At 44.4% G+C, this 144179-nt stretch overlaps 2 protein-coding genes and 1 non-coding gene across 8 annotated transcripts; 1 reads left to right on the top strand and 2 right to left on the bottom strand.

The window, feature by feature from the left end:
• Positions 1-8653: 8653 nt before the first annotated feature.
• On the bottom strand, positions 8654-15041 carry LOC129859030 (SKI/DACH domain-containing protein 1-like). Its single transcript, XM_055928349.1, has one exon. It carries the CDS (start codon positions 14461-14463, stop codon positions 11821-11823), a length of 2643 nt encoding a protein of 880 aa, XP_055784324.1. The 5' UTR covers positions 14464-15041; the 3' UTR covers positions 8654-11820.
• Positions 15042-17190: 2149 nt separating this feature from the next.
• On the bottom strand, positions 17191-17266 carry trnaa-ugc (transfer RNA alanine (anticodon UGC)). Its single transcript has one exon. It is a non-coding gene; the product is annotated as a tRNA-Ala (tRNA).
• A 12037-nt stretch (positions 17267-29303) lies between these two features.
• Positions 29304-117953, top strand: LOC129859029 (protein AF-10-like). 6 transcript variants are annotated; one of them, XM_055928342.1, is made up of 19 exons: positions 29305-29692; positions 41477-41556; positions 45325-45379; positions 63128-63237; positions 63348-63451; positions 63666-63759; positions 84433-84528; positions 84892-85213; positions 88145-88822; positions 95498-95646; positions 99426-99543; positions 102723-102804; positions 104977-105131; positions 105242-105388; positions 105504-105535; positions 109952-110205; positions 112754-112774; positions 112874-112955; positions 116070-117953. In XM_055928342.1, the coding sequence occupies exons 1-19, from the start codon at positions 29530-29532 to the stop codon at positions 116337-116339; spliced, it is 3012 nt and encodes a 1003-aa protein (XP_055784317.1). In that variant the 5' UTR covers positions 29305-29529; the 3' UTR covers positions 116340-117953. The 6 variants fall into 6 exon arrangements, with proteins under 6 accessions (XP_055784322.1, XP_055784317.1, XP_055784318.1 ...); XM_055928345.1 differs by lacking the exon at positions 41477-41556 and adding an exon at positions 51719-51779 and having other exon boundaries at positions 29602-29692; XM_055928344.1 differs by lacking the exon at positions 29305-29692 and adding an exon at positions 51719-51779.
• Positions 117954-144179: the final 26226 nt, after the last annotated feature.

The raw sequence follows: 144179 nt of genomic DNA, 5'->3' as shown, positions 1-144179 counted from the left end.
TCCTACATCAAACATATTTCATAGGCAAATATGAAATTTAAATATTGATACAATTAACGTATCAATAACTCTATATGCCTATATATAATAGCCTATAGGCATATTAAACCATCTGCATAAGGAATTCCAGTGTGATTTCATGTCTCCCTCTGTGCATGAATGTTTTTCTGTCAATTCGGATGCCTACTGCCTACGATATCTGTTTGTCATGGATAAAGTTAACGTTTTCCCGATAAACGGTTACAATTGCAACAATTGCAGTCGCTGTTATATACTTACTATCATTTTTATTAAGTTAGATCACGTTAGACATGGTGGAGTCATCGGCCATTGCGCTTCAAGAGAGGAGAAATCGCTATACTAATTTCAGCTCTAATAGTTGGATATTTAAGTCAGTTGCGTCTAACTAGCAGCTGTTGTGAAATATATTTTAAAATAAGGGACGTCCACTCATTTGTTCAAAAGGATTAGAAATAGACTATGGATTTGTCAGATATTAGCCTTTTCGATGGTAAAATGAGGACCATGGAGAACGAATTGCTTATTTGCTACCTTTAACAATTCTTCAATGTTATAAATAATAATACATCATGAGAGTAAGAACTGGGACTAAGTTGGTATGGTATAGTTTGTGCCTGTTTGGGGTCGTTGTGAAATGAGTCCTTTAACCCCGGAGGTCACTCGGGGCTCCGGTGTCAATCTGCCTTAAATGGATTCAGAAACTGATTGTTCGGTCAGGACACGAGGCAGCACTTTTATTTTATTTTAAATTTCATAAGCGACACTTTTACTCGAGGTCTGCTGATGTAAGTGATTATAGTTTAAATTAGTGTTAGTAAATTAGTAGGCCTATGGACCGATCATTTGTTCTTGTATTCATTACCCCTTTAAAAAATAGTCTAAACGTAGCCAGGGATGGGTAAATTACTTTCTAAATGTAACCAGTTATTTTCCTGCGTGTCCAAAATTGTAAGCAGTTATGTAATTTTTGGATTGCCTAAACTCGGTATCGTAATCTGATTACTTTCTCCTTAAAACGCGTTGGAAGAAGACAAAAATGATACATCAGACGCATTTGGTGTGTCATAATAGCGCTCTCTGACTGTGGTAAGACTCACTCAGGTGGAACAAACTGAAATTGGCGCCTTTTTTCCAGTGAGGAATTGAATGTCATTGGGACAACAGAAAGGTGTGATAATGTCTTTTTTCGTAAACGTCCTTTCTGAATGTAAATGTTATCCAATAAGTAATCATCTACATTTTCAAAGTATCTGTAATCTGATTACAATATTTTTTGCTGGTAACAGAACTGATTACAGTTAGGCTTACAGTTTTTTTTGTAATCAGATTGCATGTAATCAGTTATTCCCCAACCCTGCATGTATCTGTATGAATGATGTATTATGAGTACATGTTACATCATGATAAAAAGCAATATGAACAAATGTAAATGCATGTATTTACTTAGGCTATAGTTAAGCCCCATTTGATTCTAAGCAGATCCTCATAAACTAACTCATTTGTATGTATGCTTATCTAAAAATAGCCTAGGCTATAGGCATACATCCTGATAAAGGATCTCTCAGCACTGGGACTAAAATGTCGTATAGCCGAAGCTTTAAGAGGTTAGTGCAGTGAAGAATAGGACTGCAGAAGTTTTACGCGTAGAACTCCAATCCGGATTTTGAGCTGAATCATGAGGCTGGCTTTTGGCATGGAGTTGTATCGGGCTAAGAGATTTGCATCTTTAAATTTCCATGTCCTACATAAAAATTCATTTGTAATAAAGCGGTGGCTTCTCGACTTGAAATTATATTTTCATTTATTTTACATGTTCTTCATATCATTATTTTACAAGGCCACAGTTATATCAAATAGTCTACACTTCAAATATAGGCCTTGAATCGGAGAATGTCCCGAAAATTTTCCAATGACTCCAGCCACCTGGAGCGGACTGTTCATGCGCCCGTCCGGCAGGCGGTACCTGTGCATCAAGCCTCAGACCAACAGACTCCTAAACAGCTTCTATCCCCTGGCCATAAGATGGCTAACAACTTCTGCTCCCCCTCACGCCTACGATGCTGCTAAAATTATTATTGATTACATGTATTACTACAACTACCACTACACTGCCGTTCATTGACTGTTGATTACAATTACCATTAGTATCTATCTATTTATCCAGCTACTGGTCACTATTACTACTGTTTACATGTATATATTACCATTGACATATTACCATAAGTATTTATATATTCCTGCCGCCAGTCACTTTTCAGCCCTGTTTACATGTAGGCTTATACCCGCCTATGATGCACACACTAAAGCTCTTGCACACATAGACATTCACAGTTCACACCCACACACGTACCTAGACATACTCACCAAAACGCACACACCCACCACTTATACTGCTGCCATACTGTTTATTATTATTATTACAATGTAATTATTATTGTTTATATTATTATTATTATTAATTACGTTTCTCCATGTCACTTTCTCCTAATCCCTGGCTACATGTACATATCTACCTCTATACTCCAGTATCCCTGGCTACATGTACATATTTACCTCTATACTCCAGTATCCCTGACTACATGTACATATCTACCTCTCTACTCCAGTATCCCTGGCTACATGTACATATCTACCTCTCTACTCCAGTATCCCTGACTACATGTACATATCTACCTCTATACTCCAGTATCCCTGGCTACATGTACATATCTACCTCTCTACTCCAGTATCCCTGACTACATGTACATATCTACCTTTCTACTCCAGTATCCCTGGCTACATGTACATATCTACCTCTCTACTCCAGTATCCCTGGCTACATGTACATATCTACATCTATACTCCAGTATCCCTGACTACATGTACATATTTACCTCTATACTCCAGTATCCCTGACTACATGTACATATCTACCTCTCTACTCCAGTATCCCTGGCTACATGTACATATCTACCTCTCTACTCCAGTATCCCTGACTACATGTACATATCTACCTCTATACTCCAGTATCCCTGGCTACATGTACATATCTACCTCTCTACTCCAGTATCCCTGACTACATGTACATATCTACCTTTCTACTCCAGTATCCCTGGCTACATGTACATATCTACCTCTCTACTCCAGTATCCCTGGCTACATGTACATATCTACCTTTCTACTCCAGTATCCCTGACTACATGTACATATCTACCTCTCTACTCCAGTATCCCTGGCTACATGTAAATATCTACCTCTATACTCCAATATCCCTGACTACATGTACATATCTACATCTATACTCCAGTACCCATGCAAATTGTCCATTTGGCAATGGCACATGTATATATTTCCTCTCATTTCTTATTTCCCGTGGTTTTTTTAAATGTACTTATTAGTTATACTTTTTCTATTGAATACTGCACTTTTGGGTAGGGCTTGGAATGGCATGTCACTGTACTTGTGCATGTAGAAAATAGAACTGGAATAGGCAACTCTGCAGCTCAGTCTACGCTATTTTTCCGACATGTTCCTTTCCCTCACCGCATAAGAAGCTTTAAAATCGCTCTGAGCTCCATGACCAGGCGCAAGCCCTCTGCCAGACTGTTTCCCCTCGACCCACGACCCCCATATGTAGCCCTGCTCCATCGCGATCAGAAAAGCCTCTCACCTCTCTCCGTGCAACCTGTCGATGCTACACCCGATTTCCAAATGTCTTTAGATCATGTAATTTTTAACCAGACACAAACGCTGTTGTACACAGGCGCCTTGCCTTTAAAACCTATCGATATGTAGAGTTGGCTTCATGAACTCATTGGCTGCACTATGCAAGCAAGCGTTCAGCTTCACGCTGAATTTATTTTGTATCGTTGGATGCATCCATGCGTTGTTATATAATTGGGACCATGTTATGTAATTTGGATTACTCCTTATAACGTCATTCTTTCCGATTTTGTTCTAGGCCTGTTTGTATTAGACTGAAATAACTAATTTTAAACCCTTAGTTTAATTACGAGCTAAGGTTATTGCTGACCAATATAACTGTGAATATATATTTGAAAATATGATGATTATAAAAGAAAACGCATATTACCTCCACACATATATATTTTATAATTAAACTAACATATAATGTGTGTGTGTGTGTGTGTGTGTGTGTGTGTGTGTGTGTGTGTGTGTGTGTGTGTGTGTGTGTGTGTGTGTGTGTGTGTATGCGTGTGCGTGTGCGTGTGCGTGTGCGTGTGTGTGTGTTAACATTTAACGTGAAAATACTATACTGTCGCTACTTCACTTTCCAACAAAGGTGCATGAGCACAACATGAAAAATTTGGAAAATAGTCAGCAACACTTGCAGTACAATGGTTAGATGTGGAAAATAGCTTACTTCTTTTATGATAAAATGCGTGTCGGCCTTCACAAGGGATTGACTGTAGAAAACGTTTGAAAAAATATTCTAAATGCCTATCTTAACCCCATTAATGGATATTTATCAAACTTTCTCTGGCCGACATAATCTACATTTGAGTAAAAGTAAAGATACCTTAAGAGAAAATGACTCAAGTAAAAGTAAAAGTCACCCAGTAAAATACTACTTGAGAAAAGTCAAAAAGTATTTGGTTAAAAAAAAAAATTTAAGTAAAAAGAGTAAATGGTTTTACAGTACAGTGGTGGAAAAAGTACTCAATTGTCATACTTGAGTAAAACTAAAAATATATTAAAAATATATTATATTAAGCACATTTATGAACAGAGAGGGGCACACTCCAGCACTCAGACATAATTTACAAAGACAGTATTTGTGTTTAGTGATTCAGCCAGATCAGAGGCAGTAGGGATGACAACGCCTTATATTGATAGGTGCGTGAATTGGACCACAATGCTTTCCTGCCTGAGCATTCTAAATGTAACGAGTAGTTTTTGGTGTCAGGAAAAATGTATGGGAGTAGAAAGTACATATTTTTCTTTAGGAATGTAATGTAGTGAAGTAAAAGTACAGATACCCTCAAAAAAGGACTTAAGTAGTATAGTAATACTACTTAAGTACTTACACCACTGCTCTCTGTCGCTCTCTTGCTTTCTCTCTCTCTCTCTCTTTCTCTCCATCTATCTCTATATCCCCTCTGTCTTCTCGCGCTCCCTTCCTCGCTGCCACAGCAGGACCATATACAGGGCAGACAGGCAGTCAGGCAGGCAGTCAGTCAGTCAGTCAGTCAGTCAGTCAGTCAGTCCAGAGCATCTCTCCGGACTCAGATGAACAATCTGATACAACTCTGTGGAATCACACAATAATACTACTGTGTGTGGTAGCATGCCACTATGAAATAAAAAAAATAGTATACCACTAAGAATAGATATACTCAATGTATTCAATATCTCCTCTACTCAATAACACCTTTACTTGATGTCAAACATAGCTAAAGTCCACCGGAGAACTGTAAAACGCGAGGCAAAAGACAAAACACTATGGCAATTCGTGCGAATAATGGGACTAGAATCAAAGGAATTCTCAAAATGTCTGAATGAAGCGTGCTTCGGTCTGGGTCGCATTGTGTCCTGCATAATAAGCCACAAACACATTTACCCACCATTATCTTTTAGAATACTGATAATATAGTCTTCAGAGCTCATTTACGCGCGACCAAATGACTTAATGACAGAAAATTGCTGAAAAAAAAATCACAAATTTTGCAAAAAGAGTTCAAATGAAAGTATAAATGAGTTTATGTATAGACACAGACATTGGACACAGGCATCAAAATGACTTCAATTTTATATTTGAATCACGAGTTGGCTAAACATTAGAAGGGACAATCCCCTTGTTTCGTCCTCCTTTTTGCCTCCACTGCAGGCTTCAGGCAGTCAGTCACATTATGGAAACTAAGAGGAGATGTGCTGTTATGTTGCATGATTACACCTTTGTTATCATGACTACTAACTATGCTGTTCTGCCAATGGAGGCCAAACCAGCATGTTTACAGAAGTCAGCGTTGTAAAACAGACGCTCTTCGGTTAAGTAAATAACCAGCATTGTCAGTGAGACAATAAAACATATGGGTGTTTCATTTGTACGGTCTTTGAGTCATAAGGACTGAACTGAAATCTTTTGTTTTGAGAGTTTGAGTTTCTACGGATGAGCTGATAGTTCGTCATGAAGTGTTTCAGCCTATACGAGCTTCCGTTTCAACCGGACTGGACCATACAAATCGACTGGTACAGCTTCGGCGTATGGAGTAGCTTATACAGGTCTCACGCACGCACACACACACACACACACACACACACACACACACACACACACACACACACACACACACACACACACACACACACACACACACACACGCACGCACACACACACACACACACACACACACACACACACACAGGCGCACACACAGGCGCACACACACAGGCAACTCTCCAAAGTAAGTTTTAAAATACTACCTCATTCCAAAACCATATTCCCACAAACAGGTGAAACATCGTAGCAGGGTTGAAATGCAGGGTAATGGGTCACCTATAGAGCCATGGATGTGAAGGGGATAATTGCATTTTCACTGGGTTTCACGTACCTAGATATCTCCTATAGTGTGTAGGCCTGTTAGTAGTTGAAGTACCGGCCACAGCAGCATCATGTGTGGTGACTGAAGCAGCAGTGCTGCCTGTTTCTTATGGCTTCTGTCTTGCTATAGGAACATGATATGGGTGGTTTCAGTATCTATTCATTTCAAAATAATTCTGCTTTCATTAATATAGTTATTGAACTACTAAAAATCGTGGATGGAATGACTTATATTCATTAGTCAGGTCGTTAGATTCAGGCGCTGGTGCAACATTTTCACCAAATCAGTGTGGATTTCTGCTGTTCATGGTCTTTGTTACATCATTCTGTGAGGTCATATAGCCTAGTAGTAGTACTTTGGTCTGGCTGCATTTGCCTGTTGAAATGAATACATTACATAGTGCCTAATAGTGTTTGAAAGTAGGCCTAGACCTATCATTATTCCATTAAGACTATTGGTAATTCGGACAATTTAGTGCACACAAAATACATATATTAATTTGGCCATAGGATATGGGATTTCTGGTCTTCATGTTGTTTAGGATCAGGCCATATCAGACTGCATGGGACGGGTTAACACCGGCAGCATTTGCCTATTGATTACAGCCAGTGTGGAGGGCTCCAAAGTGACATATGCTCACGTAACCCGAACTCTCACGGAAATCTCCCATTGATATCAATGCAGAATTTTACTTGAAGGTCGAGTTACTTACTAACAGTGTGTAAAGAATATATATATATATATATATATGGTATAGAAAAGTGCAGACATTTTGTTTGATGATGCATAATTAACAATTGTTTCCCTCAAGCGACCAATGAAAACGATATATAGATGAAATGGTATTTATGTAAGCTAATTGTATTTAAGCTAATAACTTATTGTGTGTGTTTCTGCGTGTGTGTTCTAATGACCCTGTACAACTTAAAATCTATTTAATTAGCCTAATTCATTCAAATTATTATTTGTTCATTAATTCATAAAGTATTTTGAGTTCTGTGATATTGAATAGTCTTGTCAACAATCTTTTTCATATCTTTTTTTTATAGGCCTATAATATAAAGGCGTTCTGACAGCCTTTATCGATCACTTGTATTTAATTGTCTGATAGCTAGGTGCGTTGTGCTGAACCTGATTCAGGCTGTGTCCGTCAGCGTTACTCCTATAACCTGGTTTTCTAAACAAGGACAGCAGCTGGGAATACTGTAGGCTATTTGAGTGCCTCGGATGCGATAACTGTCCACGCAGCGACGGCGCCATATTGAGTAGCCGACCTCTTTAGTAAATTGCCTGAGGTTTCTCTTAATCCAGTTTGTGTTTTAACTCGTTCAATTCCTCTCTGCCTAGCTCCTGTTATTCTATAGAAGTTATAGTCTATTGGTTCGCAATCCGCACTGGAATTTACCTCTAGAATGCTTTAGCTTTACATGGTCGTCTGTCTCAGTGAGCGGCCTGCTAACCTCCACCCATAGGCTACTGTGGGGCCGGGCCAGGGTTAGACAACAGGACTCCCCCATCAACCTCCGGGTTTACCATACCATAAAATCCCATTACTCAAAACCGGAACAGAGAAACAAACATGGCGGATGATGTCGAATGAAGTGCATGTGAAAGGGTACTAGGCACTATGAGTCGATCATACCGTTTATTCGTGTGGATGTCAATGGTGAAGGGTTTGGTAAGGACTTGATGGCACTCATAGGCCCACATGTGTACTACAGGTTTGTATATAGAACTAGACGTTTGCACTGTCTTGGCCTATGTTAACATATGTACGTAATTACTCAGAAGTAGGCCTATAGTGTGTATCATGCATGGTAGTGTAATATATCTGTGGGTCATAGTAAGGGTGGGTTACATGCCAATAAAGTTCAGTAACCCAATGCATGCAGAGTAAAACTGTTACCTTGCACCAATAGATCCTACCCCAAAATACATGTTGATTACGCATTTGTCCACAGAACCAATGCGCTGTCAACATGGTATCCTCTTGGTGACGATTCAATTTACATAGGAATACAGTGTATCTAATATCAAGATGAATGAAGTGTGTGTTTCTTCAACTCACAACAAAGAGAATGCGCCGTCACTCACACTCAGACGTATTTAATGAACACTTCATAACTCAGAAGAAAGGGAAAGTGCTTCAGAAATCCACCATTCAAGTTTTTCATTTCGAGTGCATTATCCTACACAACAATGATATACAAAAACTCAGTAATTCACAAAAATAAATATATATTTTTTTATATAAACAACCAGTGACTTCAAATTTCATGTCAAAATCCTGACCTCAAGCATTGTATCAAAAAGCTAGGGGAATGGGTGAGAAAGCGGGGCAAAGCAGGAGATAGAGCGGGAGAAAGAGGGGTGGGCCCCATGCCTCGAGCTGCGACACCATGCAATTGTTTACATTGATAGCGTCACTGTCAGAGCTCTGATGTGGTAGTTCCCTCCGTAAATGCCTCTACCACCACCTCCTTGCCCGGATGAGGCTCTCTGGGATCGGCGTGAGAATTGGTAAGTACCTACAGAGGGGCGTGTGTGTGTGTGTGTGTGTGTGTGTGCCCTCGCTGAACGCTGCGCTGTATATCCCTCCTCTGGCCCAGTAAACTTTGACACGGGCATTACAGGGTGAAAGTTTCCCTCCTAGAACATATGAATCCCCCTCCCTCTCCTCCCAGGGAGATCGTCCCCTTCCCCCAACTCCCTCTAGGTTGGAGGGATCACGTCATTTTCAAATGGAGAATAAAATGGCTGTGTTTAGTTTAGAGGCACATTTTTGCCTCTATACATACCTACTCTACAGGGAGATACGCATGGTTTGGGGTGGTAGAGGTGCATTTTACACAGCTCAATCAATACAAAATCTGAGCATTGAGTTAACCCAAGCTTCTTTCTCTCTTAACTACAATCACCAATCGAATGGGCCTTTGTTTCTGTCTTTACTGCTGATGTTGCTGTGAGAATCATGACATCAGGCATGTGGTTTGTTGTTATGTGGTTTGATTATTCTCTTTGTCACAGGGGGAATATCTTTGCTACAACTTCATAAAATCAACATTTTACGTTGGTGGGAAAATATAGATATTTAGATGCAACTTTAGTTACATTTGACAGAATTTTCTTTTTTTTTGTATATTCTGTGTTTTTCTATCAACAACATCAGAATATTTAACATAATGAAAAAAGTCTGACAAATTTATCGCGTGTAAATATTTAAAGGCTATACTTATGGTTACGTGGCAAAATTAGAAAACATTTTTCTGACTTGATACACGAGAGAAGAAAGTCTGCGTTTAGCCTAATCTATATCAGTTGGGGATATGGAGAGGGCCATGGCATTTTGTGTAAAACTCGAATCACTGCAGAGTGCAATGCTATCATAATACGGTACAACCAGCTTTGTGTTTGGGCCTACACATTTTCGACTGACTGCTAATCCTCTGTAGACTATATTTTAGTAATTTTGACCGACTGGAGAATTTCTCAGGTCAATTCAGCACGGTGGGCTTCACCGCAGAATGTAAACAGGTAATTACGCATTTACCCACTGAGCTAATATATAACTATTCCACAGCAACTTGCTGTGCTGGGCATTTCAGCAAGCTTTCAGATGCAAGGGTACAATAAACAACTATATTACCGTTTTGACCTAAATATGCAAATAGTAAACAGTCCAACTTCATGTGTAGGCTATGGATGGCCACAAATAACCAATTATAAATGGTCAATTTTAAGTGAAATATTTAAGTGGACATAGGCTAATAGCCAACCTTATTTTAAATGTATTTTATTTTAAGCTTCTCTTAAACAATCACCTCTTTCATAATTAGGCCAAGCTAGCCTACACTCCTCAAGCTGAAATGGGGCCGCGTGTGTCAACGTGCAATGCATGTAGGCCTATCACTTGTGCCTCCACGTGTTGTTTCTAAATTACATTAGGCTCAGTGTGTTGTAAGACACCCTTTTGGTGGGTTTTTGTTTTAGTGTACAACTCCCAAACTGGTAGGACAGGAGGGTTATTTTCACAGTATTCTCTTTTTCGTGTAGGCTACATTAGGGCTATGCGTGTTTCAATTCATCAATAAACCTGTAATATATAGGAAAATGTCCCACCAAAATGCAAAAACATGTCAAGGTTGTCAGGACGTGCGATTTTTTCCGAAAAGGCGTGATTTGTGTCAGGTCTGGGCATTTCTCTCTGTGTGATTGTCTGTATGTAAGGTCTGCACTGTTTTGGGCCTGAATGGGCACTGGTAGCTGTCTGACTACAGCCAAACATAAGCTTGCAGGAAATACTCTCAGGAAATAGAAACAAGGCTGTTCACAAACACTCTGAAAAACGGCAAGCACCAGCCAGATCAGAATAAGAGTCAAGTCACTTACAATTATGTCCTATTCAATATAGCCTGAAATTAACGTTATGATTTTTGACTTGCATGAAGAAATTAATCTACATTTGATATCGAATTCAAAAATAGTTATCTGAAAATAGATACAATTGACCCAAACTCTGGCAAGCATCAAATTAAAACCGAAATGAGGGTTTCTATGAGGTTTTTAAAATCCTATAGAAAAACACCAACTACAACTCTAATGAGGCTAAGGTGACAGACAGTAGGGCTAACCATGTTATTTAAGGACAACCCTGCATCTGTTGATTAAGCCTACCCAGCTGATGATAGAAAAACACAGACCAGCATAGGAGTGCTGTGATTTTTATGAGGGAGCCTTTCCCTCTCGTTCTCTCACCACAAAGGCAGTACAGCACAAATGTTTACTTCACTGAAACCCTGGTAAAATCCAACAGGTCGAGCTGTAACCCTGGTAAAATCCAACAGGTCCAGCGTCAAGGGGAACAGAAACAATAGATCCGATAAAAATGTAAATAAGCACATTTTGCCAAATCGTGTAGCCTATTGCTTATGGTGGATAGCTTATTTAGAGTTAGTTAGTCACAATAAATCCACGAGGAGAGGTCATCCAGTGGCATAGGAAGAGAGGCTCAAAGACGTTCCGCGCGTTATGGAGAATAGCAGTGTGTATGTATTACTGATCAACAACTCCACAACAACGAGGAATGTTTTAAATCCACAACATCAAATAAAGGAAAACATTTAAATAAAAACAACTGAAGGATGCAATACATTAGTGCCTCCCATTCACTTTAAGACTTATGTTGTAGTCAAGGTACTGTAGGTTTCCATCCAGGATTTTGTTGTTGTTGCGGTTGTTCTTGTCAAAGAAAAAAGCGTCAACATTTCCTGATTCTCTGAGCGGATGGGGGAGGGACTGTCCGACCGCCAGGCTGCCACCGCCACACGGGGTGAGAGCGGGTGGGAGGTCGGGGTCCCCCCAGAGAGTTCAGAGAGTAAGCTGGGCTTAAATCCCCGTCGCTGCCCACAACCAGGGACGGAGGAGCGGGGAAATTCGCCATGAAGCTGAAAGGCCTCTTCGGAGAGGGTGCTACATTACTGGACGCGCGTTTTCGTTTACTCGCCCCTGTTAGATGCTCAATATTTCCATCACAAATCTCTGCTTTGCCCACGGGACGAGAAGATAAAGTCCTGTCAACTTTGGACACGTTCTGTTTCGCCTGCGCCCTCGACATTCCAGACTCCTTCCCCAGAACCAGAGTCCTGCAGTTTTTCCTGACCCCAACTCCGTTTTTATACTCCCCCTCCTCCGAACAAGGGGTGTCTCGAGTGCTCCTGCATTCCTGCAAGCCGGATGAGGACTTGGGAGCCCCAGCAGAACTTTCAATGGCTTTGGGCTCGTTGTTGAAACAGCCAGCAGCGTGTTTGATGTCGCCGCCGGGGTACTGGCCATTGTTGATATCCGCCTCGTCTCCTTTGCAGTGGAACCCGGAGGCCTTACTGTTGTATTCGAATTCATCATAGCTTTGCTCCACTTTGATTTTCACATTCTGCAGGTTGAAGGGGGGAGTCTTGACCGCCCTGCCACTGTTAGGGAGGGGACCCGCGGCCACTGAGAGCTCTTCCGGCTCGGTCTTAATGGTTTTGAGCGGAGAGGGCAGTTTCAGGCTTGGGCTAATTCTCACCTCTCTCTTTAGATTTGCAGCTAATGAAAGCTGGTTGTTGTCTGTAGGCTTGGAGTGCTTTGTGTCTTTGTCATGGGCGCAGTGTGAGCTCAGGACTGAGGGGCATTTGTTTGCGTGTCCCGGTGTTCTGTGCGGAGGAACCGCTTTGTTCCCGTTGGGGTTAGGTGAGGGGCTCAGTGCGTAAACTGTTCTGGACACCAGCTCGGCTCTCTTTATCTCTCTTTTGGTCTGGACCTGGGACTCAGGAACCTTCCTGTCTCTCCTCTCAGTGAAACAACTCCCCCGGATGACAGGCGAGCTGAACCTGTGTGTGTGTGCGTCCTGCTTGGCCTCCCTTGCTATAAACTCGTACTTCTGTTGTTTCCTTGGACTGGCATAGTCCACCTGGCTGGTTCCACCCTGGACAACCGGTATAGATGGCTGCTGCTTGTGGCTGTAGTGGAAGGTAGGCTGCAGGAGCAAAGGTGCTTTAGTGTGCGAGAGAGTTATACTGTTGGACTGAGTTCTAGTGCCGGAGAGAGTAGTGGAGAGAGTTATAGCGTTAGGCAGAGTTCTAGTGGTGATATTTTTGGTTGCGTTGACAGAGGAGAACCGGGCCCTCCTGAAGCGGATGGACTGGACAGAGACCTGACTGGACACAGAGCTGCTGTCAGATTGAGATGAACTCTCCTCGTCAGAACTGACCTCAGAACTCTCCAACGGGCTCTCCTCTTCATCCTCCTCATCTTCCTCCTCATCAGAGGTCCCAGAGTTGCTGCTTGTGGATAAACTGGAGCCAAAGTCTGAGTCGTTGTTGAGCGGCTCTGAGTAGCAGCTGGATTCGGTGTCACTGCTGTAGCTCTCCGGGAAAGCCCCTACATGTTGCTGCGGGTGAGGATGGTGGTGAGCTCCGTGGTCGAGGTAAAACTCGCGTCCAAGATGGAAATGGCCCAGAGTTGTCCCGTTGTGGTTGTGCTGGGTTTTTGGCTTGCTGCAGCACTTGGGCTGCACGAGAAGCACCGGGTGGTGTGCGTGAGGGTGAGTGTGTGAGTGTGTGTGTCTGCTCCTGCTCCACGACTGCCTCGCGCCGCCGCTGTCCCTATCCCTGCCGCCGCCCCCCTCGCGCCTCCTCTTCCTTTTGTGAAGTAGGTCGCCGGCTGCAGAGAGCCTAGACTGAGCAGCAATGGCGGACTTAAACAACACCGGCTGACGGCTAACCACGCTCCGGAAAAACGAATGTCTCTGGCTAAATGCGACGCAATTGCCCGGTATTTGAGCTGTTTCATAGTTTTTAAAAGGTTTACATGCCGACTTGGTGACAAAGGAATAATCCTGATCGAGGGATTTATTGTAAATTTGAGGTAGATTGGAGTCGGGGCGCGAGGTTGGTTGCTCTCTCTTGCCGGATTTGTTGAGGGAAAGAGTCTGTGGCACGCTGTGTAAACTTAACCAAACTTTCTCCTTCCATAACCCGGTAGGGTGCGTGTCCGCGTGAAGCTTGCCCTCGCCCACATCCTCGGGTAAACTGGCCTTTGCTTTTCTTTTGTTGGATTTTAACACGCGTTCCGTTTTGCAGGAGAAATAAAGCGCCTCCACATCCTCCCGTGATATCAGAGTACATTTAGCCGCGTGGAAAGCAATAGAATTGATTGCTTTGAGCTTTCTCAGCTCCTCCAAATCACAGTGGTGTTTTTTAACGTTCAGGTGGTCCATGCGTTTGTGCACGGTGGTCCGGGGAATATTTTTCAGTAGGTCAGTGAAGACCTGGGAGAGGGCGAACATTTGTTTTCCTTTTATCAGCAGGTATCCCAGCCTCACTCCCTGCATCTCCTCAAACCCACACTTCAGGTCTCCCATGTTGCTTTTCCCTCTCTATTGTAATAATCCAAGCATTAATCTCGATCAATTGTCCTCGTGCAGCTATGAAAAGAAAAAGGAATAAACTCCTTGTTTTGAGCTCAAGGCATTCTGACGCGCCAGTCGGCCGCTGCTGATGCGTCCTAGTACCTCCACGCTGTCATGGACAGGCAAACTTTGAGATGCGGAGTTAAATGGAGCGGTGTCGGATGGGTTCACAGCATCTGTCCTCAGGCCCTGCCCCGGACCAGGCATGGTGGAGGAATGCGAGAGATTGTACCGACAGGCCGGCTGCTGACTAACTGCTAACCCCTACCTGCCTCTCCTCTCCGGCTCACTCCCTCTGACCGGCAGCACGGCAGGAAGGTGTATACCACTGCCACAGCGAGAGGATAAAAAAGAGAAGAGAGGGGTAGGGAGAGGGAGCGAGCTACAGAGGGAGGGAGGGAGAGAGAGAGAGGGGGAGGGAGGGAAAGAGAGAGAGCGAATAAGAGCCTAAATGCAGCTGCTATCCTGGCTGCAGGGTTAGCCACAAATAAAATGACAGAGGGGAAGTGCGAGAGCCCGGAGACACCTTCATCAATTAATGCCCTCAGACTAGAATCCTATTGGACGCCACTGACAGGTGATGCAATAAAAATGGGTATTCCACACCCTGAGCCCCCCCCCCCCCCCCACCTCCGTTTGTTAAGTACATAATGCCGCTATGACAAGTTCATATTTCAATATTGTTTTTTAAGAGACAAGGTGGAATAGCTGAACCGGGCAAGTCGTCTCCTATACCCTGCTAGTAGTATTTATGGCATTATGCCTATAGCGCTGTCAGGGAAACCAAGTGGCATTATTGAGAGAACAAATAGCCTATCATTACAAATAAATATATAGATGGCATACGCCAATAAAGTATAAGTGATTGAATTTAGACGTCTGTTAATTTGTGTAACCCCTTCACTAATTCTATTGTGATGGATTGGTGCATTATAGCTGTCTTTCCAATGGACTCGGAGACAAAGAGATTTTCCCTTTTCACCTATTTAGAATGCTCTTCGAACTCCAACATTTAGAGTGTCGAGTTATACTCGACAATTATGCTTTGGCGTGAGCTTTTATAGTTCTGTGTGAATCTCGAGGGTGAAAGGAGAGCTCGTTCCAACGACGGTTAGCCAAACCTCTGCGCATAACCACACATTTGCACAGGCCTTAGTATTTCAAAAATAAACGACATACATGTTGTTATAGGCCTATTTGAATGTTTGATTCATTTTGCGATTAGGCTACATTATTAATTTTGCTAAATGCATTTAGGTTGCAAACTTGGTGAATGGTTAGTGTGTGTGTGTGTGTGTGTGTGTGTGTGTGTGTGTGTGTGTGTGTGTGTGTGTGTGTGTGTGTGTGTGTGTGTGTGTGTGTGTGTGTGTGTGTGTGTTTTCTCTGCATTGCTGCTACTGTGCCATTCACCTCGGTATTAATGATCAGTCTATGTCTCGCGGGGATATTTTAAACCGGTAAATATGCTCTTTCTATCCTGGCCACCGAGTCTGCTGTTCCCCGGCACAACACGATAAATACACGAACAACGTAACTGACGATTAATCTGGGAAAGGCTCGTGCTTTAACGTGCGGTAAAAGTGCATGCTCAGAGTTGCTTTTCCCCAAGGCGTCTTCTGCAAACTTGATAATAACTAATATTGGGTTTATTATATTGCACATAGGCCTATCATTATACATTTTGATAAAATATATTATTACATTATTTTATTTCAGTAAGGAGTAGGCTATAGAATGAGTTTGATTGTTAATTGGTGTGTGTGTGTGTGATATTGTGAATTTACACTAAGGGTTTTGTGTTCAACAAGGTATTGTAGCTCCTACCAAACACACACACACACACACACACACACACACACACACACACACACACACACACACACACACACACACACACACACACACTGTTTAAGGCTGTATTATGCATATACTGAAAGCAGAGCGGGGTGAGGCTGACAGGAGAAACGTCACGCTGTGCCATATCATCACTCACTGCGCCCTGATCCTAATGTAAAGAGGTCTGTAATGGTTGGTTAATTGTTGTGTGTGTGTGTGTGTGTGTGTGTGTGTGTGTGTGTGTGTGTGTGTGTAGGACAACAGGCATGCATGGGAGAGATTTGAAAAAAATTGTTTATCTCACTATTGTTTATTATATATTTCACTTGCTTAGGCAATGTAACATATGTTTCCCAGGCCAATAAAGCCCTTTGAATAGGTTGCAATATGATCATTTATGATGACGGCTTGACCGTACAAGTATAGTTGCCTTATTTTATTTATTTTCATTTAACCAGGCAAGTCAGTTAAGAACAAATTCTTATTTTCAATGACGGCATACACTGGCCAAACCCGGACGACGCTGGGCCAATTGTGCGCCGCCATATGGGACTCCCAATCACGGCCGGTTGTATCGAACCAGGGTGTCTTTAGTGACGCCTCTAGAATTGAAATGCTTTGCCTTAGACCGCTGCGCCACTAGGGCGCTAGGCTTTGCTGCCTAGCTGCACCTCTCATTGACCTCGCCAATGATCAAGATCAGGAGAAACCACCAGCGTGGCAACGGCGCTTTACGGGCGCGCTATTTAAGGTGAATTGTGAAAAGAACATTTAAGTCATTTAGCAGACGCTCTTATCCAGAGCGACTTACAAGTACATACATTCATACTTTTTTTTTTGTACTGGCCCCCCGTGGGAATCGAACCCACAACCCTGGCGTTGCAAGCGCCATGCTCTACCAACTGAGCCACACGGGGCCCCGCGAACGAAAAGAAAGCATGCAAACCATGACATGGCAGCTCTTTGGGGCTCATAGCTAGGCTCTAACCCTTGAAGACTCGAACCTCCTCCCCACATAGGTAGGTTAGGCCTAATCTTTGTTTATAAATACTTGGCCAAGTTGTAGAGGAGGTAAGAAAAGGAAAGAGGGTCAGAGGGAGGGTAGGACTTTAGAATTCTACATCCTGTTCTTGCGTTTTAAATCTTCCATAACAATAAAGAGAGCCTCTAGGTGCTTTTCCACTCATAGCTCCAATGTACTTCGATTACTTGTGAAAATACTGGGGAGTGATTTATTCATTTGCTTGTTTCTGTTATTATATTATTATAGGCTACTAATGTCAACGAAGTGGTTGTTGTAATTGTGATGATTAACCCTATTCAATGTATGATTCAGTCATATTATTAAGGGAAGAACTCCACTCTCACCTCCACAGAAAGAAATCCACAATTGAACCTACCTTTCCCGACTGCTCGTATCTGCTTCAGTGTTACAGTACACACACGGTGCTATATGAGACATATATTATCATCAAGTCGTTAGCCGCTTCTAAACGACTATTGCACATGAATTTACGTGTGTTTACATAGCAGCCTGTGATCCAGGGCGAGGTACAAGTTGAAGCACATCCCAGCCTGTAACTCCCTGCTGGGAGGGAGGGCTGAGCGGTGTCAACAGGCCGCAGAGTCGGGAAGCCAAATGGCCTGACATTATTATCGATGCTGAACTTTACGCATCGTCGTTGGGACGATTTCGCGTTGTGCTCACGGTTTTACCTGAGGTGTGTGTGTCACCTATATGTAGTAAGTGTGTACGGACGCGAAGATGAAACACCAACAGCTCGGCACAATTGGGATAGGAGGCAGTATGAGATATTTGTCCTTTTGAAAATATGACATTTTATTTCATAGCGATTCACCAGTGTGTGTGTATGGCAGGTCTAATCCAACCCAGCCCACATCATTACTTTTCCCAATTGTACCATATTCAGTGAACCGAGTTATCTTGCAAAAAGTAGGCTATTCTATAGCGTTTGCACTGTGTGGATATTAGTTTTGCCATCTGATGGACAAAGGAGAAGGGTCCTGTTAGCTGAGCTCCACCAACCTGAGGCCTGGGGATTACGGCTCGACCTATCTTCAGTAGCCCACGCTCTGCCCGGCCACGGAGGGCCAAGGAGAGCCGGGGAGAAGAGCTGTGATCCGCGGGTTTCCTATAGGCCTAATATTCGGTTGGACGGTATGTGTATTATTCGCTACACATAGATCATGTGGTTTGCACTGATAAAAACGTTCATAGTTACGTTCATAGTTTCATCAATACGTCATACAGACATCTTCATCGTCATCACTGCCCCGGTCAGAACATCTCAATTCTCACTCATCCTGAAGAAGTTGCCAGACAGACATACATATAAAAGCCTGTCTGTAATCAGTTTACGTCATTGCTTATCACTGTATCTCCAACATTGAGGGAATGCAGGCATAGAGCAAATCACAGGGTTTCCAGGACAACATCAGAAATCTAGTCTGATTGGACACAACGATTTTAGCTCTCATAACCATCATTTCTGTCGTAACCAAAAGGTTAACGAGCCTTTTATGAATAAAACAAAAATAAAGGTTCACAGGGGCTGTGAGGAATAATTTATAGGGGTATCAAAAATGGTGCAGTAATTGACACTATGATTTTTAGCCCACTACTCGTCATTCTATATTCTACAAATTCCTTACATTTACTTGAATTTCTACACGTTATGGACGTTCCCTGAATTAATCAATAGTAAAACATGGCATTTTATGTCATACAACAAATATTTAAACGGTGTGATGATGCAAAACGCACGCACACACACACACACACACACACACACACACGTACATGTAAACTGGGTGAATATCACGTGCCCATCGGATCAACCTAAAGGGCAATTAAAAAAATGGACAAAGTAGACTGTAATTGTTGTATTTATTTGGCTACATTTGAACCCTTTACCTAACCCATACAACCAGCTGACTAAAATGTGTAAATATATATATATTTCTCATGTTGTAGGCTATACACACTTGATGCATTATCCTATAATTAGGCTTATGTGTTTAATAAGGTAAATTACTGTGAACTTCATTTGACTCATTTCAGAAGATGTGATAGCCTACAGCGCATCATTTTTAGATTTACTGGACAACATTTTAAAGAAGTTAATAGCCTAAAATAATGGATTGCGTAGGCCTGTTTGTTTATGGTCGATGCTATTCCCCTGTGCTCTTAGCCTCCCCGTTGCAGCTGGGTATTTTCTTGCTCTAGGTATTTGGGAGTGAATAACCAACGTTTTGATTATTATTTTTTAAATGTAGCACGCATTTGTACCATTACACGTTGTTTGCATATAAGATAAACTTTTGGGCTGCTTCTTCGTTTTGTGTTGCACTTCGGTATTTAACAGCGATATTCCCATCAGCTGCTACAGGCTATTCAGAAGTTGCGGCTGATGTTGCCTGTGTTTCTCCGGCCCATTGTGAGAGGAGCCCCCTCGGTCCCTCTCTTCTCTTTCCCCCTGAGCTTAGCCCAACCGGCCGGACGAGTGCAAATGACTCACCAAGAAGGGTTCCAGAGCGGAGGCTACAGCAGCGTGCTACATGGAGGTTCTATAATACCGGGGGAATACCGCGGCCCGACCGGTAGACTAGCCTCGTGCCTTTCCCGGGGCGCACATTCATCACTCGTGCGGATAGATATGTTTGTTGTAATGTGCACGCGTGCTTTTGGCGAGGACATGGCTGAGCGCGAGGTTTGATGGAGGAGATTGGCGGATTACAGCGAGTGGAAGGTAAGAGGACACACACACCCAGTCATTCACGCACACGCACGCTCACGCACACGCACACACACACACACACACACACACACACACACACACATGTCCGCGCTCTTCCAGGAAAACAATGCAGAACAAAGAACAAGAGTAATGTTTCCCTCTCGTTTACACTTTTCTGGGCCTTTATAGACTACAGTAGGATATGTGGTTGCACTCGGGTAGTCTTTATGAGATACATGCAGAGTGATACATTGACAAATATATATGGGCCAGTAGAATAGGCTTTTGTGTGTACTCGAAAGGATAACACAACACACATCGACGTTCCATTATGCACATAAATGCAGTTTTCTATATCAAATTATGCACTGTAAAAAATATATTTGTTGACTCAATTTACAAAGGTTTGTTACCAGGCTGCATTAAAATGTCATGTTAACGTCAACCTAAGTAAGTGGAAATGACAAACGTGGATTTAATAACTTGTTGAGTGAACTTGATACTTTTGGTCACTTTTAGTTTTTTTTAGTTGTCCTGACAAAGCTACTCAAGTTGTTTTGACAAACGACCAAGTGGAGAGGACAAGTATTTGATAGGCAGAAAAACACAACTTTTAGTTGTTTTAACTTACCAATGTTTATAACCTGGCTGCCTTAAAATTGTATGTCCTGTCAACTTCCTATACAGTTGAACCAACTACTTAGAAAAGGACACATTTCAGAACCGACTAAGTCTTTGAAATTATATAATAGAGATTTCAGTAGAGAACCTTATGTTCCCATCTGTCTACTGCTCATTGCGAGCTTTTTCGCCAGTTTCTAAACTGGCAGTGCACTCAGTAATGTCAACCAACCAACAGAACACTTTAGCTACAAAGCATTCTCAGTAATGGTTAAATAAACGTTTTACTTGTTACTTTTTACATGTGGTTGTTTATCTAACTCCATTGAATGGCTAAATTACCAAAATGTAAATGTATAATTAACTGCTGGCTATTATTGTAATGAGCCCCATCCCCAGAAAATAAATACAAGTTATCTGAACTTGACAATTTCAGTCAACACTGCTGTTATGTTGCTTCAGTTGATTTGCCTTATTGGTTATGAATTTCTATGTTGAGTAAACACGTAGTTCTTAGCTTGATTTCATAAGTTGAGTAAACACATTGTTTTTGATAGTTCAACTTTATTAAATACATTTGGCAAGTTTAGTTGACTTGGCTAGATAAAACGAATCATTGCGACTGAATCTCAATATCTTTTCTTACGGTGTGCCTACATGGAAATATTGAGAACAAGACTTTAAAACGTCCCAAACAGTTTTGGTGTGAGGGCAGGCTATTCTATTATGGCCTATGTTTGTGTGTGTGTGTTTCCCATGTGTGAATACCACACCGCAAAACGGAAATCCTTCAACCATAATTAAATAATGGAATAATAACTCTATAGTTCATGTTTCTGTAGTTTTTTTGGAAAAGCAAAAGCCGTGGTTTAAAGTGCGGTGGGGAGGGCTTCACACTAGAACCCAAACTCTGAAATCCAACAACCTTAAACCCTTTAAACCAACTTGCTTCTCTAACACCCAACTCGTGGTGTTTTACTAAACATGTCCCTGTCCCACACCCTGCTCCATGTCATTTGTTTTGCATTGAGTTTAATGGAGACACTTGCTCGAACCACTTGCGGAGAGTATGCTTTTTACGGTTCAAATTCACTAGCCGTGCCAAAACAAATGAATTCCTTGGGTCCGATCCCCCTAAGAATGCGATTTTACATGCAACCTGAGCCTGAAGTGTGAGCTGGGGGGTGGGGTGGGCTGTGTTCACCCCTCACCCCACCGTGCAGCCCACCATGTTGTGTCTGCTTGTATTTTCCTGTGCCTTGGCGTTACACAAGCAGAGCAAGAGGAAATGCTCCTTTCCAGGCAACCAGAAAGGCACCAGTAAGGAGAGGAGAGGATAGGAGCGTAGAAAAGAGGAGAGAGCAAGCATGTCCAACAGGTATGCAGGCTGTTGCCACTGTAGTGTCTGAGGCATCTACTCTGCTCCTGTAGATGTGTGGAATGTGAATTATTGTCAGAGCTAAGCATGACCCATTCCCTTGACATTTCGTGTAGGGCACAAGTTTTGGAAGGAGTTTCATTTCACACAAAAATTAGTTTTCGTGTAAAGGCTACTAGGCCTAAACACGTTGTCATTTCGTGTACATTTCTTGTTTTTTACTTTCTCATGTTTTTAGGAAAGCTCAACATGTAGCCTCGGTTACAGCACGCCAACACCACCGCAACTCACTCATTACGTCCAAGCCCATCATTTATACCACATCTAACAGCTTAATAGCTCCATCATGCTATTCTAGGCTACTTAAAATTAGTAATTTATTTCAAATCAAATGTTATTCGTCACGTACAGAGTTTACATTAGATATAAAAAGTGCAGCGAAATGCTTCTGGGCTAGCTCCCTCAACAATGCGGTACATTAATCAATAATGACAATAAAAATAGTCAATTAAATATAACATGTAATTTAAGTAATAAGAGAGGAATTAATAATGGACTGTATTACACTATTTACAATTATGAAGTGGGTAGTGACCTAGTGAATAAATAGTATATTTGATACAAAATGTAATTTAATATAGGCCTAGTCCTATGCAATAATTGTATATAAATTACAATCAAATATAGACATTAACATATAGCTGGCTTCTGTATTTCATTGACAGTGGAGAGATAGATATAGGACTATAGTGGGAATCTAGTTTTAATTGCAGCAGGATTATTTTACTTAAAATGTAGAAGTAAAATGTGACTATTTGATCTAACATTTGTACGATTATTTTGGTAACATTTTAACAAAATAATTGTTGCATCCAAATGTCTTTAAAATCTGAAACATATAAAATCAGAGCACACACAATGTACACTGTCTATATGTCATTTATGAACAGAGATATAGGCTAGCCTATATGTAGCTTAGCTAAAATGTTGTGTCTATCAATAAAAGCAATAAATAATTCCAAAGGATGCCAATAGGTCTTACCATGAGGAAATGTGCTGTGTGTATGGATGGTGTATGACCCTATTGAGCGGCAGGTAGCCTAGTGGTTAAGAGCGTTGGGACAGTAACTGAAAGGTTGCTGGTTCGAATCTCTGAGTCAACTATGTGACACATCTGTCGGTGTGCCCTTGGGCAAGGCACTTAACCATAATTGCTCCTGTAAGTCCCTCTGGATAAGAGCGTCTGCTAAATGACTGACATGTAAATGTCTGAAATAATCCTCCAGGCCTGAGGTTATATAGGGACGTTCCTCTGCCATTCTGACGGGGATAGAACACACCGAGGTCGGCTGCAGAGTAGTGGCAGGACCAGACGGGTAGTGTTTATGTTTACTCTACCCACGTCAACTATGATTTGGGAAACACATAGGCTTGAAACAAGAAAATCTGGGAAGAGGGACGTTGCCTAAATCTGACTATCGCAATGCAGGCTACACGAAATGTAAACGTCGAATCTTGACGAAAAGTAGGTATATACCCTAAAACGTGACATAGAAAAAGTATATCCAACTAGGCTAAATGTGGAGCTGGGATGGCTATACCTGTTAACCCACTCTGTCAATGCAGATACATCAATTGTATAGTTGTTATTAAGAGAAACTTGTGGAGGGTGGAAGAGCCTAACGCAAATGCGCCCAAACTCATTCAAGGAGTGTTCCTAATGATGATGGTCCTCCCCCGCTCCTCCCCCGCTGTCCCACGGTCTCCTCTCCCCTCCCCCGGAAGAGAAAGAAAAGCTCTCGTCTCTCTCAGGTGCTTCCTTAGCGTTACAACACTATAGCCATAATATGACACTTGAAATGTCTCTATTCCTTTGGAACTTTTGTGAGTTAATTTTTTATTGTTTATGTCACTTTTGTTTATTATCTATATCAGTTGCTTTGGCAATGTAAATATATGTTTCGCATGCCAATAAAGCCCTTTGAATTTAATACACGTTAACGGTTAAATGGAGAGAGAGAGAGAGAGAGATGGCAGAAAGATTTGTGACCTGTTGCGACAAGAAAAGGGCAACCAGTGAAGAACAAGCACCATTGTAAATACAACCTATATTTATGTTTATTTATTTTCCCTTTTGTACTTGAACTATTTGCACGTCATTACAACACGGTATTTAGAAATAATTTGACATTTGAAATGTCTTTATTCTTTTGGAACTTTTGTAATGTTATGTTTACTGTAAAAAATGTTATTGTTTATTTCACTTTTGTTAATTATATATTTCACTTGCTTTGGCAATGTTAACATATGTTTCCCTTGCCAATAAAGACCTTAAATTGAATTGTTTAAAAAAAAAAAAAGAGAGAGAGAGAGAGAGAGAGACGTGCAGTAGACCTTAGAGTTGGTGGAGTTGTTTCTCACATCTCAACCTGGTTTACCTTCCAGGTTATCTGGTTCAGGGTAAGTCTCCCCATGTGTAGATCCGATTGCCCATCCACAGTTTTGTTTTACTTCTCAACTAGAGAGGTTTCCCACATCAACAGTGTGAAAGTTGTAAAAATTTGCCTGCATGGGACCTAATTGTACGAAATGTGACATAGCCTAGACATTAAATAGACCAATTATTTGCTCAATATTAAACAAAAATATAAAAAATCTATTCACTTTTTGGGGTTGGTAATTTTTTATAATATTTTATAAATATAGATGCAACGTAGCGTATTTCCTTATTTAGAGTTCGATTACACAATTGTTTTGCAAACCTGTTCCTTCCTATTCCACGGTGTGGAAGCTTGTCTATAGGTCTTTACTCTGTTTAGCCTTCGGGTTTCCCACTTAATCCCCACAGCCCATAGGCCTCCAGGCCGCATGCAAGCCAACCCCCATCACCATGAGTGTCGTATGAAACAGGACAGCCACGCAGTCATGTAATGTTGGTTTAATGTAGCCTATGGTCTTTGCCCGTGCTAATAACCAATCTCTCGACTGAACAGAATGCTGCCAGATACCGTTGGCTATCATTTGTCTGAAGTAGAAGACAAAGTGTGAGGACAGGAGGACATAATTAATACAACAACTCATTGGTAGTAAATTGTGTTTTCCAAATGCCTTTAGTGGAGCGGTATGCACATCCATATAAACACCCAGTGCTGGTTTCCGAACGCTGTCCAATTACAATACACGTTGAAAGCAGCCTACCAAACGCTGTCCAATTACAATACACGTTGAAAGCAGCCTACCAAACGCTGTCCAATTACAATACACGTTGAAGCAGCCTACCAAACGCTGTCCAATTACAATACACGTTGAAAGCAGCCTACCAAACGATGTCCAATTACAATACACGTTGAAAGCAGCCTACCAAACGCTGTCCAATTACAATACACGTTGAAAGCAGCCTACCAAACGATGTCCAATTAAAATACACGTTGAAAGCAGCCTACCAAACGCTGTCCAATTACAATACACGTTGAAAGCAGCCTACCAAACGCTGTCCAATTACAATACACGTTGAAAGCAGCCTACCAAACGCTGTCCAATTAAAATATACGTTGAAAGCAGCCTACCAAACGCTGTCCAATTAAAATACACGTTGAAAGTAGCCTATCAAAATGCATATTTATTATTTTCTGATTTCCCAATTTCTTTCACACAACATTAAACACTTTATTAGAAGTGTTTTTTCTTTTGTCACTGACAACTGATATTGTACATTTCTAAGCTGAAAAAAATATTTAGGCTTCTAACTATTTACCCCAGTCATTGAGCATAAGCCCAAGAGGTACAGTTAATGAAATGTAACAAGCGATACAAAAGGGGTGTGTAAAGACAAAGACAGGAAAGCTATAATTATGTGGTTGACTTAATTCGGGTAAAAACATATAGGCCAAGTGTAAACACAAAGAAGAACCTTTATTTTTAGTGGCATTGTTTTGGAGTGAATGGGGTAAATTCGTTTAGAGTTTTTCTCCAATGAAAAGGGTTACATTTCACGTTGTCAGGGGCAGGGGCAGCAGTTTGGAGTCAGGACAACTGTTTCTGCTATGCTGTCGATTTTCTAAACAAGAAATTCCTGACCCTGACAAATACTATAGCCTTCATAAATAATATTCTAAACGTGCACAACTTGAACGAGAAATATATAACATCTGATATTAGATCCAAGATATCAACAACAATAGTTTTCAAACTTTTATCTGACTTTGGATCCGAGTGGCACTGATTGACAGAAAATACTGACGGGAAGGACCGTTTTTCAGATGCAGAAATGTCTCTCGCTCTCTTTCTCTTTCTCTCTCTCTCTCGCTCTCTCTCTCTCTCTCTCTCTCTCTCTCTCTCTCTCTCTCTCTCTCTCTCTCTCTCTCTCTCTCTCTCTCTCTTTCTCTCTCTCTCTCTCTCTCTCTCAATTTCGATTCAATTTAAGGGCTTTATTGGCATGGGAAACACATGTTAACATTGCCAAAGCAAGTGAAGTAGATAATAAACAAAATTGAAATGAACAACAAAAATTAACAGTACACTCACAGAAGTTCTCTCTCTCACACACACATATACACACACACTCTCTCTCTTTCTCAATTCAATTCAATTCAATTCAATGGATTTATTGGCATGGGAAACATATGTTAACATATCTCTCTCACTCTATTTAACCGTTAAAGTGTAGGCCTACTACATCAGTGGAGATAAAATTGGGCAGGTCAGGGCGAAACATGAGAGAGGCTACCTATTGTCGGCAAGTCTCATGAATCAGTCATCAGCTCTGCTCACAAGCTCAACCCCCAAACATCCCAAACGCCAACCATGTCCACAACAAACAACATGTCATATAAGCTGTGGAACACCCAAATACATTTTACAAGTTGTGAGGGAGTTCATATGATGTTGATGCAAGAAGATATTACAGTTCAGTTGGCTATTTTCTAAAATACATTGAAAAATAATTTCCAAAATATAGCCAATATTTCCAAGTTAGGAATTTTAAATATTGAGGATATTCACAGTTCAATTGAGTAGGCTACCAAAGTTATTGAGTTGTATAGGCTCATGACCAAAAGTAACTGCAATGTTGTGCAGTGGATTAGCCTATAGGCTATAGGCCTAAGAAATTCCACAACCTAATTTCATATGTGCATGCTACATTGGCCTAAGGTTAGCCTACTATTTTGTGCAACATTGGTTATTACCATGCCTATGTGATATATTAGACCTATGTTTGTTATAGGCCTATATGAGTTTTCTTCCTATATATTTGACACTGACCCCTTTCAGCAGTGCACGTCACTCTAAAAGGAAGCCTACAAATTACCTCCGTAGTTTCCATTAGTAAATCCGTTATAGAGGCACTACATTTTAATAGGAAGCAGCGCAGAGGTAATTTTATCTCGCCAATGCACGGGCCCTCTTTTCTTTGAGCACGAAGAGAGCACATGTACGGGCAGACTTAGACTTTAATCAAGTGCAAGTTGTAAAAATAATTTGCTATTTCAGTGTTTCAGTAGCCTCCAACCCTCCGACAGCTGCCCCCCCCCCCCCCCGCCTCCTTTGTTCTCGCCAACTCTAATAGGTTTTCCCCTGCCACACACAACTCCATGTGTTTCCTTTTTTCTTTCCCCCTCTTCCCCTTTTTATCCTTGTTTTTTTGCGGTGCCTTGTGGACTGGAGCATTTGAGCAATTTGAAATTAAAGCCAACAATAGGGAGCCCCTCCCGGGGACATCTCGCTCTCCATATTACACGGAGGACGCTCGTGTGCTCTCGCGCATTATTGGCAAGTCATTACGTTTCTCTGGAAACCAAACCGGGAGGGAGCGGGAGACTTCTGAGGGCTCGCAGACAGTGACGCAAGCGGCTGGCAGATGCGCTTGCAGAATAAACCCATGGATGTTGCATGTTGCAGAGTGCAGCTTCTCTGAATGATTCAACCAAGATTATGTCATTACAAGGTTTTAAAACAAAAGTGAAGTGCAATTTTATTTAGATGCGTGCTTTTGCATTTCACGTTTTCATTTATTGTGTAAAGTGGAAGCAATTTATTGAGTTCATTAATATAAGTCAAAATTGCAAAAACAAGTCTTAATTTGATATGCCCAGATGTGTTCTTTAAAGATAACAGTTAATAGGTTATTTCGGATTTAATTTAGCTCATAATCTAACTGTTGAGTGTTTCACTAATTAAAGACAACACAAGTGTCATAGGCATAGGCGTTAGAAAAGATAAATAAAAACCAAGTAAATAAATAAGTAAAATAAATATCCACAATTCAGAGTATAGATTATTTCAGCTCCATTCATGGTGTATGTAGCTGGGCTTATATAGCCTTCCAAGTTTTTCTCTAACTGAAAATTCAAGCAACAATGTTTGAGAGTAATACTCTTCCGAACGCCAGAGTAATTCCACACACATTTCTCTCACATGGCCTATTCCTTATTCCATTTTGCAACACACTCACACACACACTCACACACACACACACACACACACACACACACACACACACACACACACACACACACACACACACACACACACACACACACACACACACACACACACACACACACACACACACACACATTCACCCCCCCCCCCCCCACACAGAGAGAGAGAGAGAGAGAGAGAGAGGGAAAAAGAGAGTGAAATGACATTGAAAGGCAATGACAGTGGCACAAACAGACAAGTCTATGTTTTATTTAGGCCTAATGTAAAGGCACACTGTCAGATGTGCATAGGCTACTATAGTGTGGAACCATGACATTTTCATATGCAAATAGCATTTATTTCCGTAGTTACAATGTCCTAGTGCTCAATAAATGACAGTATATTCTTTGAGAGCAAAATGATGTCTAGGTTTTCTAAATATGACTTTAAATAGACCTTGGCTACATCTAAAGGCTATTTACAAAGTCTCAGATGACAACAACAGCCTACATAAACAATGGAGTAATATTCATTCATGTTTTTGTTATAATAACTTAATTCATATTTGTAAATAACTCATGTTGATGTATACAATGTTGACAATAGTCAATCGTCATTTGTAACAACCAAGCATTGTACTGTTACAAAGTTTCCAAGCAGTTTCCTTCACAACACATTCGTTTTAAAAGGCCATTTGGAACCAAAATGGCGCCGTGCACATTGGTAACACTCTCTGAGCAAATCGTATCCATCCTTTCTGACTTGTCACGCGCCGTGCGTGCTTACGCACTTCCACTTCCCGACGGGCCGCTTCATCTTGCTCGCGATGTGTGTAGCCTTCACTAAAGTGGAAAAAATACGGTGTCAAAACGGAATGTAAACACGACTAAAACATGATCTTTCGACCAAGTGAGACCTAAAGCGCTGTCACACTGGGTAGATGAGGAACTTCTGCAAAGGTTTCGGCGCATCTTTGTTGTCTTCGTATGTCCACTTTCTCCGTAAATGGTCTCCGGCGAGCTGTGCCTGGCAGCGGACAACGACTTCTTGGCGAATAATATGAAGGAGATGATTGGAGGTTGCTGCGTGTGCTCAGACGAGAGAGGCTGGGCAGAAAACCCTCTAGTATACTGTGACGGTCACGGCTGCAATGTTGCAGTCCATCAAGGTAAACACTGGATAAAATCCAAAACATTAAACATGGAATTTGCTTGACGAACACCCGATAACTAGCTCAGGCTAGGTAGCGCGGTTGATGGTCTGCCAGGAAGCTAGCTAGTAACGTTAGCTAGCTATGCGAACTCATTTTGCTAGGTACAATAGCTAATAAGCAAGGTTATAGCTAGTTACTGTAACGTTAGCTAGTTATATCCAATCGACTGTTTGCGCGTTTGTCATGATCTACCTAGCCAGTTAGCTTTCCTATCTAGTAGGTATGAAGTTGGCTAAGGTAACTAGCTAACTAACGTTAACTAGCTAGATGGGTAGTATTTTTATAGCTAACAGCTTGTAACAGGCTAATGTGATGCTCCATTAGCCGTTACGGATATGTACTGTTTGATACATGTTTGGTCAAATCGAGAACGAAGATAGTACAGTATTGCCAAGTTCAGGTTGGTCGAAAATTCTGCTACGCGAAACAGTAACGTCACCTACCATGTAAGGCTAATGGGCCATCACATGAACGTTAGCCCGTTACAATCTGCTAGGAAGGATTTCTGTAGTTGTTAACATTGGCTGTGTAGCCTGGCTATACAATTCGTTGAAATGGCATTGCATAGCTCAAACTAGCTAACTAACGTTAACATGTTACTTAATTTGTCTTACCACACTAGTTAACGTTTTATCCGTAATGATTTCCCGCAAGCAAATCACATTATTTCCCCAATGTATTGCTAGATACGTTTTGTAAACAACAGTGCCACGTGGTGAAGTAGTTAGCTAGCTACAGTATGTTGTCAAAATATTGTTAGCTATCTACTGAGTTTGACAGAATGAACCTGTGTACCAAGTTTGTCTGTAATACACTGACCCAAACAACAATGTCAACGTCACTCAGATTCTGTTGACAAAGTCACAATCAGAACTAGGTATCCAGTCGACACAGTCAATATTGGTGATTTTGGCTTTGTGAGACAGAAAAACTGCCCAGTAATTGTATTTTTTATTGTTGATGTTGTCATGTGATTGAATATATGTCTTCATACACATATTTAGATCTGATTGGGATCCCCATTAGCTAGCCACAGGTAGTCTTCCTGGGGTCCGACACATAACGAAAAAGACATTACAGAAAAAAATATTATTATTATTTTTATCCTTTATTTAACTAGGCAAGTCAGTTAAGAACAAGTTCTCATTTTCAATGACGGTCTAGGAACAGTGGTTTAAAAGCCTTGTTCAAATGCAGAACGACAGACTTTTACCTTGTCAGCTCGGGGATTTGATCTTGCAGCCTTTCGGTTACTAGTCCAACTCTCTAACCACTAGGCTACCTGCCGCCCCAAAACATACATAAACTAAACACACCTATTTGTACATGTTATTAAACACAGCCTATATGTTTTACATGTGAATTAATCAATAGCTAATCAACACACTGACGCCGTTGTAACTGACCCCTCTGTCCCCAACAATAGACAGCATAACAATACCCTTTTTATCGTCAGTGGATCATCTCTGTTCATTAAAGTGGATTACGTGAGTCAGTCAGATGTGAGATAATCTGAGAGGACGGCAGAGGTATCTGGAGGGCAGCATGTTCAGACTCAGTGGTGACCACGATTTAGTGTCAATAGGGGAAATACTCCCATGAGCTTGGTGTATAGGCTACACCTGGGTTATGTTCAGTAGAGCACCGGGCTGGTACATTGGCAGTCTGTTGCAAAATGTTTACAAACAGAAAGCAAAGAGTTTTTTATTTATTTATCGGACACGTTCATCTAGTACCATGCCATTAAAAAATATCTATATATATATATATGTTTCCTGCCTATAACATGTCTTTATTAAAAACGTCCATGTTATGTCAAGTGATTTACCGTTGTAGCACGGTCTACCAGGACACAATACATCAATGTCCACCTCTGGAGGTGTCAGCCAGATCTGGCACCATTTGCACTATTCCCTGTTTTGATCTTGAAATAGGTAATCCAGGTAAATCATGAAGATCTGTAAAATAACTATCCATTGAGTTATAAAAGAGAAGTGCGAATATATATTTTTATTTAGTTGTATAAACTATGTCTTGGGCCATGAGTTTTTGGTTCTATAACAAACTAACCTTGTTTAGTCATGTTACCTGGCTAGCTAGCAACCAACATGGCTATGCAATGGGAGAACTGAAATGGGATAGATAGCCAATTCAAAGAGATGCTCCAAAGTTTTGATGCATATGCCTAATCAATGTAATTCTAAGCTAAACCTGAATAAAAAATGACTAGCTTTTTCTGGTGATCCTTACATTTTTGTTTGGTGCCTAACTTTTGGGAGAGCTGTGTGTATGTGAGATAATTAGAGAGTGGTGTGTGTGGGAGAGGGAATAAGTTAGTGAGCAAGAGTGTGTGTGTGAGTAAGGGAGAGTCTGTAGGCTATCTGAATAGTAGGTTAAAGATGGTTTCATATAGGTCCTTACTGCCACAATGAACATGCAGATCATTATGCATTAAATATTCCTCCTGCCCAATCACCGGTAGGCCTTTTGATATGAGCAGATCAGATCTTTTCTGCAGTAGCCTTTTCTATTATACAGTAGAAAGTGTGATGTTAAATTCAATGTGTTGTATTGAGTAGAGGTGTGGCTATCAGGGACAGTTTTTTTGTGCAGAAAGTATTCACACCACCCCTTGACTTTTGCCATATTTTGTTGTGTTACAGCCTGAATTTAAAATGGATTAAATTGAGATGTTGTGTCACTGGCCTACACACAATACTCCATAATGTCAAAGAGGAAATATGGATTTCAAAATGTTTACATATTCATTAAAAATGAGAAGCTGTAATGTCTTGAGTCAATAAGTATTCAACCCCTTTGTTATGGTAAGCCTAAATACGTTCTACCCATATATATATATATTTTTTATACCCCTTTTTCATGATATCAAATTGGTAGTTAGTCTTGTCCCATCGATGCAACCCCCGTACGGACGGGAGAGGCGAAGGTCGAGAGCCATGCATCCTCAAACACAACCCCGCCAAGCTGCGCTGCTTCTTGACACTTCTCGCCTAACCCAGAAGCCAGCCGCACTAATGTGTCGGAGGAAACACTGTACTTGATGACCGTGTCAGCTTGCATTGCGCCTGGCCCGCCACAGGAGTCGCTAGAGCGCGATGGGAAAAGGACAACCCGGACGGCGAAACCCTCCCCTAACCCGGATAACGCCGGGCCAATTGTGCGCCTCCTCATGGGTCTCTCGGTCGTGGACGGCTGCGACACAGGACTGCGATGCAGTGCCTTAGACCGCTGCGCCACTCGGGAGGCCCTAACATTATTTTTCTTAATGATTACCTCATCTCTGTACCACACAAATACCCCATGTGACCAGGGTTGTGGGTTCGATTCCCACGTTGAACCAGTACGAAAAAGTATGAAAATGTAAGTCGCTCTGAATAAGAGTCTGTGCTTAACGACTAAAATGTAAATGTAAAATGCAAATACAATGATCTGTAAGGTCCCTCAGTCGAGCAGTGAATTTCAAACACAGATTCAACCAAAGGCCAGTGAGGTTTTCCAATGCCTTGCAAAGAAGGGCACCTATTGATAGATGGGTAAAAAAAGGAGAAGAAAATAGAATTTTTAAATATATATAAATATTATATATATATATATATATATTTAAAAATTCTATTTTCATCTATCAATATATATATACACTGCTCAAAAAAATAAAGGGAACACTTAAACAACACAATGTAACTCCAAGTCAATCACACTTCTGTGAAATCAAACTGTCCACTTAGGAAGCAACACTGATTGACAAAAAATGTCACATGCTGTTGTGCAAATGGAATAGACAAAAGGTGGAAATTATAGGCAATTAGTAAGACACCCCCAAAAAAGGAATGGTTCTGCAGGTGGTGACCACACACCACTTCTCAGTTCCTATGCTTCCTGGCTGATGTTTTGGTCACTTTTGAATGCTGGCGGTGCTTTCACTCTAGTGGTAGCATGAGACGGAGTCTACAACCCACACAAGTGGCTCAGGTAGTGCAGTTCATCCAGGATGGCACATCAATGCGAGTTGTGGCAAAAAGGTTTGTTGTGTCTGTCAGCGTAGTGTCCAGAGCATGGAGGCGCTACCAGGAGACAGGCCAGTACATCAGGAGACGTGGAGGAGGCCGTAGGAGGGCAACAACCCAGCAGCAGGACCGCTACCTCCGCCTTTGTGCAAGGATGTGCACTGCTAGAGCCCTGCAAAATGACCTCCAGCAGGCCACAAATGTGCATGTGTCTGCTCAAACGGTCAGAAACAGACTCCATGAGGGTGGTATGAGGGCCCGACGTCCACAGGTGGGGGTTGTGCTTACAGCCCAACACCGTGCAGGACGTTTGGCATTTGCCAGAGAACACCAAGATTGGCAAATTCGCCACTGGCGCCCTGTGCTCTTCACAGATAAAAGCAGGTTCACACTGAGCACGTGACAGACGTGACAGAGTCTGGAGACGCCGTGGAGAACGTTCTGCTGCCTGCAACATCCTCCAGCATGACCGGTTTGGCGGTGGGTCAGTCATGGTGTGGGGTGGCATTTCTTTGTGGGGCCGCACAGCCCTCCATGTGCTCGCCAGAGGTAGCCTGACTGCCATTAGGTACCGAGATGAGATCCTCAGACCCCTTGTGAGACCATATGCTGACACATGCACATTTGTGGCCTGCTGGAGGTCATTTTGCAAGGCTTTGGCAGTGCACCTCCTTGCACAAAGGCGGAGGTAGCGGTCCTGCTGCTGGGTTGTTGCCCTCCTACGGCCTCCTCCACGGCTCCTGATGTACTGGCCTGTCTCCTGGTAGCGCCTCCATGCTCTGGACACTACGCTGACAGACACAACAAACCTTTTTGCCACAGCTCGCGTTGATGTGCCATCCTGGATGAACTGCACTACCTGAGCCACTTGTGTGGGTTGTAGACTCCGTCTCATGCTACCACTAGAGTGAAAGCACCGCCAGCATTCAAAAGTGACCAAAACATCAGCCAGGAAGCATAGGAACTGAGAAGTGGTGTGTGGTCACCACCTGCAGAACCATTCCTTTTTTGGGGGTGTCTTACTAATTGCCTATAATTTCCACCTTTTGTCTATTCCATTTGCACAACAGCATGTGAAATTTATTGTCAATCAGTGTTGCTTCCTATGTGGACAGTTTGATTTCACAGAAGTGTGATTGACTTGGAGTTACATTGTGTTGTTTAAGTGTTCCCTTTATTTTTTTGAGCAGTGTATATAATCTCAGACATTGAATATCAATTTGAGCATGGTGAAGTTATTAATTACAATTTAGATGGTGTATCAATACGCCCAGTCACTACAAAGATGAGTTTGGCATATTTCCTATCTCAGTTGCCGGAGAGGAAGGAAACCGCTCATGTTTCAGCTTTCACCATAAAGCCAATGGTGACTTTAAAAAAGTTACATAGTTTAATGGCTGTGATATGAGAGAACTTGGATCAACAACATTGTAGTTACTCCACAATACTAACCTAAATGACAGATTGAGAAGAAGGAAGCCTATACGGATATTTTTCTTTTCCAAAACATGGATCCTGTTTGCAATAAGGCACTAAAGTAAAACTGCAAAAAAAAATTCTAAGAAATAATTTCATGTCCTGAATACAAGCGTTATGTTTGGGGCAATGCCCTCACAACACATCACTGAGTACCACTCTCCACATTTTCAAGCATGGTGGTGGCTGCATCATGTTATGGGTATGCTTGTCATTGGCAAGGACTAGGGAGATTTTTAGGATAAAAAAACAGAATCTAGAGCTAAGCACAGGCAAAATCCTAGAGGAAATCCTGGTTCAGTCTGCTTTCCAACAGACACTGAGAGAGACATTTACCTTTTAGCAGGACAATAACCTAAAACATAAGGCCAGATAATATACTCTGGAATGGCTTACCAAGACGACGTTGAATGTTCAGAGTGGCTTAGTTACAGTTTTGACTTAAATTGGCTTGAATATCTATGACTTGAAGACTTGAATATGGCTGTCTAGCAATTATCAACAATCAACTTGACAGAGATCAAGGACATTTTGGGAAGAATAATGTATGAATAGTGTACAATCCAGGTTGGCCAGATGTGCAAAGTTAATTGCTGCCAAAGGTGATTCAAACATTTATTGACTCAGGGGTGTGAAAACTTATGTAAATTAGATATTTATATATTTAATTTTCAATAAATTAGCAAAATGTTCTAATAATACGTTTGAACTTTTTAATTATGGGGTATTGTGTGTAGATGGGTGAGAAATAACATCAATTGAATCCATTTTTAATTCAGGCTGTAACACAGCAACGTGGAATAATTCAAGGGGTATGAATACTTTGAGGGCAAAATTTGACTAAACCCAGTGGTATCGTGGTGTTACTCGGTATCGTGGTGTTACTCGGTATCGTGGTGTTACTCGGTATCGTGGTGATACTCGGTATCGTGGTGTTACTCGGTATCGTGGTGTTACTCGGTATCGTGGTGATACTCGGTATCGTGGTGTTAGTCGGTATCGTGGTGTTAGTCGGTAACGTTGTGATACTCGGTATCGTGGTGATACTCGTGGTGTTAGTCGGTATCGTGGTGTTACTCGGTATCGTGGTGATACTCGGTATCGTGGTGTTAGTCGGTATCGTGGTGTTAGTCGGTATCGTGGTGATACTCGGTATCGTGGTGATACTCGGTATCGTGGTGATACTCGGTATCATGGTGTTAGTCGGTATCGCGGTGATACTCGGTATCGCGGTGATACCCGGTATCGCGGTGTTAGTCGGTATCGTGGTGTTAGTCGGTATCGTGGTGTTACTCGGTATCGTGGTGATACTCGGTATCGTGGTGTTACTCGGTATCGTGGTGTTACTCGGTATCGTGGTGATACTCGGTATCACTCGGTATCGTGGTGATACTCGGTATCACTCGGTATCGTGGTGTTACTCGGTATCGTGGTGATACTGCTCGGTATGGTGATACCGCTCAGTCTGGTGATACTTGGCCTGGTGTCATGTCGTTAGCAGAATGTTGGTCATGTGACAACCGCACTCTGCAAATAGGCACATTTTCCTGCAGTTTATACTGTTTTTTTGCGTGTTTCCATGCACATATTTTTTGGACCCTCACCAGTTTGCATCCCTGCCTTTTAATAACCTAGTACTGTCCTCTCTGCAACGTGCTGCTATGGCATCGTGGTGTGTGGTATTAACCCAGTACTGTCCTCTCTGCAACGTGCTGCTATGGCATCGTGGTGTGTGGTATTAACCCAGTGTTGTCCTCTCTGCAACGTGCTGCTATGGCATCGTGGTGTGTGGTATTAACCCAGTACTGTCCTCTCTGCAGCGTGCTGCTATGGCATCGTGGTGTGTGGTATTAACCCAGTACTGTCCTCTCTGCAGAGTGCTGCTATGGCATCGTGGTGTGTGGTATTAACCCAGTGTTGTCCTCTCTGCAACGTGCTGCTATGGCATCGTGGTGTGTGGTATTAACCCAGTGCTGTCCTCTCTGCAGCGTGCTGCTATGGCATCGTGGTGTGTGGTATTAACCCAGTACTGTCCTCTCTGCAACGTGCTGCTATGGCATCGTGGTGTGTGGTATTAACCCAGTACTGTCCTCTCTGCAGCGTGCTGCTATGGCATCGTGGTGTGTGGTATTAACCCAGTACTGTCCTCTCTGCAGAGTGCTGCAATGGCATCGTGGTGTGTGGTATTAACCCAGTACTGTCCTCTCTGCAGAGTGCTGCAATGGCATCGTGGTGTGTGGTATTAACCCAGTGTTGTCCTCTCTGCAACGTGCTGCTATGGCATCGTGGTGTGTGGTATTAACCCAGTACTGTCCTCTCTGCAGAGTGCTGCTATGGCATCGTGGTGTGTGGTATTAACCCAGTACTGTCCTCTCTGCAGAGTGCTGCTATGGCATCGTGGTGTGTGGTATTAACCCAGTACTGTCCTCTCTGCAGAGTGCTGCTATGGCATCGTGGTGTGTGGTATTAACCCAGTGTTGTCCTCTCTGCAGAGTGCTGCTATGGCATCGTGGTGTGTGGTATTAACCCAGTACTGTCCTCTCTGCAGAGTGCTGCTATGGCATCGTGGTGTGTGGTATTAACCCAGTACTGTCCTCTCTGCAACGTGCTGCTATGGCATCGTGGTGTGTGGTATTAACCCAGTGCTGTCCTCTCTGCAGAGTGCTGCTATGGCATCGTGGTGTGTGGTATTAACCCAGTGCTGTCCTCTCTGCAGAGTGCTGCTATGGCATCGCGGTGTGTGGTATTAACCCAGTGTTGTCCTCTCTGCAACGTGCTGCTATGGCATCGTGGTGTGTGGTATTAACCCAGTACTGTCCTCTCTGCAGAGTGCTGCTATGGCATCGTGGTGTGTGGTATTAACCCAGTGCTGTCCTCTCTGCAGAGTGCTGCTATGGCATCGTGGTGTGTGGTATTAACCCAGTACTGTCCTCTCTGCAGAGTGCTGCAATGGCATCGTGGTGTGTGGTATTAACCCAGTACTGTCCTCTCTGCAGAGTGCTGCTATGGCATCGTGGTGTGTGGTATTAACCCAGTACTGTCCTCTCTGCAGAGTGCTGCTATGGCATCGTGGTGTGTGGTATTAACCCAGTACTGTCCTCTCTGCAGCGTGCTGCTATGGCATCGTGGTGTGTGGTATTAACCCAGTACTGTCCTCTCTGCAGAGTGCTGCTATGGCATCGTGGTGTGTGGTATTAACCCAGTACTGTCCTCTCTGCAGAGTGCTGCTATGGCATCGTGGTGTGTGGTATTAACCCAGTACTGTCCTCTCTGCAGAGTGCTGCTATGGCATCGTGGTGTGTGGTATTAACCCAGTACTGTCCTCTCTGCAGAGTGCTGCTATGGCATCGTGGTGTGTGGTATTAACCCAGTGTTGTCCTCTCTGCAGCGTGCTGCTATGGCATCGTGGTGTGTGGTATTAACCCAGTACTGTCCTCTCTGCAGAGTGCTGCTATGGCATCGTGGTGTGTGGTATTAACCCAGTACTGTCCTCTCTGCAACGTGCTGCTATGGCATCGTGGTGTGTGGTATTAACCCAGTACTGTCCTCTCTGCAGAGTGCTGCTATGGCATCGTGGTGTGTGGTATTAACCCAGTACTGTCCTCTCTGCAGAGTGCTGCTATGGCATCGTGGTGTGTGGTATTAACCCAGTGTTGTCCTCTCTGCAACGTGCTGCAATGGCATCGTGGTGTGTGGTTTTAACCCAGTGTTGTCCTCTCTGCAACGTGCTGCTATGGCATCGTGGTGTGTGGTATTAACCCAGTACTGTCCTCTCTGCAGAGTGCTGCTATGGCATCGTGGTGTGTGGTATTAACCCAGTACTGTCCTCTCTGCAACGTGCTGCTATGGCATCGTGGTGTGTGGTATTAACCCAGTACTGTCCTCTCTGCAACGTGCTGCTATGGCATCGTGGTGTGTGGTATTAACCCAGTACTGTCCTCTCTGCAGAGTGCTGCTATGGCATCGTGGTGTGTGGTATTAACCCAGTACTGTCCTCTCTGCAGAGTGCTGCTATGGCATCGTGGTGTGTGGTATTAACCCAGTACTGTCCTCTCTGCAGAGTGCTGCTATGGCATCGTGGTGTGTGGTATTAACCCAGTACTGTCCTCTCTGCAGAGTGCTGCTATGGCATCGTGGTGTGTGGTATTAACCCAGTACTGTCCTCTCTGCAGAGTGCTGCTATGGCATCGTGGTGTGTGGTATTAACCCAGTGTTGTCCTCTCTGCAGCGTGCTGCTATGGCATCGTGGTGTGTGGTATTAACCCAGTGTTGTCCTCTCTGCAACGTGCTGCAATGGCATCGTGGTGTGTGGTTTTAACCCAGTGTTGTCCTCTCTGCAACGTGCTGCTATGGCATCGTGGTGTGTGGTATTAACCCAGTACTGTCCTCTCTGCAGCGTGCTGCTATGGCATCGTGGTGTGTGGTATTAACCCAGTACTGTCCTCTCTGCAACGTGCTGCTATGGCATCGTGGTGTGTGGTATTAACCCAGTACTGTCCTCTCTGCAACGTGCTGCTATGGCATCGTGGTGTGTGGTATTAACCCAGTACTGTCCTCTCTGCAGAGTGCTGCTATGGCATCGTGGTGTGTGGTATTAACCCAGTACTGTCCTCTCTGCAGAGTGCTGCTATGGCATCGTGGTGTGTGGTATTAACCCAGTACTGTCCTCTCTGCAACGTGCTGCTATGGCATCGTGGTGTGTGGTATTAACCCAGTGCTGTCCTCTCTGCAGAGTGCTGCTATGGCATCGTGGTGTGTGGTATTAACCCAGTGTTGTCCTCTCTGCAGCGTGCTGCTATGGCATCGTGGTGTGTGGTATTAACCCAGTGTTGTCCTCTCTGCAACGTGCTGCTATGGCATCGTGGTGTGTGGTATTAACCCAGTACTGTCCTCTCTGCAGAGTGCTGCTATGGCATCGTGGTGTGTGGTATTAACCCAGTACTGTCCTCTCTGCAGAGTGCTGCTATGGCATCGTGGTGTGTGGTATTAACCCAGTGCTGTCCTCTCTGCAGAGTGCTGCTATGGCATCGTGGTGTGTGGTATTAACCCAGTGTTGTCCTCTCTGCAGAGTGCTGCTATGGCATCGTGGTGTGTGGTATTAACCCAGTACTGTCCTCTCTGCAGCGTGCTGCTATGGCATCGTGGTGTGTGGTATTAACCCAGTACTGTCCTCTCTGCAGAGTGCTGCTATGGCATCGTGGTGTGTGGTATTAACCCAGTACTGTCCTCTCTGCAGCGTGCTGCTATGGCATCGTGGTGTGTGGTATTAACCCAGTACTGTCCTCTCTGCAGAGTGCTGCTATGGCATCGTGGTGTGTGGTATTAACCCAGTGTTGTCCTCTCTGCAACGTGCTGCTATGGCATCGTGGTGTGTGGTATTAACCCAGTGTTGTCCTCTGCAACGTGCTGCTATGGCATCGTGGTGTGTGGTATTAACCCAGTACTGTCCTCTCTGCAGAGTGCTGCTATGGCATCGTGGTGTGTGGTATTAACCCAGTACTGTCCTCTCTGCAACGTGCTGCTATGGCATCGTGGTGTGTGGTATTAACCCAGTGTTGTCCTCTGCAACGTGCTGCTATGGCATCGTGGTGTGTGGTATTAACCCAGTGTTGTCCTCTGCAACGTGCTGCAATGGCATCGTGGTGTGTGGTATTAACCCAGTGTTGTCCTCTCTGCAGCGTGCTGCTATGGCATCGTGGTGTGTGGTATTAACCCAGTACTGTCCTCTCTGCAGAGTGCTGCAATGGCATCGTGGTGTGTGGTATTAACCCAGTGTTGTCCTCTCTGCAGAGTGCTGCTATGGCATCGTGGTGTGTGGTATTAACCCAGTACTGTCCTCTCTGCAGAGTGCTGCTATGGCATCGTGGTGTGTGGTATTAACCCAGTGTTGTCCTCTCTGCAGAGTGCTGCTATGGCATCGTGGTGTGTGGTATTAACCCAGTACTGTCCTTTCTGCAGAGTGCTGCTATGGCATCGTGGTGTGTGGTATTAACCCAGTACTGTCCTCTCTGCTGAGTGCTGCTATGGCATCGTGGTGTGTGGTATTAACCCAGTGTTGTCCTCTCTGCAGAGTGCTGCTATGGCATCGTGGTGTGTGGTATTAACCCAGTACTGTCCTCTCTGCAGAGTGCTGCTATGGCATCGTGGTGTGTGGTATTAACCCAGTACTGTCCTCTCTGCAGAGTGCTGCTATGGCATCGTGGTGTGTGGTATTAACCCAGTGTTGTCCTCTCTGCAGCGTGCTATGGCATCGTGCAGGTGCCCACTGGACCCTGGTTCTGCAGGAAGTGTGAATCTCAGGAGAGAGCAGCCAGAGTGGTGAGTCTGACCAATAGAGTATCAACACCGTATTCTCAGCACTGTGTTTTATACTACAGTTTCCGCTAATATTTAGCCGGTACTTAATAGGAAATTGTGTTATTACTTTCTGGTACTTACTTCAAAGTGCTCAACACAATTGGCAACTACCTGGTAGCAAAGAGTACCGTATGGTGTTTATATTAAAGGATCCAAAACAAGTAGTACATTGGTTATTACAGTGTAAAATGTTACACGGTGGCAAGATCTGACAGAGCCAGTCAGCCATGGCAGCATCAGACATGCTTAAGAACCCCACAGTCTATTTCTCATAGGGAAAAAACCAGCATCCGTGCCTGTACTTTCCTCATCCTGGCTGTAGAAACAGTTAAACAGTGCGGTCATACTCGCTTGTGATATTGTGTGGACAGAAATTGGCGGGAAGAGGATTTTCTTCATTTTTCTTGTGAGGGATGGTAGACATCCGGTGGGAGTAGCTGGTGTGAAATGGGCAGGACCGGAGGGATACACACACAACACTCTCGCTCTATCACACACACGGGAAACGGAAACCTTCTTGGGCAGCAGATAGTGGGTTTGTGTCTTTAGGAGAGGTTGGGGACAACTAGGCTCTCCCTTCCTCATAGTAGTAATCACACAGTATGACAGAGCTGGATGTGGGAGCTATGGCATCGAAGCCCACTTACCCCTATTTGATAGTGTTGGATCAGTGATTACTGAAAATATTGGGTGTGTATGAGAGAAAGGGAGTAGGGTACATGTAGTGCCTTCAGAAGGTATTCACGCCCCTTGACTTTTTTCCGATTTTATTGTGATAGTCTGAATTTAAAATAGATGAAATTGAGATTTTTTGTCACTGGCCTGCACACACAATACCCCATATGTCAAAGTGGAATTCTGTTTTTCAAAATTTCTACAAATTAATAAAAAATGAAAAGGTGAAATGTCTTGAGTCAATAAGTATTAAAAAGTCCTTAATTAACAAGTCACATAATAAGTTGCATGGACTCACTCTGTGTGCAATAACAGTGTTAAGCATGATTTCTGAATGACTTCTGTACCCCACAGGGAGGCCAATGGGGACTTTAAAACAGTTACAGAGTTTAATGGTTGTGTTATGAAAACTGAGGATGGATCAACAACATTATAGTTTTTCCACAATACTAACCTAAATGACAGAGTGAGAAGAAGGAAGCTTGTACGTAATACAAATATTACAAAATACTGTTTACAACAAGGCACTCATTTGATTTATTAAGAACGGCGTTAGTCGATGCCAATGGTGACAGTTAGTCTTACTGGCGTCTGACACATAACGAAAAATACATTACAGACAAAAGACTTTACACTTTACATACTACATGTTCATGTTTTTTGTTTGTTTGTTTTTGTGTGTGCGTGCATATCTGCATCGATCAGTTACACATACATGACAGTACATACACACAACAAGTAGGTCACATGGGGGAGAGGCGTTGTGCCGTAAGGTGTTGGGGCTCCCGAGTGGCGCAGCGGTCCATGGCACTGCATCTCAGTGCTAGAGGCGTCACTACAGACCCTGGTTCGATTTCAGGCTGTATCACAACAGGCCGTGATTGGGAGTCCCAAAGGGCAGGGCACAATTGACCCGGCGTTGTTAGGGTTTGGCTGGGGTAGGCCGTCATTGTCAATAAGAATGTGTTCTTAACTGACTTGCCTAGTTAAATAAAGGTGTAAAAAATACAAATACAAATCGGCCAAATCGGTGTCTAAAATACAGATTTCCGATTGTTATGAAAACTTGAAATCGGCCCTAATTAATCGGCCATTCCGATTAATCGGTCAACCTCTAATTCCCAGTCATGTGAAATCCATAGATTAGGGCCTAATGAATTTATTTCAGTTGACTGATTTCCTTATATGAACTGTAACTCAGTAAAATCTTTGAAATTGTTGCATGTTGCGTTTTATATTTTTGTTCAGTGTAGCTTTAAGTCAAAACTGTAACTCGGCCACTCCGGATTTAAAAAATATTTTTACCAATGACCTGCCACTAGCATTAAACAAAGCATGTGTGTCCATGTATGCTGATGATTCAAACATATACGCATAAGCAACCACTGCTAATGAAGTCACTAAAACCCTTAAAGAGTTGCAGTCTGTTTTGGAATGGGTGGGCAGTAATAAACTGCTCCTGAACATCTCTAAAACTCAGAGCATTGCATTTGGTACTAATCATTCCCTAACTTCTAGACCTCAGCTGAATCTGGTAACGAATGGTGTGGCTGTTGAACAAGTTGAGGAGACTAAATTACTTGGTGTTAGCTTAGACTGTAAACTGTCACGGTCAAAATATATATTCAATTGTTGTAAAGACACACAGACACTCACCCCACCAGATATGCCACCAGGGGTCTTTTCACAGTGCCCAGGTCCAGAACAAATTCAAGTAAACATACCAGTATTATACAGAGACATGAGTGCATGGAACTCCCTTCCATCTTGTATAGTGCAAGTATACATGGTTTCAAAAATGTTGTTTTCTTTTTTATGGAACCCTTTATTTAACTAGGCAAGTCATTTAAGAACACATTCTTATTTTCAATGACGGCCTAGGAACGGTGGGTTAACTGCCTTTGTTCAGGGGCAGAACGACAGATTTTTACCTTGTCAGCTCGGGGATTCAATCTTGCAACCTTACGGTTAACTAGTCCAACGATCTAACCACCTGATTACATTGCACTCCACGAGGAGCCTGCCTGTTACGCGAATGCAGTAAGAAGCCAAGGTAAGTTGCTAGCTAGCATTAAACTTATCTTATAAAAACAATCAATCAATCATAATCACTAGTTAACTACACATGGTTGATGATATTATTTGTTTATCTAGCGTTCCCTGCGTTGCATATAATGGATGTGGTGGCATTCGCGAAAAAGAACTGTCGTTGCTCCAACGTGTACCTAACCATAAACATCAATGCCTTTCTTAAAATCAATACACAGAAGTATATATTTTTAAACCTGCATATTTAGCTAAAAGAAATCCAGGTTAGCAGGCAATATTAACCAGGTGAAATTGTGTCACTTCTCTTGCGTTCATTGCACGCAGAGTCAGGGTATATGCAACAGTTTGGGCCTCCTGGCTCGTTGCGAACTAATTTGCCAGAATTATACGTAATTATGACGTAACATTGAAGGTTGTGCAATGTAACAGGAATATTTAGACTTATGGATGCCACCCGTTGGATAAAATACGGAACGGTTCTGTATTTCACTGAAACAATAAATGTTTCGTTTTCGAGATGATAGTTTCCGGATTCTACCATATTAATGACCTATGGCTCGTATTTCTGTGTGTTATAATGATATAATTAAGTCTATGATTTGATAGAGCAGTCTGACTGAGCGATGGTAGGCACCAGCAGGCTCATAAGCATTCATTCAAACAGCACTTTCGTGCGTTTGGCCAGCAGCTCTTCGCAGTGCTTCAAGCATTGCGCTGTTTATGACTTCAAGCCTATCAACTCCCGAGATTAGGCTGGTGTAACCGATATTAAATTTTTCTAAAAACATGTTTTCGCTTTGTCATTATGGGGTATTGTGTGTAGATGGGTGAGATAATTTGTTTTATTTATTCCATTTAGAATTCAGGCTATAACACAACCAAAAGTGGAATAAGTCAAGGGGTATGAATACTTTCTGAAGGCACTGTATATCTTTTTGTGTGTAATTGTATGGTAAAGAGTTTTGCTAAAGGTCCATGTTTCCCTCCTGTCTCCTTTCTCTGCAGAGGTGTGAGCTGTGCCCCCACAAAGATGGCGCCCTCAAGAGGACAGATAACGGAGGTAAGAATCATCTATCTAGGATAGGTGTGTTGTGTGTAACTGATTTTGTCTGGAGCAATAACCTGTCCTTGTCATGGAGCCTCCATTCACGAGAGTACTCCCATCGAGCATTGGCACACACACACAGGTTGTTGGCATCCCACAAGGTTCTGTGGTTAGCCCATGCTGATTTTCTCTCATTAATGGGATGTGTTTGGTCTGCTTAATTAAGGTGCCGATTTATATGTATTGCGATTCTATGTGTTGCGATTTGATACTGTGATTTTATTGCGATTCGATGTTCCAAACATATTGCTCGCCATATGTCTGCTGCAGAGGGACAAGAGAGAGCCATGAGAAAGTTAGTTTTGATCAGTCATGGAAATAAATAGTCAGTCATGAAAAACAAATTGGCTCCTTATTTAAAAAGAAGATGGAGATCAACCTAGAAAGAACACATACTGGAGTTTTGGTGTAGGTACAGCCAACTAGCGCAAATAAATAGCATTATATTAGTATATATTATGTGATCTGTTAGAATCATAGAAATGGAATGAGTAGGCTATTCCAATTCTATTGTTGGTGTTTGGCATGACAACGAATGAAAAAGCCAGTATAGTAGTGACAGGGTAGAAGCAAATGTGTTTGTCAGTGTTTCCCAGGGGACACTAATTACCCATGTGGTGAGAGTAGGCAATAACACCTCCGCCACGCTCACCCTCAACACGGGAGCACCTCAAGGGTGTGTGCTTAGTCTTCTCCTGTACTCCCTGTTCATCCACAACTGCGTGGCCAAGCACGACTCCAACACCACCATCAAGTTTGCCTAATCACAGACGGCGATGAGACAGCCTCCAGGGAGGAGGTCTGAGACTTGGCAGTGTAGTGCCATGACAACCTCTCCTTCAACGTCAGTAAGACCATGGAGCTGATAGTGGACTACAGGAGAAAGAGGGGAGGCAATGTCCCCATCCACATCGATGGGGCAGTAGTGGAGTGGGTCGAGAGCTTCAAGTTCCTTGGTGTCCACATCAATAAGGACTTTTTAATTAATTATTTTTATTTCACCTTTATTTAACCAGATAGGCAAGTTGAGAACAAGTTCTCATTTACAATTGCGACCTGGCCAAGATAAAGCAAAGCAGTTCGTCACATACAACAACACAGAGTTACACATGGAGTAAAACAAACATATAGTCAATAATACAGTAAAAAAATAAGTCTATATACAATGTGAGCAAATGAGGTGAGATAAGGGATGTAAAGGCAAAAAAAAGGCCATGGTGGCGAAGTAAATGCAAAATAGCAAAACACTGGAATGGTAGATTTGCAGTGGAAGAATGTGCAAAGTAGCGATAGAAATAATGGGGTGCAAAGGAGCAAAATAAATAAATAAATACAGTAGGGGAAGAGGTAGTTGTTTGGGCTAAATTATAGATGGGCTATGTACAGGTGCAGTAATCTGTGAGCTGCTCTGACAGCTGGTGCTTTAAGCTAGTGAGGGAGATAAGTGTTTCCAGTTTCAGAGATTTTTGTAGTTCGTTCCAGTCATTGGCAGCAGAGAACTGGAAGGAGAGTTGTCGTATTTGTAGTTGTCCACTTATTCTAAGTCAGAGCCGTCCAGAGTAGTGATGTTGGACGGGCGGGCAGGTGCAGGCAGCGATCGGTTGAAGAGCATACATTTAGTTTTACTTGTATTTAAGAGCAATTGGAGGCCACGGAAGGAGAGTTGTATGGCATTGAAGCTCGTCTGGAGGGTTGTTAACACAGTGTCCAAAGAAGGGCCAGAAGTATACAGAAGGGTGTCGTCTGCGTAGAGGTGGATCAGAGACTCACCAGCAGCAAGAGCGACATCATTGATGTATACAGAGAAGAGAGTCGGTCCAGGAATTGAACCCTGTGGCACGCCCATAGAGACTGCCAGAGGCACGGACAACAGGCCCTCCGATTTGACACACTGAATTCTATCAGAGAAGTAGTTGGTGAATCAGGCGAGGCAATCATTTGAGAAACCAAGGCTATCGCGTCTGCCGATGAGGATGTGGTGATTGACAGAGTCGAAAGCCTTGGCCAGGTCAATGAATACGGCTGCACAGTATTGTACAGACTTAACATGGTCAACACACACCCGCATAGTCGTGAAGAGGGCACGACAGCGCCTCTTCCCCCTCAGGAAGCTGAAAAGATTTGGCATGGGCTCTTCAATCATCCAGAAGTTCTACAGCTGCACGATGGACTCATCTGGACTGGACTCATCTGTACTCGACCGCAAAGCGCTACAGAGGGTGGTGCGGACAGCCCAGTACATCACTAGGGCCGAGCTCCCTGCCATCCAGGACCTCTACATAAGGCGTGTCAGAGGAAGGACAGAAGAATTGGCAAAGACTTCAGCCACCTAAACCATAGTCTGTTCACTGCTACCGTCTGGCAAACGGTACCGGAGCATTGGCTCTCGGACCAACAGGCTCCGAGACCACGTATAGCCCCAAGCCATAAGACTGCTAAATAATGAATTTAATGGTTACACGGACTATCTGTGCTGACCCTATCTTGCACTGACTCTATGCACACTCACAAGACATGACTCTATGCACACCCGCACACATTTACATACACTACACACGCACACACACACACGCCTACCAACAACAAGCAAACGACACAAGACAAATACCCACACACACATACACTTTAACACTCATATGCTTCTGCTACTCTGTTCTTTGTTTCTCTTATCTATCCTGATGCTTAGCTACTTTACCCTGCCTTCTTGTGCATATCTACCTAAAATACTTTATATAGCTACAGTTGAAGTCGGAAGTTTGCATACACCTTAGCCAAATACATTTAAACTCAGTTTTTCACAATTCCTGACATTTAATCCTAGTAATAATTCCCTGTCTTAGGTCAGTTAGGATCACCACTTTATTTTAAGAATGTGAAATAGTAGAGAGAATTATTTATTTCAGCTTTTATTTCTTTAATCACATTCCTAGTGCGTCAGAAGTTTACATGCACTCAATTAGAATTTGGTAGCATTGCCTTTAAATGGTTTAACATGGGTCAAACGTTTCGGGTAGCCTTCCACAAGCTTCCCACAATAAGTTGGGTGAGTTTTGACCCATTCCTCCTGACAGAGCTGGTGTAACTGAGTCAGGTTTGTAGGCCTCCTTGCTCGCACACGCTTTTTCAGTTCTGCCCACAAATTTTCTATAGGATTGAGGTCAGGGCTTTGTGATGGCCACTTCAATACCTTGACTTTGTTGTTCTTAAGCCATTTTGACACAACTTTGGAAGTATGCTTGGGGTCATTGTCCATTTGGAAGACCCATTTGTGACCAAGCTTTAATTTCCTGACTGATGTCTTCAGATGTTACTTCAATATATCCATATCATTTTCCTACCTCATGATGCCATCTATTTTGTGAAGTTCACCAGTCCCTCCTGCAGCAAAGCACCCCCACAACATGATGCCGCCACCCCCATGCTTCACGGTTGGGATGGCGTTCTTCGGCTTGCAAGCCTCCCCCTTTTTCCTCCAAACATAACGATGGTCATTGTGGCCAAAGAGTTCTATTTTTGTTTCATCAGACCAGAGGACATTTCTGCAAAAAGTACGATCTTTCTCCCCATGTGCAGTTGCAAACCGTAGTCTGGCTTTTTTTTATGGCGGTTTTGGAGCAGTGGCTTCTTCCTTGCTGAGCGGCCTTTCAGGTTATGTCGATATAGTACTCGTTTTACTGTGGATATAGATACTTTTGTGCCTGTTTCCTCCAGCATCTTCACAAGGTTCTTTGCTGTTGTTCTGGGATTGATTTGCACTTCTCGCACAAAAGTAAGTTCCTCTCTAGAAGACAGAATGCATCTCCTTCCTGAGCGGTATGACGGCTGCGTGGTCCCATGGTGTTTATACAGATGAACGTGCTACCTTCAGGCATTTGGAAATTGCTCCCAAGGATGAACCAGACTTGTGGAGGTCTACAATTGTTTTTCGGAGGTCTTGGCTGATTTCTTTTGATTTTCCCATGATGTCAAGCAAAGAGGCACTGAGTGTGAATGTAGGCCTTGAAATACATCCACAGGTACACCTCCAATTGACTCAAATTATGTCAATTAGCCTATCAGAAGCTTCTAAAGCCATTACATTTTTGGGAATTTTCCAAGCTGTTGAAAGGAACAGTCAACTTTGTGTATGTAAACTTATTACCCAATGGAATTGTGATACAGTGAAATATTCTGTCTGTAAACAATTGTTGGAAAAATGACTTGTCATGCACAAAGTAGATGTACTAACCGACTTGCCAAAACTATAGTTTGTTAACACGAAATGTGTGGAGTGGTTGAAAAACTAGTTTTAATGACTCCAACTTATGTGTGTGTTAACTTCTGACTTCAACTGTATATACAGCTCCATTCTTGTGAATTTGATTCCTTTTTGTGTTGCTATTTTTATTTTTATCATCTTTTAACTGTATTGTTGGGAAGGGCTCGTAAAGCTAGCATTTCACGGTTAAATCTACACCCGTTGTATCTGGCGCATGTGCCGATTAATTTTTTCTTTTATTTATTTTGAAAAGAGATGTTATATTCAGATAAAAAAATGTAGAATATTCTTCACCTATTTCTCTCTGATTCAGGACATGTCTTAGTACAAGCAACATGTTTGCACCACCACCACCAGCAGGATTAGCCCTAGCTCCATAATCTTTTCTAGCTCAATGTACTTAGCTAGCTGGTTAGCAATTAGCATTAGCGGCTACTGCTTTTTTTTAGGCACATGTGAAGCTTGATTGTGTAGATAAAGATACACAAACTAATAGTATAATACAGAAAACATGTGGATTGATGTGAAGAAGTAACTTTGGAATAAGCATCCTCCTTGTTTCGTGACTGCATGGGCTAGCTAACAGAAGCATGCATTGCAGACTCAGGTTGAGTGAGTGAATCTAACAGCCAGCTGTGCCTGCTTGAGGGGCGGGGCATGGTGTGTGTGGAAAGCAAGCAGCCGCATTGGAGAGGGAGGGAGACTGGAGAGAGATGACAGAGTAAACTATAGGGCTTCAAAAAATTGCAGCCTCTTGCGACATGGATATTGCACATGTCAGCCTCGCAATTTCGATTACATTTATATGAATTGTGCAGCCCTACGTGTGTGATGTTGTGAAGTATACTTTTTTATGTTTTTATGAGGGGGCGGGCCAGGCTGGGGTTAACAGGGCTCTGAGGAGGTTCCTCTGGGTTCACCAGGAGGTCAGTGTGTGTGTGTGTGTGTGTGTGTGTGTGTGTGTGTGTGTGTGTGTGTGTGTGTGTGTGTGTGTGTGTGTGTGTGTGTGTGTGTGTGTGTGTGTGTGTGTGTGTGTGTGTGTGTGTTGGAGAGAGGCACAGCTGTAGGATTGTGACCTGGCCTGTGGGGAGACATCAAAACATCACACACCGTTTTACTGCTAGATCTTTTGTAGCTTTCTCCCCCTCTCGTGCGGTAGTAGTCCCAGGTGTTTTTTAGGTGAGGCTGCTGCCTGCAGTGCCAGAAGGTAAACAGGGATTAATCTGTTAGGTAAACGTCTGGCTTGGTTTCAAGTGGTATACTTCACATGAGGTACAGCACAGGGAGACAGAGAGCAATCTGTAACTGTGTTTTTGTGTGTCAGGGTTTCCGTTAACTGGTAATAGCTGTTTTTTTAAATGTTTGTTTTGTTAAGCCAATAAATAAAATTGGCCCCGACCAATTGTCCGGGGGATAAAATCCCATTGCGACATAATGCTTTTTAGCTTATTCATTGTTGGGAATACCAGTTGATGTAAATACATTTGACCAGTCCTGCTTACCGGTCTATGGGTTAATTTACTTAATTTAGTGGAATTAAATTGCCGCTTGTGTGTATTCGTTATGTACAGTGCCTTCACAAAGTATTCATACCTCTTGACTTATTCCACATTTTGTTATAGCCTGAATTCAAAATGGATGAATTTTTTTCTCACCCATTTACACACAATACCCCATAATTACAATGTGGAAACAAGTTTTTAAGTTTATTGAAAGTGAAATATGTAATTCACATAAATATTCGCACCACTGAGTCAATACTTTGTAGAATCACCATTTGGTAGCGATTACAGCTGCGAGTCTTTCTGGGTAAGTTTCAGAGCTTTCCACACCTGGATTGTGTAACATTAGACCATTTATTTTTTTCAGAATTATTCAAGCTCTGTGAAATTGGTTCTTGATCATTGCTAGGCAACCATTTTCAGGTCTTACCATAGATTTTGAAGTAGACTTAAGTCAAAACTAACTCAGCCTCTCAGGAACATTCACATCTTCTTGGTAAGCAACTCCAGTGTAGATTTGACCTTGTGTTTTAGGTTATTGTCCTGCTGGAAGGTGAATTCATCTCGGTGTCTGGTGGAAAGCCGACTGAACCAGGTATTCCTCTAGGATTTTGCCTATGCTTAGCTCCATTCTGTAATTTTTTAAATGTTTAATCTGTATTTTACCCTCTTTCTCTCCCCAATTTTGATCTTGTCTCAACGCTGCAATTCCCCGACAGGCTCAGGAGAGGCAAAGGTCGAGTCATACGTCCTCCGAAACATGAAACTGCCAAACTGCGCTTCTTAAGTAGCTTCTCCCACCAAACTGCGCTTCTTAAGTAGCCAGCTGCACCAATGTGTCGGAGGAAACACCGTTCAACTGACGACCGGAGTCAGCCCGCAGGCCCCGGCCCGCCACAAGGAGTCACTAGAGCGCGATGAGCCAAGTAAAGCCCTTCCGGCCAAACCCTCCCCTAACCCGGACGACGCTGGGCCAATTGTGCGCCGCCCTATGGGACTCCCGGTCACGTCCGGTTGTGACACAGCCTGGGATCAAACCCGGGTCTGTAATGACTCCTCAAGCACTGCGATGCAGTGTCTTAGACCGCTGCGCCACTTGGGAGGCCCCTGTTTCTTATTTTATCCTGAAAAAGCGCCAGTTCTTAACCTCTCTAGGTAAGGTATGTGGGATGCTAACGTTCCACTTGGCCAAAAGCCAGTAAAAATGCAGCGCGGCAAATTCAAATAAATTACTATAAAAAATCAATCTTTCATGGAATCACACATGAAAGACACCAAATTAAAGCTAAACATGTTGTGAATCCAGCCAACGTGTCTGATTTCAAAAAGGATTTACGGCGAAAGCACACCAAACGATTATGTTAGGTCAGTACATAGCCACAGAAAAACACAGCCATTTTCCCAGCCAAAGATAGGAGTCACAAAAAGCAGAAATAGAGATAAAATTGATCACTAACCTTTGATGATCTTCATCAGATGACACTCATAGGACATCATGTTACACAATACATGTATGTTTTGTTCGATAATGTGCATATTTATATCCACGTTCCATGTTCAGAAATGCCTCCAATATCCGGAGAAATTGCAGAGAGCCACGTCAAATAACAGAAATACTAATCATAAACTTTGATGAAAGAATCATGTTTTACATAGAATTAAAGATACACTTGTTCTTAATGCAACCGCTGTGTCAGATTTCAAAAAAAAATTCAGGAAAAAGCAAACCATGCGATAATCTGAGACGGCGCTCAGATATAACCAACATTTCTCCGTCATGTTGGAGTCAACAGAAATATGAAATTACATCATAAATAGTCCTTTACCTTTGATCTTCATCAGAATGCACTCCCAGGACTCCTAGTTCCACAATAAACTGTTGTTTTGTTCGATAATGTCCATTAATTATGTCCAAGTAGCTACTTTTGCGAGCACGTTTAGTACCCATGTCCAAACGCTCGCGCAGGTCCAGGCGAATGTCGGACGAAAACTTCAAAAAGTTATATTACAGGTCAAATAAACTTGTCAAACTAAGTAGAGAATCAATCTTCAGGATGTTATCATAAATATTGAATAACGTACGAACCTGAGAATTCCTTTGTGTCTACAGAAGTAATGGAACGCAAGGTGATATCATGTGGAATGCGCGTGACCAGGAACTGGCTCTCTGCCAGACCACTGACTGAAACACCTCCCCATCCGGCTCCACATCACAGTAGAGGCTTCATTCAACGTTCTATAGACTGTTGACATCTAGTGGAAGGCGTAAGAAGTGCAAACAGATCCATATCTTACTGGGATTTGAATAGGCGATGAGTTGAAAATCGACCATCCTCAGAATTCTCACTTCCTGTTTGGATTTTTTTTCAGGTTTTTGCCTGCCATATAAGTTCTGTTATACTCACAGACATCATTCAAACAGTTTTAGAAACTTCAGAGTGTTTTCTATCCAATAGTAATAATAATATGCATATATTAGCATCTGGGACAGAGTAGGAGGCAGTTCACTCTGGGCACGCTATTCATCCAAAGTGAAAATGCTGCCCCCTATCCTAGAGAAGTTAACTATTACAAGCATACCCATAACAAGATGCAGCCAACACTGCTTGAAAATATGGAGAGTGGTACTCAGTAATGTGTTGTATTGGAAAACAGAACTGATTTTGCAGGCAAAAACCTGAGGAAATCCAACCCGGAAGTGCCTTTTATTTTGAAAAATCCCTGCCTTTCCTTCATTTAAAGGGATAAAAAATTCCTTTTCCTATGGTTTCCTCGGGGTGTGAACAGTCTTTAGACATAGTTTCAAGCTTTTATTCAGAAAAATGAGCGAGATTTATCAAAACGCGTCAGTGGATAGCTGAATGTCCTTCGATTAGTTAATGCGTGCGAAAGTTGTAGCTCAACATTTTCTTTATCTCTTTTATTGAATAGTTTACCGTCCGGTTGAAATATTATCGATTATTTATGTTAAAAACAAGCTGAGGATTGATTATTAAAAAACGTTTGACATGTTTCTACAAACTTTACGGATAACATTTGGAATTTTCGTCTGCCCTTCCAGACCGCTCGAGCCTGTTGATTTCTGAACATAACGCACCAACCAAATGGAGGTTTTTGGATATAAAAATAATATTTATCGAACAAAAGGAACATTTATTGTGTAACTGTGAGTCTCGTGAGTGCAAACATCTGAAGATCATCAAAGGTAAGCGATTAATTTTATTGCTTTTCTGACTTTAGTGACCAATCTACATTGCTGCTAGCTGTAAGTAATGTTTTGTCTAGTGATCGATAAACTCACAAACGCTTGGATTGCTTTCGCTGTGAAGCATATTTTCAAAATCTGACACGATAGGTGGATTAACAACAAACTAAGCTGTGTTTTGGTATATTTCACTTGTGATTTCATGAAAATAAATATTTTTAGTAATTTATTTTAAATTTGTCGCTCTGCAATTCAGCGGTTGTTTACGAAAATGATCCCGTTAAAGGGATCCGTGTGCCAAGAGGTTATTAACTTAAGTGCCTGGTTGCAAACAGGATGCATGTTTTGGAAAATTTGTATTCTATATAGGCTTCCTTTTGTCTCTCAATTAGGTTAGTATTGTGGAGTGATTACAATGTTGTTGATCCATCTTCAGTTTTTTAAACTCAAACTGTTTTAAAGTCACCATTGGCCTCATGGTGAAATCCCTGAGTGGAGTTAGGAAGGATGCCTGTATCTTTGTAGTGACTGGGTGTATTGATACACCATCCAATGTGTAATTAATAACTTCACTATGCTCAAAGAGATATTCATGGTAAGCTTTTTATTTTTTTTTTCACCCATCTACCAATAGGAGCCCTTCTTTTGGTCTGTGGTTGAATCTGTGTTTGATATTCACTGCTCGACTGAGGGACCATACTGGTATTTTTTATCTGTAAGGTCCCTTTTTTGCACACAGTGAGCATGCAATTTATTATGTGACTTGTTAAGCAAATGTTTACTCCAGAACTTATGTAGGCTTTCCATAATAAATGCTTTGAATACTCAAGACATTTCAGCTTTTCACTTTTAATTCCACTTTCACAGCATGGCATATTGAATGTAGGCCAGTTACAAACACATATCAATTTAATCACATGCTCACAGTATACAGATACAGAGCCCTTATCAGACAGCGCTTTTATAAGTTCAATCATTGCGCAACATTTTCTAAACGCAATCACGTGTAAAAAAACAAAACAATGCTTGGGCCACGATTTAAAAAGAGCTACTGTTCATGTTTCTCAACTGGTAATTGAAACGCACTTCCAGTTCGCCATTCAAATTGCCAACGGAAGGCTGGCTTCATCAGCGCGTCACACCACTTTGCAATGAGCTGGAGGCAGTATGCATTTGGAAAACATAAAGCTACTTTGTTTGAAACCTGAATGTTTTTCTACATATATTGAGGCATGTTTTACCTTGCTTCAAAGTAGCATAGGCAAAATCCGTGGTGGCAATCAAATAAAATACTTCCATATGCCATTGAAACCAGTAACCTGTTTCTCCCATGTTCTATTGGTTGTCAACTGTCTTTCATTTTCCAGTTGCCAAATACACATTCGCGCATAACCGACTGCCTTTTGTGCAATGCTGCTCTAATAATGTTGAGGAATAATATTTTATAAACATTTTAAGCAAAATGTTCTTATGTGTTGCATCAGATTTTTTAAATGTTTTTTTAAATGTAGCTACTGTTGTATAAATTTGATTTGATTTGAATTTGGGATCTATCACCCCACAACTGTCCCAGAGTCTTTGGGCTATTTCTCTCTCCAAGCTGACCAATAGAATAGGTAAAATTGTCTACCATGTGGGATAGTAGATTGACGTAGGCTCATAGATGGCGTGTCCATAAGGCTAGGGGAAGCTAAGCTTTCCGTAAGTCAATTGAATTAAATTGCCAAAATTATTTAGCCTAATTAGCCTACTCCTGTTTATACAGGAATAAATCAAATCATGCAAAATAGGCTACTAAAGCATGATTTGGCCACAGAGGATCATTAGCTTCCCCTAGCCTACAAAATAAAAATGTGTGGATTGTTTTAAATTGCTTTGCCTGCAGTCGGATGGAAAAGGCAAAAACTAAATAGATTTGTGATGCACCGATATCCAATATTTTCCTTACCAAAAAAAAGATACAGATTATTTACAATTTTAGTGGCCTTTTAAGCATTCTAGTACAGTTAAATAGTGAACACACACACACAGACACAGTGGTCTAAGGCACTGCATCTCAGTGCAAGAGGCGTCACTACAGTCCCTGGTTCGAATCCAGGCTCTATCACAACCGGCCGTGATTGGGAGTCCCATAGGGTGGCACACAATTGTCCCAGCATTGTCCAGGTTTGGCCAGGGTAGGCAGTCATTGTAAATAATATATTTTTTTCTTAACGGACTTGCCTAGATAAAGGTTACACACACACAGACATCACACTGACCCCAACAAATTTTTGTTGGCATTTACGTATGTCCCCATTACCAGTAAAACATAATCAAAAATGTCTTTCACTTACTTGCTGTGCTGTTTTGTTAATTTCTTCAGTAGTTCCATTCTCAACCAGGATTTCTATGGAACGCCGTTTGGGTCTTTGTGTGTCAAAGATACACGTCAAATAAGCTTGTTGACCAACCAGGATCTGAATATGACTGCACGTCACATAATAATTGAACGCATTTATACATTTTTTACATTGTTATTACACATTGATTACACTATCATTCGTATTTCATATGTGACAACAATTCATCGATACGTATGCTAAGATGCTGGGGAAGTTGTCTCGTGCACCGACAGTGTTGGTCATTAAAAAAAATATAGATAGCTAGCTCATGGATGCAAACAATGTTCTTCCCCAAAAACATAGCAAATCGACAATCTGTTTCAGTAGCTATAGTTTGCTAGCTAACTAAATAGCTAGGTGTCATCATCTAAAATAACCCTAATTTATAAGACAGTTCTTATTTGATTAATGGTGGTCGGACCCATCTATGTGAAGCTAGCCACAATAAGTATTAGCCACAATAGTGGACTTTGCGGTTAGCCTTCAAAATAAAACTATGGCATAATTCTACTATTTGTATTCAGTTGCATCACTGTCAATGACATGCTTTTATTTTGAAAAACGAATTCCACTATTGTACCTAATCCTTATTGTGGCTAGACTCACAACATATAATTCCGGTCCGGTCGAGCGTCACTAGCCAGATGAAGCTAGCTGGCTGCTTATAACATTAGCTTTGGGCAACAGGGTTATGTAGCTGGCTAGCTATTTATTTTCATGAACTGAAGTTCAAATTCAATAGGCGAACAACAAGTGGCAACCTAGCTAATACTTACTCACAAGGATTCCTAAATCATTGTTAAGAATAATGAAAATGACTGCAGTTTCCTCTGGTCATTGTTTTCAAGCTGGTTGTATTGGTGCTAGCTAGGTACCCCAGAAGTTGCAGTCAAACAAATTATGCTTTATTACCAATGCGGTTTAGTAAACACATCGTAAATGTTCGTGGCTAGTGCTTGCTTGTTTGCAGACTTTTTTGTACAGCTTTGACAGTGCTACTGTATCTTTTTTTGACATGCAAATGGCGTTCCATAGTATGTATGTCATGAAGCTAATAGCAGTGACGCTATTACTGTGTAACTCCGGTAGGGCAACATCTGAAAAATAGCACACTTGGTAGTGGGTACCGGTGCTCGACCAGTCGGCGAAAGCCAACATCACCCACGACTGAGAACGGTTGATTGTCAAGGGCAATGTCACCATTGGCTTTAATGTTTTTTGCCTTTGAGTTGTCTCGCTGAAATTTTCTTACTCTTTCAAATGACTGCTCGACTTGTTGACAGCTCGATCCACACAGCAGAAATTGTGGGCTAGGTTAGGGATGCTGTGTTGCAAGTGTAGCGCAAAATTTTACGTGGCGTTATTACGTCATGTACCTATGTTAAATAGGTTGCTAGATCGAATCCCCGAGCTGACAAGGTAAAACTCTGTCGTTCTGCCCCTGAACAAGGCAGTTAACCCACTGTTCCTAGGCTGTCATTGTAAATAAGAATTTGTTCTTAACTGACTTGCCTAGTTAAATAAAGGTTAAAAAAAAGATATATAGGTATGCAAGGCAGCTTTGACATCCATTTTTAACTAGACATCGGGCCGATACCGATGCTGGAATTTTTAGCTAATATCGTCCGATTCCGATATGTTCACGGATTATATCGTTCATCCCTAAAATAGATGATTGTTGAGTTGCAGCTGTCAGTGAGAAGTCAAAATGCAACCGCTGCCCCTCTCGGGAGGCCTCCTCCAGTTTAGATGGACGTCATATTCTCTTTGTGTCTCCCCTTCTCATAGGCCTATTACATGGACAACGTCGTTTTGATTGATCTTTTGTCAGTGTCAGCAGAGTAGGCTACCCTGTAATCTGTTGTTAAAAATGATTCTGCTCATGTCTTCAGTCATATACAGTGCATTCGGAAAGTATTCAGGCCCCTTGACTTTTTCTACATTTTGTTACGTTACAGCCTTATTCTAAAATGTATTATTTAATTTGTTATTTTCTCATCAATCTACACCAGGTATTACCCCCAAGGGTATGCCAAATAAAAATTTGATTCATATTAAAATATATATATATAATATTTCTGCTGTGTATAAAAATTAAAAAAACTTCACATTTTCAAACAGTCCATTTATATTTACCAACCCTATACATTTGGGTGAGTTTTTCTCGCCTGAGTAGCCCCAAAAATAAAATTAAACCATCAAGTGTTCAGCGATATAACAACACATTGTCAAATACAGGTAGCCTCGTCAAATAATTAACATCCAATCACATTAGCCGTTACTCTCTCGCGTAAGTTCCACTAACGGCCATATGTAGCCAAACGTAGCTGCTGCTCATGTTGGTATCTGTACTGATGGAGCAAAAGCCGTGACAGGGAGACATAGTGGAGTGGTAACGCGCGTGCAAGCAGTTGCTCCCGACGCCACTTGGGTACACTACAGCATCCACCGAGAGGCTCTTGCTGCCAAGGGAATGCCTGACAGCTTGAAATACGTTTTGGACACTACAGTGAAAATGGTTCGCATTGTTAAAGCAAGTTCCCTGAACTCATGTATTTTCTGCACTATGCAATGATATGGGCAGTGACCATGTAACGCTTTTACAACATACAGAAGTGCGCTGGTTCGCAAGGGGCAAAGTATTGACATGTTTTTTTAAATTGAGAGACGAGCTTAAAGTTTTCTTTACTGACCATCATTTTCACTTGTCTGACCGCTTGCATGATGACGAGTTTCTCAGACGACTGGCCTATCTGGGTGATGTTTTTTCTTGCCTGAATGATCTGAATCTAGGATTACAGAAACTTTCCGCAACTATATTCAATGTGCAGCACAAAATTTAGGTTATGATTTAAGAAGTTGGACAACACACAGGTCTTTACATCATTGTAAGATTTTTTTGTGTGCAAATTAACTCAAGCTTACGGACAATGTCAAATGTGATATAGCGAAGCACCTGAGTGAGTTGGGTGTGCAATTACGCAGGTACTTTCCAAAATGGATGACACGAACAGCTGGATTCGTTATCCCTTTCATGCCCTGCCTCCAGTCCACTTACCGATATCTGAACAAGAGAGCCTCATCAAAATTGCAACATGCAGTTCTGTGAAAATTTAATTGAATCAGAAGCCACTGCCAGATTTCTGGATTGGGCTGCGCTCAGAGTATCCTGTCTTGGCAAATCGCGCTGTTAAGACACCGATGCCCTTTGCAACCACGTACCTATGTGAGAGTGGGTTCTCGGCCCTCACTAGCATAACTAAATACAGGCACAGACTGTGTGTGGAAAATTATTTAAGACTGAGACTCTCCAATACAACCCAACATTGCAGAGTTGTGTGCATGCTTTCAGGCACACCCTTCTCATTAACCTGTGGTGAGTTATTCACAATTTTCGATTAACAAATAAGGTTTTATATGTAATATGGGTAAATAAAGAGGAAGATTATTATTATTTGTGCCCTGGTCCTATAGGAGCTCTTTGTCACTTCCCACGAACCGGGTTGTGACAAAAACTCACACTCATTCTTATGTTCAATAAATGTATTGTATAGTGTTTGTGTGGCAGACTTACAATGATGGCAAAAAACACCATTTGAGAGTGCGCTGACCCTGGTGCTAGAGGGTGTACGCAGCTGGAGGTTGAATGTTTGAAGGGGTACGGGACTATAAAACGTTTGGGAACCACTGATCTACACAGAATACCCCATAGTAACAAAGCAAAAACAGGTTTGTAGAATTTTTTACACATTTATTAACATTTTGAAAACATAAATACCTTATTTACATAAGTATTCAGACCCTTTGCTATGGGACTTGAAATTGAGCTCAGGTGCATCCTGTTTCCAGTGATCATCCTTGAGATATTTCTACAACTTGATTGGAGTACACCTGTGGTATAATCAATTGATTGAATGATTTGGAAAGGCACACACCAGTCTATTTAAGGTCCCACAGTTGACAGTGCATGTTAGGGCAAAAACTAAGACATGAGGTTGAAGGAATTGTCCGTAGAGCTTCGAGGCAGGATTGTGTCAAGGCACAGATCTGGGGAAAGGTACAAAAAATGTCTGCAGCATTGAAGGTGCCTAAGAACACAGTGGCCTCCATAATTTTTAAATGGAAGAAGTTATCAACCTAGAGCTGGCCGCCCGGCCAAACTGAGCAAACGGGGAGAAGGGCCTTGGTCAGGGAGGTGACCAAAGAACTCAATGGTCACTCGGACAGAGCTCTAGAGTTCCTCTGTGGAGATGGGAGAACCATCTCTGCAGCACTCCACCAATCAGGCCTTTATGGTAGAGTGGCTGGACGGAAGCCATTCCTCAGTATAAGGCATGTGACAGCCCGCTTGGAGTTTGCAAAAGGCACCTAAAGACCATGAGAAACAAGATTATCTGGTCTGATGAAACCAAGATTGTACTCTTTGCCCTGAATGCCAAACGTTATGTTTGGATGAAACCTGGCACCATCCCTATGGTGAAGCATGGTGGTGGCAGCATCATGCTGTAGTGATGTTTTTCAGTGGCAGGGACTGGGAGACTAGTCAGGATCCAGGAAAAGATGAACGGAGCAAAGTACAGAGAGATCCTTGATGGAAACCTTCAGAGCGATCAGGATTTCAGACTGGGGGCGAAGGTTCACCTTCCAACAGGACAACGACCATAAGGACACAGCCAAGACAATGCAGGAGTGTTTTCTTGACAAAGTCTCTGAATATCCTTGAGTGACCTGAAAATAGCTGTGCAGCAACGCTCCCCATCCAACCTGACAGAGCTTGAGGGTCTGCAGAGAAGAATGGGAGAAACTCCCCAAATACAGGTGTGTCAAGCTTGTAGCGTCATAACCAAGAAGACTGTAATCACTACCAAAGGTGCTTCAACAAAGTACTGAATACTTATGTAAATGTGATATTTACGGTTTTATTTTTAATACATTTGCAAAAATGTATAGAAACCCATTTTTGCTTTGTCATTAAGGGGTATTGTGTGAAGATTGATGAGAGAAAAAAAACTGATGAATCCATTTTAGAATAAGACTCTAACGTAACAAAATGTGGACACATTGAAGAGATCTGAATTCTTTCCATAGGCACTGAAGTGTAGTAGAATGAAATGGGTTTTTCAGTTTTTTCAAAGAAAGAAGAAACATATCTGATAAAAATACTAATTTAAAATAAGATGTATTGTCACATACACTGGATAGGTGCAGTGAGATGTGTTGTTTTACATAGTCGGCCATAGTAGTATGGCACCCCTGGAACAAATTAGGGTTAAGTTCCTTCCTCAAGGGCAGGCACATTGACAGATTTTTCTCCTTGTCGGCTTGGGTATTCGAACCAGCGACCTTTCGGTTACTGGCCCACCGCTAGACTACCTGCTGCGTCCTCTACACTATATGCACTCAGCCATTCATTGAATTGTCCTTTTTGCAATCAGTGATTGAGTTATATTATTAGCCTAAATTATAACTATCCAATCTACTCATCACATTACGAATAGTAGGCTGTCGTGCATAAGTCTACAAATGCGATGATGTATGGAATGCTTTTTTTTGGGAGGGGGGTGCTTCCCCAAATTTGAAACTCACCTGCTGTTTATGCATAGGCTAGTGATTCTGCTGTTCCTTACTGGTCTTGTTGAGGAAAAGTAAATGAGAACAGTTATTCTAACATCTTAAAGTGTGCAGTAAAGACACACCTCATTGAATCGTCCACTTCCATGTTCTGTTAATGTGAATTGCCATAATCTGAATGTTATTTATGTTATTCTGAGCACCGGGGGTGGATGCTCTAATCAGGTTACGCACCCAATGCATATGGGCCCGGTAAATTTCTCAAATGACCGGTAAATTAAAATTCTGCCGGTCAAATGTCCAGTGCCACGTTTTCATAACGGAAACCCTGGTGTGTCTGTGTGCACACATGTGTCTATGGGGGGGCTCTGTGTTGTTTTATGGCCCTGTTTTATTGTCCTCTGCCAAATTCTTGGAAGGGCTTCAAAACAACAACATCACCCTGACACACTCTCCCCCCCCCCCCCCCCCCCCCATCCTCCTCCCCCTTGTCCCCTGGGGAGGTCAAAGGCAGGTCAGGGGTTCAACTGTAAGTTGAAGCATGTTGTTGTTCCTGGAATAGAGGGAACAGAGAGAAAACAGAGGGAGGGAGAGAGGAAGGATTCACCACTATCTGACCTCTCATTCAACTGGCTCTTTCCTGCTCTAGTTACGCCTCTCCACACATGGATTGAAATTGAAGGGGATTTTGTGTATATCTGCCCTTTGGGCCCAAGTGGTGGGTGTTTTGAATAAGTTATGTGTGTCCTGAGGTTTACTCTCTCTGTGTGTGTGTGTGTGTAGGTTGGGCCCATGTGGTGTGTGCCCTTTACATCCCTGAAGTGGAGTTTGCTAACGTTTCCACCATGGAACCCATCGTACTGCAGTCTGTCCCCCATGATCGCTACAACAAGGTACACACACACACACACACACACACACACACACACACACACTTCACTCTGTCCCTACGTTTCTGAGTGTGTGACTGGATGTGTTTTCTCATGTGTGTGTGTGTGTGTAGACGTGTTATATCTGTGAGGACCAGGGCAGAGAGAGTAAAGCTGCCACCGGAGCCTGCATGACCTGCAACAAACATGGCTGCCGGCAAGCCTTCCACGTCACATGGTGAGCGAGCCCCTTTCAAATACCTACAGCTTTATTAACACCTGTTCACATTGTGAGCCACATTAAAATATCTAAAACTTTATTAACACAACAAAAAATACATCACTGTCTATCTGTTAACATAGTAAATACATCTCTCTCTGTTTTTAGTCTCTCCATTTTTTGACACATCTCTAGCCCCTTCTTTCTTTTGACACTTCCTCTCTCTCCTCAGTGCCCAGTTTGCTGGGTTGTTGTGTGAGGAGCAGGGGTCGGACGCAGACAACGTCAAATACTGCGGCTACTGCAAGTACCATTACAGCAAACTGGTAAGATCTTTTTCTCCCTCTTTTTCTCCCTCTTTCTTTCTTTCTCTCTCTCTTTCTCTACTATTCTTCCAAACTGTCTTACTGTGCTGGGGAGGAGGAATGCCTCACACCTCAGAAACCTGGAATCTAGTTTTGTTTGAATAGACCTCTCACATTCTTGCTTCCCTCTGTCTGAGCTTCGTGAAGGCCCACACTTCCCCAATATACATACACACACACACACACACACACACACACACACACACACACACACACACACACACACACACACACACACACACACACACACACACACACACACACACACACACACACACACACACACACACACACACACACACCTCTCATTTCTTGAATGACTTGGCACTCGCTCTTCTGCCAATTACAACTGCTGAAAGTGGAGCCATCCGTTAAACTCCACCCACTCTAGCTCCTCTCTCACTCTTTAATTTTTCTCTTTCTCCCTCCTTCCCTTCTCGCTCTCCTCCCTCCTTCCCTTCTCGCTCTCTCCCTCCCTCTTTCCCTTCTCGCTCTCTTCCTCCCTCCTTCCCTTCTCGCTCTCCTCCTCCCTCTTTCCCTTCTCGCTCTCTTCCTCCCTCCTTCCCTTCTCGCTCTCTTCCTCCCTCCTTCCCTTCTCGCTCTCTCCCTCCCTCCTTCCCTTCTCGCTCTCTCCCTCCCTCCTTCCCTTCTCGCTCTCCTCCTCCCTCCTTCCCTTCTCGCTCTCTCCCTTCCCTTCTCGCTCTCTCCCTTCCCTTCTCGCTCTCTCCCTTCCCTTCTCGCTCTCTCCCTTCCCTTCTCGCTCTCTCCCTTCCCTTCTCGCTCTCCTCCTCCCTCCTTCCCTTCTCGCTCTCTTCCTTCCCTTCTCGCTCTCCTCCTCCCTCCTTCCCTTCTCGCTCTCTTCCTCCCTCCTTCCCTTCTCGCTCTCTCCCTCCCTCTTTCCCTTCTCGCTCTCCTCCTTCCTCCTTCCCTTCTCGCGCTCCTCCTCCCTCCTTCCCTTCTCGCTCTCTTCCTTCCCTACTCGCTCTCCGTCTCCCTCCTTCCCTTCTCGCTCTCCTCCTCCCTCCTTCCCTTCTCGCTCTCCTCCTCCCTCCTTCCCTTCTCGCTCTCCTCCTCCCTCCTTCCCTTCTCGCTCTCCTCCTCCCTCCTTCCCTTCTCGCTCTCTTCCTCCCTCCTTCCCTTCTCGCTCTCTTCCTACCTCCTTCCCTTCTCGCTCTCTTCCTCCCTCCTTCCCTTCTCGCTCTCTTCCTCCCTCCTTCCCTTCTCGCTCTCTTCTTCCCTTCTCGCTCTCTTCCTCCCTCTTTCCCTCTTTCCCTTCTCGCTCTCTCCCTCCCTCCTTCCCTTCTCGCTCTCTTCCTCCTTCCTTCCCTTCTCGCTCTCTCCCTCCCCCTTTCCCTTCTCGCTCTCTTCCTCCCTCCTTCCCTTCTCGCTCTCTTCCTCCCTCTTTCCCTTCTCGCTCTCTCCCTCCCTCCTTCCCTTCTCGCTCTCCTCCTCCCTCCTTCCCTTCTCGCTCTCCTCCTCCCTCCTTCCCTTCTCGCTCTCTTCCTCCCTCCTTCCCTTCTCGCTCTCTTCCTCCCTCCTTCCCTTCTCGCTCTCTTCTTCCCTTCTCGCTCTCTTCCTCCCTCTTTCCCTCTTTCCCTTCTCGCTCTCTTCCTCCCTCCTTCCCTTCTCGCTCTCTTCCTCCCTCCTTCCCTTCTCGCTCTCTTCCTCCCTCCTTCCCTTCTCGCTCTCTTCTTCCCTTCTCGCTCTCTTCCTCCCTCTTTCCCTCTTTCCCTTCTCGCTCTCTCCCTCCCTCCTTCCCTTCTCGCTCTCTTCCTCCTTCCTTCCCTTCTCGCTCTCTCCCTCCCTCTTTCCCTTCTCGCTCTCTTCCTCCCTCCTTCCCTTCTCGCTCTCTTCCTCCCTCTTTCCCTTCTCGCTCTCTCCCTCCCTCCTTCCCTTCTCGCTCTCCTCCTCCCTCCTTCCCTTCTCGCTCTCTTCCTCCCTCCTTCCCTTCTCGCTCTCTTCTTCCCTTCTCGCTCTCTTCCTCCCTCTTTCCCTTCTCGCTCTCCTCCTTCCTCCTTCCCTTCTCGCGCTCCTCCTCCCTCCTTCCCTTCTCGCTCTCTTCCTTCCCTACTCGCTCTCCGTCTCCCTCCTTCCCTTCTCGCTCTCCTCCTCCCTCCTTCCCTTCTCGCTCTCCTCCTCCCTCCTTCCCTTCTCGCTCTCCTCCTCCCTCCTTCCCTTCTCGCTCTCCTCCTCCCTCCTTCCCTTCTCGCTCTCTTCCTCCCTCCTTCCCTTCTCGCTCTCTTCCTCCCTCCTTCCCTTCTCGCTCTCTTCCTCCCTCCTTCCCTTCTCGCTCTCTTCCTCCCTCCTTCCCTTCTCGCTCTCTTCCTCCCTCCTTCCCTTCTCGCTCTCTTCCTCCCTCCTTCCCTTCTCGCTCTCTTCTTCCCTCCTTCCCTTCTCGCTCTCTTCCTCCCTCCTTCCCTTCTCGCTCTCTTCCTCCCTCCTTCCCTTCTCGCTCTCTTCCTCCCTCCTTCCCTTCTCGCTCTCTTCTTCCCTTCTCGCTCTCTTCCTCCCTCCTTCCCTTCTCGCTCTCTTCTTCCCTTCTCGCTCTCTTCCTCCCTCTTTCCCTCTTTCCCTTCTCGCTCTCTCCCTCCCTCCTTCCCTTCTCGCTCTCTTCCTCCTTCCTTCCCTTCTCGCTCTCTCCCTCCCCCTTTCCCTTCTCGCTCTCTTCCTCCCTCCTTCCCTTCTCGCTCTCTTCCTCCCTCCTTCCCTTCTCGCTCTCTTCCTCCCTCCTTCCCTTCTCGCTCTCTTCCTCCCTCCTTCCCTTCTCGCTCTCTTCCTCCCTCCTTCCCTTCTCGCTCTCTTCTTCCCTTCTCGCTCTCTTCCTCCCTCCTTCCCTTCTCGCTCTCTTCTTCCCTTCTCGCTCTCTTCCTCCCTCTTTCCCTCTTTCCCTTCTCGCTCTCTCCCTCCCTCCTTCCCTTCTCGCTCTCTTCCTCCTTCCTTCCCTTCTCGCTCTCTCCCTCCCCCTTTCCCTTCTCGCTCTCTTCCTCCCTCCTTCCCTTCTCGCTCTCTTCCTCCCTCTTTCCCTTCTCGCTCTCTCCCTCCCTCCTTCCCTTCTCGCTCTCCTCCTCCCTCCTTCCCTTCTCGCTCTCTCCCTCCCCCTTTCCCTTCTCGCTCTCCACCTCCCTCCTTCCCTTCTCGCTCTCTTCCTCCCTCTTTCCCTTCTCGCTCTCTCCCTCCCTCCTTCCCTTCTCGCTCTCCTCCTCCCTCCTTCCCTTCTCGCTCTCCTCCTCCCTCCTTCCCTTCTCGCTCTCTTCCTCCCTCCTTCCCTTCTCGCTCTCTTCCTCCCTCCTTCCCTTCTCGCTCTCTTCCTCCCTCCTTCCCTTCTCGCTCTCTTCCTCCCTCCTTCCCTTCTCGCTCTCTTCTTCCCTTCTCGCTCTCTTCCTCCCTCTTTCCCTTCTCGCTCTCCTCCTTCCTCCTTCCCTTCTCGCGCTCCTCCTCCCTCCTTCCCTTCTCGCTCTCTTCCTTCCCTACTCGCTCTCCGTCTCCCTCCTTCCCTTCTCGCTCTCCTCCTCCCTCCTTCCCTTCTCGCTCTCCTCCTCCCTCCTTCCCTTCTCGCTCTCCTCCTCCCTCCTTCCCTTCTCGCTCTCCTCCTCCCTCCTTCCCTTCTCGCTCTCTTCCTCCCTCCTTCCCTTCTCGCTCTCTTCCTCCCTCCTTCCCTTCTCGCTCTCTTCCTCCCTCCTTCCCTTCTCGCTCTCTTCCTCCCTCCTTCCCTTCTCGCTCTCTTCCTCCCTCCTTCCCTTCTCGCTCTCTTCTTCCCTCCTTCCCTTCTCGCTCTCTTCCTCCCTCCTTCCCTTCTCGCTCTCTTCCTCCCTCCTTCCCTTCTCGCTCTCTTCCTCCCTCCTTCCCTTCTCGCTCTCTTCTTCCCTTCTCGCTCTCTTCCTCCCTCCTTCCCTTCTCGCTCTCTTCTTCCCTTCTCGCTCTCTTCCTCCCTCTTTCCCTCTTTCCCTTCTCGCTCTCTCCCTCCCTCCTTCCCTTCTCGCTCTCTTCCTCCTTCCTTCCCTTCTCGCTCTCTCCCTCCCCCTTTCCCTTCTCGCTCTCTTCCTCCCTCCTTCCCTTCTCGCTCTCTTCCTCCCTCCTTCCCTTCTCGCTCTCTTCCTCCCTCCTTCCCTTCTCGCTCTCTTCCTCCCTCCTTCCCTTCTCGCTCTCTTCCTCCCTCCTTCCCTTCTCGCTCTCTTCTTCCCTTCTCGCTCTCTTCCTCCCTCCTTCCCTTCTCGCTCTCTTCTTCCCTTCTCGCTCTCTTCCTCCCTCTTTCCCTCTTTCCCTTCTCGCTCTCTCCCTCCCTCCTTCCCTTCTCGCTCTCTTCCTCCTTCCTTCCCTTCTCGCTCTCTCCCTCCCCCTTTCCCTTCTCGCTCTCTTCCTCCCTCCTTCCCTTCTCGCTCTCTTCCTCCCTCTTTCCCTTCTCGCTCTCTCCCTCCCTCCTTCCCTTCTCGCTCTCCTCCTCCCTCCTTCCCTTCTCGCTCTCCTCCTCCCTCCTTCCCTTCTCGCTCTCTTCCTCCCTCCTTCCCTTCTCGCTCTCTTCCTCCCTCCTTCCCTTCTCGCTCTCTTCTTCCCTTCTCGCTCTCTTCCTCCCTCTTTCCCTCTTTCCCTTCTCGCTCTCTTCCTCCCTCCTTCCCTTCTCGCTCTCTTCCTCCCTCCTTCCCTTCTCGCTCTCTTCCTCCCTCCTTCCCTTCTCGCTCTCTTCTTCCCTTCTCGCTCTCTTCCTCCCTCTTTCCCTCTTTCCCTTCTCGCTCTCTCCCTCCCTCCTTCCCTTCTCGCTCTCTTCCTCCTTCCTCCCCTTCTCGCTCTCTCCCTCCCTCTTTCCCTTCTCGCTCTCTTCCTCCCTCCTTCCCTTCTCGCTCTCTTCCTCCCTCTTTCCCTTCTCGCTCTCTCCCTCCCTCCTTCCCTTCTCGCTCTCCTCCTCCCTCCTTCCCTTCTCGCTCTCCTCCTCCCTCCTTCCCTTCTCGCTCTCTTCCTCCCTCCTTCCCTTCTCGCTCTCTTCCTCCCTCCTTCCCTTCTCGCTCTCTTCTTCCCTTCTCGCTCTCTTCCTCCCTCTTTCCCTCTTTCCCTTCTCGCTCTCTCCCTCCCTCCTTCCCTTCTCGCTCTCTTCCTCCTTCCTTCCCTTCTCGCTCTCTCCCTCCCTCTTTCCCTTCTCGCTCTCTTCCTCCCTCCTTCCCTTCTCGCTCTCTCCCTCCCTCCTTCCCTTCTCGCTCTCTCCCTCCCTCCTTCCCTTCTCGCTCTCTTCCTCCTTCCTTCCCTTCTCGCTCTCTCCCTCCCTCTTTCCCTTCTCGCTCTCTTCCTCCCTCCTTCCCTTCTCGCTCTCTCCCTCCCTCCTTCCCTTCTCGCTCTCTCCCTCCCTCCTTCCCTTCTCACTCTCCCTCCCTCCACTCAAACATCCATTCCTTCTCTCCTCTTTTGCCCCACTCCTCTCAAGCTTCTCTCTTTCCCCCTCTCCAGCCTTCTCTCCCACCACCCCCATCCCTCTCCCCCTCCATCAACCCCATCTAATCTCATTGACAAATCAGCAGTGCCTCCCAGGCCCTTTGTCCCCTTCACCCTCTACCCCCCTGCCCCCTGTATGCTAAGCCCAGGCCGGGTGCAGCGGTTTGGGTTACAGCGTCAGGGCGTGGTCTCTAGGGTCTGGAGCTCCACTCTGACACTGGACCTCTGCACCGGACGACAGCCCCAGTCCACAGGGCTTCCTCTCTGGCTGTCTGGGGCTGGGAGAGTGGAAGGGGTGGAGGGTGAGGGGTACTGGGGTTAGGGTTACAAGTGGGTAAAGAGATGCTTACCAATTCACATTTGTACACACCACTCCACACAGACACACTATAAATGCTTTCACTCACACACCCATACACTCGCTCTCTCTTTCCCTCTCTTCTCTCCTTCTCAGAGCTCTTTGGAGCGAGAGCCCCGGCTGTGTCACAGATTTTGTGCTCCACCCCTACCATCCATCAAGGGGAAAAATACACACACACACACAAAGTGGGGGTAGGATTCTGACTGAAGCATTGGGGTTTAAATGGGGGTGGGTAGCATTAGATAAAGCAATGGCTTTACATTATTTAGTGTCCTTTGTGCGCGCGCACACACACACACACACACACACACACACACACACACACACACACACACACACACACACACACACACACACAGTGATGACATTTTATGATGTTAACAAATGCTTGTAGTTCTATTGATCCTGTGTAATGGCTTTGTATGGTGGGGTCTGATATAATTAGTCTGGTACAGAATAGAGGAGAAGAGAAACACATGAGAAGGAATCAATGACAGACAAGCCAATGTTGGTAGCAGAATGGATTTCACAAGACGCCACATGGGTTGATGAATGTCATGCTCGGAACATGTGACATTTACAGGTTTTATCTTGTCGTGACTAGTGACATTGTGATGTTTTTACATGAATAAACCTCTTTGTGGTCAATGGGGTCATAGATAATAATGTTCTCTTACAGTAGACAAAGGGCTCAACGTTTGTTTTCCTTCAATAGATTGGTGGTAAATCTAGTCAACTTGAAATAGTCTGCGGTTGGTATGTTGTGCCTGGGAGATGTAGAGGAGGGGAAGGGTCCTTTCAGTGTCTGTGTACATTTTAGGGCTGGCACAATTACCTTATAACCGTGTAACCGACTTATGGATGAACACCGTCATGAAGATAAAATGAAATAACCGTAACAAAATGTTTTGGGTGGGTGGGGGGGACTAACAACTGACTGAAGATGGGACAGCTGGGTATTCGTGCGGTTGAGTCTGTATCTTTAGTAACATGGACTCTTAACAACGTGCTGAAACAAGCAAGGCGTTGTAGCGAATGAGTCTTTGGTTGCCTAGGCAACTCCCCCCCCCCTCCCTCCCTGCAGCAGCACACATATAAATATAATGAATAGAATGTGGTTTGAACCTCTAACCCTGGCAATTTCACTGGTAAACTCATGGCTACACTCGCAATGGCTGCCTAGTATTGTGATGCATTCATTTCCATGGTAATGTAGAATGTTCATTCAATGTATGTTAACTGATATCATATGGCTCATGCAATGTAGTGCTGTACCAGACCCCCAAGAAATCTTGGTCGACCAAATGACTGGGCGAAATTTTAAAACGTGAGTTTTTCCATATATAGACACACCCTATGTGTTAATATTTGTTTTACTATATGTAGGCTACTGAGCTTATCTGATGCTTTAAGCACACTGTGATTAAATATTTAAGACACACAAATGACTCAAGAGGGAGCCAGAGAAAAACAAAACTCTTCCCAAACCACCGCCTCCCGCTGCTTCTGACCTTCGCAACGCTCCCGAGTTGCCAGTAATAGGCTACGCCTGGGGTCAGCAACCTTTTCCATTTGGAGTGCCAATTTATCTTTCCATTTTTACCGATCCGCCGTGCCAGTTATGATTTTCATATGCACATTTTTGTGGAACAGTTTCATTTATTTTATAACAAAGCCTTCGTAGCTCAAAATCATTGTCATCTGATTAATACAAATGTAAAAGTAACTTCTATTGCCAACTATGTAAAAATAGCCAACAAATAAAAACATTGCAGCCTGCAGGTAGAAAATATCCCGATAAAGCATGGCCTGTCTGCAAGGAACTTGAAACATTATATCAACTATCAACTTGGTCCAGTCTGAAGCTGGTGCTAACAAACTTGCAACATTGTATAACATAATCTGGGCCCTCAGAGTTTCCAGCTCCAGTGAGCTCCGGGCAGACACAGCTGTAGGCTATTTGCGCAAGGGATAAGAAGTAATCAAGTAGGCCTATTTTATGACGTTCCACAGGATCAGAGCATGACATCTTTCTCCTTTTCACGCTGAGTGGTTATCGAAAGGGAGAGGGCTTGAAAGATTTTTCAAATGGGCTACATTGAGGAACAATTGTCATTCTAAAAGTTTGTAAACACAGACCTTGTTACTTGCTGTTTGAGATGAAGAAAAAATGACTGCCATCATTGAGTTGAATGGGCACGCCCGTTTTCTTCATTTCATTTCTATGGCAGAAAATACAGTCAGGAGCAGATGAGAGGAGAAAATGCAAGTACATTTTATTTTATATTCTACCGGTTGTTACGGTGACCGCGGTCAATAACCGTCATTTAAAATTCCACGACTGTCGTAGCCCTAGAGCAGGAATGGCTGATCTGGATGAGGATGGGGGCAACAAACATATGAATGCATCGTGAGGGGCTCGTGGGTCTCTGTATACCAATACCCACACATGCAGTCAGTGCTGCCCTATCCTTTTGGGGGGCCCTAAGAATTGTTTTGTTAGCCCCCCCCCCCCACCCTGCGAGAAAAACATTTTAGCAGCCTCCCTCTTGACAACGGAGAGAGATTTTTTTGCTGTTTTAAAGCAAGTTTGCAGCAATTCTACACATTTTGGCATGGGGCGGAGAGAAGATTTTGCAGTTTTACAACAATTTCCTGCAATTCTACACATTTTGCCACAGGGTGAAGAGAAATGTTTGCAGTTTTTAATACGATATCTGAGTGAGAGTGACTAACAAAATAAATGGTGGCCCACAGGTCGGTAATTCAACCATGATTACTACAAGTTTAGATATGTTGTCGCTAGATTGATTTACCCATCTAAAAAATGTGAGTTGACATGGGCTGATAGTGACTAACATAAGAGAGAAACTGCCAAGAGTGTGCAAGCTGTCATCAAGGCAAAGGGTGACTACTTTGAAGAATCTCAAATAAATGTTTATTTGTTTAACACTTTTTTGGTTACTACATGATTCCATATGTGTTATTTCATAGTTTTGATGTATTCACTACTATTCTACGATGTAGAATATAGTAAAAATAAAGAAAAACCCTGGAATGAGTAGGTGTGTCCAAACTTTTGACTGGTACTGTATGCGTATATATCTCACTCTGATCTCACAGAGATGAGTGAGCGGATATTCTTAAGAAACGTGAAGTTCCTCTACCTTTTTAGTTAATTTATTCACAAGTAAAGCCTATATTTAGCTTGATTTATTTGGTCTTTATTTAGCTTAGGTCTTCTGTTCCTCTACCCTTTTAGTTTATTTATTCATTTATTTTGTATTTAGATTTGATTTATTTTGTCTATATTTAGCATGGGTCTACGTTAGTAACGTGTAGTTCCTCTATACCTTTAAGTGGGTGAGCATGGCCTGAGGTAGGGGTTCAGAGCCTTAGTGCTGGGATAAACCCTCTGACCAACGACACCACAAGGTAAGAAACACCCAACATATTTCTACGTGACTGTGACGGACACAGCAACCATACGCCCTCTCTGAACAGATATATATATATATACACACACACACACACACACACACACACACACACACACACACACACACACACACACACACACACACACACACACACACACACACACACACACACACACACACACACACACACACACACACACACTATAGACAGAGGGAACAACACACAGCAAAGAATTAGAGACAGCTAAGGATAGAAATGCCCTAGCTAAGTTACTTGGCATGAGTGAGGTCATGTCCTTTGAATTGTTGTCAGGCACCAAGGATCTTGATCTCTAACCAACAACCAACACTTTATAAACCAGTCAGCGTTACCCCACCGACTACGCCACCACTGTGTGAGATAGAGCACCTTACACATGCGTCCCTCCTCCCTTAGAGTTACCATGATCTAACATGACAGTGTAGGTGTAATCTATGTAGTGGAACCCTAGCTTTCACCTATCCAACCCTATTAGATCCCTCTTTTATTACTAGATGTAAATCAGTGAAGGGTGCACGGTTAAAGGTAGACCCAGTAATATTACAGCCTTGTACACAGTGGAGCGGCTTCCTGCTTACACAAATGTTTGAGTCCAGGTGTATGAACAGGACCACAGTCATTGGCAATGCATCCTTTTCCATTATGACATCAGAGGAAGTCACCCACTCATCAATCTGTTTTTCTCACCCGATTGGTCTACTCCTGGTTGCTCCACCCCATTGGATAAAAGTCCTGTGTTCTTCTGATTGGATAACGTGCCAGTAGTCATGCTTTTTTGTATTCAGTTGTAGTTCATTTTTTAAGTTACATTCTTTTTGTACTGCAAAAGAAAGTAATTGATTTTCTGAACTTGATCTTTTCGAGAGCTTGAGTTTTTAGCTAACATTCTCCATGATACCATGTAGTAAGTGAGGTCATGTAGCATGCTCCTGGGCTGCATGGTCAGTCAACTAGACTCATGAGTGAGACTATTACCAGTTTTTTGGGGTGACACTTTTTTTGTAAAACAGTGATGAAATGTGTGTGTGTGTGCACATGCATGAAAAAAGCAGAGTTGGCACAGTTGTCTAGTTCCCCCAGTGTTTCCTTCTTTGCCCTGGCTTTTGTTACACAGCCTGATTTGCATTAGCAAGAGGTTCCATAACCCTCTATCATTAACCCCCCCCCCCCCCCCCTCCACATTACAGATGTGTGTGCCTACCTATTTCCAAACCCCCCAGCTAAATAACAATGAGGGCTAAAAGCTTCTCCTTCCACCGGCCGCTCATATAGCCTGCAGGAAACACACACACCAGCTGGTCAGAGAGCCTGCCGGAAACTGCACATGGGAATTCCTGCCGGGTTGGTGAGGATTATTTTCTCCCCCCGCCCTCTTCTTCCTCCATGTCTCCTGTTCCGATCAGGGGGGAGTCTCTCAGTGTGTAAAGTGATGTGGATATCGGAACGTGTGTGTACATTCAACCCTCTCAGCCTAACTCTGTCCATCAACTTCTACCGCTGGAGTGTTATTGAGAAAGAACAAGGGAATCCATACAGGGCTCTACAGTGGGATTATTTTCTTGCATATCTGCCAAAATATTTTACTGTGTGACCTGAAGTTTTAATTTAGGAGCTCCAGTGCGTCTAGAAAAACATCACCCAGGTGATAATTGTTGCAATGATTACTGCAATGTACCTCAGCCCCTGAGCGCCATGGAGAAAACATCTTGTTACACCAAATAGTTTTTGTTACACACACACACGCGTGTAGTTAGCTACAATGTGCTACCAGCCCCGACACACACTTGGAGATACAGGAAGTACTGGGAGATACAGGGAAGAGAAAGACAGGAGAAGAACAGAGGGATTGACGAAGAGGGTTGGTTAAGAGAAAAGCGAACGATAGAGGGATGCTGGGGGGAGTGCCGATGGTTGTCATGGTGCTTCTGTGTGTCGGTAGCGTGTTTGAATCTCAATGCCGTCTCACAGGATCACTGCATATTTTTACACCTGCAGGTTGTGTGTGTGTGCACGTGGACATGACTGCGGATGTGTGTGTGTGATCGAGGTGTTCGCTGAGAGTGTGCGGTGAGTGAGGGTGTGTGTACGTCTGTGCAGGGGTGCCACATTTCCTGCATTTTTACACAATCCAATATGTCTTCTCCAGTTAGAACAAAAAGTAAGCAAAAATGCCCACAGTCATCAAGCTAGGTAAGAGATCATTATTAAATATGTTTAAGTGATTAATAAGACTAAACTAGATCAAAAGTAATTCAATAATAAATATTGTGTTGCACCTTTAACCAATTGCCTAGCTAATGAACTACTCTTGAAAGAATACAGACTTTTGATTGTCTTTATTAAGACATTTATTATTCTATTTATTAAGCCAGACCGACCAGCCAACCTGAGCCGCCTGCATGCACAACCCCCACCAGTCTAGTCAGTAACTAAACTCTCTCCCAACACAATTTCCTTCCCAGTTCACACCTTTTAAAAAAAAATATTCCCAAAGGAAAGGTTTGGAAACAAAAACAAAACTTTAAAATCCCACATACACAGTTGATGTGGGAGGTTTACATACACAGAGGTTGTAGTCATTAAAACTCGTTTTTCAACCACTCTACAAATTTCTTGTTAACAAACTATGGCAAGTCCGTTAGTACATCTGTGCATGACACAAGTCATTTTTCCAACAATTGTTTACAGACAGATTATTTCACTTATAGTTTACTGTATCATAATTCCAGTGGGTCAGAAGTTTACATACACTAAGTTGACTGTGCCTTTAAACAGCTTGGGAAATTCCAGAAAATTGTCATGACTTTAGAAGCTTCTGATAGGCTAATTGACATCATTTGAGTCAATTGGAGGTGACCTGTGAATGTATTTCAAGGCCTACCTTCAAACTCAGTGCCTCTTTGCTTGACATCATGGGAAAATCTAAGGAAATCAGCCAAGACCTCAGAAAAAAACTTGTAGACCTCCACAAGTCTGGTTCATCCTTGAGCAATTTCCAAACGCCTGAAGGTGCCGCGTTCATCTGTACAAACAATAGTACACAAGTATAAACACCATGGGACCACGCAGCCATCACACCACTCAGGAAGGAGACGCGTTCTGTTTCCTAGAGATTAACGTACTTTGGTGCGAAAAGTGCAAATCAATCCCAGAACAACAGCAAAGGACCTTGTGAAGATGCTGGAGGAAACAGGTACAAAAGCATCTATATCCACAGTAAAAAAGGAGTGCTATATCGACATAACCTGAAAGGCCGCTCAGCAAGGAAGAAGCCACTGCTCCAAATCCTCCATAAAAAAGCCAGACTACGGGTTCCAACTGCACATGGGGACAAAGATAGTACTTTTTGGAGAAATGTCCTCTGGTCTGATGAAACAAAAGTAGAACCGTTTGGCCATAATGACCATCGTTATGTATGTTCCCAAACGTGAAGCATGGGAGTGGCAGCATCATGTTGTGGGGGTGCTTTGCTGCAGGAGGGACTGGTGCACTTCACAAAATAGATGGCATCATGAGGTAGGAAAATGGTGTGGATATATTGAAGCAACATCTGAAGACATCTGTCAGGAAGTTAAAGCTTGGTCGCAAATGGGTCTTCCAAAGGGACAATGACCCCAAGCATACTTCCAAAGTTGTGGCAAAATGGCTTAAGGACAACAAAATCCAGGTATTGGAGTGGCCATCACAAAGCCCTGACCTCAATCCTATAGAAAATATGTGGGCAGAACTGAAAAAGCGTGTGCGAGCAAGGAGGCCTACAAACCTGACTCATTTACACCAGCTCTGTCAGGAGGAATGGGCCAAAATTCACCCAACATATTGTGGGAATCTTGTGGAAGGCTACCTGAAACATTTGACCCAAGTTAAACAATTTAAAGGCAATGCTACCAAATACTAATTGAGTGTATGTAAACTTCTGACCCACTGGGAATGTGATTAACCTCTACTTCCTCAGAATCCCGGGTCCGGGAGCACCCCCACCAGTAAAAAAGCTGACTAGCATAGGCTAGCATAGCGTCACAAGTAAATAGTAGCATCTAAATATCATTGAATCACAAGTCCAAGACACCAGATGAAAGATAAACATCTTGGTAATCAAGCCATCATTTCTGATTTGTAAAATGTTTTACAGGGAAGACACAATATGTAAATCTATTAGCTAACCACGTTAGCAAAAGACTCCACTTTTATTACTCCATCAGTTTTTGACTCCATCAGTAGCTATCACAAATTCGGCCAAATAAAGATATAAATAGCCACTAACCAAGAAACAACCTCATCAGATGACAGTCTGATAACATATTTATTGTAAAAAAATATGTTTTGTTAGAAAAATGTGCATATTTCAGGTATAAATCATAGTTTACCATTGCAGCCACCATCACAAATCGACTAGAATAACTACAGAGAGCAACGTGTATTACCTAATTACTCATCATAAAACATTTCTTAAAAATACACAGCGTACAGCAATGGAAAGACACAGATCTTGTGAATCCAGACAATATTTCAGATTTTCTAAGTGTTTTACAGCGAAAACACAATATAGTGTTATATTAGCTTAGCACAGTAGCAAACCAAACAACAGCATTGATTCCAGCCAAACATAGCGATAACGTATTCACCACCAAAATATATTAATTTTCACTAACCTTCTCAGAATTCTTCAGATGACAGTCCTGTAACATCATATTACACAATGCATATAGAGTTTGTTCGAAAATGTGCATATTTAGCGGCACAAATCGTGCTTATACAATGAGAAAAGTTGCCAAGCTCCCCAGAAAATTTCGGGCGCCATCTTGGAGAGTCACCTAGTCTAATCAATAAATAATCATAAACTTGACTAAAAAATACAGGGTGGACAGCAATTGAAAGACAAATTAGTTCTTAATGCAATCGCTGAATTACATTTTTAAAATGAACCTTACTGCGCAATACTGGGTGCAATACAGGGTGCGATAGCGCAAGGCTACACGAAAAATAATGGCGTCTTATGCAATTTACTTTTTCAACAGAACAACTAATTATCAGCATAAATAGTACTTACTATTAGCTGAACTCCCATCAGAATCTTGGGAAAGGTGTCCGTTGGCCAAAATAATCGTTGCTGGACTGGAGAATGTTTCCTTCGACGTTGCAATTAGCAGTACACAATGGCATTCGAGAGAGAGATACCCAACTCAATACAACGTCAGAAAATGAAATGCCCGAAAATCGCAATATACTGACATAAACTGATATAAATCGGTTTAAAATAACAAGATTATGATGTCTTTAAAGCCTATATTGAATAAAAACAGAGCCGGATATATCTAGTTTCTAAAACCAGAGCTTCTAAAAAGACATTCCAAGACCCTTTCTGCGTCAGCGCGAAGGTCCAAAAGGGTGGACACCTCGATTCCAATCAATTTATCAACTTTCTGAACTGCGTAGAGACTCCATTTCAACTCTCCCTATTCGCTAACAACCAGGGGAAGGCGTATGCAGTGCATCTCAACCAATAGAAGACAGTCAGGGTTATCCACAGGTCTGGGAACAGCAAGCAGATTTCACCATTTTCAAATCCTCATAGGAGAATTGCTCTAAGTCTAGTTCTGTTTCACTTACAGACATAATTCAAACGGTTTTAGAAACTAGAGAGTGTTTTCTATCCAATAATAATATGCATATTGTACGAGCAAGAATTGAGTACGAGGCAGTTTAATTTGGATACGAATTTGTGCTATGTCGAAATGGCACCCCCCTAGTGGCAAGAAGTTAAAGAAATTAAAGCTGAAATAAATAACTCTCTCTCATATTATTCAGACATTTCACATTCTTAAAATAAAGTCCTGATCTTAACTGACCTAACACAGGGATTTTTTACTATGATTAAATGTCAGGAATTGTGAAAAACTGAGTTTAAATGTATTTGGCTAAAGTGTGAACTTCCGACTTTCACTGTAAATTAACACACAAACAGCAAATCCTCCATATAATTTTTCTCATAGGACTAATAGTACTGTAGAGCTCTTTTTACTTGCACACAACATAGCTGTGTCACCCCGTCCTGCTCTAGGGGTCCACCCCTCTGCAGCGCCCTGTTGAGGGGCGGCAGGTAGCATAGCAGGTAGGAGCTTTGGGCCAGTAACCGAAGGTTGCTGGATCGAATCCCCGAGGGACAAGGTAAAAATATGTCGTTCTGCCCCTCAGCAAGGCAGTTAACCCACTGTTCCCCGGACGGTGATGACGTGGATGTCGACTTTAGGCACCTCTCTGATTCAGAAGAGTTGGGTTAAATACGGAAGACACATTTCAGTTGAATGCATTCAGTTGTACAAATGACTAGGATTCCCCTTTCCCAACACACCCCACTCAGCTTTAGGATCTTAGTGAAACATTCATTATTCAGGTGTGTTAGGTCAACAGCAGACCACCAGGGCCAGGACTGAGCAGCCTAGCAGCTTGGGATTGCCTAAATAGGTATCTCCCTTGACGTGGGCATGTTTTCAATACAGACTCCTTTAGTCATACTGTACTCCATATAACGCATCCAGACCTTATGAAAGTTACCCAGGTTACCTTTAATCTGGTAATAAATAAAATCAAATGATACATAACTTGACATTGTGGGAGGATAACCAGCCTTACAATTAATGGCACCCCATTTCTTAGCTGCTATAAATGGTAGGTTACAAAGTTTCTTCTGATAAGTCACCAGTATCAACATTTCCAAGCAAACAAAAACAGGGAGAATCTGTAGACGTGCTGAGATAATATAACATATTATTTTCTAGAATTCAGCCAGCCTTCACGAGACCATAACATATGCAAATATGTCCCCTTGTGTTTTACACTTCTAGCAGAGGAATTACATTTCTGAGTAATGATATTCAGTTTCACTCGCTCATAGAACGTTCTATGGATGGTCTTAAACTGCATTAGCTTATTTAACCTGCTGTCCTGTAGTTACTGTAGATTTAACCTGCTGTCCTGTAGGTTTAACCTGCTGTCCTGTAGCTACTGTAGATTTAACCTGCTGTCCTGTAGCTACTGTAGGTTTAACCTGCTGTCCTGTAGATTTAACCTGCTGTCCTGTAGATTTAACCTGCTGTCCTGTAGCTACTGTAGATTTAACCTGCTGTCCTGTATCTACTGTAGATTTAACTTGCTGTCCTGTAGATTTAACCTGCTGTCCTGTAGATTTAACCTGCTGTCCTGTATCTAGTGTAGATTTAACCTGCTGTCCTGTAGCTACTGTAGATGTAACCTGCTGTCCTGTAGCTACTGTAGGTTTAACCTGCTGTCCTGTAGCTACTGTAGGTTTAACCTGCTGTCCTGTAGCTACTGTAGATTTAACCTGCTGTCCTGTAGCTACTGTAGGTTTAACCTACTGTCCTGTAGCTACTGTAGGTTTAACCTGCTGTCCTGTAGGTTTAACCTGCTGTCCTGTAGGTTTAACCTGCTGTCCTGTAGGTTTAACCTGCTGTCCTGTAGCTACTGTAGATGTAACCTGCTGTCCTGTAGCTACTGTAGATGTAACCTGCTGTCCTGTAGCTACTGTAGGTTTAACCTGCTGTCCTGTAGCTACTGTAGGTTTAACCTGCTGTCCTGTAGGTTTAACCTGCTGTCCTGTAGCTACTGTAGGTTTAACCTGCTGTCCTGTAGCTACTGTAGGTTTAACCTGCTGTCCTGTAGCTACTGTAGATTTAACCTGCTGTCCTGTAGCTACTGTAGATTTAACCTGCTGTCCTGTAGCTACTGTAGATTTAACCTGCTGTCCTGTAGCTACTGTAGATTTAACCTGCTGTCCTGTAGCTACTGTAGATTTAACCTGCTGTCCTGTAGCTACTGTAGGTTTAACCTGCTGTCCTGTAGCTACTGTAGATTTAACCTGCTGTCCTGTAGCTATTGTAGGTTTAACCTGCTGTACTGTATCTACTGTAGGTTTAACCTGCTGTCCTGTAGCTACTGTAGATTTAACCTGCTGTCCTGTATCTACTGTAGATTTAACCTGCTGTCCTGTAGCTACTGTAGATTTAACCTGCTGTCCTGTAGCTGCTGTAGGTTTAACCTGCTGTCCTGTAGCTACCGTAGATGTAACCTGCTGTCCTGTAGCGACTGTAGGTTTAACCTGCTGTCCTGTAGCTACTGTAGATTTAACCTGCTGTCCTGTAGCTACTGTAGATTTAACCTGCTGTCCTGTAGCTACTGTAGGTTTAACCTGCTGTCCTGTAGCTACTGTAGGTTTAACCTGCTGTCCTGTATCTACTGTAGGTTACCCATCAACTCAAGATGGAACTTTGTATCATCCACTGATATTGTTAATATAGGCCTACTGCAAAATTCAGCTGAGCTCCGTAGACTGGTCTTCCCAGGCTGTCTGACGCTGCTGGGATCCCTGTCACCATCTGATCCTGCTAAGACATGAGCATAGTGCATAGTACTGGCTGCACTACAGGGCTACACTACAGGGCTGCACTACAGGGCTGCACTACAGGGCTACACTACAGGGCTGCACTACAGGGCTGCACTACAGGGCTGCACTACAGGGCTGTACTACAGGGCTGTACTACAGGGCTGCACTACAGGGCTGTACTACAGGGCTGTACTACAGGGCTGCACTACAGGGCTGTACTACAGGGCTGTACTACAGGGCTGTACTACAGGGCTACACTACAGGGCTGCACTACAGGGCTGCACTACAGGGCTACACTACAGGGCTGCACTACAGGGCTGCACTACAGGGCTACACTACAGGGCTGCACTACAGGGCTACACTACAGGGCTGTACTACCTGAGGGTCCGCACAGAGATCATTGCGGCGCGGTCTGCATTTTTCTTGCTGAGGTGGGAGCTGGCAGTCAGACAGACGACTTTGGAATGAAAATATTTTTGTTGTCCCACAGATTATTTGTTAAGTCCTCTTTCTGCTTTGTATGCATTAGCCTACCTATTGTATTTTTTTTTTTAAATGCGTTATTCACACACTTAAAATTCGCGGCTTCATCTTAAGTATCCTACCTCTCCTAGTTGGGTGTGAGAATTCAATTGCGCCTAGGTATTTGTGGTCTCATTGAAACAGAGTAGGCTGCCTATATGGGCGGAGAATCAATTGGCCGTTAACTTGAATATTAAATTAACTTAAATATGATTAGACTATAGTTAACTAGTGTCTTTAAATAAATATTGATCATGGAAAGAAGTGATTCGAAGTGCAATCAAAAAATGTAATCATTGAAAAGGAAAAGGCACAACGCGCACATAACGTAGGCACATAACGTAGCGAGCGTTGCACCGTTTCATTTTCAATAAATATTGATTACCCATTTATTTGTCTCTGCCTGCAAATCATCCCCCTAAAATGTATTTAACCTTTAACTAGGCAAGTCAGTTAAGAACAAATTCTTATTTACAATGACGGCCAAACCCAGACGGCGCTGGGCCAATTGTGTGCCGCCCTATGGGACTCCCAATCACAGCCGGATGTGATGCAGCCTGGATTCGAACCAGGGACTGTAGTGACGCCTCTTGCACTGCGATGTAGTGCCTTGGACCTCTGCGCCACACGGGAGCCCTAAAAGGTTGGCTATATCCTACAGGACTTCGCAAAACGTAGCGTGGTCATCATTCTTTCTGCTTCCAGTTCAGCAGCCACACCTGTGAGATCAGGTGCATGTGTGGTCCCAATTAAATAGAGTAGGTTATAGCCTGTGTGAGAAGCATTGGACAGTTATCTTTCCAAGGAAATGTACTCCCTAAATAGTCCTATGATTAGTCTATAGTTTACTACATTGCCTAGAAATAGGCCTAACTAATGATCACCCATATTTCTCTCTGAAAATCTTCCCACTCTTAAATGGTAGGCTATTAAAATAGCTCAAAAGAAAGTGCAAGTCTCTCCAATTCTGCTCTCTTCAAACTACATCTAGCACAATGGCTGATATAGACCAGTATTACAATGTAAGGGACATGTGAGAATCTCAGGTAATCTATCCTATTTCTGAAATTATGTTTGCGCATTTGATATTGCCTGTAGGGCGCACAATTGCTGGAACCATGGTTGACAAGTGAGCTGCGTCACATACGCCTGAAATAACATTGCGGGACTGAGGTTGGATTTGGGAGCAGTTCTTACGGACAGAAAGCCAGCAGTTGCGGGCGGGATGAAGACGTCGGTCCGCGCAGACCTCTACTGTGCACCATGACAGCAAAGCCTCTAACGCTAGAGCTGTTCATTACTGTCAGTGTGAAAAGTAGGGAATTAGCGAGGGAAACTGACAGAACAATAACGTTAAATTGCCATACTGACTAATAAAACTAACATTGCATTGGTTTCATCGTTTTGATTCAGGACTAGTGAGATTGATGCAACAAGAATAGATTACGTTAACCAATTTTTGTCCAACTCTCTTTCGAACAGTAGATCAACTGGCAAAAGCTAGCCAAGATCATTTACTTCTGAAACGGGACAAAACAAAGGCTACAAAACATTTCCGTACAAACAACAGCTGTTAGCGATATGAAGTGGCTATTATTACTATCTATCTGACAGATAACTAGAGGCTAGCGCTGACCTGGCCCTGGTAGCTGCTAGTGTAGTTTATTCATTCACCTCAGTCGAGAGGGGATGAAACATTAGCTAACCTTACATATCAGTGACAATACTAAGTCAGCACTGCTAATAAACACTTGTTTTTTTCTGTTAAGTTAAACGGCAGTTACCTTGCCAGCTACATCAGTCAACTAAATATTAGCCAGTCTCTGCTCTGCTTGGTTTTACATCTCGCTGAATGACAGCAAAACATACACACTGAACTATGCTCAACTCACCGGTGCTGATCCAGCCAGCCTTCCAGAAGCCTTGCCTGTAACCGCCTGTCAGCCCGCTCTGAGGTGTCCGTGTGGTCCTAAAGGAGGCGTCCATATGGTCCTAAAGCACTCTGTTGCCGGTTTTTGTATCACATTGCAATGATAAAACTGGGGGGGACAAAAATGCAATTTCAGAATGGGGGGGGGCATGACCCCCGTCCCCAGTGAAAGTTGCACCTCTGCGTGTGTGTGTGCATGTACCTACATGTACGTGTGCAACTGAGGGTGTAAATTTAGTTTTGAGGGCCATGGATTGGGTAGAATCTCTCACTAGGAAGACAGAAAACCAAGTGTCTGCTAAATGGCAGATTTGAAACTCTCTTCTGTCTTAAGCACTTTGTGGTTATTTTATTTTCATTGTGGTAGAACCATCCTTTCAGCTCAGACCGGGGCTGGGAAGTAAAGATACATTTTTTCTTTCTCTCTTTCATAAGAGGTGCCCAACCCAAACACTCATATGTCTCATCCTCTACTTTCTTGCCCTTCCGTAATGCTTATCCCTCCCTTCTCTCTCTCCTCAGAAACACAAAGAGAGGGAGAGACACAAACCCAAACACAAGAAGATTCTAGAGCTTTCCCCCACCCTCGCTCCAACTCTCATGGTCACGTCAGACAAGGTGAGCCCACTCCTCCTTTCCGCCCTGCTTCTCCCTCTCTTTCTCTCTGTCTCTCCATCTCACTCTGTGGGTTTAATGTGAGGTGAACATTGACTAGCTCTGTTAGGCATTAGGGCTGGACTGACCTCTCTCATGCTCCACTTCTCCTCTCTCTCCTTTCCTTTCTTCTCCACTCCTCTCCTTCTCCACTCCTCCTTTCCTCCCCACTCCACTTCTCCTTTCCTCTCCACTCCTCTCTTCGCCTTCCCTCATCTCCTTCCCTCCCTCTCCTCTATACTCCTCCACTACACTACACTCCACTCTTCCTCTCCTTCCTCTCCAATCATCCTCTTCTCTCTCCTCCTCTCCTCAACCATCTCCCAGAGCTACAGCAGCGGTGGTGGAGGAGGAGTCTCCTCTTTGCCCACCTCATCGCAGAAGCGATTGGATGACAGTGCCGCCCGTTTCACCACCGCCAACTTCCAGGAAGTGCCTGTGCACTCCGGGAGTACTAAGGATGCCCCCCCCACGGGGTCAGAGAGCAAACAAGGGTCCGAGGTCAAACAGGGCAAGAAGAGCATTAGCCATGGGATTGGTGTTCAGCGGGGACGCAAGTCCCTCACACCTGGGAAGCCCCTCCCCTCTGCTGTGGTCACTACAGCAACCTCCTCCACTGCCGCCTCCTCCACTGGAACCTTTCATCAAGGTGAGTTTGATACACTGTTTACGTCTGTACGTGTGTTTATGTGTTTGTACGTGTGTTTATGTGTTTTGTACGTGTGTTTATGTGTTTGTACGTGTGTTTATGTGTTTGTGCGTGTGTTTATGTGTTTGTGCGTGTGTTTATGTGTTTGTGCGTGTGTTTATGTGTTTGTGCGTGTGTTTATGTGTTTTGTATGTGTGTTTATGTGTTTTGTATGTGTGTTTATGTGTTTTGTACGTGTGTTTATGTGTTTGTGCGTGTGTTTATGTGTTTGTGCGTGTGTTTGTGCGTGTGTTTGTGCGTGTGTTTGTGCGTGTGTTTGTGCGTGTGTTTGTGCGTGTGTTTGTGCGTGTGTGCGTGTGTGCGTGCGTGTGTGCGTGCGTGTGTGCGTGTGTTTGTGCGTGTGTTTGTGCGTGTGTTTGTGCGTGTGTTTATGTGTTTGTGCGTGTGTTTATGTGTTTGTGCGTGTGTTTATGTGTTTGTGCGTGTGTTTATGTGTTTGTGCGTGTGTTTGTGTGTTTGTGCGTGTGTTTATGTGTTTGTGCGTGTGTTTGTGTGTTTGTGCGTGTGTTTATGTGCATATGTTTGTGCGTGTGTTTGTGTGTTTGTGCGTGTGTTTATGTGTTTGTGCGTGTGTTTATGTGTTTGTGCGTGTGTTTATGTGCATATGTTTGTGCGTGTGTTTATGTGTTTGTGCGTGTGTTTATGTGCATATATTTGTGCGTGTGTTTGTGTGTTTGTGCGTGTGTTTGTGCGTGTGTTTGTGTGTTTGTGCGTGTGTTTATGTGCATATGTTTGTGCGTGTGTTTGTGTGTTTGTGCGTGTGTTTATGTGCATATATTTGTGCGTGTGTTTGTGTGTTTGTGCGTGTGTTTATGTGCATATGTTTGTGCGTGTGTTTGTGCGTGTGTTTATGCATGTGTCGTTTGTGAATGCCTGAGTCTGTGTGTGACAGTTGTTGGATGTTGTCCAGAGTGCCAGCAGTAGTGTATGACCATCTCCCTGGCTAGATCCTAGCTCCTGTAATCTCTGCCACACACAAACAACACTCACAGAGACACTAGAGAGGGACGCTCAGACGCCATCAGTCTCCCTTGACCTCTGACCCCTTATGGCAGCGTGTGTGTGTGTGTTTCAGCCTTGAGGGGGCAACTGGAGGTCTGACGTGTTATAAGTTGCATCTAGTGGGAAACGGGTCTCCCAGTCCAACTAGAGACTGAGGAACAAGGAGATGACTATTAGAGATTCTCCCAGTCCAACTAGAGACTGAGGAACAAGGAGATGACTATTAGAGATTCTCCCAGTCCAACTAGAGACTGAGGAACAAGGAGATGACTATTAGAGATTCTCCCAGTCCAACTAGAGACTGAGGAACAAGGAGATGACTATTAGAGATTCTCCCAGTCCAACTAGAGACTGAGGAACAAGGAGATGACTATTAGAGATTCTCCCAGTCCAACTAGAGATGACTATTAGAGATTCTCCCAGTCCAACTAGAGACTGAGGAACAAGGAGATGACTATTAGAGATTCTCCCAGTCCAACTAGAGACTGAGGAACAAGGAGATGACTATTAGAGATTCTCCCAGTCCAACTAGAGACTGAGGAACAAGGAGATGACTATTAGAGATTCTCCCAGTCCAACTAGAGACTGAGGAACAAGGAGATGACTATTAGAGATTCTCCCAGTCCAACTAGAGACTGAGGAACAAGGAGATGACTATTAGAGATTCTCCCAGTCCAACTAGAGACTGAGGAACAAGGAGATGACTATTAGAGATTCTCCCAGTCCAACTAGAGATGACTATTAGAGATTCTCCCAGTCCAACTAGAGACTGAGGAACAAGGAGATGACTATTAGAGATTCTCCCAGTCCAACTAGAGACTGAGAAACAAGGAGATGACTATTAGAGATTCTCCCAGTCCAACTAGAGACTGAGGAACAAGGAGATGACTATTAGAGATTCTCCCAGTCCAACTAGAGACTGAGGAACAAGGAGATGACTATTAGAGATTCTCCCAGTCCAACTAGAGACTGAGGAACAAGGAGATGACTATTAGAGATTCTCCCAGTCCAACTAGAGACTGAGGAACAAGGAGATGACTATTAGAGATTCTCCCAGTCCAACTAGAGATGAATATTAGAGATTCTCCCAGTCCAACTAGAGACTGAGGAACAAGGAGATGACTATTAGAGATTCTCCCAGTCCAACTAGAGACTGAGGAACAAGGAGATGACTATTAGAGATTCTCCCAGTCCAACTAGAGACTGAGGAACAAGGAGATGACTATTAGAGATTCTCCCAGTCCAACTAGAGACTGAGGAACAAGGAGATGACTATTAGAGATTCTCCCAGTCCAACTAGAGACTGAGGAACAAGGAGATGACTATTAGAGATTCTCCCAGTCCAACTAGAGACTGAGGAACAAGGAGATGACTATTAGAGATTCTCCCAGTCCAACTAGAGATGACTATTAGAGATTCTCCCAGTCCAACTAGAGATGACTATTAGAGATTCTCCCAGTCCAACTAGAGATGCCTATTAGAGATTCTCCCAGTCCAACTAGAGACTGAGGAACAAGGAGATGACTATTAGAGATTCTCCCAGTCCAACTAGAGACTGAGGAACAAGGAGATGACTATATTAGAGATTCTCCCAGTCCAACTAGAGACTGAGAAACAAGGAGATGACCATATTAGAGATTCTCCCAGTCCAACTAGAGACTGAGGAACAAGGAGATGACTATTAGAGAGACTCTAGGTGGACTGGGAGAATGAGGAACAATGAGATGACTATTTGAGGGAAAGAGAGAGAGAGAAAAAAGAACTATGTTATCTGTTACTTGTGCTTCCATGTGTCTGGCAGTGCCAGAGGGGGTGTGGGTGTGTGTGTGTGTATATTAAGTCTGCAAACAGCTTCTCCTCTCTCTCCAGCCCTCCTGCTGTCAAATAAGACGTCCTCCACCGGGACTCCTCCCACCTCTGACTTTCTGGGCTTCTCTGATCCGTTGCTGCGCTCTGGAGGCGGGGAGTCCTTCTCCCCGCCCTCGTTCAGCCGTTGCCTAGTGAAGCCCAGTGAGCTCACGTCCTCGGAGGGCATGGCGTCGCTCAGCACCTTCGGTTCCATGATGTCGCTTCCTGCCAGCGGTGGCGTAGCCGGCGGTAAACTGTACGAGAACTCTCACAGCGAGCCAACGGGGAACGTTGCTGCCACGGCTGGCTACAAACGCTCCTCATCATCCTCCTCTTCCTCTGCTGCCTCCTCCTCCTCTGGGCCAGGGATGGGGGGAGAAGTAGGAGAAGAAGGAGTGAAGGGAAAGAAGAAGAGAGGAAACTGGAGGAACCGATATGGACCCTGCTTCAATGCTCCTGACGGCATGGCTACAGACGGAGCTGAGCACCACACAGCACCGCTACCTCTCCCCTCATCGTCCTCTTCTCTCTCCTCCACCTCATCCTCCTCTCCTTCCCCCTCCTCTACCAGCGCTCTGCCAGGCCGGCCCGGTGGAGGAGAGAGAGGAGGTGTCAGCAGTGGGATCCAGAAGTCTCCTTCCTTACTGAGGAACGGCAGTGTGCAGATTGATGGAGTCACCTCTACTCCTTCTGGGATCGGTAGGATCCACACACACAACCACTTTCCTCACTCTGTCTTTCATTGCTCATTCTATTAAAGCATGTTTTGTATCAGCAGCCGTGTAATGCTGTGGTGGAGACTGATGACTGGCCATAAAGCAGTACAGGGCTAAATGGGAGAGAGCTGCCTAAGGGTTGAACAGGCAATTAGAGGCTGTTGTAGTAGACTCTCCCTATTGGAGAGGAGGGGAAGGTTAGAGTGCTGTGAACCCTGCTGGACAACACTACTGTGTGTGTGTGTGTGTGTGTGTGTGTGTGTGTGTGTGTGTGTGTGTGTGTGTGTGTGTGTGTGTGTGTGTGTGTGTGTGTGTGTGTGTGTGTGAAGTGCTCTCTGTCTCGTTTCATCTTGTGTTCTGTTTTTTGGCAACCGCGTCAATGCTTTGGACATGTCTATTCCCTTCTGCTGCAGGACATGTCTATTCCCTTCTGCTGCAGGACATGTCTATTCCCTTCTGCTGCAGGACATGTCTATTCCCTTCTGCTGCAGGACATGTCTATTCCCTTCTGCTGCAGGACATGTCTATTCCCTTCTGCTGCAGGACATGTCTATTCCCTTCTGCTGCAGGACATGTCTATTCCCTTCTGCTGCAGGACATGTCTATTTGCATCCCTATCTCTTTCTCTTTTTTTCTCTTACGCTCTCTCTCTTTCTGTCTTTCTCTCTCTTTCTCTCTCTCTTTCCCTCTCTCTGTTTCTCTTTCTCCCTCTCTATTCCTCACTATATTTGCTCCCTTCATTTCTCTCTCTCTCGTTCTCTCCTTCTTTACTCTCTCTACTCTCCTCCCTCTTATCCATGCCTCTCTCATTCCTTCCTTTACCCTCCTCTCTCTTTCTATCTTGCCTCTCCCCTGTTCTGTAGGCTCTCTCCATGTTTGACTTATTCCACATTTTGTTGTTACAGCCTAATTTCAAAATGGATTCAATTTAGTTTATTTCTCACCCACTTACACAGAATACCCCATAATGACAGTGAAAACGTGTTTATAGAATTATTTTTATTAATATATTTATTTAAATGAAAACAAAGAAAATATCTCATTTGCATAAGTATTCACACCCCTGAGTCAATACATGTTAGAATCACCTTTAGCAGCTATTACAGCTGTGAGTATTTCTGGGTAAATCTCTAAGAGCCTTCCACACCTGGATTGTGCAACATTTGCCCATTATTATTTTCAAAATGTTAATGCTCTGCCAAATTGGTTGTTGATCATTGCTAGACACCCATTGTCAGGTCTTACCATAGATTTCCAAGCAGATTTAAGTCAAAACTGTAACTCAGCCACTCAGGAACATTCACTGTCTTCTTGTTAAGCAACTCCAGTGTAGACTTAGCCTTGTGTTTTAGGTTATTGTCCTGCTAAAAGGTGAATTCTTCTCCCAGTGTCTGGTGGAAAGCAGAGAGAACCTCTAGGATTTTGCCTGCGGTTAGCTCCATTCCTTGTTCTTTTTTTTTATCCTGAAAAACTTCCCATTCCTTAACGATTACAATCATACCCATAACATGATTCAGCCACCACTGTGCTTCAAAATATGGATGGTGGTACTCTGTAATGTGTTGTATTGGATTTGACCCAAACATAACACTTTGTATTCAGGACAAAAAGTTAATTGCTTTGCCAATTTTTTTGCTGGATTACTTTAGTGCCTTTTTGCAAAAAAGGATGCACGTTTTGGAATATTTGTATTCTGTACAGGCTTCTTTCTTCTCACTCTGTCAAGTAGGTTGGTATTGTGGAGTAACTACAATGTTGTTGATCCATCTTCAGTTTTTTTCCTACCACAGCCATTAAACTCAAACTGTTTTAAAGTCACCATTGGCCTCATGGTGAAATCCCTGAGTGGAGTTAGGAAGGACTCCTGTATCTTTATAGTGACTGGGTGTATTGATACACCATCCAATGTGTAATTAATAACTTCACTATGCTCAAAGGGATATTCATGGTAAGCTTTTTAAAATGTTGACCCATCTACCAATGGGTGCCCTTTGTGAGGCATTGGAAAACCTCCCTTTGACATTATGGGGTATTGTGTGGCCAGTGACCAAAAAATCTCAATTTAATCCATTTTAAATTCAGGCTGTAACAAGACAAAAGGTGGAAAAGTCAAGGGGTGTGAATGCTTTCTGAAGGCTGTGTGTGTGTGTGTGTGTGTGTGTGTGTGTGTGTGTGTGTGTGTGTGTGTGTGTGTGTGTGTGTGTGTGTGTGTGTGTGTGTGTACTGTAAATATTTAGCTGGGGGTTAATGTGGGGCGGTAATGGAGATTCTTGTCGTTAATCTCATCCCTCCATCCTGTCTCCTGCCGTTCCCGCTGACAGATAGATAGTTAATCTGACAGATTGTTGTGTGATGGTTGGGGGCTAAATGGGGGTTATATCTTGGCTGGGTTAATGTTTGATAATACGGGGTGTGTCGGAGTGGGGGGTTAATCAGTGCTGGTTAATGTCATCGGGAGGGCAGCTTGGGTTAAAGTAGGCTTCATGTTTTACAGGCAGGGCTCCAGCCGTCTGATATGTTGGCTGCTGTTCAGTGTAGTATTCTCTCCTGGTTTACCCTCTCTAAACCTAGTACATCTCTCCTGGTTTACCCTCTCTAAACCTACTACATCTCTCCTGGTTTACCCTCTCTAAACCTACTACATCTCTCCTGGTTTACCCTCTCTAAACCTACTACATCTCTCCTGGTTTACCCTCTCTAAACCTAGTACATCTCTCCTGGTTTACCCTCTCTAAACCTAGTACATCTCTCCTGGTTTACCCTCTCTAAACCTAGTACATCTCTCCTGGTTTACCCTCTCTAAACCTAGTACATCTCTCTGGGTGAGCCCCACACCCCCCACAGGCTTAGACGTGGTGGGTCCCTGGCCTGAGGAGGATGGATGGGGGGGGGTGATGTTGTTAAGTCCTTATTGATCACTTTTGATTGATTCCCAATTGGACAGTCCTACACCGATGTAGCTGAGCTAATGCGACTGCCCCCCCCCCCCCCCCCCCCCCCACCACACACACACACACACACACATCCCCAGCCATCCTTTCTTATGTGTTGTTGATGATTCACTAGAGGCCATAAAAGCGTATTAGCTACATGTGTTCCTGTGTAGACATGAGAAATGTAGCCCCACCGTTCAGCCAGTAGTACTGGAGCCTAGCTTTGGGATGGATATGTGTAGGTGGACCAATAAGTTGGGGACAGGTAGCAATGTGCCAATACATTTAGTATTTTCAATGACAAGACTTATAATAATGTTATATCTGTAGAAAGTTAACTTCAGATTGCTCGTTTAATAACCTCTTCGATGTTTAGTCCTCTATATAGGACCGGTTCCCACTAATATTTCTGTGTACAGCGCGCTCTGTGAACGGTGCAACGTCAAACGCCTTAAACTTACTAAAAGCGGTGGTTGTCCCGATTTTCATATGCGCTATTGCAAGCACTGTTGTGTTTCACAGACACAGGAAATCAGTGTTTTGCATAGGGAGCAACACGTTACATTTTCTGGCTTATCCAGACAAAGAAAGGATTTCCTGTGCCGCTTGCAATAGCGCATATGAATTGGGAGAATCTAGCGGAAGCAACAATAGTAGTTTCATTTCGCTGGGATCTCAAATGGGCTTTATAGCTCTAAACAGATTTTTTTTTTATCATTTCAATAAAGGCCACTTTCTCTTGGTCACAGACGGACGAAATCACTTCGTGCTTAAAGTTGAAGTTGTAACGAGTCTGCACACATTTGAATGGTGTCTGGCAGAAAAGTCGATGTTGTCAGTTATATGAAATGGTGCCACTATATTATTGTCACTAAGTATGATCAAACAGTATTTATTTTACACTTATATTTAGAAAGCATTTCAGTAATTTCAAGCTCTATTGCCCTACTTTTGTTGAATAGGAAAACAATTCTATGCATTTTCATATTTTTATAATATTTGTACTATGTACTTTAGCTTGTATTCTCAAAAGTGACTACATTTTATAGCTATTTTCTTTTCTTCCAGAAAGGTGAGTTCCAGATCTTTCTAGAACTATGCAGCATTACCAGTTATTGTTTATGACCACCTTATGAAAAATAATTACTTTTGGGTATGTCTATTTTCACACATCTACATTTTGCCTTATAATTCAAATCACATTTTATTGGTCACATTCACATGGTTAGCAGATGTTAATGGTCACATTCAGATGTTAATGGTCACATACACATGGTTAGCAGATGTTAATGGTCACATACACATGGTTAGCAGATGTTAATGGTCACATTCAGATGTTAATGGTCACATTCAGATGTTAATGGTCACATTCACATGGTTAGCAGATGTTAATGGTCACATTCAGATGTTAATGGTCACATACAACATGGTTAGCAGATGTTAATGGTCACATACACATGGTTAACAGATGTTAATGGTCACATACACATGGTTAGCAGATGTTAATGGTCACATACACATGGTTAGCAGATGTTAATGGTCACAAACACATGGTTAGCAGATGTTAATGGTCACATACACATGGTTAGCAGATGTTATTGGTCACATGCACATGGTTAGCAGATGTTATTGGTCACATACAACATGGTTAGCAGATGTTAATGGTCACATACACATGGTTAGCAGATGTTAATGGTCACATACACATGGTTAGCAGATGTTAATGGTCACATTCAGATGTTAATGGTCACATACAACATGGTTAGCAGATGTTAATGGTCACATTCTCATGGTTAGCAGATGTTAATGGTCACATACACATGGTTAGCAGATGTTAATGGTCACATGCACATGGTTAGCAGATGTTAATGGTCACATGCACATGGTTAACAGATGTTAATGGTCACATACACATGGTTAGCAGATGTTAATGGTCACATACACATGGTTAGCAGATGTTAATGGTCACATACAACATGGTTAGCAGATGTTAATGGTCACATACACATGGTTAGCAGATGTTAATGGTCACATTCACATGGTTAACAGATGTTAATGGTCACATACACATGGTTAGCAGATGTTAATGGTCACATACACATGGTCACATACAACATGGTTAGCAGATGTTAATGGTCACATACACATGGTTAGCAGATGTTAATGGTCACATACACATGGTTAGCAGATGTTAATGGTCACATACATATGGTTAGCAGATGTTAATGGTCACATTCAGATGTTAATGGTCACATACACATGGTTAGCAGATGTTAATGGTCACATTCAGATGTTAATGGTCACATACACATGGTTAGCAGATGTTAATGGTCACATACACATGGTTAGCAGATGTTAATGGTCACATTCACATGGTTAGCAGATGATAATGGTCACATACACATGGTTAGCAGATGTTAATGGTCACATACACATGGTTAGCAGATGTTAATGGTCACATACACATGGTTAGCAGATGTTAATGGTCACATACACATGGTTAGCAGATGTTAATGGTCACATACACATGGTTAGCAGATGTTAATGGTCACATACACATGGTTAGCAGATGTTATTGCGAGTGTAGCAAAATGCTTGTGCTTCTAGTTCCCTACAGTGCAGTAATATCTAACAAGTAATCTAACAATTCCCCAACAACTACTTAATACCCACACATTCAAGGTAGCATCAAATAATGTAGCTTAATGTAGTCAGTTGTCTTATTTAAACATTAATATCTGGTAAAGAATTCTGTTATTGAATGGTATTAGACCATCATCTTATATGACCTTATCGGTATATAAAAAGTGGATTGTCTTCAACAATCTTGTAAGTTAGGAGCTGTGTTGTGTCGATGATGGTATGATTTGAGGAGTAGTCTAGCAGTTTATGCAGTATGTGATTCCCCCCCCCCCCCCCCCCCCTCTCTCAGGCACAAAGCACTCTTGTTCCTCTTGTGAATGTGTGCTGCCCACAGCCATTCAGCCTTTTGTGGGGTGAGGGGGGCCTCTCTCTCTCTCTCTTTCTTCTTCTCCCCCCACCACCACCACCATCCCAGGGGTCACTAAGGGGCAGGGGCAGAGTTTATCCCGTGTGTGTGTGTGTGTGTGTGTGTGTGTGTGTGTGTGTGTGTGTGTGTGTGTGTGTGTGTGTGTGTGTGTGTGTGTGTGTGTGTGTGTGTGTGTGTGTGTGTGTGTGTGTGTGTGTGTGTATGTATATAAAATCAATGAAATAGCAGCAGCAGCAGCAGCAACAAACAGAGAACTAGAAGGACATGTGATGGAGTCACATGAATATGTATTGGGCCTCTCCGGTCTTCAAGCCTGTATGAAAAGCTGTGTGTTGTGATAGAAGAATGTGTGAGTCATCAGATTTCTTCCTGTTATTCTGGGTCAGCTGCAGGACTGGCCTCCACATACTGGGTGTGTGTTTAATATGCGTTTGTTTCTGTGTCTTTAATATGTATGTGTGTGTGTCTTTAGTGTGTGTGTCTTTAGTGGGTGTGTGTGTCTTTAGTGTGTGTAATATTTTTGGTTGTGTTTGTGTGTGTTTAATATGTGTATACATGCTGAATGCCTGTGTAGGAATGCTTGTTATTGCTCACTCATTCATGGCATCAATCACTACTGTCCTGCAGACGTATATACACCAGACAATGAGGACTTTACTTCCATGGTTATGAAAAATGATCATAGTGATGATGATGATGATGTCTCTCTTTGTAGGTGCATTCTCCAGTGGTGACGTGTCATCAGGGGCGGGACCTGTTGCTATGGGTGGCGCTAACTCTGAGTTGCGGCAGCCGACACCCTCACTAGCCCCTCCCACTCCCCTTACTGCCACAGCCCCCCTGACCAGCACAGCCTCCTCCCATGTGAGCAGACACACACACATAAACACACATACACAACACCAGACACCACACACATACACACCACACACACACAGATTAGACCTGTACTGAACAGTCAGATCAACGTTAATGTCAGAGACATACAAGTTAAATAAAGTTCTGAAAAGCAGGAGAGACAGGTTTCTAACATCCTGACCCCTGACCTCCTAGCCGGTCCTCTTTCCAAATGAGCAGGGGCTCTTTTTCTCTCTTTCTGCCCAGTTGTCCCCCTCTCTGCCCCCACCCCGTCTCTCTCTGCCCAGTTGTCCCCCTCTCTGCCCAGTGGTACCCCTCTCTCTCTGCCCAGTTGTACCCTCTCTGCCCCACCCCCTCTCTCTCTGCCCAGTTGTCCCCCTCTCTGCCCAGTGGTACCCCTCTCTCTCTGCCCAGTTGTACCCTCTCTGCCCCCACCCCCCCTCTCTCTGCCCAGTTGTACCCCCTCTGCCCCCCCCCCCCCCTCTCTGCCCAATTGTACCCCCTCTGCTCCCCCCCCCTCTCTGCCCAGTGGTACCCCCCTCTCTCTGCCCAGTTGTCCCCCTCTGCTCCCCCCTTCTCTCTGCCCAGTTGTACCCCCTCTGCTCCCCCCCTCTCTCTGCCCAGTTGTACCCCCTCTGCTCGGCCCCCCTCTCTCTGCCCAGTTGTACCCCCTCTGCTCCCCTCCTCTCTCTGCCCAGTTGTACCCCCTCTGCTCGGCCCCCCTCTCTCTGCCCAGTTGTACCCCCTCTGCTCCCCCCTTTTCTCTGCCCAGTTGTACCCCCTCTGCCCCCCCCCCTCTCTCTGCCCAGTTGTACCCCCTCTGCTCCCCCCCTCTCTCTGCCCAGTTGTACCCCCTCTGCTCCCCCCCCTCTCTCTGCCCAGTTGTACCCCCTCTGCTCCCCCCCCTCTCTCTACCCAGTTGTACCCCCTCTGCTCCCCCCCCCTCTCTGCTCATTTGTACCCCCTCTGCTCCCCCGCTCTCTGCCCAGTTGTACCCCCTCTGCTCCCCCCCTCTCTCTGCCCAGTTGTACCCCCTCTGCTCCCCCCCTCTCTCTGCCCAGTTGTACCCCCTCTGCTCCCCTCCTCTCTCTGCCCAGTTGTACCCCCTCTGCTCCCCCTCTCTCTGCCTAGTTGTACCCCCTCTGCTCCCCCTCTCTCTGCCCAGTTGTACCCCCTCTGCTCCCCCTCTCTCTGCCCAGTTGTACCCCCTCTGCTCCCCCGCTCTCTGCCCAGTTGTACCCCCTCTGCTCCCCCCCTCTCTCTGCCCAGTTGTCCCCCTCTCTGCCCCCACCCCCCCCTCTCTGCCCAGTTGTACCCCCTCTGCTCCCCCTCTCTCTGCCCAGTTGTACCCCCTCTGCTCCCCCTCTCTCTGCCCAGTTGTACCCCCTCTGCTCCCCCTCTCTCTGCCCAGTTGTACCCCCTCTGCTCCCCCTCTCTCTGCCCAGTTGTACCCCCTCTGCTCCCCCTCTCTCTGCCCAGTTGTTCCCTACCATCTCTCTCTCATTTCAATTCAAAGGGCTTTATTGGCCTGGGAAACATATGTTTACATTGCCAAAGCAAGTGAAATGGATAATAACAAAAGTGAAACTAACAATAAAAATTCACAGCAGACATTACACTCCAAAAGAATAAAGATATTTCAAATGTCATATTATGTCTATATACAGTGTTGTAACGATGTGCAAATAGTTCAACTACAAAAGGGAAAATAAATTAACATAAATATGGGTTGTATTTACAATGGTGTTTGTTCTTCACTGGTTGCCCTTTTCTTGTGACAACAGGTCACAAATCTTGCTGCTGTGATGGCACACTGTGGTATTTCACCCAATAGATATGGGAGTTTATCAAAATTGGGTTTGTTTTCAAATTCTTTGTGGATTTGTGTAAACTGAGGGAAATATGTGTATCTAATATGGTCATACATTTGGCAGGAGATGAGGAAGTGCAGCTCAGTTTCCACCTCATTTTGTGGGCAGTTTACACATAGCCTGTCTTCTCTTGAGAGCCAGGTCTGCCTCAATGCTATGCTCATTGAGTCTGTACATAGTCAAAGCTTTCTTTAAGTTTGGGTCAGTCACAGTGGTCAGGTATTCTGCCACTGTGTACTCTCTGTTTAGGGACAAATAGCATTCTAGTTTGCTCAGTTTTTTTGTTAATTCTTTCCAATGTGTCAAGTAATTATCTTTTTGTTTTCGTATGATTTGGTTGGGTCTAATTGTGTTGCTGTTCTGGGGCTCTGTGGGGTCTGTTTGTGTTTGTGAACAGAGCCCCAGGACCAGCTTGCTTAGGGGACTCTTCTCCAGGTTCATCTCTCTGTAGTTGATGGCTTTGTTATGAAAGGTTTGGGAATCGCTTCCTTTTAGGTAGTTGTAGAATTTAATGTCTCTTTTCTGGATTTTAATAATTAGCGGTTATCGGCCTAATTCTGCTTTGCATGCATTAATTGGTGTTTTACATTGTACACGGATGATATTTTTGCAGAATTCTGCATGCAGAGTCTCAATTTGGTGTTTGTCCTATTTAGTGAATTCCTGGTTGGTGAGCGGACCCCAGACCTCACAACCATGAAGGGCAATGGGTTCTATAAGGACCCCAGACCTCACAACCATGAAGGGCAATGGGTTCTGTAAGGACCCCAGACCACACAACCATGAAGGGCAATGGGTTCTATAAGGACCCCAGACCTCACAACCATGAAGGGCAATGGGTTCTATATGGACCCCAGACCTCACAACCATGAAGGGCAATGGGTTCTATAAGGACCCCAGACCTCACAACCATGAAGGGCAATGGGTTCTATATGGACCCCAGACCTCACAACCATGAAGGGCAATGGGTTCTATAAGGACCCCAGACCTCACAACCATAAAGGGCAATGGGTTCTATAAGGACCCCAGACCTCACAACCATCAAGGGCAATGGGTTCTATAAGGACCCCAGACCTCACAACCATCAAGGGCAATGGGTTCTATAAGGACCCCAGACCTCACAACCATCAAGGGCAATGGGTTCTATAAGGACCCCAGACCTCACAACCATCAAGGGCAATGGGTTCTATATGGACCCCAGACCTCACAACCATGAAGGGCAATGGGTTCTATAAGGACCCCAGACCTCACAACCATGAAGGGCAATGGGTTCTATAAGGACCCCAGACCTCACAACCATGAAGGGCAATGGGTTCTATAAGGACCCCAGACCTCACAACCATGAAGGGCAATGGGTTCTATAATTGATTCAAGTATTTTTAGCCAGATCCTACATAGAAGGCCCTTCTTGCCTTGTCTCTCAGATCGCTCACAGCTTTGTGGAAGTTACCTGTGGTAGTAATGTTTAGACCGAGGTATGTATAGTTTTTTGTGTACTCTAGGGCAACGGTGTCTAGATGGAACTGATATTTGTGGTCCTGGTGACTGGACCTTTTTTGGAGCACCATTATTTTTGTCTTACTGAGATTAACTGTCAGGGCCCAGGTCTGACAGAATCTGTGCAGAAGATCTAGGTGCTGTTGTAGGCCCTCTCTGCTTTCCCCTGATCTGACAGGCACTATGGAGGAGTAAAGGGGATCCAATTCTACCAGTCACCCTTCTGGTTCCACCACACACATTCTCCCCTCTCATACATAGTGGAGACGAGGCCCAGGGCAGCAGGACATCATGTCTATTTACTTCCCTGTGGAGGACATAAAGCTGCTCCATGCACAGTGTGTCTGTCTCCCCAAGTCACCAACTGCATCCAGTCATCCTCCATGTATTGTAACTGAGTGTCTCTCTCCTCTGTAGGTGAGTGGGTTACCAGGTCTAGTGTTCAACATGGCTCCCTCCCACATGTTTGGAAACCGACTCAACCCCAACTCTGCCATGGCTGCTCTCATCGCACAGTCTGAGGCGTCCCCCGCAGGTTGGCACCAACGTGTGTGTGTGTGTGTGTGTGTGTGTGTGTGTGTGTGTGTGTGTGTGTGTGTGTGTGTGTGTGTGTGTGTGTGTGTGTGATCATGGATAAGTCACGGTCTACAGAGGGTTCAGAGGTCACCACACCCACTGACAGACTCCTCCCACTAACACACTGCTTAGGTTACGACACACACACACACACACACACACACACACACACACACACACACACACACACACACACACACACACACACACACACACACACACACACACACACACACAGACAGACAGCAGTGAAGGGTTAGAGAGAAGGATTGACTGTGTGGGATGTGGTGACTGGTCTACTTGTGGACATAGGAGGAGTAGGGCTGGGTGATATGGGCAAAATATCATATCACAATATTTTTCAAATTTTTGATGGTATTTTAGGTTTTTGAATATTAAATGTTGTAATTATGCTTTCTGAGTATCTCATGGCCCTAGGGTGGCAACACATACATTATAAGTGATTCCAAACAAACAAAATTATTTTCAGCATTTTCATCAATATCTGTATTTTCTGCACTTTTGTTATTATTTCCACACTGACAGGGAGCATGATATGGGCAAAAATATAGGTTTAGTTAATTGGTGAACTGTTGAAATCATGGAAATATAATGATTATTTGAATTCTATACTTGGAATATAGTGAGCTGCACCTTGAATACATTGTTGTTTGACATGAAAACAAATGAATAAGCCAGTGAGTAATTATTGACCGGGTAGGAACCAAAGTGTTGGTCAGTGTTTCCAGGTTACCCTAATTTAGATGTTACATTATGTATTTTCTTACTTCATGTAGCTAGCTAGCTGGCCAACATATTCATGCTTTGCTTATTCCTCTCTATACCGTTGCACAAGCATGCTTATCAAAGCCTACACCAGTACTGGTACCTGGCAGTATTAGCTAGCTACCTACGTTTGCTGTGACTCTTAGCTGGCTAGCTAGCTAGCTAAATGTACTAACTAGTGATTAGCGGCTAACACACATTATTTTAGCAACATCTTGCTGAGAAAAGACAAACTTGTAGTTTGCAGACAGTAAGATACAGACCTGGGCTCTGACAGTAAATCTCAGTAAGACAAAAAATAATGGTGTTCCAAAAAAGGTCCAGTCGCCAGGACCACAAATACAAATTCCATCTAGACAACGTTGCCCTAGAGCACACAAAAAACTATATGTACCTCGACCAAAACATCAGCACCACAGGTAACTTCCACAAAGCTGTGAATGATCTGGGAGACAAGGCAAAAAGGGCATTCTATGCCATCAAAAGAACATAACATTTAACATACCAATTAGGATCTGGCAAAAAATACTTTAATCAGTTATAGAACCCATTGCCCTTGATGGTTGTGAGGTCTGGGGTCCGCTCACCAACCAAGAATTCACAAAATGGGACAAACACCAAATTGAGACTGCATGCAGAATTATGCAAAAAATATCCAAATAATCCAAATCCACCAAATAATGCATGCAGAGCAGAATTAGGCCGACACCCGCTAATGATCAAAATCCAGAAAAGAGACGTTAAATTGTACAACCACCTAAAAGGAAGAGATTCCCAAACCTTCCATAACAAAGCCATCACCTACAGAGAAATGAACCTGGAGAAGATTGGTCTAAGCAAGCTGGTCCTGGGTCTCTGTTCACAAACAGACCCCACAGAGCCCCAGGACGGCAACACAATTAGACCCAACCAAATCATGAGAAAACAAAAACATAATAACTTGACACATTGGAAAGAATTAACAAAAAAACTGAGCAAACTAGAATGCTATTTGGCCCTAAACAGAGAAGGCGTGTCAACATACTTCTGTATATATAGTGACACAGTGGCAGAATAGCTGACTGATCCTTTTCAGCCCGGATTTGAACCCATTCTAACATCTCTGGAGAGACCTAAAATAGCTGTGCAGCAACGCTCCCCATCCAACCTGACAGAGCTTGAGAAGATCTGCAGAGAACAGTGGGAGAAACTCCCCAAATACAGATGTGCCAAGCTTGTAGTGTCATACCCAAGAAGACTTGAGACTGTAATCACTGCAACAAAAGTACTTGTGAATACTTATGTAAATGTAGTATTTCTGTTATTTATTTGTAATACATTTTTGCTTTGTCATTATGGGGTATTGTATGTAGATTGATGAGGATAAAAAAAAAAATATCCATTGTAGAATCATCCTGCAACGTAACAAAATGTGCAACAAGTCAAGGGGTCTGAATACTTTCAGAATGCACTGTACACACACTAATAGTGTATAGAACGCAGCATGTCAGCAACATTGTTGCAGCCATCTGACCATGCAGTGTGAACAGCAACTAAGTGCTCGTGACACTGTGGTCGAGCAACTGGGCTCTCCTTCAGTGACAGGGGGCAGTGCTTGGTGTGGTTAGCGGCATGCAGCAGGAGAGAGGGGGAGGGAGAGAGAGAGAGAGAGATAGAGGTGACTCAAGTAGAAAACAGAGTAAACTATAACTGACATTATACACATCGGAGTTGCGTATCACATATATCCCTGTGGCGCTAGGCTAGGCTATGCTAGCCAGCGTTTCTGATGAGAATGATCCCGGATCCGGGATGGGTAGTCCAGAAAGGAGAATTATTAACAAGGCAAAGATTGAAATACTGTTACAAAAGGTCAAGTACAAACTGAAAGTGGTCTGTGCATCAATACTGGTATATAATAAATACGGTATACCGCCCAGCCCTAAGGGGGAGGAGTGGGAGAAAGTTTCCTGGTGTTTCAGTATCGCCTGCAGCCATTGGTCCTCCCTGACCTCTAGGGGTTAACTATAATGCGACTGGGTTGGGGGTGTTTTTGCTTTTGAGTGACAGGCAGGAAAGGTGAAGAAGAGAGTCAAATAGGAGATGAGATTGACTGTCGGAAGTGGAGACCAGCGCATGTCTAGTCCCGTATACTATTGTGCGCTGTGTTAGCCTGTGCGCTGTGTTAGCCTGTGCGCTGTGTTAGCCTGTGCGTTGTGTTAGCCTTTGCGCTGTGTTAGCCTGTGCGCTGTGTTAGCCTGTGCGCTGTGTTAGCGTGTGAGATTCATTACTCTTGCAGAGGAAGATGAACGTCTGGCCTGGGAGGGAGGGAGATGCCATCACAGTTGTAAGTGTGTTATTTACTGTGTGTAGATCAGGATGTTGGAGATGGAAACAGTGTTGGAGCTCAGGGCTTCCCCAGACGAGCCTCTCCCAAGACCACCCTCTCTCCACAGTGAGTACACACACACACACACACACATTCCCCTATTCCCGGTGAACCCATATTTACATTCCACACAATTCCACCCACCCTCTCGCTCTCCCCTCTCCACCCATCCCACTCTCTCGCTCTCTCTCCACCCATCCCCCCTCTCTCTCCCTCTCTCTCTCTCTCGCTTTCTCCACCCACACCCCTCTCTTTCTCTCTCTCCACCCCCCCTCTCTCTCCACCCATTCCCCCCTCTCTCTCTCTCCACCCAATCCCCCCTCTCTCTCTCTCCACCCATTCCCCCCTCTCTCTCTCTCCACCCACTCCCCCTCTCTCTCTCTACCCACTCCCCCTCTCTCTCTCTCCACCCATCCCTCTCTCTCGCTCTCTCTCCACCCATCCCCCCTCTCTCTCCCTCTCTCTCCACCCATCCCCCCTCTCTCTCCCTCTCTCTCTCTCGCTTTCTCCACCCACACCCCTCTCTTTCTCTCTCTCCACCCCCCCTCTCTCTCCACCCATTCCCCCCTCTCTCTCTCTCCACCCATTCCCCCCTCTCTCTCTCTCCACCCACCCTCTCTCTCTCTCCCCCACTCCCCCTCTCTCTCTCTTCCCACTCCCCCTCTCTCTCTCTTCCCACTCCCCCTCTCTCTCTCTACCCATCCCCCCTCTCTCTCTCTCCACCCACCCCCCCCTCTCTCTCTCTCCACCCATTCCCCCCTCTCTCTCTCTCCACCCACCCTCTCTCTCTCTCCCCCACTCCCCCTCTCTCTCTCTTCCCACTCCCCCTCTCTCTCTCTACCCACCCCCCTCTCTCTCTCTCTCCACCCATCCCCCCTCTCTTTCTCTCTCTCCACCCATCCCCCCCTCTCTCCACCATCCCCCTCTCCTGTCTTCCCCTCCGCTGGTCCATTGTGTGGGGGGTCTTTCTCCCTCCCACAAACACACACACACGCTGGTCTCCCCCCTCCTTTCTCCTCTCTCCTCGTTTCTGGTCTCTTCTGTGAGTGTGTGATGGTGGGAAACGTCCTTCAGCTCTGCGCTTGCTTTTATTATTTTTACAAAGATAGTTTGCCTTTTTCTCAATTTTTCTGCCAACAAGCGTGTGTGGGGATGTCTGGGAAAGGGGTGTGTGTGTGGGGGAATGGGTGTTTGACACTGCAGCTTTTACACTTGGTGGGATGGATAGTTGAACTCGACAAGGTTGGTTGCTTTACTACTTTAAATATTTATGGATTTTCTTTACTGTATAAATAGCAAATAGATGTAGTACTGTGTATAACTGAATAATGGGGGGTATTTTAAGAAGTTAAAGGTTTCCTTCAGTTTGCTCCAAACATTTACTAGCTGAATTTTTCCAATAAGAATGCTCTTTTTGTGTGTGTGTGGGGTGGGGTGTGGGGGGGGGGGGGGGGGGGGGGTGCACCAGAAGTGAGATGGAATGGTAAAAATGCTCTCCCTCCCTCGGTTGCTTATTCCTGAACCGTGAAGTTTTCTCCTAGCTCTCTTTCCCTCCCTCTTTCTCTCTCACACATCAGAGTGTGTCTAAACTCACACAGAGTGATTTACTGCACCAGGGGTACCACACACACACATACACATACACACACACACACACACACACACACACACTATTTCTCTCCCATACACACACACACGCTCTTTCTCTCCCATACACACACACACACCACTCTGCTCACTCTCTCATTCTCTGTTTCTCTCTCTCTCTCTCTCTCTCATTTTTCTCTCTCTTTGTGTTTCTCTTTCTCTGTGTTTCTCCCTGTTTCTCTTTCTCGTTTTTCTCTGTCTCTCATAAGGTATTTAGCTGGCAATCATTAGAAGTGAATTTCAAGTATAATTTGATCACTTCTCTAGGCGCTGCTCAACAGTGAATCGTCAGGTCATGAAACTTCAGTTTGTGCTTTGTAAACAAGTATATCATGTGACTGGCTAAATTACATTTTTGTGAATACTAAAATATATACGTCTGACTGTTTTGAAAATCATACCTTTCAATACCACGATATACCGTACGGTATACCGCCCAAGCACACCCTGTAACAACACATTGATTTGGTTTGACATTCTTCACGTTTGTTTCATGTTATGTTTGGTGTTTAATCTCCTTTGCTCTTCACCTCTCTCTCCCTCCCCCAAACCCTCCTCTCTCTCCCCCAAACCCTCCCTCTCATCCTCCAGTTCTCCTCTAGGTGGGCTACAGATCCGGTATGACCCAGGGTCAGCGTTAGGTTCAGGTCAGGGGGGCGGAGGGGACACCTCTATAGAACAGCTGCTGGAGAGACAGTGGAGCGACGGACAACAGTTCCTACTGCAGCAGGGAGGACAGGGAGATGGTGAGCACACACACCTACATGACTTAATCAGATCTAATCTACTCACCTATATTTCATTGTTTGGATAATTTGTATTGGTTTAATATGGTCTCTCTCTCTGTGTGTGGTAGTGTTGGGAATGTTGAAGTCCCTCCACCAGCTGCAGGAGGAGAACAGGCGTCTAGAAGACCAGATTAAATCTCTGACCATGAAGAAAGAACGACTACAGCTCCTGTCAGCTCAGCTGTCTGTGCCTTTCACCCCTGCTGCTGCCCAAGGTACACCCCGCCTAACCTCACCCTAACATACACAACACACACACCCCGCCTAACCTCACCCTAACATACACACTGTCACTCTCACTGTCTGACTGTGTGATCATGTGTGTTTCAGATGTGAAGGGGGACTCCTCTCTACCTGCTCAGGTAAGGCAGCACCATTACCCAGCTAGAACACTGGTTATGCTGTCATTACACTCTGGTTATGCTGTCATTACACACTGGTTATGATGTCATTACACACTGGTTATGCTGTCATTGCACACTGGTTATGCTGTCATTACACTCTGGTTATGCTGTCATTACACACTGGTTATGCTGTCACTACACACTAGTTATCCTGTCATTACACACTAGTTATGCTGTCATTACACACTAGTTATGCTGTCATTACACACTAGTTATGCTGTCATTACACACTAGTTATGCTGTCATTACACACTAGTTATGTTGTCATTACACACTAGTTATGCTGTCATTACACACTAGTTATGCTGTCATTACACACTAGTTATGCTGTCATTGCACACTAGTTATGCTGTCATTGCACACTAGTTATGCTGTCATTGCACACTAGTTATGCTGTCATTGCACACTAGTTATGCTGTCATTGCACACTAGTTATGCTGTCATTGCACACTAGTTATGCTGTCATTGCACACTAGTTATGCTGTCATTGCACACTAGTTATGCTGTCATTGCACACTAGTTATGCTGTCATTGCACACTAGTTATGCTGTCATTGCACACTAGTTATGCTGTCATTGCACACTAGTTATGCTGTCATTGCACACTAGTTATGCTGTCATTGCACACTAGTTATGCTGTCATTGCACACTAGTTATGCTGTCATTGCACACTAGTTATGCTGTCATTGCACACTAGTTATGCTGTCATTGCACACTAGTTATGCTGTCATTGCACACTAGTTATGCTGTCATTGCACGCTAGTTATGCTGTCATTACACGCTAGTTATGCTGTCATTACACGCTAGTTATGCTGCCATTACACGCTAGTTATGTTGTCATTGCACGCTAGTTATGTTGTCATTGCACGCTAGTTATGCTGTCATTGCACACTAGTTATGCTGTCATTGCACAATAGTTATGTTGTCATCGCACACTAGTTATGCTGTCATTGCACACTAGTTATGCTGTCATTGCACACTAGTTATGCTGTCATTACACACTAGTTATGCTGTCATTGCACACTAGTTATGCTGTTATGCTATTATTACACACTAGTTATGCTGTCATTACACGCTAGTTATGCTGTTATGCTGTCATTACACGCTAGTTATGCTGTCGTTACACACTAGTTATGATGTCATTAGACACTAGTTATGTCATTACACACTAGTTATGATGTCATGACACACTAGTTATGCTGTCATAGCACGCTGGTTATGCTGTCATTGCACACTAGTTATGCTGTCATTACACGCTAGTTAGGCTGTCATTACACGCTAGTTATGCTGTCATTACACGCTAGTTATGCTGTCATTACACGCTAGTTATGCTGTCATTACACGCTAGTTATGCTGTCATTACACGCTAGTTATGCTGTCGTTGCACACTAGTTATGCTGTCGTTGCACACTGGTTATGCTGTCGTTGCACACTGGTTATGCTGTCATTACACTCTGGTTATGCTGTCATTACACACTAGTTATGCTGTCATTGCACACTAGTTATGATGTCATTACACACTAGTTATGATATCATTACACACTAGTTATGCTGTCATTGCACACTAGTTATGCTGTCATTGCACACTGGTGATTCTGTCATTGCACACTAGTTATGATGTCGTTGCACACTAGTTATGATGTCATTGCACACTAGTTATGCTGTCGTTGCACACTAGTTATGCTGTCATTACACACTAGTTATGATGTCATTGCACACTAGTTATGATGTCATTGCACACTAGTTATGATGTCATTGCACACTAGTTATGCTGTTATGCTATTATTACACACTAGTTATGCTGTCATTACACGCTAGTTATGCTGTTATGCTGTCATTACACGCTAGTTATGCTGTCGTTACACACTAGTTATGATGTCATTAGACACTAGTTATGTCATTACACACTAGTTATGATGTCATGACACACTAGTTATGCTGTCATAGCACGCTGGTTATGCTGTCATTGCACACTAGTTATGCTGTCATTACACGCTAGTTAGGCTGTCATTACACGCTAGTTATGCTGTCATTACACGCTAGTTATGCTGTCATTACACGCTAGTTATGCTGTCATTACACGCTAGTTATGCTGTCATTACACACTAGTTATGCTGTCGTTGCACACTAGTTATGCTGTCGTTGCACACTGGTTATGCTGTCGTTGCACACTGGTTATGCTGTCATTACACTCTGGTTATGCTGTCATTGCACACTAGTTATGCTGTCATTGCACACTAGTTATGATGTCATTACACACTAGTTATGATGTCATTACACACTAGTTATGCTGTCATTGCACACTAGTTATGCTGTCATTGCACACTGGTGATTCTGTCATTGCACACTGGTGATTCTGTCATTGCACACTAGTTATGATGTCGTTGCACACTAGTTATGATGTCATTGCACACTAGTTATGCTGTCGTTGCACACTAGTTATGCTGTCATTACACACTAGTTATGATGTCATTGCACACTAGTTATGATGTCATTGCACACTAGTTATGATGTCATTGCACACTAGTTATGATGTCATTGCACACTAGTTATGCTGTCATTGCACACTAGTTATGCTGTCATTACACACTAGTTATGCTGTCATTACACACTAGTTATGCTGTCGTTGCACACTAGTTATGCTGTCATTGCACACTGGTTATGCTGTCATTACACTCTGGTTATGCTGTCATTACACACTAGTTATGCTGTCATTGCACACTAGTTATGATGTCATTACACACTAGTTATGTCATTACACACTAGTTATGCTGTCATTGCACACTAGTTATGCTGTCATTGCACACTGGTGATTCTGTCGTTGCACACTAGTTATGATGTCGTTGCACACTAGTTATGATGTCATTGCACACTGGTTATGCTGTCGTTGCACACTAGTTATGATGTCATTGCACACTAGTTATGATGTCATTGCACACTAGTTATGCTGTCGTTGCACACTAGTTATGCTGTCGTTGCACACTAGTTATGATGTCATTACACACCAGTTATGCTGTCATGACACACTAGTTATGCTGTCATGACACACTAGTTATGCTGTCATGACACACTAGTTATGCTGTCATGACACACTAGTTATGCTGTCATGACACACTAGTTATGCTGTCATGACACACTAGTTATGCTGTCATGACACACTAGTTATGCTGTCATGACACACTAGTTATGCTGTCATGACACACTAGTTATGCTGTCATGACACACTAGTTATGCTGTCATGACACACTAGTTATGCTGTCATGACACACTAGTTATGCTGTCATGACACACTAGTTATGCTGTCATGACACACTGGTTATGCTGTCATGACACACTGGTTATGCTGTCATGACACACTGGTTATGCTGTCATGACACGCTTGTAATGCTGTCATTGCACGCTTGTTATGCTGTCATTGCACGCTAGTTATGCTGTCATAGCACGCTAGTTATGCTGTCATAGCATGCTGGTTATGCTGTCATGACACGCTAGTTATGCTGTCATGACACGCTAGTTATGCTGTCATGACACGCTAGTTATGCTGTCATGACACGCTAGTTATGCTGTCATGACACGCTAGTTATGCTGTCATGACACGCTAGTTATGCTGTCATGACACACTAGTTGTGCTGTCATGACACACTAGTTGTGCTGTCATGACACACTAGTTGTGCTGTCATGACACACTAGTTGTGCTGTCATGACACACTAGTTATGCTGTCATGACACACTGGTTATGCTGTCATGACACACTGGTTATGCTGTCATGACACACTGGTTATGCTGTCATGACACACTGGTTATGCTGTCATGACACGCTGGTTATGCTGTCATGACACGCTGGTTATGCTGTCATGACACGCTGGTTATGCTGTCATTGCACGCTTGTTATGCTGTCATTGCACGCTAGTTATGCTGTCATTGCACGCTAGTTATGCTGTCATAGCACGCTGGTTATGCTGTCATGACACGCTAGTTATGCTGTCATGACACGCTAGTTATGCTGTCATGACACGCTAGTTATGCTGTCATGACACACTAGTTATGCTGTCATGACACACTAGTTATGCTGTCATGACACACTAGTTATGCTGTCATGACACACTAGTTGTGCTGTCATGACACACTAGTTGTGCTGTCATGACACACTAGTTGTGCTGTCATGACACACTAGTTGTGCTGTCATGACACACTAGTTGTGCTGTCATGACACACTAGTTATGCTGTCATGACACACTGGTTATGCTGTCATGACACACTGGTTATGCTGTCATGACACACTGGTTATGCTGTCATGACACACTAGTTATGCTGTCATGACACACTAGTTATGCTGATATTGGTAAACAAAGCTCTTTCTCTGTCTCTCGCGCAGGATAGCGTGTCGTGTGGCCGCAGTAGTGGTGGCTCTACCTCTTCTCTCTCCACCCCCCCCTCCATCTCTCACAGCCCGCCTCAGCTCAACGGGGTTGCCATGGGAACAATGCTGCTGGGAGGGGGAGCTGGGATAGTGGGGGTTCTGAACAGAGTCATACAGACCACTTCCAGCCCTCACACATACAGCTACACACATACCTCCTCACCGGGCCCCAGCACCGCTCTGCCCATGTCCAGCTCCATCAACACCAGGTATGTACACTACATCTGCCTGTCTGTCTGCCTGGCTACCTGGTTACATGTCTGCCTGACTGCCTGCCTGTCTGGCTACCTAGTTGTCTGCCTGACTGCCTGCCTGTCTGGCTACCTAGTTGTCTGCCTGACTGCCTGTCTGGCTACATGGTTGTCTGTCTGGCTAGATGGTTGTCTGTCTGGCTACATGGTTGTCTGTCTGGCTGTCTGTCTGTCTGGCTGCATGGATACCTGGTAGTCTGTCTGGCTGCATGGATACCTGGTCGTCTGTCTGTTTGGCTGCATGGCTACCTGGTAGTCTATCTGGCTGACTGCATGGCTACCTGGTAGTCTGGCTGCATGGCTACCTGGTAGTCTGGCTGCATGGCTACCTGGTAGTCTGGCTGTCTGGCTGCATGGATACCTGGTCGTCTGTCTGGCTGACTGCATGGCTACCTGGTAGTCTGGCTGCATGGCTACCTGGTAGTCTGGCTGCATGGCTACCTGGTAGTCTGGCTGCATGGCTACCTGGTAGTCTGGCTGGCTGGCTGCATGGATACCTGGTAGTCTGTCTGTCTGGCTGCATGGCTACCTGGTAGTCTGGCTGGCTGACTGCATGGCTACCTGGTAGTCTGGCTGCATGGCTACCTGGTAGTCTGGCTGCATGGATAACCTGGTAGTTTGGCTGGCTGGCTGCATGGATACCTGGTAGACTACCTGGCTGACTGCATGGCTACCTGGTAGTCTGGCTGGCTGGCTGCATGGATACCTGGTAGTCTGTCTGTCTGGCTGCATGGCTACCTGGTAGTCTGGCTGGCTGACTGCATGGATACCTGGTAGACTACCTGTCTGGCTGCATGGATACCTGGTAGACTACCTGTCTGACTGCATGGCTACCTGGTAGACTACCTGTCTGGCTGCATGGATACCTGGTAGACTACCTGTCTGGCTGCATGGATACCTGGTAGACTACCTGTCTGGCTGCATGGATACCTGGTAGACTACCTGTCTGGCTGCATGGATACCTGGTAGACTACCTGTCTGGCTGCATGGATACCTGGTAGACTACCTGGCTGGCTGCATGGCTACCTGTCTGGCTGCATGGATACCTGGTAGACTACCTGGCTGGCTGCATGGATACCTGGTAGACTACCTGTCTGGCTGCATGGATACCTGGTAGACTACCTGGCTGGCTGCATGGATACCTGGTAGACTACCTGGCTGGCTGCATGGCTACCTGTCTGGCTGCATGGATACCTGGTAGGCTACCTGTCTGGCTGCATGGATACCTGGTAGACTACCTGTCTGGCTGCATGGATACCTGGTAGACTACCTGGCTGGCTGCATGGATACCTGGTAGACTACCTGGCTGGCTGCATGGATACCTGGTAGACTACCTGGCTGGCTGCATGGCTACCTGTCTGGCTGCATGGATACCTGGTAGACTACCTGTCTGGCTGCATGGCTACCTGGTAGACTACCTGGCTGGCTGCATGGATACCTGGTAGACTACCTGTCTGGCTGCATGGATACCTGGTAGACTACCTGTCTGGCTGCATGGATACCTGGTAGACTACCTGTCTGGCTGCATGGATACCTGGTAGACTACCTGGCTGGCTGCATGGATACCTGGTAGACTACCTGGCTGGCTGCATGGCTACCTGTCTGGCTGCATGGATACCTGGTAGACTACCTGGCTGGCTGCATGGCTACCTGGTAGACTACCTGGCTGGCTGCATGGCTACCTGGTAGACTACCTGTCTGGCTGCATGGATACCTGGTAGACTACCTGGCTGGCTGCATGGATACCTGGTAGACTACCTGTCTGGCTGCATGGATACCTGGTAGACTACCTGTCTGGCTGCATGGATACCTGGTAGATTACCTGGCTGGCTGCATGGATACCTGGTAGACTACCTGTCTGGCTGCATGGATACCTGGTAGACTACCTGTCTGGCTGCATGGATACCTGGTAGACTACCTGTCTGGCTGCATGGATACCTGGTAGACTACCTGTCTGGCTGCATGGATACCTGGTAGACTACCTGGCTGGCTGCATGGATACCTGGTAGACTACCTGTCTGGCTGCATGGATACCTGGTAGACTACCTGTCTGGCTGCATGGATACCTGGTAGACTACCTGTCTGGCTGCATGGATACCTGGTAGACTACCTGTCTGGCTGCATGGATACCTGGTAGATTACCTGTCTGGCTGCATGGATACCTGGTAGACTACCTGTCTGGCTGCATGGATACCTGGTAGATTACCTGTCTGGCTGCATGGATACCTGGTAGACTACCTGTCTGGCTGCATGGATACCTGGTAGACTACCTGTCTGGCTGCATGGATACCTGGTAGACTACCTGTCTGGCTGCATGGATACCTGGTAGACTACCTGTCTGGCTGCATGGATACCTGGTAGACTACCTGGCTGGCTGCATGGATACCTGGTAGACTACCTGTCTATCCTTCCATTGATTGACATGGTTGTTTCTCGCTCTGTCTTTAGTTTCAAGTTGATGTCGTTATATTTTCTCTCTCCCTGCTTTCCTATTGGATTACATCAGCTCAGCTACAGCTAAAAGCAGGTGAGAGAGTGTGTGTGTGTGTGTGTGTGTGTGTGTGTGTGTGTGTGTGTGTGTTGTAGTTTTCTAACTGTGTGTATGTCTTTGTGTGTTTTCACTCAGGTTGGGTGCCTTGTCTGAGCAGCAGAGGCTCTTACTGCACCAGAACCAACTACAACAGCTACTGTCTTCACAGCCCTCTGCGGTAAACACACACACACACCAGGGCTCCGTTCTGCCACCATTTAGTCGCATTTTGCGACCCTTTGACTTGGCTGTGCGAGTTACATTTTTAATTGGTTGCATCAGTGCGAGCTGCACATTCTACATGGTCACCTCACTCAAAATGTTTAGGAGGCTAAAAGCATGATTTTGGTCGAACAGTAAAGTGCATTATCCTCATGATTCCTGTAATGAAAGTGTCTGTCTGTCTGCTCCTGTACCCGTTTCGCTGGGGCCCGTTTCGCTGGGGCTTGTTTCGCTGGGGCCTGCTGCTGTGTTGATCAAACCAGTCTCAAATGCTCCGAGAGAAAACAACATGTTCTGATTTGAATAACGTTTGAAAATCCTATTGCGAGCAAAACACCGCTGTCTTGTTGTCACACTTGGAGGTTATCAGCTTTCTTTAGGGACAGGTTTTTTATTTCTCAGCTCTCAATTTTGAGCTCAATAGAAACTATTTTACAACCAAGATATTTGATATGGCTTTGAGATACCAGGCCTCATTGGACGGTAGGCTACAATGGCAGCATTTTTGGGACATTAAAGCCTGATTGAATACAGAGATAAAATAACCCTGGTTGCAAGGGGGGGAAAGTGGGATAAAACTAGTGATTTGACACTGTTACGGTGTCAACCCGGCTGGATATTAGACGGTCTGCCTTCACTACTCCCGCCCTAATGAAGAAACATCCTATCAGGAACAACGAAATGGAAATATTAAAAAGAGATTTGGAAGAAAGACATTACAACTGAAATAAAAATGATTTGACTGGAAATGTAGCCTATGTTCCTTATGATGATTATAACTTTGCGAAAATACAGTTATTGAAGAACAACTTTTAATCAATTGGCCTACCACATTGTAAATGAAAGTGATGTGGATTGCATCAGTGTGTGATAGACAATTTCAATATCATCATAACATGACTTTCCCTACAACATTTCCTTCTATTTCAGACATGGTTTCTTCAGTAAAGTAGGCTGCAATATACCACAGCAACCCTGTACGAAATTACAAAGGTTCAATATACCACAGCAACCCTGTACGAAATTACTAAGGTTCAATATACCACAGCAACCCTGTACGAAATTACAAAGGTTCAATATACCACAGCAACCCTGTACGAAATTACTAAGGTTCAATATACCACAGCAACCCTGTACGAAATTACAAAGGTTCAATATACCACAGCAACCCTGTACGAAATTACTAAGGTTCAATATACCACAGCAACCCTGTACGAAATTACAACGGTTCAATATACCACAGCAACCCTGTACGAAATTACAACGGTTCAATATACCACAGCAACCCTGTACGAAATTACAAAGGTTCAATATACCACAGCAACCCTGTACGAAATTACTAAGGTTCAATATACCACAGCAACCCTGTACGAAATTACAAAGGTTCAATATACCACAGCAACCCTGTACGAAATTACAAAGGTTCAATATACCACAGCAACCCTGTACGAAATTACTAAGGTTCAATATACCACAGCAACCCTGTACGAAATTACAACGGTTCAATATACCACAGCAACCCTGTACGAAATTACAACGGTTCAATATACCACAGCAACCCTGTACGAAATTACAAAGGCTCAATATACCACAGCAACCCTGTACGAAATTACAACGGTTCAATATACCACAGCAACCCTGTACGAAATTACAACGGTTCAATATACCACAGCAACCCTGTACGAAATTACAAAGGCTCAATATACCACAGCAACCCTGTACGAAATTACAACGGTTCAATATACCACAGCAACCCTGTACGAAATTACAAAGGTTCAATATACCACAGCAACCCTGTACGAAATTACAAAGGTTCAATATACCACAGCAACCCTGTACGAAATTACAACGGTTCAATATACCACAGCAACCCTGTACGAAATTACAAAGGCTCAATATACCACAGCAACCCTGTACGAAATTACAACGGTTCAATATACCACAGCAACCCTGTACGAAATTACAACGGTTCAATATACCACAGCAACCCTGTACGAAATTACAAAGGTTCAATATACCACAGCAACCCTGTACGAAATTACAAAGGTTCAATATACCACAGCAACCCTGTACGAAATTACAAAGGTTCAATATACCACAGCAACCCTGTACGAAATTACAACGGTTCAATATACCACAGCAACCCTGTACGAAATTACAACGGTTCAATATACCACAGCAACCCTGTACGAAATTACAAAGGCTCAATATACCACAGCAACCCTGTACGAAATTACAAAGGTTCAATATACCACAGCAACCCTGTACGAAATTACAACGGTTCAATATACCACAGCAACCCTGTACGAAATTACAACGGTTCAATATACCACAGCAACCCTGTACGAAATTACAAAGGTTCAATATACCACAGCAACCCTGTACGAAATTACAAAGGTTCAATATACCACAGCAACCCTGTACGAAATTATAACGGTTCAATATACCACAGCAACCCTGTACGAAATTACAAAGGTTCAATATACCACAGCAACCCTGTACGAAATTACAACGGTTCAATATACCACAGCAACCCTGTACGAAATTACTAAGGTTCAATATACCACAGCAACCCTGTACGAAATTACTAAGGTTCAATATTGGGTGTTGCCATGTTGTTATACAAATAAAGAAATAATCTCCACTATCCGCATTATAATAGAATAACAATTTGATTCAAAATAGAACATAATCACACTTTAGTTTCCAATGTAAAATGTGTAGCCTACAGTTCAGAAATATATGATTTTCCCCTCATGATAAGAAATGGCCATATTCGATTCAGACAAGTAAAATCATTAATGGATTACATAAATTGGAAATTAAAAAATGTATACTACACCATGATTTTTCAATTCATAACATGTGTAGGTTAGTAGATTTGTCGTGGTAAACAAGGAAATTAAATACTTTATTTCAGTTGTACAGAATGACTAAAATAAATCGTCCCCCCCCTCTCTCTCTCTCTCTCTCCCTCTCTCTCTAACCCTCTAACCCTTCCTCTCTCTTTCCCTCTCTCTCTCTCCATCTCCCCCTCTCTCTCTCTCCCCCTCTCTCTCTCTCTCTCCAGGAACAGCAGCAGGTGTTATTTTACCAGTTGATGCAGCAACAACAGGACCTCCACCAACTCCAGTCTTTCTCCTCCTCCCAGCTTCCCTCCATCCCTCTCTCCTCCGCTCAGCTGCCCATCACCTCCCTTCTTTCCTCCTCCAACGCCCACGGCACCATCACCGCCAACCCCTTCCTGGCACTGCACACACACCCCGACACACACGCCGCTGCACAGAAGCCCCGGCTGGCTGAGAAAGCTGTCGGAGTCACTGGACAGGAGAAGACCTGACCCACAAAACATATATCTCTCTTCTCTCTATCCATCTCTCTCTCTTTCTGTTGGTGATTCTCTCTACTCTCTATCCATCTCTATCCATTTTTCTATCCATCCATCCATCTGTCTCTCTATCCATTTCTCTATCCATCCATCCATCCATCCATCTCTCTATCCATTTCTCTATCCATCCATCCATCTCTCTCTCTCTCAGGGGTCTCCACCATCATGTGATCAGTGCTGTGTGTTTAACCACACAAGCTCGCCCATATAGAACTACAAACTACAAAAAACGATCAGGACACTAACATAGCTGACTGACTCACAGCTCAGCTGGAGAGATGAGTTCTGGGAAGTATGACTCTCATTGGACAGTTTTAAGAGAGGGAGGAGTTTGTAACTGCTGTTACCTCTCTATATCTGTGTGTATGGACCAGCATAAGACCTGACCAGAGACCATTCTAATGTAAGACTGACTGACTGACTGCTCAGCCATGGAAGCCTTGCTATGACTGTCTTTCTGCTGTACCTACCTCACACACAAACCAGCCGATTAGGGCCCACAACTCTCAGCATCGGCCAATAGGAATCCACAACATACATGACTGGCCAGTCAGGGTCCAATCCCCAAGTGCCTAGGGCCGAGGGGGCGGGGTTACTCATACTCCTCTTCCTGTCTCTCCTGTCAGACATCCATTCTCACCATATTACTGGCTGTCAAGCTGCGTTGCCCAGGTAACAGATCACGCAACACATTCTGAGAAGCTGGAAACTGTATTGTGCTGCTTTCACAAACTACAGAAACAAACTTTAGAAATGATCTCTTTATTTATTTAGAAGTGCCCGCTGTTCTTTCAAGCGTTTGTTTTATACTACTGTTTTAAGTTTCTCACTCTTGCCGTAAACATTTTTGATGGAAACAAATATGTGTTGTGTATTCAGAAAGATTGAACTAATGGAGGTGGAGGAGGTGGTGGTGGTGGAGGAGGTAATGGTGGTGGTGGTGGTGGAGGAGGTGGTGGTGGTGGTGGTGTATATAGCTGCTATTGTGGGGAGGGGTGTGGATTCAATGGCACAGTTTTTACCTCGTTTGTGTAAATAAATATATATTTTTCATTGGCTGTGGGGTGTAAATAAGTGATTGTGATTGGCCGTGCTGGTGTGAAGGATAGCCAATGAAACCTCATTTTGTGTGAATCTTATGAGCAGACAATAGGAGACGGTGACTGAACACAAAGTAGTCATTTATTTTTATATGTGCAGCGACGTTGATTTTATAAGTTTCACACCGTTTATTTTTTGTATTTTATACTCGGCACCATGTTTCCATCTGTGTTCACTTTTGTTTGGGATCAATTTTGTACAACTAAAAAATCATAAAACATCCTCAAATGTTTCTATTTCAAGTCACCAAAATAAAGAAGCGTTCTGGATAAAGAAAGAGACTGACTGCTGGTGAAAAGACGAGGAGGAGGACTTACAGGAAGCCTGTGTCGGGATGTCGTCATGGTGTGGTTTGTAGCTAGTGAGAAGATCGTTAAAGCTTGATTTAACAGCTCTGTTCAAGTGCTTTTTGTAAAATGCATTTTAATGCTTTGGTTGAATAAAGAACAGATCTACCTCCCTAAACCTGCTGTCTAATAACATGTTTCTCTTTGTTTAACCTCTTTACCTCCATCTCTGGATGGATGAAGGGATGACAAACACAGACTCTCGTTTGCCGTCTTCTGTCTCGTGTTTAGCAGTTTCTGCATACCCCTTTTATAGTGGTCCAGGTTCCCCCTGCCCCAGCAAACACACACACACAATGTGTACCCCTGTCCTTGATGACTTCCAGCTGCCTAGCTGTGTGTGTGTGTGCCATTCTGCTACATCTGCTTCTGCTCTGGGAATTAAAAGCTCACTTTCCCCTCACATCTCAGCCCCCCAGCAACTCTTCAACCCTCACCCTCTATCAGCCCTGTCACTCAAGTCCAGGCTGTTTAAACATGCCCCCTCCCTACCTCCTTGTCCACCACTCTCCTTCCCTCCTCCCCTGTCCTTATTCATCGCCCCTTCCTCCTCCTTTCCTCCCTCTCATTCAATCCATTCTGGGGTGGGAGCAGAGCCGTCGTCCATCATTGATCACCTCCCAGCAGCCACTGCTTCTCCCCGGGGGAGGGGAGGTTAACAGCTGAGTGAGGACCCCCATGCTGCCCGATGAGGTGCCTGATCAAAAGTCAAAACACTAAGCCGCAGAACATCAGTCGTTTCACACACAATTCTCCATTGAGTTTCCTGCTTCATCTGGAAGCATGTCCAGATGAAGAGATCAAAAGAAGTCATAAGTAATAATAATTAAAATGTATTTAGTAATTAATTTAAACGTGTATTTAAATAAAACATGAATTTAGTAATTCAAATGAAAAATTACCATTTAGGAAAACCATTAGCAGCTGTAGTTGGGTGTAAATCATTATGGGAATCGTGAGGGGGTTAATCCTCTCTGTGTGTGTGTTGTGAGGGTGATGATCCAGGGAAAATTTACTCCCAGCTGCCTGGCCAAGATTCCGGTTCAGAATGGAACCAGATCCTTCTGACAGAGGAGAGTAGGGCCAGGAACAGAGAGACAGAGGAGAGTAGGGCCAGGAACAGAGAGACAGGGGAGAGTAGGGCCAGGAACAGAGAGACAGAGGAGAGTAGGGCCAGGAACAGAGAGACAGAGGAGAGTAGGGCCAGGAACAGAGAGACAGGGGAGAGTAGGGCCAGGAACAGAGAGACAGAGGAGAGTAGGGCCAGGAACAGAGAGACAGGGGAGAGTAGGGCCAGGAACAGAGAGACAGAGGAGAGTAGGGCCAGGAACAGAGAGACAGGAGAGTAGGGCCAGGAACAGAGAGACAGGAGAGTAGGGCCAGGAACAGAGAGACAGAGGAGAGTAGGGCCAGGAACAGAGAGACAGGGGAGAGTAGGGCCAGGAACAGAGAGACAGGGGAGAGTAGGGCCAGGAACAGAGAGACAGAGGAGAGTAGGGCCAGGAACAGAGAGACAGGGGAGAGTAGGGCCAGGAACAGAGAGACAGAGGAGAGTAGGGCCAGGAACAGAGAGACAGAGGAGAGTAGGGCCAGGAACAGAGAGACAGAGGAGAGTAGGGCCAGGAACAGAGAGACAGAGGAGAGTAGGGCCAGGAACAGAGAGACAGAGGAGAGTAGGGCCAGGAACAGAGAGACAGAGGAGAGTAGGGCCAGGAACAGAGAGACAGAGGAGAGTAGGGCCAGGAACAGAGAGACAGAGGAGAGAGAGGGAGGAGATAGCGGGAGACTGAAGTGTTCGGGAGCAGCTGACGGGATTCCCATGGAATATCACCGGAATCAGATGTGTCTGTGTGTGCTGCCTGTGTAGGCTACCCCCCACAGGTTCCTCTCCTGTAGGATAATGGTCCTGAGGAGAAGCAGCAGGATTATCCCTCATCCCTGTTCACACACAGACAGCCTGTATTCTTCTGCTGACTGGCACTCCTCTGTCTATCTCCCCCATCCCTATCCATACTCCATAACTACTACTACTTCTCTCTGTTCTGTACTTCTTCCCCTCTAAACACACACAGGCTTCGGGTTGCCCTTTTTAGCTATTTACCTATACGACTGAGTGAAGGATTCAGTATGAATGTTTTGATTTTTTAATTTTTATTCAACCATTATTTAACTATGCAAGTCAGTTGAGAACCAATTCTTATTTACAATGAGGGCCAAACCCCGTGTTAGTGTGTGAGACAGTCCACACAGTTATGTGAAGCTTCCATCTGACATTAAACTCTCTCTACCTCAGTCTCTCTTTCCCTAATCTTCATCTCTCTGTAGTCCACTGAACCCCAACAGGCCTCTTCCAGAGCAGGGGGATTTCCCAGGCACTCTGCCTGCCCAGGGGTTACAGACAGCAGAAAGAGAGAGGGGGAGGAGGCCTCAATTCTACTTTCTCACTCTATAACTTCTGGCAACTAGAGACAAATTAATTGTAATGTTCATTGTGTGTAGCCCACGAAATAATGTCAATACTAACCATTTTAGAATTTGTAGAAATATATATTTAGGAAATTATCACTCAAAACATCATGATTGATGTGCCTTCAATTATTAAACTATTTGTTATTGAACAAATACATTTGACATTTTTACCCCAAAAAATCTGATAATATAATCCTAAAATAAATGATAAAAGGCCTATGGCAATTATCGTGGAAAAATATTATTACTAATTTTTTTTATGGCAAAAGGTAAATTTAAAAAACACGCATGGTAAATGCATGTATATTAATTGCATTTCTAAATAGGATATTTTCATAACTAGGCTACAAATGATAGCTATTTAAATATACACTAAAGACGAAACAGGGTTTGAATAAATACATTTCAAAACAAAATAAGGTTTATTTTAAGGCTGTTTGGAGAGCTACAGCCTTCCGTTTTCCAGCTGTCAGCGGAGTGGAGTTGATCTGTAAACCGAGCGAGGTGCAGCAGACTGCGAATATAGACCGGAGTCTTCACCGCTGACTTCAGCTCCTACATGTAAAATGACAAACTCTAAACTGTTAGTCAGTCAGTGTCTGAAATGTCTCACTGTTTAAAACAGCGCTGCTCTATGAACAAGGAAAATCTATTCTAAAAACAGTCTTTTTTATTTCTGCTATTCCCCATCGACGCGGGGAAATACAATCAACACAAATTGTAAGCGTCGATCACACCCACAGTGCTTTTGCGCTAAATGGAACGCAGCAGTATCGGGATATGTGTGCAACAAATGTTCAACATTCACCTTCTGCTACCATTTCTGTCAAGCCGTCTATGCCTACAGTTTGACACATACGTTCGATAAATCAAAATGTATGTACCACACAGAACGCCCGCAACTGCCTCTGCAACGCAAGGCAAATACAGCTTTCCATTGGAAATGAATGCACTTCTGGTGTACCAAAATGGAATGACTCTGTCGGCGTGAGCAGCAGAACTGTCGAAGCAGGTTAGGTCTGTAGCCAACGCGACACAGGCATCTATTTATAGCCCTTTTTATTTTAAATAATTGTAGGCCTATCTACCTTTACTCCGAGCACTCTCTGACGATAATGCATTAGGCTACTTTTATTTTTGAATGCTTTCACGTTTAGGTTTGACCAAGGCCTACTGCAGTCCCCGAGCCCTTCAATCTAGATGGAAAGCTCTGATGTAGCCTAGTCTATCAACTGATGACGAACGTTTCCAAGAATTTAAAGGGATGGTTCAGCCAAATTAAATATTTACATATTTCTTTCCTTACCCTCGAAAGCAGTCAATGGAGGAGGTGAAACTGCACTCCACGCTTTGGTTCTTTTCAACCTAGGCATTGCCACTTCTTCTAATACCATTAGCATTCCCTAACCAAAAACCAATTCAAGTCAATGTCTCCCAGTTAGCATGCTTTTAAACCCCCTGTGAGGATTAACATTCATTGATTAATAAATGGATTGTTGTTATTGGTGAATAAATAAATAATTTCATGTTATGCCACAGTAGGCTGGGTGACTGGTCTGTTCTGTGTGTTTCTCGAAACATGATCAGAATGAGAGCCATCATTACCCAGACAGCCTAGGATGGTAGATATTAATGTAATGATGAATGTGATGGGATAAAGATCGGAGACATCATTGCTTGTGTGATCATCAGGTAAAAATAGACACGTCATTGGCTCATTACTGGACTCATAATAATGAATAATATAAACTAGTCCAGGAAGGGCCTGAGTCGCTCCTATAAGGCTATGTTAAATCATTCCTGCTGGATGTCAGGGGAAGACTATTTATATTGGGTGTAATCTCCAGACCCAAGTAGGGCCATCCATTTTAGTCACGCGACCCTCAGGCTGCGCCACGCACACGGAGACCTACTCACCTACAGGGGTGGGGAAGGCCATTTATTATGGAGATGCAGGGGGGGGGGGGGGGGTGAGAGAGAGAGAGAAAAGGAAGAATCACTGATGTAAAGAAAAACACCAGGCCATGAAGACTTTAGCATTGATGTCTCTTCTTCTTTGACTCTCTGAAAGGCAGCAGTGTGTTTAGGTCAGGGTGTGTTTAGGTCAGGGTGTGTTTAGGTCAGGGTGTGTTTAGGTCAGGGTGTGTTTAGGTCAGAGTGTGTTTAGGTCAGGGTGTGTTTAGGTCAGGGTGTGTTTAGGTCAGGGTGTGTTTAGGTCAGAGTGTGTTTAGGTCAGGGTGTGTTTAGGTCAGGTTGTGTTTAGGTCAGGGTGTGTTTAGGTCAGGGTGTGTTTAGGTCAGGGTGTGTTTAGGTCAGGGTGTGTTTAGGTCAGGGTGTGTTTAGGTCAGGTTGTGTTTAGGTCAGGGTGTGTTTAGGTCAGGGTGTGTTTAGGTCAGGGTGTGTTTAGGTCAGGGTGTGTTTAGGTCAGGGTGTGTTTAGGTCAGGTTGTGTTTAGGTCAGGTTGTGTTTAGGTCAGGTTGTGTTTAGGTCAGGGTGTGTTTAGGTCAGGGTGTGTTTAGGTCAGGTTGTGTTTAGGTCAGGGTGTGTTTAGGTCAGGTTGTGTTTAGGTCAGGGTGTGTTTAGGTCAGGTTGTGTTTAGGTCAGGGTGTGTTTAGGTCAGAGTGTGTTTAGGTCAGAGTGTGTTTAGGTCAGAGTGTGTTTAGGTCAGAGTGTGTTTAGGTCAGAGTGTGTTTAGGTCAGGGTGTGTTTAGGTCAGGGTGTGTTTAGGTCAGGTTAGCTGGATTAACACAACCTTCCCCCCATCACTTTACTAATACACCCTCCCCCAAGCCTCTCAGCAGACATTAACGTTCAAATCGTACCATTAAGCTTGTGCCTAATCTCTAAATATTCCCAAGACAACAACTGGGCTAATAGGGGATGAGGAAAGAGGAAGGGGTAGAAACTCAATCTAAGGGCACCAGGTGCACCTTTTGTCAACATAATCTTAAAGCCCTTGAGACCGCACACACATATGCACACACACACACACGTGCATATCCACATCAAGTGGCCCAAGACCAGTGGATCCCTCAGACAGACACTAATCAGTAGAGAAATGGAAAGGGGGAGACCTAGTCAGTTGTTCAACTGAAATGTGTCTTCCTCATTTAACCCAACCCGGGTTGGCCAGGGGCAGAAGGACAGATTTTTACCTTGTCACCTCGGGGATTCGATCCAGCAACCTTTCGGTTACTGGTCCAATGTTCATTCCCGCCAGAAGTTAAGAGTTAGGAGAGAACGTTCCCCTATCCACATCAACGGGATTCCAGTAGAGAGAGTCAGCAGTTTTAAGTTCCTCATGTGGACACCGAGGAAATGACATGGACCAAGAACAACACCACTGTTGTCAAGCGTCTCTACTTCCTGAAGAAATTCAGCATGCCATTCCGGGTCCTCTCCAAATACTACCGCTGCACCATCAAGAGCGCCCTGGCCGGTTGCATCACTGCTTGGTATAGGAATTCCTTCGTCCACGACCGCAAGGCCTTCCAGCTGGTGGTGAAGACGGCCCAGGACCGTGCTCCCACCCATCCAGGATATCCATTCGAAACAGTGCCTGAGGAAGGCCAGCAGCATCATCAAGGACCCCACACACCCCAGCCGCGAGCCGTTCTCTCCCTTATCGCCAGGCAGACAGTATCACAGCACGAGGCATGATACCAACAGGCTCAGAAAGTTTCTATCTACAAGCCATCAGACTGCTGAACACTTGACCTGGACTGACCACCTGCACTGACTCTCTGCACCGTAGCACACATGCACTCTCTCACGCAGACACCCAGACATATATACACTCATCAAATCAAATGTTATTTGTCACATGCAGACTAACAGAGAAACACTTACTTACGGGTCCTTTTCCAACAATGCAGAGTAAAGAATTTAGAAAGAATAGAAATAGTGACATGAGGAATAAATTCACAGTGAATAACGATAATGAGGAAAAGTAACATGGCTGTATACAGTGAGTACCAATACCGAGATGATCCACACACACACACATGCATACTACAAACACGCACGCACGCACACACGCACACACACACACACGCACACACGTACACGTACACGTACACACACGCACACACACACGCACGTACACACACACACGCACATGTACACACGCAACACACGCGCGCACACGCACACACGTACACACACACACACACACACACACACACACACACATTAATGCTACATACACATCACAACACTGCTATCAGACTCATCATTATACTAAATACTGCACAATTTAAGCCCCCCAAAACATGTGTAAATATTGGACTATAAAATGTGACTTCCTGTATTAATTACACTTATGCAACAACAACAAAAAATCTACTGAGCCATTTACTTTATGTTCGTATTTTTATATTTTATTATTTATTATTGTTGTTGCATTTTCGAGAAGGAACCTGCAAGTAAGCGTCTTGTTGGACGGTAAAAACCATGTGTATTCTGTACCTACGACCACGAATTTGAAACTTAAAAGTTGAGTTAAAGAATGGAACCAAACACGAACCACCAAACCTGAAGGCATCGGAGATTCATCCTCCAATTAGGCCGATTCAAAGAGAGCTGGAAAGGGTATTACTGTTAATGTAACACTATACTAGGAGTTTGATATTGCAACAGAGTGTGTGTTTGTGTGTTTATTTGTTTATTTAACTAGGCAAGTCAGTTAAGAACAAATTCTTATTTACAACGACGGCCCACACCGGCCAAACCCGGACAACGCTGGGCCAATTGTGCGCCGCCCTATGGGACTCCCAATCACGGCCGGTTGTGATATAGCCTGGAATCAAACCAGGGTCTGTAGGGATGCCTCTAGCACTGAGATGCAGTGCCTTAGACCGCTGCGCCACTCAGGAGCCTGTGGGTGTGGGATAAGAAGAAAGGGAGTGCTGTAAGTGGAGAGGTGGATAGAATTTAGGGTTGGAGAGGGAGGTATCCTAAATAAAATGATAAAATATACAGACCACCAATTCCAATTGGCTATACTTAAACTCTTTAACATCATTCTCAGCTCTGGCATCTTCCCAAATATTTGGAACCAAGGACTGATCACCCCAATCCACAAGAGTGAAGACAAATTTGACCACAATAACTACTGTGGGATATGCGTCAACAGCAACCTTGGGAAAATCATCTGCATTATCATTAACAGCAGACTCGTACATTTCCTCAGTGAAAACAATGTACTGAGCAAATGTGAAATTGTCTTTTTACCTAATTTCCATATGACAGTACACGTATTCATCCTGCACACCCTAATTGACAAACAAGCAAACCAAAACAAAGGCAAAGTCTTCCCATGCTTTGTTGATTTCAAAAAATCTTTTGACTCAATTTGGCTCGAGGGTCTGCTATTCAAATCAATGGAAATGTGCGGTTAAAATAGGCAAAAACACACACATTTATTTCCACAGGGCCGTAGGGTGAAACAGGGATGCAGTTTGAGCCATTTTCAACACATTTATATCAACGAATTGTCATAGGCACTAGAACAGTCTGCAGTAAATCTCAGTAAGACAAAAATACAAGGACCACAAATACAAATTCTATCTAGACACCATTGTCCTAGAGCACACAAAAAAACTATATATACCTCGGCATAAACATCAGCACCACAGGTAACTTCCACAAAGCTGTATACAATCTGAGAGACAAGTCAAGAAGAGCCTTCTACGCCATCAAAATGAACATAACATTCGACATCCCAATTAGAATCTGGCAAAAAATACTTGAATCAGTTATAGAACCCATTGCCCTTTTTGGTTGTGAGGTCTGGGGTCCGCTCACCAATCAAGAATTTACTAAATGGGACAAACACCAAACTGAGACACTGCATGCAGAATTCTGCTAAAATATCCTCCATGTACAACGTGAAACACCAAATAATGCACGCAGAGCAGAATTAGGCTGATATCCTCTAATTATCAAAATCCAGAAAAGAGACGTCAAATTCTACAACCACCTAAAAGGAAGCAATTCCCAAACCTTCCATAACAAAGCCATCACCTACGGAGAGATTATCCTGGAGAAGAGTCCCCTAAGCAAGCTGGTCCTGGAGCTCTGTTCACAAACACAAACAGACACCACAGAGCCCCAGAACAGCAACACAATTAGACCCAACCAAGTCATGAGATAACAAATAGATAATTACTTGACACATTGGAAAGAATTAACAAAATAACCAGAGCAAACTAGAATGCTATTTGTCCCTAAACAGAGAGTACACAGTGGCAGAATATCTGACCACTGTGACTGACCCAAACTTAAAGAAAGCTTTGACTATGTACAGACTCAATGAGCATAGCCTTGCTATTGAGAAAGGTTGCCGTAGGCAGACATGGCTCTCAAGAGAAGACAGGCTATGTGCTCACTGCCCACAAAATGAGGTGGAAACTGAGCTGCACTTCCTAACCTCCTGCCAAATGTATGACAATATTAGAGACACATTCCCTCAGATTACACAGAACAACAAAGACTTAAAAAGAAATCCAATTTTGATAAACTCCAATATCTACTGGGTGAAATACCATAGTGTGCCATCACAGCAGCAAGATTTGTGACCTGTTGCCACAAGAAAAAGCAACCAGTGAAGAACAAACACCATTGTAAATACAACCCATATTTATGTTTATTTATTTTCCTTTTTGTACTATAACTATTAGCACATCGTTACAACACTGCACATATACATAAAAGGACATGTGTAATGTCTCTATTCCCTTTTAACTTTTTGACTGTAATGTTTACTGTTCATTTTTATTGTTCATTTGATTTTTATTTATTATCTACTTCACTTGCTTTGGCAATGTTAACATATGTTCACATGCCAATAAAGCTCTTACATTGAATTGATATTCTATCAGACAAGACACACACAAGCTGGTTCTCTCTCTCAGGAGGGAACAGAGGAAAGATTAATAGAATACTCTGTATTATTGTTATTATTGTTATTGTTATTTTTTTATATTATTGTTACTGTTATTATTATTATTATTATTGTTGTTATTATTGTTATTGTTATTATTGTTATTATTATTACTATTCTTATCATGGTTATTATTTTATTATTCTTCTTCTTATTATTATTATCCTCCTTGCTTCGCTTCGCCGCCTCGCTTCACGTTCCTAGGAAACTATGCACTATTTTGATTTTTTACGTGTTATTTCTTACATTGGTACCCCAGGTAATCTTAGGTTTTATTACATATAGTCGGGAGGAACTATTGGATATAAAAGCAACGTCAACTCACCATCATTACGACCAGGAATAAGACTTTCCTGAAGCGGATCCTCTGTTTTGCCCACCACCCAGGACAATGGATCGGATCCCAGCCGGCGAAGGGGCAGACGGAGCGGTCTTCTGGTCAGGCTCCGGAGACGGGCACATCGCGCACCGCTCCCGAGCATACTACTCGCCAATGTCCAGTCTCTTGACAACAAGGTTGATGAAATCCGAGCAAGGGTAGCATTCCAGAGAGACATAAGAGACTGTAACGTTCTTTGCTTCACGGAAACATGGCTCATTCGAGACATGCTATCGGAGTTGGTACAGCCAGCTGGTTTCTTCACGCCGACAGAAACAAACATCTTTCTGGTAAGAAGAGGGGCGGGGGGGGTATGCCTTATGATTAACGAGACGTGGTGTGATCATAACAACATACAGGAACTCAAGTCCTTCTGTTCACCTGACTTAGAATTCCTCACAATCAAATGTCGACCGCATTATCTACCAAGAGAATTCTCTTCAATAATAATCACAGCCGCATATATTCCCCCCCCAAGCAGACACATCGATGGCCCTGAACGAACTTCATTCAACTCTATGTAAACTGGAAACCACATATCCTGAGGCTGCATTCATTGTAGCTGGGGATTTTAACAAGGTTTATCTGAAAACAAGACTGCCTAAATTCTATCAGCATATCGATTGTGCTACCATGGCTGGTAAAACCCTGGATTATTGTTATTCTAACTTTCGCGACGCATATAAGGCCCTCCCCCGCCCTCCTTTCGGAAAAGCTGACCACTACTCCATTTTGTTATTCCCAGCCTATAGACAGAGACTAAAACAGGAAGCTCCCGAGCTCAGGTCTGTTCAACGCTGGTCCGACCAATCTGATTCCATGCTTCAAGATTGCTTTGATCATGTGGACTGGGATATGTTCCGCATTGCGTCAAACAACAACATTGACGAATACGCTGATTCGGTGAGCGAGTTTATTAGCAAGTGCATCGGCGATGTCGTACCCACAGCAACTATTAAAACATTCTCAAACCAGAAACCGTGGCTTGATGGCAGCATTCGCGCAAAACTGAAAGTGCAAACGACTGCTTTTAATCAGGGCAAGGTGACCAGAAACATGACCGAATACAAACAGTGTAGCTATTCCCTCCGCAAGGCAATCAAACAAGCTAGAGACAAAGTAGAGTATAGAGACAAAGTAGAGTCGCAGTTCAACAGTTCAGACACAAGAGGTATGTGACAGGGTCTACAGTCAATCACGGATTACAAAAAGAAAACCAGCCCCGTCGCGGACCAGGATGTCTTGCTCCCAAATAGACGAAACAACTTCTTTGCTCGCTTTGAGGACAATACAGTGCCACTGACACGGCCCACTACCAAAACCTGCAGGCTCTCCTTCACTGCAGCCGACGTGAGTAAAACATTTAAACGTGTTAACCCTCGAAAGGCTGCAGGCCCAGACGGCATTCCCAGACACGTCCTCAAAGCATGCGCAGTCCAGCTGGCTGGTGTGTTTATGGACATATTCAATCAATCCTTATCCCAGTCTGCTGTTCCCACATGCTTCAAGAGGGCCACCATTGTTCCTGTTCCCAAGAAAGCTAAGGTAACTGAGCTAAAAACTACCGCCCCGTAGCACTCACTTCCGTCATCATGAAGTGCTTTGAGAGACTAGTCAAGGATCATATCACCTCCACCCTACCTGACACCCTAGACCCACTCCAATTTGCTTACCGCCCCAATTGGTCCACAGACGACGCAATCGCAACCACACTGCACACTGCCCTAACCCATCTGGACAAGAGGAATACCTATGTGAGAATGCTGTTCATCGACTACAGCTCAGCATTTAACACCATAGTACCCTCCAAACTCGTCATCAAGCTCGAGACCCTGGGTCTCGACCCCGCCCTGTGCAACTGGGTACTGGACTTCCTGACGGGCTGCCCCCAGGTGGTGAGGGTAGGTAACAAAATCTCCACCCGCTGATCCTCAACACTGGGGCCCCACAAGGGTGCATTCTGAGCCCTCTACTGTACTCCCTGTTCACCCACGACTGCGTGGCCATGCACGCCTCCAACTGAATCATCAAGTTTGCAGACGACACAACAGTAGTAGGCTTGATTACCCACAATGACGAGACGGCCTACAGGGAGGAGGTGAGGGCCCTGGGAGTGTGGTGTCAGGAAAATAACCTGTCACTCAACGTCAACAAAACAAAGGAGATGATCATGGACTTCAGGAAACAGCAGAGGGAGCAGCACCCCCTATCCGTATCGACGGAACAGTAGTGGAGAGGGTAGAACGTTTTAAGTTCCTCGGCGTACACATCACGGACAAACTGAAATGGTCCACACAGACAGCGTGGTGAAGAAGGCGCAGCAGCGCCTCTTCAACCTCAGGAGGCTGAAGAAATTCGGCTTGTCACCAAAAGCACTCACAAACTTTTACAGATGCACAATCGAGAGCATCCTGTCGGGCTGTATCACCGCCTGGTATGGCAACTGCTCCGCCCACAACCGTAAGGCTCTCCAGAGGGTAGTGAGGTCTGCACAACACATCCCCGGGGGCAAACTACCTGCCCTCCAGGACACCTACACCACGCGATGTCACAGGAAGGCCAAAAAGATCATCAAGGACAACAACCACCCAAGCCACTGCCTGTTCACCCTGCTATCATCCAGAAGGTGAGGTCAGTACAGGTGCATCAAAGCAGGGACCGAGAGACTGAAAAACAGCTTCTATCTCAAGGCCATCCGACTGTTCAACATCCACCTGCTGCCAACATACTGACTCAACTCCACTTTAATAATGGAAAAATGTATGTAAAAAATGTATCACTCGCCACTTTAAACAATGCCACTTAATATAATAATTTACATACCTTACATTACTCATCTCATATGTATATACTGTACTCTATACCATCTACTGCATCTTGCCTATGCCGTTCTGTACCATCACTCATTCATATATCTTTATGTACATATTCTTCATCCCTTTACACTTGTGTGTATAAGGTAGTAGTTGTGGAATTGTTAGGTTAGATTACTCGTTGGTTATTACTGCACTGTCGGAACTAAGAGCACAAGCATTTCGCTACACTCGCATTAACATCTGCTAACCATGTGTATATGACAAATAAAATGTTATTTGATTTGGATTATTGTTATTATTGTTATTATTATTGTTGTTGTTATTATTGTTATTATTATTATTAATAATAATATTGTTATTGCAATTATTGTACTTATTATTATTACTGTTGGTATTATTATTGTTGGTATTATTATTATTATTATTATTGTTTTTATTGTTATTATTAATAGTATTATTGTTAGTATTATTAATATTGTTATTATCATTATTATTATTATTGTTGTTTTTATTGTTATTATTAATAGTATTATTATTATTATTATTAATATTGTTATTATCATTATTATTATTATTGCTATTATGTCTGCTATTATTATTATTATTATTATTGTTGTTTTTATTGTTGTTGTTGTGTGTGAGAGAGCAGACAGAGCAAAGCTGAGAGGGAGAGGAGAACAGAGGGAGAGAGGGGAAGAGAGAGAGTAGTGTCTTTCATTGGCCAGACAAAGGGAGATAGGAGTATGGGGTGAGATGGGGTACCAGAGGGGGGTGAAGGGCAGGGAGGGGTGTGCTGCTCTAGGGATGTTTTTGTATAAGTTATAAAACAAAACGGCCCTTCAATGAGAACAGTCTACTAATGAGAGTTCATCGGGGAGAGAGAGATAGAGTTGGAGAGTGAGAGAGAGAGACGCTCAGACACTGAATGTATATAAACAGAGAGAGAGAGACGCTCAGACACTGAATGTATATAAACAGAGAGAGAGAGACGCTCAGACACTGAATGTATATAAACAGAGAGAGAGAGACGCTCAGACACTGAATGTATATAAACAGAGAGAGAGAGACGCTCAGACACTGAATGTATATAAACAGAGAGAGAGAGACGCTCAGACACTGAATGTATATAAACAGAGAGGGACTCTAATTTCAAAATGTTATTCATTCTTTTAAAGATGCCACCTCTGCACCCCCACTCACATACTAACACCCCCCAGTCAGTCAGTCAGTCAATCTGTCAAGGTCAGAGCTGCTTGTTATTGTGATTTAATCTTCACTGTCTCAGAACAAACATCTCATATAGCTTCCTCTTATCTGACCAGGCCTACACACGTCACCAATCAATATCACCCATTATGTGTGTGTGTGTGTGTGTGTGTGTGTGTGTGTGTGTGTGTGTGTGTGTGTGTGTGTGTGTGTGTGTGTGTGTGTGTGTGTGTGTGTGTGTGTGTGTGTTTGTGTGTGTGTGTGTGTGTGTGTGTGTGTGTGTGTGTGTGTGTGTGTGTGTGTGTGTGTGTGTGTGTGTGTGTGTGTGTGTGTGTGTGTGTGTGTGTGTGTGTGTTTGTGTGTGTGTTTGTGTGTGTGTGTGTGTGTGTGTGTGTGTGTGTGTGTGTGTGTGTGTGTGTGTGTGTGTGTGTGTGTGTGTGTGTGTGTGTGTGTGTGTGTGTGTGTGTGTTTGTGACATGTCTCAGAGGCAGTGCCAAGTAAGGTCAAAGGTCGTATATAGTCCTCCAGCATGGAAGGGCAGATGCGGCTAAAGGAGAGCAAGACAGAAGAGATAGAGAAAGAGAGGAGTGTTCATCTCACCGCAAAAGAAAAGAAGGTCAGTGTGATTGTTATTGTCTGTCATTAGAACAGCTCTAGGATCAGCTTACCAGACCAAATCCTAACAACAATTAAGGGATAAAAATCTAAACTGATCTTTGATCAGTTTAGGGGCAACATCATTAAAGAGGATGACGCTCTACAGGTTCATTGCCTCAGAAGACAGACTACCTGTTCCCCATCACCTTGGGCTACCGAGTGACGCACTGCATCTCAGTGCTAGGGGTGTCACTACAGACCCTGGTTTGATTCCAGGCTGTATCACAACTGACCGTGATTGGGAGTCCCATAGGGCGGCGCACAATTGTCCCAGTGTCATTCGAGTTAGGGTTTGGCTGTCATTGTTAATAAGAATTTGTTCTTAACTGACTTGCCTAGTTAAATAAAGGTTAAATAAAAAATAACATACATAAAAACATTGTGTGGTGTTATTGTATGATGTCACAGTACGATAGCTACTACTGAGCTTCTTAAAGTTAGAAACAAATCAAATGTTATTTGTCATATGTGCTGAATACAACAGGTGTAGACTTTACCGTGAAATGCTGAATACAACAGGTGTAGACCTTACCGTGAAATGCTGAATACAACAGGTGTAGACCCTACAGTGAAATGCTGAATACAACAGGTGTAGACCCTACAGTGAAATGCTGAATACAACAGGTGTAGACCCTACAGTGAAATGCTGAATACAACAGGTGTAGACCTTACAGTGAAATGCTGAATACAACAGGTGTAGACTTTACCGTGAAATGCTGAATACAACAGGTGTAGACCCTACAGTGAAATGCTGAATACAACAGGTGTAGACCTTACCGTGAAATGCTGAATACAACAGGTGTAGACTTTACCGTGAAATGCTGAATACAACAGGTGTAGACTTTACCGTGAAATGCTGAATACAACAGGTGTAGACCTTACCGTGAAATGCTGAATACAACAGGTGTAGACTTTACCGTGAAATGCTGAATACAACAGGTGTAGACTTTACCGTGAAATGCTGAATACAACAGGTGTAGACCTTACCGTGAAATGCTGAATACAACAGGTGTAGACTTTACCGTGAAATGCTGAATACAACAGGTGTAGACTTTACCGTGAAATGCTGAATACAACAGGTGTAGACCTTACCGTGAAATGCTGAATACAACAGGTGTAGACTTTACCGTGAAATGCTGAATACAACAGGTGTAGACTTTACCGTGAAATGCTGAATACAACAGGTGTAGTAGACCTTACAGTGAAATGCTGAATACAACAGGTGTAGACCTTACCGTGAAATGCTGAATACAACAGGTGTAGACTTTACCGTGAAATGCTGAATACAACAGGTGTAGACTTTACCGTGAAATGCTGAATACAACAGGTGTAGTAGACCTTACCGTGAAATGTTGAATACAACAGGATGCAACAAACTACCTGCCCTCCAGGACACCTACACCACCCGATGTCACAGGAAGGCCAGAAAGATCATCAAGGACAACAACCACCCTAGCCACTGCCTGTTCACCCCGCTATCATCCAGAAGGCGAGGTCAGTACAGGTGCATCAAAGCGGGGACCGAGAGACTGAAAAACAGCTTCTATCTCAAGGCCATCACACTGTTAAACAGACATCACTAACATAGAGTGGCTGCTGCCAACATACAGACTCAAATCTCTAGCCACTGTAATACATTTAATAAATGGATTTAATAAAGCTGTCACTAGTCACTTTAAATAACGGCACTTTAATAATGTCTTGATATGTTACATTACTCATCTCATATGTATGTTGTCACGATCGTCGAAATAACATTCGGACCAAGGCGCAGCGTGATATGGGTTCCACATCTTTTTATTTGTGAAACACACAAAACAATTTAAAAAAAGCAAACGACACGTGAAACTATGGAGTGCTCACAGGCAACTACACATAAACAAGATCCCACAAAAACCAGTGGGGAAATGGCTGCCTAAATATGATCCCCAATCAGAGACAATGCTAAACAGCTCCATCTGAGTGGGAACCATACCAGGCCAACATAGAAATAAAACAACCTAGATTACCCACCCTAGTCACACCCCGACCTAACCAAAATAGAGAATAAAAAGGCTCTCTATGGTCAGGGCGTGACATATATACTGTATTCTATACGACCTACTGCATCTTGCCTATGCATCATGGCCATCGCTCATCCAAATATGTATGTATACATATTCTTATTCATCCCTTTACATTTGTGTGTATAAGGTAGTCATTGTAAATTTGTTAGATTACTTGTTAGATATTACTGCACTGTCGGAACTAGAAGCACAAGCATTTCGCTACACTCGCATTATTAACATCTGCTAACCATGTGTATGTGACCAATAAACTTTGACTTGATTTGAAGCTGTTAAGGAGCCTTTCAGTCGTAGACTTGGCGCTCCGGTACCGCTTGCCGTGCAGTGGCAGAGAGAACAGTCTATGACTTGGGTGACTGGACACTTTGACATTTGTTTGGGGCTTCCTGTGACACTGCCTGATATAGAGGTCTTGGATGGCAGGAAGCTTGGCCCCAGTGAGGTACTGGGCCATATGCACTACCCTCTGTAGCGAGCAGATGCCGAGCAGTTGCCATACCAGGCGGTGCAGTCCCTGGTTAGAATCCAGGCTGTACCACATCCAGCCATGATTGGGAGTCCCATAGGGCGGCGCACAATTGGCCCAGTGTCATCCGGGTTTGGCCCGGCGTAGACCGTCATTGTAAAAACGAATTTGTTCTTAACTGACTTGCCTAGTTAAATTAAGGTTACGTTTGCTCTCGATGGTGCAGCTGTAGAACTTTTTGAGGATCCATACCAAATCTCTTCAGTCTCCTCAGGGGTAAAAGGTGTTGTCATGCCCTCTTCACACTTGTCTTGGTGTGTTTGGACCATGATAGTTTGTTGGTGATGTGGAAACCAAGGAACTTGAAACTCTCAACCTGCTCCACTACAGCCCCGTAGTCCACGATCAGCTCCTTGGTCTTGCTCACATTGAGGGAGAGGTTGTTATCCTGGCACCACACGGCCAGGTCTCTGACCTCCTCCCTATAAGTTGTTTCATCGTTGTCCGTGATCACACTGTTGTGGCGTCAGCAAACTTAATGATGGTGTTGTAGTCGTGCTTGGCCACGCAGTCGTGGGTGAACAGGGAGTACAAGAGAGGACTAAGCACGCACCCCTGAGGGATCCCAGTGTTGAGGATCAACGTGGCAGATGTGTAGTTGCCTACCGTTACCACCTGTGGGCGGCCCGTCAGGAAATCCAGGATCCAGTTGCAGAGGGAGTTGTTTACTCCTCGGGTCCTTAGCTTAGTGGTGAGCTTTGTGGGTACTATGGTACCCACATCCAACGAGCATCAGAACCGGTGTAGTAGGATTCAATCTTGGTCCTGTATTGACCCTTTGCTTGTTTGATGGTTTGTCTGAGGGCATAGTGGGATTTCTTAACAGCATCCGGATTAGTGTCCCGCTGCTTGAAAGAGTCAGCTCTAGCCTTTAGTTCGGTGCGGATGTTGCCTTTAATCCATGGCTTCTGGTTGGGATATGTACGTACGTTAACTGTGGGGACGACGTTGTCGATGCACTTATTGATGAAGCCGGTGACTGAAGTGGTATACTCCTCAATGCCATTGGATGAATCTAGGAACATATTCCAGTCTGTTCTTGCAAAACAGTCCTGTAGCGTAGCATCCACGTCATCTGACCACGTCCGTTTTGATCTAGTCACTGGTACTTCCTGCTTTAGTTTTTGCTTGTAAACAGGAATCAGGAGGATAGAATTATGGTCAAATTTGCCAAATGGAGGGCGAGGGAGAGCTTTGTACGCGTCTCTGTGTGTGGAGTAAAGGTGGTCCAGAGTTGTTTTCCTCTGGTTGCACATTCTGGTAGAAATGAGGTGAAACGGATTTAAGTTTGCCTGCATTAAAGTCCCCGGCAGCTAGGAGTGTCCTATCTAGATGAGCATTTACTTGTTTGCTTATGGAATAATACAGCTCCTCCCTCCAGGTGTATGAGAGGAGCTGACATGAGTAGTCACATTTGCACGCCTGCACCCAGACACACAGATACACAGATACACACGCAAACACACACAAACACACATGCACACACACAAGGCCTCCATAACAAATGGTTTCCCACAGTCCTGCAGGTGAGTGGGTCTTTGTGTGCGTAGTATAGCCTGTGGGTCTCCGTGTGCCACACACACACACACACACACACACACACACACACACACACACACACACACACACACACACACACACACACACACACACACACACACACACACACACACACACACACACACACACACACACACACACACACACACACACACAACAGCTGGTTAAGCAGGGAGTAGAGGCCTGGAATGGCAGCGTCTCTATCACCTCACATATGGAGCCAGAGAGAGACAGAGAGCAGGAGACATTGAGGGTTTGATAGTGATGCTTCAACTCACAGTTATAAGGCTTCATAAAGACAGCTGTTTTTAGCGGCCATTAGAGTGTGTGTGTGTTTGTGTGTGTGTGTGTGTGTGTGAGAGAAAGAGAGAGCGAGGGAGAGTGAGAGAGAACAAGAGGGAGAGGGTGGGGAGAATGAGAGCGTGACAGAGAGAGAGAGAGGGGGGGGGGGAGAACAAGAGAAGGAGAGAGAGACAGAGAGATAGATAGAGAGAGAGAGAGAACAAGAGAAGGAGAGAGAGAGACAGAGAGATAGATAGAGAGAGAACAAGAGAAGGAGAGAGAGAGAGAACAAGAGAAGGAGAGAGACAGAGAGATAGATAGAGACAGAGAGAGAGAGAGAGAGAGAGAGAGAGAGAGAGAGAGAGAGAGAGAGAGAGAGAGAGAGAGAGAGAGAGAGAACAAGAGAAGGAGAGAGAGAGACAGAGAGATAGATAGATAGAGAGAGAACAAGAGAAGGAGAGAGATAGCGAGAGAGAGAGAGAGGGAGAGAACAAGAGAAGGAGAGAGAGAGAAAGAGGGGGGAGAGAGAGAGAACAAGAGAAGGAGAGAGAACAAGAGGAGAGAGAGAGAGAGAGAGAGAGAGAGAGAGAGAGAGAGAGAGAGAGAGAGAGAGAGAGAGAGAGAGAGAGAGAGAGAGAGAGAGAGAGAGAGAGAGAGAGTGGGGAGGTGTTCCTTTGTTCTGTGAAGGACTTACCCAATCAGAGTGTACAGTGTGTCAGGAGCACACAGGCATATATCAACTTCAATCTCTTTTTAATGAAAAATCCTCTCTAATATGTGCAAATTAACCTCCTCTTCTCCCTCTTCTGCTCCCTCCTCTTCTCCCTCTTCTGCTCCCTCTTCTGCTCCCTCGTCTCCTCCCTCCTCTCCTCCCTCCTTTCCTTCCTCTGAGAGAGAGACAGAGACAGAGACAGAGACAGAGACAGAGACAGAGAGAGAGACAGAGAGAGAGAGAGAGAGAGAACAATACAGAAATACACTACGAAAAAGAAGGAACAGCACATCTGAAATCAGCTCAATGTAATTGAAGAATCCATAGACTCCAACCACTTCTGGTAAAATTGGAAAACACTAAATAAACAACAACACAAAGAATAATTTATTCAAAATGGAGCTGTATGGGTAAACCACTTCTCCAATCTTTTTGGCTCTATAACAAAGAACAAACAGCAAACACATATACATGATCAAATACAAATCTTAGAATCAACTATTAAAGACTACCAGAACCCACTGGATTCTCCAATTACCTTGAATGAACTACAGGACAAAATGCAAACCCTCCAACCCAAAAAGGCCTGTGGTGTTGATGGTATCCTCAATGAAATGATCAAATATACAGACAACAAATTCCAATTGCCTGTACTGAAACACTTTAACATCATCCTTAGCTCTGGTATCTTCCCCAATATTTGGAATCACCCCAATCCACAAAAGTAGAGACAAATTTGACCCCAATAACTACCGTGGGATATGCATCAACAGCAACCTTGGGAAAATCATCTGCATTATCATTAACAGCAGACTAGTACATTTCCTCAGTGAAAACAATGTACTGAGCAAATGTCAAATTGGCTTTTTACCAAATTACCATACGACAGACCACGTACTCATCCTGCACACCCTAATTGACAAACAAACAAACCAAAACAAAGGTAAAGTCTTCTCATGCTTTGTTGATTTCAAAAAAGCCTTCAACTCAATTTGGCATGAGGGTCTGCTATACAAATCGATGGAAAATGGTGTTGGGGGAAAAACATACGACATTATAAAAAACATCTACCCATTTCTTCCCCAGGGCCGTGGGGTGAGACAGGGATGCAGCTTAAGCCCCACCCTCTTCAACATATATATCAACAAATTGGCGAGGACACTAGAACAGTCTGCAGCACACAGCCTCACCCTATTAGAATCTGAAGACAAAGCTCTACTGTTTGCTGATGATCTGGTGCTTCTGTCACCAACCAAGGAGGGCCTACAGCAGCACCTAGATCTTCTACACAGATTCTGTCAGACCTGGGCCCTGACAGTAAATCTCAGTAAGACAAAAATAATGGTGTTCCAAAAAAGGTCCAGTTGCCAGGACCACAAATACAAATTCCATCTAGACACCGTTGCCCTAGAGCACACAAAAAACTATACCTACCTCGACCTAAACATCAGCACCACAGGTAACTTCAACAAAGCTGTGAACAATCTGAGCAACAAGGAAAAAAGGGCCTTCTATGCCATCAAAAGGAACATAACATTTAACATATCAATTAGGATCTGGCAAAAAAATACTTGAATCAGTTCTAGAACCCATTGCCCTTGATGGTTGTGAGGTCTGGGGTCCGCTCACCAACCAAGAATTCACAAAATGGGACAAGCACCAAACTGAGACTGCATGCAGAATTCTGCAAAAATATCCTCTGTGTACAACGGAAAACACCAAATAATGCATGCAGAGCAGAATTAGGCTGATAACCGCTAATTATTAAAATCCAGAAAAGAGACGTTAAATTCTACAACCACCTAAAAGGAAGCAATTCCCAAACCTTCCATAACAAAGCCATCACCTACAGAGAGATGCACCTGGAGAAGTCCCCTAAGCAAGCTGGTCCTGGGGCTCTGTTCACAAACACAAACAGACCCCACAGAGCCCCAGGACAGCAACACAATTAGACCTTTCCAAATCATGGGAAAACAAAATGATAATTTCTTGACACATTGGAAAGAATTAACAAGAAAACAGAGAAAAATAGAATGCAGTTTGGCCCTAAACAGAGAGTACTCAGTGGCAGAATACCTGACCACTGTGACTGACCCAAACTTAAGGAAAGTAAGTATGTACAGACTCAGTGTCACGTTCGTCGTATGGAGGAAGAGAGGAGGACCAAGGCGCAGCGGGATAGTAATACATTCTTCTATTTATTAAACGAAACGAAGAACACTTAAACAAACTATACAAAACAACAAAACGAACGTGAAGCTAAATACGAAAAGTGCAGACACAGGCAACTTACACATAGACAATAACCCATGAAATACCCAACGGAATATGGCTGCCTAAATATGGTTCCTAATCAGAGACAACGATAAACAGCTGCCTCTAATTGAGAACCAATCTAGGCAACCATAAACATACAAACACCTAGACTAGTAAACACCCCATAAACATACAAAACCCCTAGACAAGATTAAACACATACATCCCCCCATTTCACACCCTGACCTAACCAAAATAATAAAGAGAACAAAGATAACTAAGGTCAGGGCGTGACAGTACCCCCCCCCCCCCCCCCCCCCCCCCCTCCCAAAGGTGCGGACTCTGGCCGCAAAACCTGACACAGAAGGGGAGGGTCTGGGTGGGCCTTCTTACGGCGGTGGCTCGGGTGCGGGACGTGAACCCCACTCCACCATAGTCATTATCCGCTTTGGTGGCGCCTCTGGAGCGGGGACCCTTGCAGTGAGTCCCGGACTGAAGACCATCGTAGACGGCGCCACTTGACTGAGGGGCAGCTCCGGACTGACGGGCAGCTCCGTACTGAGGGGCAGCTCAGGACTGAGGGGCAGCTCAGGACTGAGGGGCAGCTCCGTACTGAGGGGCAGCTCAGGACTGAGGGGCAGCTCCGGACTGACAGGCATCTCCGGACTGAGGGGCAGCTCAGGACTGAGGGGTAGCTCAAGACTGAGAGGCAGCTCCGGACTTACAGGCAGCTCCGGACTTACAGGCAGCTCCGGACTTACAGGCAGCTCCGGACTGAGGGGTAGCTCCGGACTGAGGGGTAGCTCCGGACTGAGAGGCAGCTCCGGACTGAGAGGCAGCTCCGGACTGACAGGCAGCTCCGGACTGACAGGCAGCTCCGGACTGAAAGGCAGCTCCGGACTGAGGGGTAGCTCCGGACTGAGGGGTAGCTCCGGACTGAGGGGTATCTCAGGACTGAGGGGTAGCTCCGGACTGAGGGGTAGCTCAGGACTGAGAGGCAGCTCCGGACTGACAGGCAGCTCCGGACTGAAAGGCAGCTCCGGACTGAAAGGCAGCTCCGGACTGAGGGGTAGCTCAGGACTGAGGGGTAGCTCCGGACTGAGGGGTAGCTCCGGACTGAGAGGCAGCTCCGGACTGACGGGCAGCTCCGGACTGAAAGGCAGCTCCAGACTGAAAGGCAGCTCCGGACTGAGGGGTAGCTCCGGACTGAGGGACAGCTCAGGACTGAGGGGTAGCTCCGGACTGAGGGGCAGCTCCGGACTGAGGGGCAGCTCAGGACTGAGGGGTAGCTCCGGACTGAGGGGCAGCTCAGGACTGAGGGGCAGCTCAGGACTGAGGGGCACCTCCGTACAGAGGGGCAGCTCAGGACTCAGGGGCAGCTCAGGACTGAGGGGCAGCTCCGGACTGACAGGCATCTCCGGACTGAGGGGTAGCTCCGGACTGAGGGGCAGCTCAGGACTGAGGGGTAGCTCAGGACTGAGAGGCAGCTCCGGACTTACAGGCAGCTCCGGACTTACAGGCAGCTCCGGACTTACAGGCAGCTCCGGACTGAGGGGTAGCTCCGGACTGAGGGGTAGCTCCGGACTGAGGGGTAGCTCCGGACTGAGAGGCAGCTCCGGACTGAGAGGCAGCTCCGGACTGACAGGCAGCTCCGGACTGACAGGCAGCTCCGGACTGAAAGGCAGCTCCGGACTGAGGGGTAGCTCCGGACTGAGGGGTAGCTCCGGACTGAGGGGTATCTCAGGACTGAGGGGTAGCTCCGGACTGAGGGGTAGCTCAGGACTGAGAGGCAGCTCCGGACTGACAGGCAGCTCCGGACTGAAAGGCAGCTCCGGACTGAAAGGCAGCTCCGGACTGAGGGGTAGCTCAGGACTGAGGGGTAGCTCCGGACTGAGGGGTAGCTCCGGACTGAGAGGCAGCTCCGGACTGACGGGCAGCTCCGGACTGAAAGGCAGCTCCGGACTGAAAGGCAGCTCCGGACTGAGGGGTAGCTCCGGACTGAGGGGTAGCTCCGGACTGAGGGGTAGCTCCGGACTGAGAGGCAGCTCCGGACTGAGAGGCAGCTCCGGACTGACAGGCAGCTCCGGACTGACAGGCAGCTCCGGACTGAAAGGCAGCTCCGGACTGAGGGGCCTCCCGCCAGTCAGGAGCCGCCAGAGCCGCCCGCCAGTCAGGAGCCGCCAGAGCCGCCCGCCAGTCAGGAGCTGCCAGAGCCGCCCGCCAGTCCGGACCTGCCTTTCAGTCCGTAGCTGCCCGTCAGTCCGGAGCTGCCCTTCAGTCCGGAGCTGCCCCTCAGTCCTGAGCTACCCCTCAGTCCTGAGTTACCCCTCAGTCCTGAGCTGTCCTTCAGTCCTGAGCTGTCCTTCAGTCCAGAGCTGCCCGTCAGTCCGGGAGCTGCCCCTCAGTCCGGAGCTGCCTGTCAGTCCGGAGCTGCCTCTCAGTCCGGAGCTACCCCTCAGTCCGGAGCTACCCCTCAGTCCGGAGCTACCCCTCAGTCCGGAGCTACCCCTCAGTCCGGAGCTGCCTGTAAGTCCGGAGCTGCCTGTAAGTCCGGAGCTGACTCTCAGTCCAATAGAGTTAGCTAGTTACCCAGATCTAAGATCAGATGACCCTCCCACATCCCTAACTAACCCAATAGAGTTACCTAGTTACCCAGATCTAAGATCAGATGACCCTCCCACACACCTAACTAACCTAATAGAGTTACCTAGTTACCCAGATCTAAGATCAGATGACCCTCCCACATCCCTAACTAACCCAATAGAGTTACCTAGTTACCCAGATCTAAGATCAGATGACCCTCCCACATCCCTAACTAACCCAATAGAGTTACCTAGTTATCCAGATCTAAGATCAGATGACCCTCCCCCAAACCCTAACTAACTCAATAGAGTTACCTAGTTACCCAGATCTAAGATCAGATGACCCTCCCCCATCCCTAACTAACCCAATAGAGTTACCTAGTTATCCAGATCTAAGATCAGATGACCCTCCCACATCCCTAACTAACCCAATAGAGTTACCTAGTTACCCAGATCTAAGATCAGATGACCCTCCCCCAAACCCTAACTAACCCAATAGAGTTACCTAGTTACCCAGATCTAAGATCAGATGACCCTCCCCCAAACCCTAACTAACCCAATAGAGTTACCTAGTTACCCAGATCTAAGATCAGATGACCCTCCCACATCCCTAACTAACCCAATAGAGTTACCTAGTTACCCAGATCTAAGATCAGATGACCCTCCCACACACCTAACTAACCTAATAGAGTTACCTAGTTACCCAGATCTAAGATCAGATTACCCTCCCCCAAACCCTAACTAACCCAATAGAGTTACCTAGTTACCCAGATCTAAGATCAGATGACCCTCCCACATCCCTAACTAACCCAATAGAGTTACCTAGTTACCCAGATCTAAGATCAGATGACCCTCCCCCAAACCCTAACTAACCCAATAGAGTTACCTAGTTACCCAGATCTAAGATCAGATGACCCTCCCACATCCCTAACTAACCCAATAGAGTTACCTAGTTACCCAGATCTAAGATCAGATGACCCTCCCACATCCCTAACTAACCCAATAGAGTTACCTAGTTACCCAGATCTAAGATCAGATTACCCTCCCCCAAACCCTAACTAACCCAATAGAGTTACCTAGTTACCCAGATCTAAGATCAGATGACCCTCCCACATCCCTAACTAACCCAATAGAGTTACCTAGTTACCCAGATCTAAGATCAGATGACGCTCCCACACACCTAACTAACCCAATAGAGTTACCTAGTTACCCAGATCTAAGATCAGATTACCCTCCCCCAAACCCTAACTAACCCAATAGTTACCTAGTTACCCAGATTTAAGATCAGATGACCCTCCCACATCCCTAACTAACCCAATAGAGTTACCTAGTTACCCAGATCTAAGATCAGATTACCCTCCCCCAAACCCTAACTAACCCAATAGAGTTACCTAGTTACCCAGATCTAAGATCAGATGACCCTCCCACATCCCTAACTAACCCAATAGAGTTACCTAGTTACCCAGATCTAAGATCAGATGACCCTCCCCCAAACCCTAACTAACCCAATAGAGTTACCTAGTTACCCAGATCTAAGATCAGATGACCCTCCCACATCCCCAACTAACCCAATAGAGTTACCTAGTTACCCAGATCTAAAATCAGATTACCCTCCCCCATCCCTAACCTAACAGAGGGGGACAAATTGGCCTCAGATCAGTTTCTGGGTACTTTATACTACTCCTCTGTACTCCCAGAGGCCTTCATCCTCTCTTCCTTCTCTCACTCCTCCTCTCTCTCTTCTCTCTCTCATTCTCTCTTCCCTTTGTCACTCCTCCTCTCTCTCTTCTCTCTCTCCTTCTCTTTCCCTTCTCTCACTCCTCCTCTCTCTCTTCTCTCTCTCCTTCTCTCTCTCTTCTCTCTCGCTCTCTCTCTCCTTCTCTCACTCTT

Source organism: Salvelinus fontinalis, chromosome 7 (genome assembly GCF_029448725.1).
Source record: "Salvelinus fontinalis isolate EN_2023a chromosome 7, ASM2944872v1, whole genome shotgun sequence".
Lineage (NCBI taxonomy): Eukaryota > Metazoa > Chordata > Actinopteri > Salmoniformes > Salmonidae > Salvelinus > Salvelinus fontinalis.
This window is presented reverse-complemented; position numbering and strand designations above follow the sequence as displayed.

Bases quoted from the DNA above. Each gene is read 5' to 3' on its own strand.
- LOC129859030 (XM_055928349.1), bottom strand. From the start codon at position 14,463: ATGGGAGACCTGAAGTGTGGGTTTGAGGAGATGCAGGGAGTGAGGCTG.
- LOC129859029 (XM_055928342.1), top strand. From the start codon at position 29,530: ATGGTCTCCGGCGAGCTGTGCCTGGCAGCGGACAACGACTTCTTGGCG. The intron at 88,823-95,497 runs GTAGGATCCACA...CTCTCTTTGTAG, and splicing joins CTCTACTCCTTCTGGGATCG to GTGCATTCTCCAGTGGTGAC. The intron at 99,544-102,722 runs GTTGGCACCAAC...TACTGTGTGTAG, and splicing joins GTCTGAGGCGTCCCCCGCAG to ATCAGGATGTTGGAGATGGA.